The sequence below is a fragment of the Crocuta crocuta genome, unplaced genomic scaffold (assembly GCF_008692635.1).
Source record: "Crocuta crocuta isolate KB4526 unplaced genomic scaffold, BGI_CrCroc_1.0 scaffold586, whole genome shotgun sequence".
Classification (NCBI taxonomy): Eukaryota; Metazoa; Chordata; class Mammalia; order Carnivora; family Hyaenidae; genus Crocuta; species Crocuta crocuta.
This window is the reverse complement of record NW_027532407.1, coordinates 2903308-3012149: the sequence shown is the minus strand read 5'-3', so window position 1 is coordinate 3012149 and position 108842 is coordinate 2903308. Positions and strand designations below refer to the sequence as shown.

The window sequence follows — 108842 nt, the reverse complement described above, 5'->3', positions numbered from 1 at the left end:
TCTGAAAATACATGCTCACTTCCTTAGCTTCTCAGCTGATGTTGTTTTCTGCGTTTCTTAGAGTATTGTCTTGCACATGCATTGCTTAGAAATCAGTGGATATGAGGACTTCTGATGGCTCAGTTGTTTCAGCGGCTGACTTTGGCTCAGGTCATGATCTCACAGTTCCTGAGTTCAAGTCCCATGTAGGGTTCTGTGATGACAGCCAGAGCCTGGAGCTTGCTTCGGATTCTGTGTGTGTGTGTCTCCCTCTCTTTCGGCCCCTCGCCTACTTGTGTGCCCTCTTTGTCTCTCTCTCTTTCTCTTTTTACAAAAATAAATCAACATTTCAAAAATTAAAACAAAAAGAAACCAGTGGATACATATGCAGATATTTGGATTCACTTGTGTCCTCTGACACTTTGCATCCAGCCCCAGCTCTCGTGACAGTTCTGAAGTACCAGGACTCTCTCCTCAGCTCAGCAATGCTGCCACTTTCTGCTTGTGCTCTATTCTCTAAGACCACAAGTGACCTCAGGCAAACACCAAGGCAAATGTAGAGCTAACTCATAAGCTTCCCTTATTTCAAAGATTGCACCCACTCACACTCAGGCCTGCAATGATTACTCTCCAATACCTCCCCTAGCTATTTTATATAGATGGGGCAGCTTTAATAGTTGATTTTGGTGAGAAGGTTGGTCCAAGACACTCAATCTTAGACTAGAAGTCTTCAGGTTATTTTAAAACCTGTACCTGATCATTCTAACACCTGGATCTCCTGTGGGTATGTTTTTACTGTTTACTTCTCTGTTAGTTTTCATTCATTTCGTCTCTCTCTTTGTGTGCCTCATAATTGTGAATTGCTTACTACATGCTGTGAGACTGTAGAAATAATGTGGGCCTACAATGATATAATCTTCTTTAAAAAATTTTTAATGTTTATTTATTTTTGATAGTAAGAGACAGAGTGAGAGCGGGAGAGGGGCAGAGAGAGGGAGACACAGGATCAGAAGCAGGCTCCAGGCCCTGAGCTGTCAGCACACAGCCTCAATCACAGCTTGAACTCATGGACCATGAGATCATGACCTGAGCCAAAGCCACACACTAAACCAACTGAGCGACCCAGGTGCCCGATGTAATCTTCTTTAAAGATGATTTTTCATTTGTTTCTGCTAAGTAACTAAAGTTAAGGCATCTAGAACAGTGCCTGGCACATGGAAAGTCATTAACTTTCATTGTTGCATGTTTATCTAACCCGCGCAGATTAAGAATACTCCAGCTTTTATGTTCTCAGCATTAGTACAAACTTGGGTTTATAGTCAATACTTAAAAAATAGTTGCTGAGTAAATGGCCTAAAGAGTTGAACATGAGGTGAGAAGTATGTGTGAACCACACACACATACACCAACACAAAATCATGAATACTTTTGTAGAAAGATACATTTCTATACAGTTTTTTAAAAGAATGAAATAAGCTTAGCATTTACCTTCATTCAGGTTTGACATGCTTTGCCTTGAAGCACTTTCCACATTTTTAGATTCTGCTACTTGAGCTTCTAGAATAAAGAAAAAAATGAAACAACTTTTTGGATACTTGTGAACATGCATGTTCGGGGTGTTATGATTTCATTATCATTGTCCATCTTTTAACGAATTTGGATTATCCAAGAAATATGCAGCCTTGGCATTCTGCTTCTCGAGTTCATCTTGATCACCTTTTGAATGACTGTTCATTCTCACTCCTCTTTTATACTGACTTTTCTGATCCTTTGAACTTCCTCATCTGGTTCCCACTACCACCATCTGAGTAGAGCACCCAGTTTGACCTTGGCAGACCTGCAAGGTCGATACTTCTGTTACTGCATTCTGGTTCATATATTGAATGTATGTATGGGAAAAAGGGATCCCAGCATCCCCATCTGCAAACCCAATGGGAAAACAGCCTTGCTTACATGCCTTCTCTCCCCTTTGTTCTACTTGGCCCCATTATTACAAACCATGTTCAAAGTGGATTTACCTAACAATGACTGTCTTCGAGGTTTTCTTGGTAAAATTGGTGGTGGTAGAACAAGGGCACCTGGAAAATGACTAATAGTTAGTACCACTGCAGTGTTTTGTTTTAAATGTTCAGACCACTGGCTTTCTGCTTTAACAGGCATACTTCTTAGTAGAGGCCCTGGCTCTGTTTCACTTAAATCTATCAGACGTTTCTTAAAAACAAAGGTTTTCTTCGTTGATAAAGGTAGAGACTCAGGGAGAAATTCCTTGAGCTTGGGAGTAATAACTGGGGAAGGGGCTCTTGCAGGTCTGGAGAACTCTGAGGAGAGAATCAGAAGGTCTTTGAAGATGTTATCAGCATGAAGATTTTTTCTTTTTGATGCTGCTTGTTTTGCTTTTCTTGAAGTTTCCATTTGGCTTGTTTCTTTCCAAAAAATTCGACTTGAGGCTGAATGACAGCTTGGAAAAAATATGGAGCCAGTAGCAGTCTCTGGAAAGTGCCAATAGACCCTCTTAAAATGTTTCCTTGGTATTGAAATAGTCTTCAGTCTTTCCTGTACATGATAATCAACAAAGAGAGTTTGGATATTGATAGGGATTTGTGATCGATCTCTTGAAACATCAGGAAGACTCGTTTTCTCTCTTTCAGTTGAAGTGGTTTTTTCTAGAGTGAGCTTCACACGTTTTGGCTTAGTTTTACCAGTCTTGGCTAAACCAGAAAAAAAAAAGGCATAATTAGTTTATATTTATCAAGGTATCAGGGGCAAAATTTAATGTCTTTGTGTTCATACTCACCCTCTTTCACCTTCTAAGAATTTCTGTATATAACTGCTCAGCTATGAGGACTTTTGTTTAGCTGACTGGGGTAAAGTTTGAGTGATCAGGGGCGCCTGGGTGGCTTAGTCGGTTAAGCGTCCGACTTTCACTTAGGTCATGATCTCGCAGTTTGTGGGTTCGAGCCCCGCGTCGGGCTCTGTGCTGACTGCCAGCTCAGAGCCTGGAGCCTGTTTCAGTCTGTGACTCCCTCTCTCTCTGACCCTCCCCTGCTCACGCTGTCTCTCTCTCTCTCTCCTAGAAATAAATAAAACATTAAAAAAAAAAAGTTTGAGTGATCAATTGGAAAAGTGAAAAGTCTAAATTGTATTCGATTTAGAAAGGATAGGATGCTACTAAAACTGGAAATACGGATGGGTAAACATGACTTTGATGAAGTTTTGTTATTTATCATTCTTCATTATGTCTTCCTCATTTGAAACTTCTTTGAGCAAAGACTTAAATTTCTTTTCAGGGCCAAACATCAGACCAATGTGGCTTTTGAAAACGATAATATCTTGATGCTGGATGCAAAGCACTACAAGTTCAGTTAGGTTACAATGGTGAGTGTTATTTTCTCTCCTAGGTCCAGAAAACACACTATGGCCTGCATTCCTTGGTACCTCAATACACCGAATATGCTTTCTCTCTCCTGTGGGACAGAATGTTAAATGACTTTTTCCCACTGTCTTAATTGAATACAATAAATGGTGAGGACCTCTGCATTCTAAAGAAGAGATAACAGATTCATTAAGGCAAGGCTTACAAAGAGCTAGCCAAAAGAAACCCAGCTCTCACCCATCTGCTGTCTACATACAAGAGATGGCTAGAGTCTGACCCAAGTTCAGAGAGAGGAATTCTTCTGGATAGAGTTATTGGAATCCATGTTTCTTTGATCTTCCCCTCCCCATGGTAGGTGGAAGAGGATGATTTCCTCCCACCTCAAACAATGAGGGGAATTCTCAGAGAACCATTTCGAGAACAGGAATGTATGTCCCAAGGAGAAAATGACACCTCATTATTCCCTTACTCACCTCCCCCAATTATACTTAGAGTAGCAAAAAAGGATTAGCCCGCCCAATCAAGGCAAGAGAGTCCTTGAAACTACTCGACTTGTGTCTCCTGGCATTTCAGGGAGTACAGAGACTGATGCCTGATTCTTAACTCCTTAACTCTTCTCCATCCCTAGCCCCACCTATGGAGGAGCAGAAACTGTAAGTTGGGGAAAAGGAGTAAAGAAGAGGTGGAAGAACTTGTCATGCCCCTGTTTCCTCTGGCTTGTCTTTTTTTTTTTATTTAATTTTTTATAGTTTATTTATTTTTGAGACAGAGACAGAGCACAAGGAGGGGAGGGGCAGAGAGAGAGGGAGACACAGAGTCTGAAACAGGCTCCAGGCTCAGAGCTGTCAGCACAGAGCCTGATGTGGGACTTGAACTCACGAACTGCAAGATCATGACCTGAGCCGAAGTCGGATGCTTAACCAACTGAGCTACCCAGGTGCCCCCCTCTGGCTTGTCTAAAAATTTGCAGATGTAGTCTGAGCTGGGAGAAAGGGCAGGTTTGATTGCCTACTAAAAAGCAATAATGATTTAGATGGAAATATTTAATATCTGAAAAGGACACAAGGCTAATAGGTAAAATGGACTAGAAAAGCCTTGGAGGAGAGATGTCTGCCCCGTGTGAGTTTGAAGGGCAGTAGTAGGAGAATAATGTTTGCTTCCTGCTTATATGGAACTAATAAAAACTAGCTCATTCAAAACAAATGGTCACACCACTATCTTCACCTTTTCCCCTCTCTCCCATATTAAAACAAAACATAATAACACAAGCAAGATCCTCAACAAACTCCAGAACTTTCTCCAACCACCACCATCTCACCATATTTATCCTTCTGGAGTGTGGACTAATTGACACTCAGTTTGATGACTTCTTTATTTAGTCTGTAACTTTTAAATAAATTAATAGTCTTTCTTTTTAGAACAATTTTAGATATGAAAACACTTGAGCAAGAGTACAATTCCCATATATTCCCCTTCCCTGCAATTTTATCTATTATTAACATCTTGATTAGTGAGCGCATGGATGAACCAGTGTTGACATACAATTAATTTAAGTCCATACTTTACATTAGGGTTCATTCTCTGTGTTGCACATTTCCATAGACTTTGACAAATGTGTAAGATCATGCGTTTGCTATTATAGTATCATAAAAAATAATGTTACCATCTTAAAATTCCCCTGTGCTTCACCTATTCCATACTTCTCTCTCTGAACAAATTTCTGGCAGTCAGTGATTCTTTTTTTGTCCATGTTATTGTTTCACCTTTTCCAAAATACTATAGTAGTTGGAATCACGCAGTACACAGCCTTGAATGAGTAAGAGTTTCTTTTGTTCTTCTCTGGCATTTGGTGGTGTTAGTGTTGTGTATTTTAACTACTCTATGTATGCAGCGGTATCTCGTTGTTGTTTTAATTTGTTATCTCTAATGACAAATGATATTAAGCATTGTTTATCTTTTTTCTTAATTTCCTTCTTTTTTGGTGCTAAGCATTTTTTCTTAAAAACATTTTTTTAACATTTTTATTCATTGTCGAGAGACAGAGAGAAACAGAACACTAGCTGGGTAAGGGCAAAGAGAAAGGGAGACATAGAAAGTGAAGCAGGCTCCAGACTGAGGTGTCAGCACAGAGTCCGATGTGGGGCTTGAATCCACAAACTGCGAGATCATTACCTGAACTGAAGTCAGCCACTTAACCAACTGAGCCACCTAGGTGTCCCCCCTTTTAAAAAAATGTTTTTGTTTTTAAACGTTTAGTGGTATTTTTTTTCCTATTCTTATTTGCTTTCTGGATATCTTCAGTGAAGTGACTGTACAGATATTTAGCTCACTTTTATTATTTTTAAAATTATTATTATTACTTGAGAGAGAGAGAGAGAGAGAGAGAATGTGTGTGTGCATGCAAGCAAGGGAGAGGGGCAGAGGAAGAAAGATAGAATCCCAAGCAGGCTCCACACTTAGTGTGGAGCCCAATGCTGGGCCCCATCTCAGGAACCTGGGATCATGACCTGAGCTGAAATCAAGAGTCAGATGCTCAACTGACTGAGCCACCCAGTGGCCTCTAGACCACATTTTAGTTCAGTTCTTTTCTTATTGTTTAGTTTAAGAGTTCCTTCATTTGGGATGCAAATCCTTTATCAGATGTGTTTGGTAAATATTTTCTGCCAGCATGTGGCTTGTCTTCTTATTCTTTTAACAATGTCTTTCACAGAGTAGAAGTTTTTAATTTTAATGGATTTCATCTTACCAATTTTTTCTTTATGGGTTGTTCATTTTTATTATGTATTGTTTTATTTCTATTTAATGCATAAGGGAATGTTCCAAAGGAAAGAGTTGGAAATATAAACCTGATAAATCTTCCATTTCATGGACTTTTCCTTTGATGTCATATCTAAGAAGTCATTGCCAAATCCATGGTCATCGAGATTTTTTCCCTATGTTATATTTTAGAAGTTTTGTAGTTTTGCATTTGTACATTTAGGTCTATGCTTCTTTTGTGTTAATTTTTGTGAAAAGTGTAAAGTCTGGCCTAGGTTAAGTTTTGGGGTTATTATTATTATTTTTTGTGTGTGGATACCTAGTTAATTTGTTCCAGGACCATACACTGAAAAGACTTTATCTTTGTTCTTTGTTCTTTTGTCAATGATTGGTTGACTATATTTGTGAATATCTGTTTCTTGGCTCTCTATTTTCATCCATTGATCTACTTGTCCTTTATTTTGCCAATACAACACTGTCTTTATTACTATAAAGTCTTAAAACTGAGTGGTGACTATTTTACTTCCTTTACCTTCTTCGGTATTGTATTTTTCCTTACATATAAAGTTTAGAATAATTTTGTCAATATACACTAAGTAACTTGCTGGTATTTTAACTGAGATTTCTTTGACTCTGTAGATCAAGTTTAGAATAATTGCCATCTTAACAATATTGAATCTTCCTATTCATGAAGATGAAATAGCTTTCCATTTATTTATATATTTTTTATTTCTTTTATCACAATTTTGTAGTTTTACTCATATAAATCCTGTAATACATTATTAGGTTTATGCCTAAATTAATTGTAGTGTGTTTTGATACTAAAGTAAGTTGTAGTTCAAATTCTAACTGTTCATTGCTGGCATATAGGAAAGCAATTGATTTATGTTTATTAATCTTGTATCTTGTAACATCGTTATAATTGTTTATTATTATTTCCAAGAGTTCTTTTGTTGATTCTTTGGGATTTTCTATGTAGAATAAAGACAGTTTTATTTCTTTATTCTCAACCTGTACAGCTTTTATTTCATTTTCTTGTCCTATTGCATTAGGCTAGGATTTTTTAGTACAATTGCTTAATAGCAGTGGTGAGAGGGGACATCCTTCCCTTGCTTGTCATTTTAGGGGGTAAGCATCTAGTTTCTCACCATTAAAGATGTTGTTAGCTGTGGGATTTGGGGTAGATCTTCTTTATCAAGTTGAGAAAGTTCTCATCTATTCTTAGTTTGCTGAGAATTATTTCACGAAGGCATGCTGGATTTTGACAAATGGATTTTCTATATCTACTGATATGATCACATGAGTTTTCTTCTTTAGGCTATTGATCTGATGGATTAAATTAACTGATTTTTGAGCATTAAACCAGTCTTACATATCTAGAATAAATCCCCACTTGGTCATGGTATGCAATTATTTTCATACATTGTTGGATTCAATTTGCTAAAATTCTGTGGAGGATTTTAGCATTTATGTTCATGGGTGATATTTATCTGTAGTTTTCTTGTAATTTCTTTGTCTAGTGTTGGTATTAGGGTATACTGCTCTCACAAGTTGATTTAGGAAGTGTTCTCTCTGCTTCTATCTTCTGGAACAGTTTGTAGAGAATGGATATAATTTCCACTTTAAATGTTTAGTAGAATTCACCAGTGACCCTATCTATCTGGGCCTGGTGCTTTCTATTTTGCAAAGTTATTAATTACTGATTCAATTTCTTTAAAAAAAATAGGCCTCTTCAAGACTATAAAGTAATAGATTAGTTATAAATATAAACATTATTTATAACAGATTATATATTTTACGTATTGTGAGTTTGGGTAGTTTATGTCTTTGAAAGAATTTGTCCCTTTTATCTGTTACCAAACGTGTGGGCCTAGAGTTGTTCATAATATGTATTTATCTTTTTTAAAATGTCTATAGACTTAAAAGCAATGAACCCTCTTTCATCACTGATAGTAGTAATTTATTTCTTCTCTCTTTTTTCTTAGATAGCCTGGTTAGAGTTTTATCAATTTTATTAATCTTTCCACGAACCAGCTTTTGATTTTGTTGATTTTTTCAACTTAATTTCTGCTCTAATTATTATTTCTTTCCTTCTGCTTGCTCTGGGTTTATATTCTTCTCCTTTTTCTAGTTTCCTAAAGTAAAAGTTTAAAGTATGTGCTTTAGATTAATCTTCTTTTTCTAAAATATGCATTCAAGGCTAGACATACCTTTTAAGCCCTTTTGTTTTGCACCGCACATTTTGATAGGCTGTTATTTTCTTTTCATTCAGTTCAAAACATTTTAAAATATCTCTGACTTCTTTGACCCCTGTGCTATTTAAGTACGTTTAGTCTCCAAATATTTTTGGATTTCCACATATCTTTCTGTTACTGATTTTTAGTTTAATCCCATTGTGCTCTGAGAACAAACACCACATAGTATCTGTTGTTGTTGTTTTTTTTTAAGTGTGTTTTATGGCCCAGAATGTGGTCTAGCTTGATTAGGGTCTTATGTGAGGGAGAAGAATGTTTTCTGCTGTGGTAGATGAAGTGCTCTACAAATGTCAATTGTATCCTGTCAATTGTTGGTACTATTTGGTTAAACTAAATCCTTACTAATTTTCTGCCTGCAAGATCTGTTAATTACCAATAAGGGGTGTGGAACTCTCACTATAACAATGGATTTATCTATTTCTCCTAACAATTCTAGCAGTTTTTGCTTGAAATATTTTGACTCTCTCTTTCTTAGGTGCATGTCAGTTAAAGATTTTTATGTCCTTTTAAAGAATTGACCCCATTATAAGTAAGTATTGCTCCTATTTTTCTCTAATAACTTTTCTTGTTCTGAAATCTGCTCTGTCTGAAATTAATATAGCCACTTTTTTTTTCCTTAGACTAGTGTTAGTATGGTATGTCTTTCTCTATACATTTACTTTTAACCTATCAGTGTTTTTATATTTAAAGTAAGTTTCTTGTGGGGGTGCCTGGGTGGCTCAGTTGGTTAAGTGTCTGACTTCTGATTTTGACTCAGTTCATGATATCACAGTTCGTGAGTTTGAGCCCCAAGTCAGACTCTGCACTGAGAGCATAAAACCTGCTTGGGATTTTCTCTCTCTTTCTCTCTCTCTCTCTGCCTCTCCCCCACTTGCACGCACTCTCTCTCTCAAAATAAACAAATAATTTTTAAAAAAGTAAGTTTCTTGTAGACAACATATAATTGGGTCATGTTTTTTTAATCTACTGTAGCAGTTTTATTTATTTATTTGTTTGTTTGTTTATTTATTTATATAATTTATTGTCAAGTTGGCTAACATACAGTGTGTACAGTGTGCCCTTGGTTTGGGGGGGGTAGATTCCCGTGGTTCGTTGCTTACATACAACACCCAGTGCTCATCCCAACAATTTGGCCCATCACACGTTTTCCCCTCTCCCCTGCCCCCCGCATCAACCCTCAGTTTGTGCTCTGTATTTAAGTCTCTTATGAAAAAAAAATTTTTTTAAAAGTCTCTTATGGTTTGCCTTCCTCTCTATAACATTTTTTTAAATTGGCATATGGAGAACATGTATACTGCTGCTGCTTTTTTTTTTTTTTAATATTCCCTTCCTTTTATTCTTTTTTTGGTTTCAGTTGAGCATTTTACCGAGAGAGAGAGACAGAGAGAAAGAAGAGAAAAATCTCAAGCTCACTCTATGCTCAGCATTGAGCCCAATGCAGGGCTGGATCCCATGACCCTGGGATCATGACCTAAGCCAAAATCAAGAGTCAGCGTTCAACTGACTGAGCCACCCAGGCACCATCATATTTTTTGATGGATCTAAGAAAGTCACTGATTATCATTTTGTTTATTTTTTTCCCCTTATGAAGATATGACTGATGACTTTCAATCTGTTTACATTTTGAAGCTGAAACTGAAAGTTTCCTCCTATATACTCTTTGAACCTTTATGACCTGGAATTTTCCACCTCTACTACCAAAGCTATTATCACAAAGTTATTGTTGGTATCTTGTTGTTAAACCTATTGGGTACACACTATTATTTACCTTTATTTGACCTCCTCTTTGCATTTGATACTCTAATCCACCCTATTCTCCATGAAATTCACTCTTTCCTTGACTCTCATGAAAGCCATTTTTCCATTCCAACCACCTGCCCATTTATCTTTCTCTAGGCAAACGTTTCTCTTTCTCAATTTACCACTTAGTATTCCCAAAGATTCTACCATTATCCCTCCTCTCATTTTAACTAATTTTCCATATACAATAATAATTCTAAATCTGGGTCTGGAATCCCTAAGCACCTCAAACTTATCATGTCTACACAAACGTATCAGCAGTTTCTGTCCTCTTGTATCTCATAGAGATACATCTTTTATCTAGTCACACACATGAACATGCATGCACACACACACACACATACACACACACACACACACACAAACTTGAATCCTAGATTCTTCTTGTATTAGTTTCCTCTAGCTGCTGCAACAAATAACCACAAACTTCATGGCTTAAAACAACAGAAATTTATTATCTCACAGTTCTGGAAGCCAGAAGTCCAAAATTATATAACTGAGCCCAAACTCAAGGTACCAGCATAGCCCTGTTCTCTCTGGACTCTCCTGTAGAGAATCCACTCCTTGCCCCTTCCAGCTTCTGGTGGCTGCCAGCACGCCGTGGCTTGTGGCCACATCACGCCTGTCTTCAAGGCCAGCATCTTCAAATCTCTCTTTGCTCCATCTTCCTATCACCTTCTGTGTGTGTGTGTGTGTGTGTGTGTGTGTGTATGTAATCTCCCTCTGCTTCTTTCTTATAAGGAGACCTGTGATTGCATTTGGGCCCCACCTGAATAATCCAAAATAATCTTTCATCACAAGATACTTAACTTGATCATATATGGAATGCCATATAACATTTTCTTTCTTTCTTTCTTTCTTTCTTTCTTTCTTTCTTTCTTTCTTTCTTTCTTTCTTTCTTTCCTTCTTTCTTTCTATCTGTTTTGGCCATAGAAGATAACATTCACAGGTTCAAGAAATTAGGATGTTGATATCTTTTGTGGGGTTATTTTTCTGTCTGCCATACTTCTAACTCCTCACATTTAACACATCCAATTAATCAACTCCAGACTATATTCAAATTATATATGTCAACTCTAAAGTTTCTAATTCCCCACCGCTTTCCTCCTCTGTCCCACTCCTCTTTCCTTTCCTACCATGGGAATCACAGAAAAAGTGAGCTATTGTTCTCTGGGATTTGGTTTACAGTGGAGATGAAGACAGACAATCAGTGACCTAATTAAGTTCTGCTGTTGCAGAATAGAAAGGTAAGACATGTGGACTTAATGACTTCCTAAGGCCACACATCTTATGAGTGTTGGAGCTATGACCAGAATTCAGATCCCTGGATTCCCACTGTAGTGCATTTTGCACTGTTCCAGGTTCCTACAAGTCAGCAAATAAGTCCAGACCAAGTGAGAGGTATTACAAGTATCATAACATCTTACAACCACTCAGTGATTTTATAGCTTATAAAGTGCTTCCACACAGGCTATTGCATTTTAACCTCCTTTTCTCATAGTTAAGTGATATTTTTAAAAAACCAAATTTTCCCTTCTAATTTTCACTGCCATTATCCTAGTCTTCATCAATTTAACTTCACCCTTGATTTTCTGATACAACCTTATAAAGTTTTCATCAAATTATCTGAATCTTATCAGTGATAATTCAGATTCCTTAGTTTGGTGAGTAAAAATCTGTGTGAACTGGAAACATTTTTTTAAAAAAACAGGGCACCTGGGTGGCTCAGTCAGGTAAGCCTCTGACTCTTGAATTTGGCTCAGGTCATGATCTTGAAGTTGTGAGATTCAGCCTTGCATTGGGCAAGCCTGCTTGGGATTCTCTCTCTCCCTCTCTCTCCCGTTCCCCTAAATGTGGGCTTTTTCCCTCTCTCTCAAAAATAAATAAATAAATAAACAAAAAATATCTATGTGACTTTGGTGTCTAATGATTCATTAGTTTCTAGTGGAAACCCTCAGATACTCTAATTATTACTGCCAATCACAAAGTCCATACTGCTCGTTTGTAATTTAATTTCTTATGCTGATCACACTGCATGGAATACCTTCTCCTACTAACCAATTGAAATCATTCTTCTTTTAATGTCTACCTAAAAACCTTAATCAATCCATTTTTCTTGATTAATATAGCCCACATTTACTGCTCTCATTAATCAATAAACATTTAACACGTACCATGGGCCAGCTGTATACATTGTGCTGAGGGTACAGTCACACAGCACAAACCTCACTGCCATCAAACATCTCACAATTAAATGTAGAAACTAGGCAGGTGAGCAGTTATACTAGAGAATGACACGCACTTGGTAAGGGTAAACATGGAATGCTATGGGAACATAAAGGAAGGTACTCTGACCAGGTGAAGGGGGAAGAGGTGCTTAGGAATATCTTCCCAATGAAGACAATATCTCTTTTCAATTCCATACTACTCTATTCTTTGATACATTTCTCTGTGATTTTTTCTAGTATCTTAAATTTCTACTTTTCCAATAGACTCTCCTCTGCCATCAAAAACTACACTACACAAGTCTCCTCTATAAAACGTATTTCACTCCACTTTTAGTTATTCTTCAAGTCTTAGTTCAAGCCGCATTCCTGCTCCAGTGCTCACTCACATGTATGAACTACTATTGTCTATACCATTAATTGGACATAATTTTATGCTGCTTTATACTCTTAAGGTTTTTATTTTATGGGTATCTCACCTTTAGAACTTGATTAAAGGTCTTAAAACATCCTGAAAGGCAGGGACCAGATCACTCATGTCATTAACTCCCTATGGCATCTAGCATCTTATACAAATTATAGGTATTTATTTCAGGGTTTTATTTCAGTGTTTGAATATTCATTTTTACAAATTGTATTTCAGTCATTTTAAGTTTTAATGGATTTAAAGAACAAATAGTTTGAACACCTATTATATGCAAAATGCTCCACCAAGAGCCTTTAGAAACACAGGATTATTAACAGTCAAGGTCATAGAACCTTCAAGAGAGCCCCCTCCCCGACAAAAGAAATTTTCCATCCCAAAATGTGAATAGTGAGAACTCTGTACTAGAGGATAGACTTTAACCAAAAGATGAATGAAAAAACTACAACAAAAGAACCGGTCATGAGCAGTAAATCCATATAACTGTGGGCATTATTGTTACAGAATAGGTTGTAAATGTAGAAATATAGAACATTCTAGAAATGACAATGTAGAAATGATATAACAAAAGCTGAAAAGGAAAGTGGGATAGGAAATTGGAGATAGTATAGGGCATGTTGATTTATACATCTTTAATAGCCATGAATCAAAGGCAATAATTTAACACTCTAAATCAAGTTATAGACTAGGCAAATTTAATAGTATACATGTTTACGCTAAAATAATGAAATACATTCTAAAATAATGAATACAATCAACTAAAATAAGGTGACTGAGGGCACTGAAAAGGGGAAAGAAGTGGAAACATGCTTTTATCATTGCTGTAAGGATCAACAGATACCACATACATAAACAGAGGATGAAGGGCTTTATATAAAGTTATGGTTATCCAAGTGGCTCCTCCTCACTTCACTGCACTTATCACAATGTAATTTTACAATTACTTATATATTATTTGATCCAAACAGAGGTCAACGAATAAAGAGGATGGACAAAGGCTCTTTTGCTCATCATTACATCCCCAATTCCCAGCACTGTGCAAGGAAGTACAGTCAATTCTTGTTATTCGTGGCCATTCTATTCTATAAAATCTCAGTGAACACTGAATTATCCAGTACTGAGCCATTGCTTCTAAGGCAAATATAGGTCTAGTTTCCTCTAAGCTTCTGGTCTCAACATTATCAACAACCAATCAGTACATAATCTTGTTTGATACATGTTTCTATTCAAAGACACTTAACATATATTGCTGATTGCTTCATATTGAACAGCCAACAACACTGCAACTCATGCCTGAAGGAAGCTCAGCTAACACATGTTTTTCTCTGTAAGGCACATCGCAGCCTTCTTGGGCTTAGGAACACCAGACAGCCCTTGAGCACTGTTACTGGGGGCTATTTTAGATAGCAAAAGCACCAACAAAAGGCACAAAAAATTTTAAAACGTGACACTGAGGAAAAAGACTGAACAGACTGAGAAAAGGGCAGTTGTTGACAGTATGAGAGCTGAAACAAGAAGGCAGGGCATATCCTTTGTTAGACGGCAGCTGGGGGAACATGTATGTTTTCACTGCCTGCACATATCCATCCGCTAGTGACTGAGAGTTACCATATATCCTACTCTCTTACACACAGTTTCACTTATTATAAAAGGAGAAAGAGCTGTCTCTACTGCTCTGAAGGGTTCTTCATTGACATATCATTGAGTTAAAAAGATAAAGTATAGTACAAGGTAGTGTTTTGGGTGTTAGAAATAATTTTAGCAGTTAGGTAACAAACAATGAAGATCAACTGTAACTGTAGAAATGAATTGGATGTTATCATCTCACAACAAACATTTGGAAGTTACTGGTTACCAGTGAGAGTCTTTTTCACTATTGTGATTCTGAACTGTGCATCTTGAGAAATTTCCATGAAAAATAAATAAACTGAGTAACATATTTGATTAATACACATACCTGTATAGACTTTCTTCTTAGATAAAGGCAGCTTAGGGACTTTTGGAGGTAAAGGTCTTCGAAGTAGTTGTGGGTGGTTTTGCATTTTAATTAACAATAAGCACTGTTTTTTCACAGCTATTGGTTAAGCGAGAATTGAAAAGGTTTTCACTATGTTTGAATTGTTGCTGAAAAATAATTCATTAGAATCTACATTTAGTGAAAACCATTCTGTGCTAATACTGTACTGAGTCCAAGCAGAATTCCTATAAAAGAAAAAGAGGATAAGAAAAAATTCTTTAAAACTTCTAGAATCTAGATAAAATTTAGGTTTATAATTAACACAATTCTAAAATACATGTACTATTACCAATCAGGATCATTCTAAAATTTCTCATATTAGTAAAATGTTCACTCTGCCCATGCTATATCATGTAGTAGATACTGATTTTCCAGAACAGTAGAAATAACACTCATTTTCCCCCTCTACCTTCAAAATGTTATCACTTCACATATTTGGAAAAAGATTTGGTTAAAAAGGTAAGGAAATCTCTCCGTGATAGCCTCTTAAGACCTGAAAAATGCAACTGTTCACAAGTAAGTTGTTTTCTTTCTGTTAGGTTTCAACCGTTACTAGTTGGGTCCTACTATTTAACCCCAAAATAAGATGTTCTTCAATATAATGAGATTTTTCCAGGATCTCTATTCCAATTAGTACTATTTACATATGATGCCAGAAGCTCAAAACATGCGCTAAATTCTCAAGGCAACATCAAAGTGCCTGGCTCATCACTATTCCGTTGACAGTCCGGAAGGGAATGCTTTGGAGCTGCATAAATGGGACGTTTTATTCCCGAAAGAGAACTTTGCATAGAAGCGTTCAAGGTATTCTCCCTGTTAGTGTGTCTCCCTTGATGCTGGTAATTTTCCTTCCGTATTATCAGAGAAGATGGGTTGGACGCCTACACTATCCTTTAGGGCAATCAGCTACAACTCAAAACAACCGGCTTTTCCTCTTTCCTCTTTTCCTCGGAATTGAGGCAGCAGGTAAAGCTCAAGGGAGGGTGCGAGTCCCCCCGCGGGATGTTGTCCGCAGAGAAAGCACCTAGATGACTTATCCTCGACCCCTCCGCACCGCCCGGCCNGAAGCCCGCTCCCTGTGCCGCTGCTGTACGGAACCCCGTGGTGACAATCATTATTCCTTTTCTCATTCTTAATGACGTTGACCACTATTATTTATTTACTCTTCTTGATTACACGATGTATCTAGGGTCTGGGCTGGCGTTCTGTGATGGGGCACCTGGGCGCAGCGGGGTCCCGTGGCTGAGATTATAGTACCCCCGAAAAAAGAACATGCTGTTTTCTTCCTCTTACTTTTAATGCAAACGGTTTTGCCTTTCTGATCCTTTAAAGTTCCTGGATGAAGAGAAACTGAGTAGGAATAGGGGCATTAAGGGTCCAAGCGGGCTTTAAAAGAAACCCATTTCTCACTGTTGCAGTCATTTGTTTTGAGTATCATAATATGGCTTGTCTCCTCTGTCTCGGTGTTGTCTCGGTGTTGATAAACCTGTACGTCCGGTGATCGGTACATCGTCTGCGTTTGCGTGTATGTGCATGTTTCTCTGAAGATTTGAGGGAGAAAGAGTATGAGAGAAAACTCATCAGGTAGGTGTGTAAATCCCAACTCAGAAAGTAATGCAGATGGAGCTTCCTCCGAGTCTGGTTCCCCCCCCCTCCCCCCCCTTAAGCACAAGTGTAGGAACTTTAGTAACAGATGTTGGAAGATGAGGGACTTTTGTTTATAAATCTGTCTAGCTTTGGCGATCCTTCAAGATTTAGTCCCTAACGACGTCTTCCTTTTTCTTCTTAGGAGGAAGCATAGATTTTTAAACAGTGCAAAAAGTGGAGAAGTAAAAAAGTGTTTCATCAGACTCTGGGAAATACGCACCTTGTTTTTCTCTAAGGTATTAGCATGTGGTTTCTTTTCCTTGTAAGATTATTGTGTCCCAATGAGACTGCAGCCACAGACCATGAATTTTTTCTGCTTTTGCATCTAGATTTTGCTCCATGGATTGATAATTCTCTAGAAAGAAGAAAGTTGACAGCAATAGGCAGATGTGATTGCTAAATTTTGTTTCAAGTAATATTTGTTGTGCATAGTTTGTAAGTGTAAAAAATGTTTATATTTTTAGGCCTAAAAATGTGTATTTCTCATATAAATGTGTGTTTCAGTATTTAAATTGAGTCAGGTTCCTATGCTCTTAAAAGTTGTTTGAACCATGAGAAACTGAGATTCAGTTTTACTGACCAGTGCTTGGCCTTTAAAGTTTATGCTTAGTATTGCATGGTCAAAATCAAGGGAATGTGCTTATCATAGTTTTTTTTAAAAAAATGCTTTGTCATATATGGAATCAGGCACCAGGCTTCATTCCCTGCAGATTTCCTTCTAGCAAGTACCAGGTAGAACCTTGGGCTTTCAATATGGAAATGATGTACGAGTGCAGGCTGCATTTAGAAAGCACAAATCACATTCAATTGGGATTATTTTATTATTATTTTTTTACTATTTTTGAAAAGGTTACTACCTCAGTTTTTTTCCCTTAAAAAAAAATCATGTGTCATTAAATACTGTGGCTCCGTCCTTGATTTTAAGGGTCTATTTTACCTGTTGTACAGCACTGCCAGCCTATTTATTTGTCATATTAGCTCTGCAATTTGGCAGAACCACGTGATGGAGCTTGAAAAAACTGAACCACAACACTTCCCTCTTTTAGCAGATTGTATTAAGGAGACCAGAGGAATGGTGAGCCAAGGTTATATACATCCTGTGTTTTGTGCTTTTTTTTTTAAATGTTGCTAAAATGAGATAAAAGCTTATGCAAAAGAAACCCTAGGCACCCCACAGGTAATGCTGTTGATTTCCTACTGGTGGGGAATACTTGGGGAATCTCAGATTTGCCTTTGGTGAAAGAGCTGTGTGCTCTGCTGGAAAGGTATAGAAATTTTTGCTAGACATCTTAACCGTTTTCCAAATGCTTCTCATTTATTTATTTTCCTTTTAAACAACAGAGGTTTACTAACCATTTTGGTCAGTGCTGATTTAATCTAACCTTTTGCCCTATGGAAATAACTGGAGTAATTTGTATTTTTACGCTCATAGTAGTTTTTAGAAGTTCTTTTGAAAAATGAAGAGTTCTTTTTGAGTGCACGTTGGTTAAACTGCTGAGTCCACATGGTAACCTAGGGCACCAAAATGCTTCTGAGAAAGAGGTATTTTCTTGGTCTGAATTTTCCTGTTTAATTATATAGACGGTGCTGTGAAATGTCTTTAGTTGTCACCTATCACGGGGGCTATATTTCGTGTGTTGTTTTCATGCTACGGCGTAGAGAACAGTTTAACATTTTCTTAAATGTTAATAAAAATATTTTGAAGCTGCTTTTCCTTTTACGTTTCATATCTAAAAACTTCATTTCTGTTCTTAATTATTTTAATTATTTTTGGCCAGTTATTTAGTTACTTCTTTTTGTCTTTCCGGGTGATGGTTATTTCCTTTCCCTTATTTGAAGTAGAGATTGATCCTGAGATTCCCTTAAAAAAATATTACTAAGGAAATGATTTAAAAATCTTTAATAAGAACACACTATGCGACCTGCATCATAGAGTTTTTAAAAACTCCCAAGCATAACGAAAAGACAGCGATTTATTGAAAACTTATGCATAAGGTACTTTGTAGGTGCTAAACTTCAAACTTTATTAAAACTTATAATGGTTTGTTTGAGGCTTTATAATTTTGTACATTGAAAGGAAAATTTAAATCATTTTCAAAGACTTTATTTTATTTTTATTTTTAACATTTATTTTTTTTTTTAAGAGAGGGGAGGGACGGAGAGGGGAGGGCCAGAGAGAGGAAGACAGAGGATCCCTGCAGGCTCTGCGCTGTGAGCGCCCCATGTGGGGGTTCAACTCCGGATCCCCGAACCTGTAAAATCACGACCTGAGCTGAAATCAAGAGTTGCCTGCTCAACTGACTGAGCCACCCAGGTGCCCCTCAAAGACTTTATTTATCTATAATTATAACTACTTGAGGTTTTTAAATTTTTAATTTTTTTTTTATGTTACGTTGTTTGGGTAGAGTAGGGTTGTTTATTCACACGACTCTGAATACTTGGAAATAATTTGGTATTTCCTTTGCTTCAGTGATGGTTTTAGACTGTTGGCCTATACCCAGCAGATATAGTAGATATCTGTGTATATTGTGTGACTGTGTCCTTCACCAAAGAAAGGAAATTAATATTTGTTTCCTTAATGTTAGGTTGACTAACCAACATTGCCTTCAGTGCTGTGAATGATGAAAGCCCCTGAGGGTTACTTACTATATGGAAGGCACTGTTCTAAGTGTTGATTTTGTTTTATCTTACCCCGCCATTATCGTGCTAATTGAGAATTCTAGTCTCTGCATCAATTTTCAAAGGCAGCATAACATAGCTCAGCTGGGTTCAAATCCCTGGCTGCCCCCTCTTAGCTCTGCCCTTGGAGCAGCTGCTTAACCTCTCTAAACCCCAGTAGTTTCCTCACCTGTGAAATGGGGTAAAATGGTACCTAACTCAGGGTATTGAGATTTAAAGCAATAATCTGTATCAGACTTAGTTTTGTGTGGGTACAGATGAGTCCTTGCTGGATGCTAATTGTTAGAAAACAAATGGTCCAGGTGTCCTATCCCCCTTGGCTCTGCTTTATGTGATGATAGTTGACGTAAACCAGAGTATTGGGAGCATTGGGGGTGAATCCTGGGCATTTATCTATAAATATCACAGTTTGCTAATGTCTCCAGCATGGCAGCGAACCTAGCCTGCAGCTCTCAGATTGTGAAACAAATGCGTGCTCTAGACACTTCCTGATCCTTATGCCCCTCCGGGCTGCCGGAGATCTGTGGGACAGCTTGTACCCACGAGTCCAAGTGGGTGATGTAAGTAAGGAGACCTTGATTCGTCCTTCACGTGAGTTGAGTCTGTGAGCTGCTGTCAGGATTGGCTGAACTGGACTGAATTCATGATGAGTCTCAACCAGTAAAAGGATGAAAGCCACCTTGTTGTCCACATCCCCCAGGCCAGCTGGTTAGCCGAACAAAGGTGGAAAAGGCGAAAAGGCTGAAATGTGACCCTCCTTTGAATGGCTGGAGGGAAAGGTCTTTCAAAAGCATATAACCATTCCCAGGTTTTTTCTAATGTGCCCACCAGACTTTAGGAGATTAATCTACTGGGTCCTTGGAACCAGCTGAGATTCAGTCCTAAATTTATAAGGAACATGCGCCATAGGCATAAGGTATATGAGCTGCATGCCCTCTGTTCAGTCCCCAAAAAAGACATGTAGCATTTCGAACCATAGGTGAGTAGAAATGCATTGTGATGACACTCTAAGACAAATAGCAGATTATGACCTTCCACAGTAAATACAATGGATTTGCTCTTCAGACCTATCATTCTGCTTTATGCCCACAACCCCGACTAAGCCTATGTTTTATTCTTATGTGGGATAGGCTAAAATTGCATGTGGGGACTAGGGTCGGGAAGAACACAGATTGCCTGGACAGGTGATGGTGCGTCATTCTCTCTTTGTTAACAGGGAACTAGTAAGCATTTCTTACACCACAGCTGGACCAGTTGAAGGGTGGCTGACTGTTTCTGTATCGTACAGTGAGTTTAGCGTTTCTTGACAGTCCTTCAGAATTTACAGTGATCTCAATCCCTGACCCTCATGTTTTGATGAGACTTTGTTAGGGTTGAAAAGAGGAAGTTCCAGGACATTGCTTCTCTCCTCACCCTGTCCCAGGTGGTGACCTGCCTTGGTGGCGTGGAGAAAGTTGCTTCATTTCCTCTGCCAGTTTTTCTAGGTGACATAATAGCCTCCAATGGAAGGAGATATGGTGTCCAACTCTAATCAGGTACCATGGGGGAAGACAGATTGTAGTTCTTTACTCTTCTGTCAATGCAATTCCAAGCAGAACACCTACACTTTTATCTCTTTGACATATTAATATGGCTCTGATTAGGATTTGCTTCAAAGATAAGGTTCTGTAATTACAAGAGGGTTGGGTGCAGAAGACCAAGCAAGATGAGACTTTGTGCTCTTGCTTCTCATTGGATGGTACCTTCTCTCTCTTTCTTTTTTTTTAAATGTTTATTTATTATTGAGACAGAGAAAAACACAGCATGAGTGGGGGAGGGACAGAGAGAGAGGGACACACAGAATCTGAAGCAGGCTCCAGACTCTGAGCTGTCAGCACAGAGCCCAACATGGGGTTCAAACCCACAAACTGTGAGATCATGACCTGAGCCGAAGTCGGCCGCTCAACCGACTGAGCCACCCAGGCGCCCCTGGATGGTACCTTCTCATTGGATGATACCTTGCCATCCTGCTTCTCATTGGATGGTACCTTGCCATCCTATTTCTCACTGGATGGTACCTTCTCATTGGATGCTCCCTTGCCATCCTGCTTCTCATTGGGTGATACTTTCTCACTGTGTGGTACCTTGCTCTGAGCCATGGAACTCTTATATGCCATTGCTGTGGGGTCCCTTCCTTGTGTTCAGGAGCCCCACACGCCCCTTCAACAACCAACCTGCCTTGAGTCAGACCCATAAGGAGATGCCTGTAGTCACCATTCCTTTCAGCAGGAGCTAAGAAAACCAGAGCATTCCCTTCTTCCTTGCTCCCCCACCCCACCCCATCTTCCAAACCCAGAATGATGGCCTTAAAAAGGATTGCTTACAGTGGATTTGTAACTTGGTGTGTCACTTTACCCAAGTGATCCTACCTGGAAGGAGAAAAGGCATCTCACCCTGCACACTCACTCTGGTTCTTCTCAGTACATAGTTGTGAGTCACTTGGTGTGTCCCCGGTGAAGGTAAGAGGGAGATAACACTAACGGGGTCAGCGAAGAGCTGAAGCAATTGACCACAGTGACTGAAAGTGGATCCATTAATATAACAAATCTGGCTTGCCACCAGATTGCTTAGTAGAGATTATTTAGTTAGGAACCGGAAGGGCCGGTTTTGCTAATCTGCTGTAAAGTGAGCCGTGATGAATTAGAGCAGTGTGCTTTTCAGACCTACACCTGAGAAGTCGACCTGGCCCAGAGGGGTTATTAATACATGCATTTCACTTATTTGTCCTTATTTTCAAGGGGAAAACGTCATTTTGAAAATGAAATGTTTTCTATAAGGTGTAGAAGTATTAGAGCATCAAACACTGCAAGAACGTTCTTTAGTAGTGGAGGTGTGGATTTTAAGAAGCCAGAATTTTCTGTATGAGTTATTGACATGAGCTGGCTGGAGAATATAGGAATCACAGAAGGGGAAGGACTCTGGCTGAAATGGAAGCAAGGCTCTTCTCTTCTGCTTGACCTCTAGACCTACCCCAAATGACCTCTGCTCTTTTGCAACATCCACACAGACAGGCACCTTTGTAGTAAGAACAGGTAAGGGAACCATGGCACACATGTATAGGCACAATGGTAGTCCTCAGGGGGCCAGGCACCGGGGGGCTGACTCAGCCCTCCACCATTGCTCAGTCCCTGGCTGGCAGCCTGGCACAGGTAACACCTGGCGGGCGCGCTGCCAAGTCAGTCCACTCAGCACACAGTAGGACAAGGAGACACCTGACTCTTTCCAACAAGACCTCTCCCCCCATACCCCCACTCCTGGCTTCTCAGACGCTCCACCAGCAGTGGTGACCCAAGGGGGTGGCTGGGAATGGGAAGCGAGGCTACCCTGGACCTCAGGAACCAGGGGCCAGGTGCAGTGCGCTTGGGCCCCAAGGCTGGAGAAGCAGCAGCGGCTCAGCCCCCTCCAGTCCCCGCTTCGGGGAGAGCCACTGGTCATCCACAAACAAGAGGCCAGAGAGCATCTGCTGTGTGAGAGAGCCCAGGCCCAGCAGTGCCACCGAGAGGCAGAGGATGGGAGGGAGTCCTGCACCCCTTTCTGCACAGGCTGCCCACGGGCAGGGAGGAGAAGGGCGGCTGGGGGCATCAGGAGAAGAGTGGCCCCATTCCCCAGGAATGTTTCAGGCATCCGGGGCGGTGGCCCTCCCAGGAGAGCATGAGGTCACCATGTCCGTCTGATAGGCACCTTTCTTCCAGGTACTGCATAGCACCTCTCTGAAGGCTAAGGGATAGACTTTGATGGGGTGGGGGTGAAGCACAGGAAGTTAGTGCCAGGAAGGTCACACAGCTCCAAAGAGAGAGAAGATGAAGATCCCGTCTCCTGAGACCGTAAATGACCTTTATGGCAGATTTATACTATTTGTTTCTAAACAATGGGCATGTTTCCTGAGTGTGTGACCATGAAGCTTATATAAGAAGTATCATTACTGAGTCACTTCAGGACAGCTCGAGCCTCAGTCTCCAAAGGAAGATCCAAGAGAGTTGTTGGAATTATTGTGTGTGTTTTCAACCTCAAAAGTTTCTGAAGCTGAACTCAGTGGGGCTCAGGGACTTCGTCGTCTCAGATGACGAACTTTTGTGAAGCTTGTTTCCTCACCTTTAAAGGCTCTTTACATATTCATGCTCTGTGGTTCTATTACTAATTTCCATTCATGAACAGTTATTGATCAGTAACCATAAGTGTAAATAATTATTGAATGTCTTAACATTTCCCACATAGACCAATCTTGGAGTAAAAATGTCTGGAGGTCTATTTGATTTTCAAGTACTAGACTGGATAATTTTATTTCTTATTAAATAATATCTGTTAAGCTTGGTGGATGTTAACACTGAATTTGGTATTTCCATAATTTAATGAACAAAAATGTGTGTGCTTTATAAATTTTGATCAGCTCCTCCTTCAACTTTTGTATTTTTGAGTGTTTTATCTTATTTTTTTAATGTTTATTCGAGAGAGAGTGTGTGTGCAAGGGAGAGGTGTTTAGGGGAGGGGAAGTGAGAGATGGAGAGAGAATCCCAAGCAGACTCTGTGCTGTCAGCACAGGGCTCCTAGTGGGGCTCAGTCTCACGGACCCTAAGATCATGACCTTAACTGACTCAGCCACCCACGAGCCCCTAATTGAGTGTTTTAATATCAAAGTAATTAATACTTGTTGGGAAAAAATAATAGAAATGTGTAGAAAGTAAATGTCCTCTCTCTGTAGTCCCCAAACCATTATATTTATTATATAATATAATATAATTAATATATAACATATAATGAATATGTACAATTTCATACATATTAAATAATTTATGATATCTAATTATATATAATTTTTAAGTAAAGAGATTACATTGTCTATATTATTTGGTGACTTAATTTTTTTCATTTATTTTATCTTAGACATCCTATGGGACCATATTTATAGACCCACTTCATTCTTTCTAATCCAGCCTTTGATTTTACTGGTTCAGAACCTTGCTTTTTCAACCTGCCCAGGTATTGTTAAGAAATACTGAACTAGGGGTGATGAAAGTAGTACATATTTACTATAAAAAAATCAGTTATACAAATAAACAAAGAAAAATTTCCTGTAATCCTTTTCATATAGAGATAACTATTATTAGTTGATATTTGCTGTAATATATAATTAAAAGCATTGTATATACATAGAAATATACATGTGTACATATATATTTTAATTTAAAAATATTGTTTCATTGCTATTTTATAACCTTATTGTTTCTTTCAAAAATATGACTTTTTTCCATGTGCCATAAACATTTAAAAGCTTTTTCACAAAACATTCCCTATTTGTCTTTTGGAATCCTGATTTAAGTTCCCACCAGCTGTGTGTAAGTGTTTATTTCCCTTCGTGGGAGCTAACTGGTCCTGGGAATTAATCATTTTTTAATCTTCATTCTGATAGGTAGAAAATAGCATCTTATTTTAATTTGTATTTGATTATTAGTGAGCTTAAACATCTTTTTCCTCTGTTTATTACTGAATATTATCTATTATAAAGGACTTCTCCTAATCTCTTGCCTGTTTATTTCTCCCCCACTGCCCCCCAGTGATTTTTAAGGGATCTTTGTATATTATGGATACCTACTATACCCAGTTTGCCTACCTTGACTATTTGAGGTGAGATGTAGTCTGGTTACATATTTGGGCCCTAAAGCTGAACAGACATGGTTTGAGTGCTGGCCTCACCATTTCCTAGTTGTATGACTTTGGTCAAATTTACTCAACCTTTAAACCTTAATATCTACATTTGTCAAATTGGGACAGTAATGGCACGTACCCCATAAAGAGCTGTGAAAACTACATGAGAAGACCCTTGATGTGCTTTAACACGGTGCCTGGAGTATTGAAGATGCTCACTAAATGTCAACTATTATTTTTTTCAGTGGCAATTCAGAACCTAATCATATAAAGGAAATGTCATGCCATGACCATTATTATTATAATTGCGTGTAACAGGGATTTTGTTGCTGGAACTTGTACTCTTCCTTAAAAATACATATATATGGGGCGCCTGGGTGGCTCAGTTGGTTAAGGGTCCGACTTCGGCTCAGGTCATGATATCACGGTTCGTGGGTTCGAGCCCCGCATCAGGCTCTGTGGTGACAGCTAGCTTAGAGCCTGGAGCCTGTTTCGGATTCTGTGTCTCCCTCTCTCTCTGACCCTCCCCTGCTCACACTGTCTCTCTGTCTCTCTCAGAAATAAATAAAACATTTAAAAATATATATATATATTTATATATCGATATATACATCGTATGAGCAGACAGAAACTTATGAAGTAGATATGTATTTATACATGTATATATGTGTATGTATATATATATTCTGTCGTAAAGTTATTTTATGAGGATGTATAGTTTAATTGGTTAGAAATCGATGCTAGAATTCCAGTTTCCATGGCTGCCAGTGCTGAATTGGACAGCCTCCTACCCACCCAAATACACAGAAACATCAGATAAAATATATAGGTGAGATCAACAGAAAGAAGTCAATGGCAGTGAACCAAGCTTGTGGTGAAGCTGTGGTGATCCATTGAGGTGTCTCATTAGGACGTGGGCTTTTAGGGGCCAGGCAGTGGGATGTAGGCAAGAACTCTCTGGTCTGCAGCAGGCGGAGAACTGAAACAAAATACCCTGTGTCCTGTCCCTGAAACTAGAAAATCCACGCCCTAGGCAGGAAAATAGAAGGGGCAAGGGAGCTCTCTGGGACCTCCTTAATAACAGCATTAATCTCTTTCATGAGGGCTCCACCCTCACAACCTCATCACACCCTCACGACCTCATCACCTTCCAAAGACCCCACCTCCCAATATCATCCCTCTGGGGACTAGGTATGTCCATACGAAACAAGGGGAAGAAACATTCAGTCCATGGCGGCAGGCGTCCTAGTGTGACTAGGAAAGAAGCTGGTTCAGGAAGACTGCCAATGTATGTCTGAGAGGGAATTTGGTGTCAGGATTTTGAAGCAGTAGAGTGACTGAAAGATTTGGAGCCGGGCATCAGCAAGGTCTGCATTAAGAGATGGACCTCGAATTGATGCCAAGTTACTCCCTTAATTTTCAAGGGCTAGTGAGCAAACAACCGGATCCAAATAAATCATGTGTTTTTGCAAAGTGAAGGCCAAACAATGTCACTGAAGGCTGCAAGAGTTCAAAGCAAGCGAAGTAGAGAATTGATCTCCTGGAGAACACAGTAGATCGTGTGGGTGGTGGACAGAGAATAACCTGTGCCCTGTGTCCATGGGGACTGGCACCCACACACAGGGCAGAGGGTGACTTAATTCCAGGAAATCACCACTCTCCTCATTAAAAGATGTAATTCGATTTTGTTGTTATTGTTTTGAATTTAATTTTTAAGCTAATTTTGGATCTATAGTTACGATCTAACTACGTGAACAGTTTATGCCAAGTTTTATGTTTGCTTGTGTAAAGCAATCGTTAAAGACAACTGTGGAAAGTCAGATCATTTTTCCAGATATTTATTCATGCTAGAGAATTCCGGCCTAGCTGACTCCCCTCATGTTACAGTTACAGTTAAAATGTAAAATGAGAGGCTCCTGGGTGGCTCAGTCAGTTAAGCATCCGACTCTTGATTTTGACTCAGGTTATGATCTCACAGTTGTTGAGATTGAGCCCCACATCGTGCTCCACACGGGGCATGGATCCTACTTGGGATTCTCTCTCTCTTCTCTCTCTCTCTCTCTGTTCCTCCCCTGCTCTCACCCTGTCTCTCTCCAAATAAGTATTTAAAGAAAGTAAAATACAAAATGAAGCAGGGGAAGGTGACTAATAATAATAGTAGTTATAATAAAAATTAAGTACTTGTGGTGCATATGCCGTAGATTAGTCATTATGGTGAGACGAGGAAGTCATTATGGTGAGCCTTCCTCGTCCATCTGCTCACTATGCCTTGTAATGTACTAGGAGGTGAGTGCTGTTTACTCTTTCCTTTTCTTATTTTGATGAAGAGACAGGCTTAGAGGAAATTAGAAGTGTATCCAAACTCACAAAGACCATACGCCCACACTATCATCCACACTATCAAAACTTCAGAATATTTATTCACATTTTTCATTTCATTTGAGAAAAACTTTGACTTATGTTTTAATTAGTTATTTGATACATCTTTTATTTTCCCTATCACCTATTTTCACACACACACATTGTTCAGGTTTTGGGCCAGATATTGGCCCAATAAGTATCTGTTGGATGGCTGATAAAAATCTAAAAATCTAGAACCTCTTTTCTGCTTACAAAGAGCTTATATTTCAATAGGCTCCCTTCAAATACAAATGTATGTAAGTCCATACATTGGACAAGACAAAAATTGATTTAAGAAGTATTTTCTAGAAGTTCCCAGAAGTATTTCCACAAAGGCTGGACATAAATTAATCAATACACAATCTTTGAAATCAGAGCTATTTTTGTCCTTTGAAATCATGTAATCCATCAAACATCCTCCTATAATTGATTGCGCTGGTCTGCATGGAAAATCTTTTGAAGCAGTTAACCTCTCTATTTGATGATATCAGCAACTGTTTTAGATTATACCTTAGCTAAGGCACTCACTTGATAAACGACAGTATTAAATCAGTTCTCCACCTACTGAGTACCTGCACCAGTGGAGATGGATAGGGTGGGAGAAAAACCATGCAGAGTGCTTGTATTTTGAATTCACAATCACCTAATTATTACAAAGGGAAAAAAAAAAACTAGCTTTACAGTGGAGGACTGTGGCAGACATTAGGTGCTCCATGATCTCATGCACTAAAATGGACATGTCACCTATGTGGTATTATTGCCAAAAATACATACCTGATTTAAACTGGAAAAACAGACAAGCCCAAACTGAGGGGCATTCTATGACTAGCTTGTCTCAAAGTGTCAGAGTGATGACAGACAGACTGAAGAAGTTTCCTAGTTACAAAAGACTAAGCAGACATCACAACCACATGGAAAAAGGGATCATGGCTTGGGTCCTACTCCAGAAAAAGAACATTAATAAGATAATTTACTAAACTTGAAAAAGGTCTGTACTTTACTTAATAGTGGTGGATCAATGATAATGTCCTGATATTGCCAGTTGTCCTGTGGTTATAGAAGATGTTAACATTTATGGAAGTTGGGTGAAGGGCATATGGGAATTCTTTGAACTATTTTTGTACCTTTTTTTGGTAATTCTGAAATAATTTCAAAATGGAACGTTAAGTGATTAAAAGAAAACTGTTATTGTAATCACTGGCCTTGAATGTTGCTCAGGCATCATACTGATATACCCCTAAAGCATTCACTCTTCTAAACTCCTGGACAGTTGCTTTATATCTTCTCCTTTGTGTACAGTCCTTCCATAGCTCCTTCCCCAAACTCGTTCATTGTGGAAGTAGAGGCAGTCAGATAAATTTGCACAGTCCCACCTCCCAGCACCTGTGACCATCTATTCTGCTTTCTCTCCTGTCTTTGTGGATGAGCTCTGGGAGGAGTCAAGCCCTTCACTTGTTAACTAGAGCTCACCCTTTCTTACCTATTCAAGAAATTGCTCCAGCAGATCTTCCCTGTCCCTTGCATTATTCCCCTCCCCCGCCATGGGTAATCCCTAGAATCATAGAAACCTATTGTTACTTCTCCCATCTTAAAAAAAGACACTTCAGCCCACTTACCCCTTAAGCCAGCTTCCACAACCTTTCTTTTCTTCCCTTTACAATAACTGTTTTGAAATTTATTTATAGTTGCTGTCTCCAATTTCTTCTCTCCCATTCTTTTGGGAAAGCACTCCAGTGGGACTTTGGCCCCTCCTCTTCACCAAACTCTTCTTGTGTGATTACTAATGACCTCCATGTTTCTATACCCAGTGGTCAGTCCTCTGTCCTTATCTGATATAATGAGCAGCAGCTTTTCAGAGATCGATCCCTCTCCCTAACTTGAGATCTATCTTTACCAGGCCTCCAATCATCATAGTCACCTGATTCATTTCCTATCTCTCTGAGATTTCCTTCTTAGTATACTTTCTGGTTCCTCTTTGTTTTCCTAACCTTTTATATTGGAGTGTCTCAAAGCTCAGAGCATGGACCTCTTTTCTTCCTTGTCTATATTTGTTCTCTAGGTGATCTCATCCAGTCTCAGAGCTTTAAATACCATCTATATGCCAATAACTTCGGTGTGGGCCTCTGGACACTACAGCCCACTGCCTATGCAGATCTCCTAACTGGGTCCCTAATGCACAATTGGTTTAAAACTGAGTTTGTGCTGTTTTCCATCCCCAAGATGACTCTCATCTAGTCTTAACACATCAGTGGAAATGTCATCCTCCCCATGGCTCAGGCTGAAGGCCTTGAATTCATCCTTGACTCTTCATTTGCTTATATGCTGCACAGAATCTGTCAGCAAATTCCTTTGGCTTTACTGGCAAAATATACACAGAATCTGATGACTTCTTGCCATCTCCACTGCTGAGACCTTGGTCCAGGCCAGCACCGCCTCTCATAGATTATTGCAGCACCCCCACTGGCCTTACGGCACCCGGCTTTCTCGCCTTTGGTTTCATCAGGAGACTTCCTTCCCTCCAATGGCTTCTTATACCACTTCTTGTGAAAGCCAGCACCCTGTGCAGTCAGGCCCCTCTGATCTCATCTGCTGCTATTCTCTCCCTCGATCTTTGCCTCATCACATGGCCCTTGAAAACAGCAGATGCCCCTTTCCCTCAAGGCCTTTGCTCTTGTTCCTTCTGTCTGGAATCTTCTTCCTCCAGAATCTGCAAGACTTATTCCACTTCTCCTTCTCACTGTCAGCACCCATTTCCCTCCCTTTCAACTCAGATGTCGCTTTCTTAGGAAGACCTTCCCTGGTAACCTTATTTAGAATTTCAGTTCTGTCTCCCCCTTCTCTCCCCAAAAGGACACACACTTGCTGCATACACACACAGACTACTATTCCCCTTCCCTGATTTCATCTTTTTCTTCCTAAGATTTATGACTATCTAATTTATTATATACTTGTTATCTTGTATATTGTCTGGGTCTCCCAGTTAGAATGGAGACTCCGACAGGTCAGGAACTTTTGTGTGATTCATGCATCGCTGTGTCGCCAGTGCCTCTGATAGTATCTGGCTCATAGTAAGTGCTCCGTAAATATTTGTTGGATGAATGGATGGATGGATGCAGGAAGCTACACTGGAGCCTCAGATTTTGGTGAAACAGGCTTCGAACCCATGGAATAGTTCCATATCTGGCAACAACGTTCAGTAGCAGTTTGCCGTGGTGCATTAATTACTCAGATTCCGAGCCTTCTTCAGACTAATCCTACACATCCGGTAGATACCACACCACACCAAAGATTTTACCTCTCATTCTAGCTGCTGCTGATGACAACAATGATGATAACATAGGTCAAGCTTGTGTTGACATTTTGCATGATTTGTTATCATCTTTCAGTATCATTTTTAACTGTCAAACCATTCACCCCATATGTACAGTAATAATCACTATTTTATCACTATTATTAAGTCTTTTAATTACAGACGGGTGCCTTCTTCTGTCATGTCATTTCAATGTTTTTGAGTCTTTTGCACTGGTTATACTTGATAAGGTTAATAACATTTGTAAATCTGCAAATGCCTTCCATGTTCTGTACAAACACAGCAAACTCTCTGTAGACCAGAGGCTGGAAGTTAGTGACAAGAGCGTTTAATTTTTTTTAAGTTATTGACAATATTTAAAAAATTAGATGATTTCACATAAAAATCTAGACTTCCGGTTTCTCTTGTGCAATCAAATTGGCATTCCTTGTGCTATTTCCTTTGGGCAAGATGTATATATTCCAGTATGTGTCCGTTTCTGCCACTTATACTCAGCTCACGTCACTCAGTTTAATTACCTGCATTGTCCCTACGGCTGTGTGAGAGTGACTCAAACCACAGGCAGGTAAATGGCTTAGACATGAGAAGAGCCCTGGGTGCCCACTAAAGCCACCTGCTATGATTGGCCAAGTTGGCACACATATTCAGAAGCTTTGTTTCCCATCTCTGAACACTTACAAAATAAAAGTCTATAATCCCTGTAGCTTCGGTAAATCTACTCCCAACAGCAGTTCAGGAGAGTTCATGCTTCATTCATTCTGGTGCTTTTTAAAAATTCTTAAAGGGTTTATCTTTCATTTACACTTTGTTTCTCTGGATTTAAAGGGGAAAGGGTATGAGGAGGGACATGGGACGACAGAGGATCCTTCTTTCCATGTTCTTATTCCTCTGGCTGGAGTTTGTAAAAGATTAGGAGGCCTCTGAAGGCCAAAACCTTCACTGTGTACACAGCTGACAGAGCCCGCTGGAGACGGCCACTCAACTATTTAGATTAAATTGTGTGACCACTCAGGCATATATTTGTCACACTTTCTGGCTATTCTGCTATCTATCTAAAAGAAGACCTCCATCTTCTGGTTAGCAAGCACTCAGCCTTCATGTGTAAAATGTTCATGGCTAAAGGACAATGCAAAAAGCAAGTAGAACTAATTAAATGTCACTGAGGTCCAATCCTGTTTACTTTGGATTGGATGCAAAAAGGCAGGCTGCAAATTGTCAGGAGTTAGGCTATGAACTCTATGGGAACAGAGAATGTGTCTGTTTAATCCACTGCTGTATGCTCAATGTCCTGCAAAAAGTAGGATGAATGAGCAAAACAGTGAATGAACTTGAATGTTGTGATCATTACAGGCAGAAACAAGTTTTGAGGTTCTCTGGGCACTTCTGGTGTCTCGCCAATGGAAGCAGATCTTACACATTATTGGAAATGGAAATGGATTATTAATATTCTTGTTTGGTCCAAGAGAGTTCATTTTGAGCCATTTCCTTTCCCTGAATAGGATGCTTCTCAAAATGGACAGAATTTAAAGTAGTGCACATTACTGATACTTTCCTTTATTGATACTTAACCTTACTGGGACAGAAAAACAAAAATAAAATATAGTCCTTTATTATCTAATACAATCTAAAATAAGCTGAAATCTAATATAATATTCTTAAGTATATTCCATTACATGCCTAAAATTTATCAAATTGGCCTTTCTTCTTTCTCCCTCTCTTGATGTTAGATATCAGTCCTTGAACTTCTGTGAATTGCTTCTACGTGCTTCCTCCTTGAGACTTGACCCTGTTTCATGGTTTTAATGATCTCCATGTTGATGAGGCTCAAATCTGTGTCTTCTGCCTTGAACTAGCTCCCCCCCCCACAGCTCCAGTAACATGGCTTGCATTTTGTACCAGCGAACTCTCCTGAGCATTTTCAGTGTTGCCTTAATGTCAGTGTGATCCAATGGATTTCCTTCTTGTCTCCCTAAAATGTCACGTAGCTACCCAGGACATCATCACTCTCCCCTGACTTCCTTAGCTGGTTGACCTCAAAGTCATCCTTGATTCATTCCTCTCATTTGTCCTCTACACATAGCCTCAGAAATAGTCTTGTGTGTGTCTCTTGCTTCTGTTGCTCATTGCCACCATCCCAGGCTGACACTTCTTGCCTGATACCCTCCTAGTAGCCATGGCCTCCTAACCTTTCTCCTTACTTCCGGTCACTGCCCACTCTATTCCATTTCTCTGGACTTTTTGAGCCCCACAAAAAGTCCAGAGATTAGATTAGATTAAGCTAATCTAACCTATTTCATTGTTTTACTCTATTGGATGTGTTTCCTCTGATTCTCTGCACCTTTGTTTTGTGTCTCATACACAATAAATTCTTCACAAAACACAGTAAATGCTGATTTAATAAAGGAGTGATTGAAATAAGGAAGCTGTGTCATATGAATTGACTGAAGGTATACTATGTTTTGGCCGACTATGCAAAGAATTAGCAGCTGATTCATATTCCTATTTAAGGAATGGAGAACTTGGCCAGAAGTATTTTCATGTTGCAGCTGCAGATACACAGTAAAAAACAAAAACTTTTCATCTGGGCCTCAGTTTCCTTGCCTTAAAATGGAAATAGGTGCCACTTGTATCATGGGGTTGCTGGAAGTATTAAAGGTGATGTGTTAAGGCCCTCAGCACAGGGCACTAGTAAGTGCAAAATAAATTCCAGTTGGATTTTAATAAAGATTGAATGAATAAATGCATCGGACTTGAAGTAATGAAATCTTTAGGTATTTTATAGAGACCACAAATTACAAACTCAGATTCAATTAAAATTTGGCAGTAGCTAGGACCACTGTGCGCTGTGTTAGCTGTTTTAGGAATAATCTCCTTTATTCTTCAGATTAACCCTGTGATATAGGTGGTGGTGTCTCTAATTTCTATATAAGTTCAGCTGAGTAAAGGGGAAAGTCCTTACCCAAGATCTGTTATATATGCTGGCATTGGGATTTATCTCTAAGATTTCTTTTTTTTTAATATATGTTTTAATGTTTTATTTATTTTTGAGAGAGAGAGAGAGCATGAGCAGGGCAAGTGGAGAGGGAGAGAGGGAAACATAGAATCTGAAGCAGGCTCCAGGCTCTGAGCTATCAGCACAGAGCCCAGTGTGGGGCTCAAACTCACCGACAGTGAGATCATGACCTGAGCTGAAGTCAGATGCTCAACCAACCGAACCGCCCAGGCACCCCTATCTCTAAGATTTCTCATTTCAGGTCTTTGGCTTTTCCTGTATTTCATGCTCCTCAAATATATTTCTTAATAGCTTTTTCATTTTTATTTTTAGCTTTACATTGTTAAAAGGCTCATGGCTTTGCATTTTAAGACGATGTACACACCCTTTTTCTTGTATTGTTTTCTATGTGCTTATTTTAAAATCTCTGCCCATGTATTTGTATTGTTGGCGGGTGGAAGGATCTCAGATATTGTCTCAGCAACAGCGGCATATCTGTTCACAAAAGTTGAGGAAATATTGTATTTCCAGCATGGAAAGCTGAAGGTAAGTGGCCTATATTCACTTCAACCTGCATCTGTTTTAATGGCTCTGTTAGTGCAAATGGGTTGTAAAATGCCAGTGAATATCTATGGAGTTGTTATAAACTCAAGTTATGCAAATTCTCTACTTTTGAGATGGTCATAGCCTGCATCATTTGCTAGATTTAACATTTTAATACTTAAAAATATTGCAGGGCTAACATTTTTATGCACTTGACATTTTATGAAAATAAAATTCGCAGCTATGAACAGCCCTCTTCCGTTTATACTCTACCTGGCAATAATAGCTATAATTAGCTTTTGTTGCAGTGTTATCAGAAAGGGGTAGTAAAATTAGCACTAAACAGATGTAAAAATCAGTCTTTATATGGCAGCTGCGTATATAAATTCTCTGGAAGACCTCTCCTGCTTTGTAAATTTTAGATATGTATTTAAAATTTCTACTTTTGTTCTTTAGTTTACCTTTTCAATCCTACATTGTTTATGGAATCACTTTACCTTCTCAGCTCATCAAATATTTATTGAATTTGTACTTTGAGCAATGAATTGGATTAGGTGCTAGGAGAGAGTGCAATTCCTGTACTCCAGAAGCTGACATTTCTGTCGGATGAGGCATGTAACATTCCCACACTGTTTGTATACGCTGGGCCGTCTGTCTGAAACGCCCTTTATCACTCTCTTTCCCCTGCTTTGCCTGGCCAGCTTCTGTAGACTTTTGGAGGCCCAGCTACACATCTTCCGAAATGCCTTCCTGCCTGCAGCCCCACCCTGATGTCACCGGTACCTTGGGCATCTCTCTCTCACAGTGTTTATCAAAGGGCATTATAATTGTTGAGATATTTAGTAACCTTCCAGATTGTGAAATCCTTGAGCGTATGAGATGAGTCTTTTGGTATTGTTTTCTAAGGAGCCTGGCACACAGTATGTTTCTCATAAGAGCTTGATGAATGAATAAAGATGTTACAAACACATACACACCTACAGACAGACATGGAGATTAATGGACAATATAGATGTAGAGATTAACGGACCAAGAAAGGTTGCATGTCAAGAATGACTTACAGACAAGTCCTAGAGGTGTTATCAAGAGAATAAAAAGTAAATTGGTGGTCAAGGAAGGATTCTTAAGCAGGGTCTGCTTTGCGGACATGTGCCCCATGTCACACATGGCCCTCTGCTCAGAAGGGCTCCACGCATGGCTTAATGCTCTGTTGTCAGTGTCTAAAAATTCTTAATCATTTTGAACATGGAGCCCCATGTTTTCATTTTGCACTGGAGCCCACAGATTATGTAGCCAGTCTTGTTCTTGGGACTAGGAGAGTGATTCAGAGTTATAGAAATGGGGAGTGAAAGAGCAGGCAGGGAGAGCGCATGGAAATCTGATAGGCAATGAGTAAGGTGCCAGTTCTGTCAGACGGTTAACAGACCAGCTTGAGAGCACCAGAGGGCTTGTGCTGTTAGAATGAGGCTTGAAAGATGGATTGAAGCAGCATTTAGACATTATCCTAGAAGTGATTGGTAATCTCAGATGATTAATGAACAGGAAAATGAGGGGATGAAGGTGTAGCTTGATGAAGAGGAGTATGGTGGTGATGTGCAGGATGTAGCAGGGTCAGTGAGGTAGGAAGTAGTGAATCAAGAAGCTGACCCGAAGCGCAGGGACATAGTAGTAAAGGTATAAAGTAGAAGAAGGTATAAGTAGTAAGGGTATAAAGTAGAAGTGGCATAGAAAGCACAAAATTGGGAAAGACTATCAGGGAAAAATACTACATGTGAGGGGGAAAGACTAGGAGTCAAAAAGTACTCCGGACCATCCTGGGTCAGTGATGCACTCCTGGCTGAACTAAGGAAGTAAGGGATGCGGTGCCCAGTAGCTTATTTGTCAGAGGAAGAATGAATTGAGTTTCAGATATTTGTGATGATAGCAGGATTTCAAAATAGAACTGCTCCTTTTGCAATTATGTATAAGTAATTGTTGATGGAGAAGGTGGTTAACAGCATCAAATGTCACTTAAAGACCAGACATCAACACTTCACACATTACCACTAAGTAAAGTCCTTTAGCTCAGTTTCAGAAGAGGGATGAGATGAGGAGCATAGTAAAGATCGTGTGGGAGGTGAGAGATGGGGTCTTCCTTGACTGTTGTTTTCTTCTGTCCAGTCTTTTTCTTCCTCTGTATTCCATCAGTTCCTTCTTGTCCTTTCTGTTTACCACGTTCCCAAGCATCCCTTGCGTCTGCCCACCCATCTGTGTCCTACCACTGTGTTACCCTCGCCTTTCACCAAGCTGAAGCAGAGGTCTTTGGAATGGTCTGGTCTTTATCCTCTCCACACCCCCACTCTTTCTCGTTGGAGGTGGGGAGGTTTTTCTACGATTTGGGGCTGATTGTGTCACTTTCTGTTAAGACACTTTAGAATTGTGTCCTCCCCAAAAGCCGTTGAAGTCCTAACCCCCAGTGCCGATGAATGTGACCTTATTTAGATACATGGTTTTTGCAGAAGATGACAGTAGATGAGGTCAGAAGGGTAGGTTTTAATCCAATATGATGGTCTCCTTATAAAAAGGGGAAATTTGGCACCACAAAAATCTGGGTGATGCCTCTGTAAGAAAAACAGTGCCAGCAAACCACCAGAAACTGGAAGAGCCATGGGACAGATTGTCCCTCGCAGCCCACAGAAGGACCCAACCCTCCTGGCGCCTTGGTTTCAGACTTTTAGACTCCAGAACTATGAGATGACAAATATCTATTCTTGTAAACCACCCAGTTTGTGGTACTTTATTACACCTACCCTGGGAAACTAGTACAGACTTTAAAATAATCCCCCATTCCTTTCAGGGTAAAGACCAAACTCCCTAACACAGCACAAAAGACCCACCATGACCTGGTCTCTGGTGGATTCCCCAGACTTTTCCTTTCCTGTACACCCTGCCCCCTATTTCCTACCCCCTTGCACTCTTCACAGCAAGAGTACTTAGCTCCTCCCAGGTTCTAGATGGGCCTCACTTTCTCTCACTTCTGGTCTTTTGCACACTACATTCCCTTGTGGCCAAAGTACATTTCTGCCTTTCCCTTCTACTGCCTCCTTCCAGTCAGCGGAGTCCTCTTCGTTCATTTTTCTTTCAACAAATACTGTTGAAATGTCAGATAGAGTGTTTAGACGCTAACAAAACATGAACAGCCCTTGGTCTCATGGGCTTCCCAGTCTAATAGGAGAGCCCAAAATCAAATGAGTTAATCGTTGATAAAACATGTGAGCAGAATGTTGGAGGTCATAAAATAGATGGATTGTAGAAAGTGCTCCAGCCCACACAAGAGAGCTGGACCCCAAGCCTGTAATGAGAGATGCCAAGAAGAAGCAGGTCAAGTCACACCGTGGACTCAGCAGAGCTCAGAACTCTGAGGCACCACATACTTTTGAAAGTTGTTGTACAAGACGGAGCTGGAAAATAAGAGGATTGGTAGACAGGGTGTACAAGGGGCAGTACGACAGTCCTCACTCCATGCTGACCCCCACTTCACTATATGTTAAAAAGGAAGATTCAGAGAAAGAACAAGCCTTTGGATATTAAACACAACAAGAAGAAAAAGACATGTTCAATGGTAATCTTGAAGAAAAAGTTGACATACTTCCGTGACAGTAGAAATAGAAAGGCCAAGAGACAGGGGTTCCTGTGTGGCTCAGTCAGTTAAGCATCTGACTTCAGCTCAGGTCATGATCTTGCATGACAAAGCCTGCATCAGTCTCTGTGCTGACCACTCAGAGCCTGGAACCTGTTTTGGATTCTGTGTGTCCCTCTCTCTCTGCCCCTCCCCCACTCATGCTCTGACTCTCTCCTTCAAAAATAAACACTAATGAAAAAGGGGAGGGGGGCAAGAGAGAGAAAATAGAAGGAAAAAAGATAAAATTAGAGGGTCAAGCCAGGTAGCCCAATAACCAAATAAATCCAATCCCAATAAAAGAGAACACAGAAAACAGAGAAAAGGAAATGACAGAGAGAGAGAGAGAATATTTGAATTTCCAGATTAAGTGTTCACAGAATCCCTAGCACACAGTGGATGAAAACATATCCACCCTAAGGCATATCATAAAATTTCAGAATGCCAGGCATAAAATAGAAATCCTAAGTATTTCCAGAAAGAAAAATAAAATGACCTGTCAGGGATCATAAATCAGGATGCTATCAGATCCTAAAACAATTCCTTCCAAATTTTGAGAAAAAATGATTTCGAGTGTGGACTTCCAAGAATGAGGCTAGACTCTACGCATTTCCAGCTATAAACTGTCTCAAGAAATTTATGTCCCATGCTGTCTTTCTCAGGAATCTACTAGAAGATGTACTTGATAAATCAAGGAAGTAGATGAGGAAAATGGAAGGCATGTGATGCCAAAACAGGAGTTCCAACCCAGAGGGGAAAGAAGGGGAATCCCAGGATGATGACAAAGAGAAGCTTCTGGGTAGCAGCTGGGAAGTGGGACCAAACAGGACAAAGGACCCCAGGAATGACCTCTCCAAGAAGGAAATAAAAGAGAAACAGATTCATCTCCTGATTTGTTAAATTGTACTTTAGCTCTGCTGGAGAGTTTGGTGAAGAATTAGTAATACACACTTAGAAACCTAGCAAATGAAAAAAAAAGGTATAAAAGAGAGATGTAAAGATTGTGCTCTACATAACACAGCTGTGAATATTTATGTAGTCATTGTCAAGATGTAATGTTGATTTCACTGAACAGGTGTTACGGCTCTTTTAGAGGATGGGGAGGGCGGGTAGCTAGTATGTACCCACTGCGGGAAGAGGGTCAAATCTCTATCTACCATGTAAGACATAAAAACAAACAAACAAAAACTGAACCTGGACATCCGGACCCAGCATAAGCATAGCATCTTAGAAATATGGAGTAGTAGGTTCGAACCCTGCATTGATCTCTGTGCTGATAGTGTGGAGCCTGCTTGGGATTCTCTCTCTTTCTCCTCTCTCTCTGCCCCCTGCCCATATGCGTGCTCTCTCTCTCTTTCTCTCAAAATAAATAAAACTTAAGATGAATTTTAAAAAAACTATAAAAGAAATATGGAGTAGTGGAAGAAATAGCTCAGACTGTTGAAAATAATTGTTTCTGGGGAATGGAAATCGGAGGTAAAGAAGGAGTGTGTCAGAAGACAGGTGTTTCTTCATCAGCCCCCAGGTAATATTTGACTTCTAGAACCATATGTGGTTGACCGTTGAGCAACATAGGTTTGAACTGCATGGCTCTACTTGTGCGTGGATTTTTAAAAATATAGTACTGTGCTGTAAATGTCTTTTCCCTTCCTCATGATTTCCTTCATAACACTTTCTTTTCTCTAGCTTACCTTATTATAAGAATACAGTATATGATACACATAACATACAAAATACGTATTAACTAGCAGATTATGTTATCAGTAAGGCTTAGCAGTTGGCCAATAGTAGGCTATTAGTAATTAAGTTTTGGGGTAATCAAAATTTACATATGGATTTTCAGCTGTGTGTGTGTGTGTGGGTCTATGTTCCTAACCCCATGGTGTTCAAGGGTCAACTGTATGGATTAAAATATTAAAGCAAAGATATATCCATAAACAAAAACATGTACACAGATGTTCATAGCAACATTATTCATATTTCCAAAAAGTGGAAACAACTCAAATGTCTTATCAGCTAATGAACGCATAAATAATATGTGGTATATCTGTGCACTGGAATATCTATAGAAAGGAATGAAATACTGGGGGACTTGGGTGGCTCAGTAGGTTAAGCCTCTGATTCTGTATTTCGGCTCAGGTCATGGTCTCATGATTTGTGAGTTTTCTCTTTCTCTGTTTCACTCACTCACTCAAAATAAATAAACATTAAAAAAAGGAATGAAGTACTGATACATGGTTCATGTTACAACATAGATGAGCCTTGAAAACATGCTGCAAAGTAAAAGACGTCATTGAAGACCACGTACTGTATGATTCCATTTATACAAAATGTCCAGAACAAGCAAACTATAGAGACAAAAAGGAAATTAGTGGTTGGGGGGTTGCCCAGCTCTGTTAGCATACTAAAAACCACTGAATTTCAATTTTAAGAGGTGAATTTTAATTTCAGTCATATCTAAACAAAGCCATTTATTTAAAACTTGAAGAGGAAATGAGTTTCCAGGGGCCAGAGATAGAAGACAAAATGTTTACCATATATCTTAGTGCATCTTTTTAAAATTTAAGCTTTATGAATGTATTATTAATCATGAAATTAAAATTTTTTAAACTTAAATGAAAAATATTTAAAACATTATGAAAGAGAATATTACAGCCAACACTCATGTATCCAATACTTTTTTTTTTTCCCAAATCTGAACATTTTGCTACAGACATAGTTGAATTCTCCTGTCTACCCTCCTGATCCCTCTCCCTCCTTAACTTGCCAGAGGTAACTATGTTCCTAAATTGATATTTATCATTGCTTAGACATATTTTTATCATAAATACACACACACACACACACACAAACACACACACACACACACCAACCACACTATAATAGTTAAAATTCATGCAAATATTAGTATTATTCTGCAATGTTTGCTTTTCTGTGTTTCTAAGATTTATTCTTGCTTAGGCGATCTAGTTCTAGTTCACTCATTATAACTGCTAGATGATATATGGAACCACAATTTATACATTCACTCTGCTGCTTCCTTTATATTTTTGCTATCAAGCAAAGCGACAATAAGCTTTCACCCATTCGTCCCATTTCCTAACTGAGCAGCAGTACTGCTCTAAGAGCCAGGCGTAAGGCTGAGAAGAAATCCAATAAACATCTGCCCAAAGTTGAGCTTAGGTTTGGGAGGAGACAATAAGCTTAATGTTAAAATATTGCATGCTAGGAGGTGTTAACTCTGTAGAAAACAGAGCAGAGTAAGGATGATTGGTAATTCTGGTAGCAGCAGAGTTGTGAATAGTTGCTCTGGAGGGTTGGGGAGGGGGCACTACTCGTCACGTGTCTCTGTGACAATCCTTAGTGAACAACTCCAGAATCTCACCTGTTTACAACACACCTAGGTTCATGGGTCAGCTGGGGTGGCTCTGCATCAGAATGTGGGCCAGCTAGATTTGGCCTGCATTGTAGGTTGGATTCAGGTTGGTCTCAAGCATCTCCTCATTCGCCTTAAACAAGGATGTGTTTCCTTCATGGTAAATGTCAGACATGAAGGGGACCATGTCAGATCATGGACGTATATTCAAGACCTCTGTGTCTTGTCTGCTACCTTTCCACTGTTCTGTTCCAAGCAAGTCACATGAAATAAGCCTGGGTAGGAGGGACGTATACTCTATCCGCTTTAGGGGGAGGTCCTGAAAGGTCTCACAGCAAAGATGGCAGTGCAGAATTCCATAGAGGTTGTGAAGAATTGAAAACTATAGTAAGGACCCCTGGGTGGCTCAGTTGTTTAAGCGCCTGACTTTGGCTCAGGTCGTGATCTCACAGTTTGTGGGTTTAAGCCATGCATCAGGCTCTGTGCTGACAGCTTAGAGCCTGAAGCCTGCTTCAGATTCTGTGTCTCCGTCTCTCTCTGCCCTTCCTCCACTCACACTCTGTCTCTCAAAAATGAATAAATGTTAAAAAAAAAAAAACTTAAAAAAGGTCTTTTTGAAGGAAAAAAAAACCCACCCAATTCATAGGGCTGTTGTGAGAAATAAATGAAATAATGTATGTGCAGAGTCTAGTCCAGAGACCATTACAAATATTAAAAGACTAATACTTCTGTAGCACTTATTATGCTCCAGACACTCTATCTACTGTGTTCTCTATACCTATCCATGTAATCCAACCCTCACACTATTCTTATGCCCATTTCCTAGATGAGGAAACTGAGGCCAGTGAAATGAAGTAATCTGTCCAAGGTCACATGACTAATACAGCTGTAGAGCTGGGGGTTGACAACAGACAAGTAGCCCTGCATCTTTACTCTTAACCATGCTCTCTGCTCTCTGCACACCCGCCAGACCCCAAGTCTGGATTAGTGCTGTGTGTTTCGATGAGCACTTTGCTTTTCATCTCATGGTTCTGGGTACCACTTGCCTTTTCACTTGTCTGTGTCCTTAACTACAGTGGACATTCTAGGAAGGCAGGGATTGTGCCCATCTTATTTACTTTCCTTCCTTACCCATCAAATATGGCAGTGGAGTGACGCAGCGGTCTTCTTCCCTCTGTACCAGCCCCACGGTGTGTGAAAGGAAGTGAAGGGAGCATAAGAGATTAAAGATGCCAGAAAAATGTGCAGTCATTGATGGAGCAAGGTATTTAAGTAAGCAGAAGTTAGAAGATTACGATTAAAATGAGGAACTATTGACCTTGAGAAGACGGAAGAACACTTCTTCCTTTAAAGATGGAACGAGGAGGAAAAGGTGGATCTTATAAGAGCAGAGAAGTCTAGATGAGGAAGCTCAGGCCGGATAACTTGGATCATCTCAGTAAATAAGGGGTGGGAAAGGATGTAGGAGGCTGGAGTGGGAGATTGAGGCAAGGGGAGAGAGTTTGGAATAAATGCCTAACTTTTGGAGTCTGGTTTCTTATTTTCTAATGTTTATTTTTGAAAGTACGCAAACGGGAGGAGCAGAGAGAGAGGGGGCAGAGGATCTGAAGCAGGCTCCAAGCCCACAGCAGACAGCCTGACATGGGGCTCGAACTCGCGAATCCCGAAATCATGACCTGCGCTGAAGTCAGACACCTAACCCACTGGGCCACCCAGACGCCTAACCCACTGGGCCACCCAGACACCCCCTGTGATCTCTTTAATATTACAATGAATAGTATGATGAACCCAGAAAAAAAAAGAACGTGCATACAAAATTATGTGTATAATTTTAGAGGTCAGGGGACCGCGGGTTGGGAATGCCTGCTCTCAGAAACTAATGAAATTGAGTAAAAGTATTTCTGAGAAGTAATTGGAAGGCAAGCAGCTTGAATTCATAGTCTTCTCAGCCTGTGCTTCTGTGACTTTTCTTCAACAGCACCCAGTGGCAGCAGAATAGCAGCTGATGCGGAATTAGGGACTGAGACTATGGGTTTCTGAGCCGCCCAGGGGTGGGGGCGAGTCGAGGAGGGCAGTAGGGGTGGAGAGAAGGCAAAGGATGGGCCAGGGAAGAAGTGGCAGACGTGGCAGTAGCGTCTTGTGGAGGGAGGGACAGGTCCTCTCTGGGTGTCGGCCATCAGAAGTGCATGGTCTGTAGAGAACAGAAAAATAATAATAAAACTGAAAGTCTGTTTTATGCTTCTTATGATGCACAAGCAATGCTAAACACCGACAGTGATAAAATCCTGCCCTCTGAAAAAGCCTTGTGTAAGATCTGAACAACTGCCCGTATCTGGGTAGATATATGCCCCTGGAGGCAGATAAAGAGATTAAAGATGGAGAGAGTCATCCAGGATGTGGGTGAGGTGCTGGTGGGCGGCCGAGGTGGCGCCCACGCGGAGCTAGTGCTAGAGAAGAAGTCTCCTTCAACCCGGTGGTTAAGGGGCCCAATTCAATGGCTTTCATCTTCTAGAATCTAGATGTTGTCTGGAGTCCTAAATCCTTCTGACTGCCAGTCAGAACCATGTGTGTTTCACTGTCTTCATGCAGCCGCTCTGCTCACATCCTCATCTGCCTCAGTGTTTCACAGCCCTTTCATCCCTTTTTCTAACAGATGGCTTTTATTTACTTACATGGTTCTCTCCCCTTCTAAACTATGTACTCCTTGAGAGCGGTGATCGTGTCATATTCATTTCTGAATCACCAGTGCCTACGAACAGGCACTCAAATGCCTGTTGAACCAATGCACCAGCGTATCTTGCTCTTTCTTATAGATCCCTCAGATCTCCGGTAACCAGGCACCAGCCCACCCAGGATGCTGCTGCTTTCCTTCTCCCCGGTAAATGATAGGAATCTCTGTTTCCCTTTATGACATGTTCCTACTGGATCATCTTCATTCCATTCATCATACAACCTGGACATAGAACTAGATTAGGGAGATCCACATTTCACATTTTTTCATCCTCAAACCATCAGGACATTATCTAGAGAATCATACTGCAGGGCTCCGAATGGTGATTATTCCCACCAAACTAGGAACCACCAGCAGCTGGCTGCTTTGTAGTGTGAGTGGTACTGTGACAGGGATGCATAGGGGTTTCTTTGGTGTCCCAAAAGAATTTAGTTGCTTCTTGAAACCCCTCTCCAATCTATTACTTGGAAGTAATTATAAAATGGAGCAAACAGGGTCTGATTCACTCTCCCAGTGTTCCTTGAAAGTCACTAGAGGGCTGATAGTTCTTTGGAGGTGAGCCACTTCTCGAATGGACCGAATCTCCATCATCTCGTCCCATTACTCTGCTCACCATCTTCTTTGAGATGGCCTCTGTGTGGTTCTGACCAAGAAGTTGCCACACCACTGGCTAATCAAGTAGATAGACTAGAAACAGCTTGGTTTAACATTTGCTGTTGGAAGCAGGAACTTTCTAAAGGAGAAATCAAAGAAGCAAAAGATGTATAAGGGCAGCTCCCCAACCAGAGTGAGTGACCAGGGTGGGGTTCTAAGCCCCTCACAACTACAGAAGCATGTAGAATGATCAAGCACTGTCAACTCACTGTCAGACTAAAGCACCGCCGTATAGCCTCATTCCCCAGTAGCCGACTGCTGGAGTCACACACAGTCTGGGGCAACGTGGAGATTATACTTCATGTTTAGTTAACATTACTCAGGGCACTACACAACCTTCACAGCCTCTGTGAGGCATGAGCACTTACTTTTGAAAAATGGGAATTTGCCCTCAAGACAAACATCCAGGGTTTAGACATAGAATACAGCTTTCTTTTAAAAAAAAAAATCTCTTGCTAATGTTAAAAAACGTGCATTCAAAAAATAAATCTGGTCTGTATGAAGGAATTCAGCTACCCGTTTAGCTACGGCAGCTGTCTGTGTAATCCACAGTGCTCTTTGTAGGAAACGTCTAAATAATTGAAATCTTTAATTGGGTTAAAGAGATCCCTAACATGTAGATGTTCTATAAATAAAAGTGAGTAAATAATATAGTGGCCTTTCTTTTTGGGCCCTCCCCCTTAAAGAGACCATTTTGTTTTGTTTGCTCCAATAAGATCATTGTTGAGAGACACTTAAGAGAGGTTAGGTTGCGGCTGGGGCAGGGCTTTCCCATGGAAATCCCTTTTAAGTTTGTTTCAGGTGGATTTCCACCTTCTCCCTTGGCTACTTCACTAAAAACTAATCATTTGTTTGTCTTTGCTGTAAGTAGCCAGGCACCTGGGCTTTGCATTTGCAAGTGGGGTCAGAGCAAGTAGTAAAGGTAGCAGGCTGACCTTGCTTGTTATCTGAAATCAGGCAGGTTTAAGTAGCCCAGAGCTTAAGAGCCAGCTAGAGAAGAAAGGGGAGAAAAATGCTTATAAAAAGGAAGTGGTAAGACATTTCTGAATTTCAGTGTGACCTGTCCTGTCAGGTGATTCTATGGGGGAGGAGACATGAGAAAAAAAAAGAAAAGTTAGGTAAAATGTCCTTATAAAGACAAAATCTATTTCTTTCCTGCCTGATGATTTGTCATCCTAGTCACTTCCTGCCTTGTGACCGACACCCGGGGTTGACAAAGTTGTTCTGCAGATCAGAAAGAAGGGGGTTTCTGGTCACACGCCAGTACCACTGAGGACAGTTTTTCAACAAGGTAAATTTTCTTAATGTCTTTTTGTCGTTTCTAAGTGCTTATGATGTATTTCCTTGTTGGGCGGCTGTGTTTCTGTGGGTTGTGGGTTTTTGCCTTCAGGAGGTCGAGATCTGAGCACCTGTCGCCCAAGCCCTATGTGAGCCATGTCACCGTTTAACTGCCCAACCAAGCTGTAGTTACCTCATGTAGCTGTCCGGAATCGGACCCCTCAGTTCTGTGGGGTGGCTTCTTCTCCAGTTATCCACAGTTAGCACCCCCAAAACCATGATTCTTTTTCCTTTTTATTTTATTTTATTAGTTTTTTATGATAATTTATTTTTGAGAGGGGGAGACAGAAAGTGACTGGGGGAGGGGCAGAGAGAGAGGGGGAGACACAGAATCTGAAGCACGCTCCAGGTTCTGAGCTGTCAGCACTGAGCCCAACGTGGGCTCAGACTCACGAGCAGTGAGCTCATGACCTGAGCCGAAGTCGGAGCCCAACGGAATGAGCCACCCAGGCGCCCCTTTTTCCCCCGCGTTAAACCAAACCATATTTTGATTTATTTCTCTTGCTTTACTTCAGGGAAGCTATTTACTGTGATTTGATCTACTTTGAAATGTTTTCAGGAAAGTGGGTATTGATCATTTAGATTGTGCTACTCATTGGCCTGGTGGGAGTAGTTTACTTTTAGCTCCCATGGTTCTGTTTTTCTAAAAAGTTTCTTTGCAGTCCTTGAGTGGATATATTAACATCTTGAGTCATATGTTACTGAGTGTATTACTGGTTATTTGAGTGATTTTGGCGCCAGTGGTTTTAATGGGTGTGTCTAATAACCACAAGGAATCAGAGATGCCTTTTCTTCATTTATTCTCTAGTAATAAAAGCAATTTGTGTGGCTTCATTGTACTGTTTTTGCAGAATTGTCTGAACTATTGCTTAGGCTGATGACCAAACAAATGACCATTAAATTCTGGATGAAAGGCTTCTGTCTACATCAGAAATTCTGATAAAGTCGACATGGGGTATTTACTCCGGAAGCTCTTTTGACTTTAAATCTTGTAGCATCGGCCTTCATTTAATTATCATTATCCAACAGAATTAACAAGCATTGATAGATGACATACATAAAAGCCATTCAGACTGGGAATGGCTTAATTTATCAGGATAGTTATCAAAACCCAATTTTTCTTATTCAAGGATAGCAACTCATTTTTTGACTTTATTTCCCCAGGGCAACTTTTTCAAAAAAATTTTTTTAGCATTTATTCAGTTTTGAGAGACAGAATGAGTAGGGAAGGGGCAGAGAAAGAGGGAGACACAGAATCCGAAACAGGCTCTGAGCCGTCAGCACAGAGCCCGATGTGGGGCTCGAACCCACAAACTGTGAGATCATGACCTGAGCTGAAGTCGGATGCTTAACCGACTGAGCCACCCAGGTGCCCCATCCCCAGGGCAACTTTTTAAAAAAACCAGTCAACAAAGCTGGTTTATTCGCCATATCTCTTTAGTTTTGAATTTACGTAAATTTATCATCATTGGTTTCCATTAAATAGAAGATTTCAAAGAACCATCTGCACAGGCAAATTTGAATGGAATTAGCCATTTAGCTATAAGTGTGAATTTCTGAAAGTTGCAAAATGTGGCCATCAGTATTGTTTTACACATCTCTTGTGATTTTAAACTAGCAAAAATGTGGAATTGGGCAAGAGGACCTGAACCCCAGAAAAGAAAAAATTTTTAAAAATGCTCTATCTTCTTTGTAATATAAATATTAATGAGAACAAAATAAATTAGAATGCGAAGGTATGTCAGTCTTTTCCTTACTTTGGAAGGAAATAAAATGGAATATGAAAAGTTAATTCAAAGTAGAGGAAAAAATCTCTTGAGTTAAATCAAGTTTAGACTGTTAAAGTGTCAAAATGATATGTTGTAAAATATCCATTTCTCTTCAGTCTAGCTCACCCCTAGTAGCATCAGGGAAGAATCTTCTGTGTCTTGTCTTTTGAACAAGCACCATTGTGATGGAACATTTCATTAGCTATCTCAAGGATGCTTCTCTTGGTCACATTTTAAATCTTTTTTTCTTTAACTTACAAAGTATCCTTGAAACAGTCAGTAATTTGGGAAGCAATTTCAGTATTTTAATATGATTTGTAAATCTTTTTCTGGTCCCTTTGAGGAAGGGAGGCCAACAAGTAAAGTCTCATTCAAATATGACCTACTTAGAGAGGACAAGACAAGTAATAACAATATTATTATGTTATGATATTTATGCGTACTTACAACATGCAGCCACTCTTTATGCATTATCTCATGTAATGCCCTGCAACATTAGGAGTGGGCTCACCATGGAAGGAAGTGGCCCACTGTCAATGGGCAATTGGAGGGGTGGAGGGATGGTAGATCGTCATGATTTCCAGCTCCACATTGCTTCTCTCTAAGCATCTGTCTATTCTAGATCCCTTCTTCCACACCAGCATAGTTTTTCCCAGATGTAGATCGTTAGAAGCTTTGATTTCTGAAGCTGACTGAAAGGACCTGGGTGCTCATAATTTTAAGGGAAGGAGGGGGAGAAAGAAAGAGAAAGAGAGGAAAAAAATTGCAATAAAATCAGAAGCTTTTTTTTTAAATCTTTGTAAGAGATATCATTGTGGGTTTCATATAATAATAGAATGAAGAAGTGTTTTCTTTTAATTAATATGTAATTTTACTAAAGAATTATACGCCTTCACAAACTTGCCTCAACCACTTCCCCAACCTATTTCTTGTCACTTCCTTCTGCTCTGGCTGTCCTCCATCTTCTCACCCCCCCTCGATTGCCCACTCTGCCTCACTTGTGGGCGCACAAGACCACAAGCCACCAGAAAGTTCCATGCTTTCACTTCTTTTTGCTCCAACTGTTGTTCCAATTGCTTATTTATAAAAGTTACAGTCAGTTTTCAAGACTCAGTTCAAGAAATGAGTCCTTTTGGATGTCTTTCCTACGGAACCCTTCCGCCATCTTCCTCACCCCCACTAATGGTTTTTCTGTGTGTGTCTGCTTAATGCTTTGACCTTAGAGTAAGTATAGCAGGAATCATAATTGTTTGAGTTTCAAGTCCTTGTTTGCTGATGGCCTGAGCTCCTTCTCTAGTTCCCCTAGCACATGTTTGACACTAATTTATTGAATTGAAAATTCATCACCAGTATTTTCTCTCAGCTCCTTAGAGATGCATGGGAGTCTTTTTTTTGATTTCGCTTATTAACTTATTATTTACCGAGTTCCCCCAGTGATAGCTGTGAAAGAAGATACAGTAGTCATATAGTAGTTTCCATTCTACCATGCTCCCTCTTTGCCAAAGCACTATTCTTCATTTTAGTCTCAAAGCACTGAATGGACATTGAGTTCAAAGTATTTAGGAAATTGCCCAGTGACCATCCCAAATGGACAAAATTACAATCTTGTTATTTTGGTCTAAACACATTCATTGACCTCAAGCTTAGCTACATTTAACAAAACTATTGTACTTGACAATGGGCTTCTTCGATAACAGAGAACATAAGAACAGATCTTATTAACTTTTGTTTACTTACTTTGAAGTTTTCTAGAAAGTTCTCAAGTCAACTTCTCCTCAGTACTTATAGAATAAAGACCCTCCATCTATATAGGAGAGAGGGCAAATAAATTTTGATATCAGTCTAGGTGAAATAAAATTTAAAAACTTGCTCATAAGACTATATTAATGAAGAGTCAAAATTTATAAAGTAAGATTGTAAAGACACCAGAGTTTATCATTAATAGATTTTGTAGCAGAGTGACTTTATATTAGTCTAATTGTTTCTTTAGGGCTTTTTTCCCAACTCACAGAAATCATCAACCAAAATGATGCTATGCCTTGTGCATATTGTACCCTGCAGGCATATGAAAATTAGCATTAGCACTCCACCAAAGTGTCAAACTAACCAGTGTCAACAGCTTCTAAGAGTTTCAAGGTTCCCTGTTTTGCCAGATGGCAAGGCATTTAAATCAGAAGTGTTCATGTTTCACACTGTTGTCATTTTGAAGTTCTGAGAAGTTGCCACCAGATTAGATGTTCATATATTTTAGGGGCATCTCCGTCCAGCTGCTGCAGACCCAGGGCTTCCCAGATGTCATCTCCGTGGCTTTCCTTAGTTCCCTTCTGAATCAACTTCCTTAAACTCTTGACTGTCCCCGTTGTTTTGGATTGCCAAGTTTTAGTGATTACATCAGCCTTCCCAGTAATTTCATCATCCCTCCATCTTGTAAGATACAGCAAGCAGCGTGGGGGTGGGGAGGAGAAAGAATTTCAGTTTATCACCCTAATAATAATAGCTAAGACTCAGGTACTACTCACTTTGGGCTGAGTGGTTTTTTGTAAGTGTTTTAACGATCCTGATGCATTTAGTCATCACTACGATCCTATGAGGTAGTTACTGGTGTTATCTTCATATATGAAGGAAGTTCACAAATGTTGTATTTAATTTTCTACATTTGAATCAGTTTTTTTATATAACTGCTGAATTCCAGGAGTAATATTCTCCTGGAATAAACAGGCAGCAGATCTGGTGCTTATTTGTACCTAAGCTCTTGAGTTGAGCTCAAATAATCATAATTTATCCCAAATAAATTTATCTGTATTCTTATTGCTTTTATCAGATTCCTCTTCCTCCTCTTCTTTTCCTTCTTCTCCTTCATCACCATCACCATCAATATTTAGCCAGCACCTCTCTGCACTTGACTAGTTTTTACCAATTTCTAGGTCTCTGCATGACTCATATAATATGATTTCCATCCTCAAAAGCTTTGAAAAGTTCGCAGTCTTAAAAGGTTGGAATACTTTCAGTCAAGTTTTATTCACATTTTTGACAGTGTGACTGATAGACACAATTAATTAAACAATTTAGTATTTACACTGAAACACACGTATCTATAATTACACAGTATTGGCCAAGTGTAGGCGTCCTAAAAACTGTGAAACAATGCAGGATTGTTTTCATTGTGAGGTGAAAAATAGACATAAAAAGTTACTCACTTACAGATTTAAAATAAGTTTTGCTCAACTTCAGAGCTGTGTGTCAGCCCCATTTATAAGTTATAAGGAGGCTTGTTTCTCAAATATGGTCATTTGGTTTTTTCTGGTGGAAGGAAGAGCTAAAATGTTAAATTGGGGAACTAGTACAACCACAGTCCTGTGGTTGCAACATTGAGTCTTGTTTTAGTCCAGCAGCAGTTACATAGTGGATGCTCTCTGTCTTATCTCTGTCTCTCTCTGTGTCTCTGTCTCTCAGCCTCTCTGTCTCTCTCTGTCTCTCTCTCTCTCTCTCTCACACACACACACACACACACCTTTCTGAGTGGCTGAACTAAAGTGGAAAAGAGATTATGATCTCCACAGGCAGAAAAGCCAAATTCTGCAGGTGAATTAATTATGCATGTGAATCTCAATCTCTGGATAATTTGTTTTCTTTTTTTCTCTGGTTGTACTTTCAAGAGGGAAGTGAATTAATGGACTAATTACTTTGCATTTAAACAACACCCTGCATGTTGATCCCTCATTTGGATAGTTAGCACCAAAATGTATCTAAGCTGTGTATCCAAATCCAAAGAGGTGCACAAATATGTGTGTATAAAGTTTGTATCTTCTTCCTTTTCTCCAGCAAAATTGAGAATTGCATCTTTGTTAACCTCCAGTGTAACATTTTAAAATGTTGGTCCTCTGCGCCTCCTTGACATCATCAGCTCACGTTTTCACTGGCAGGGTCCTTAGGGAGAAATCTGGGCAGTACAGGCAAAGTGAAAGTAAGAACAAAATGAGCAACGTCTATGCTGTTATGCGTTATTGAGCCCCCCCCCCCCACCTCCTTCATCTTAAGAGTGTGAAATGAACTTCTGCCGTCATTTCCAATGCTTTATAAACATAAAAAAAATTTCCCTTTGGAAAGATTATGGTCACCTTTGACAAAATTTTCAGATTTTTTTCCCTTCCCTTATTGTCTTTCAAATTAAGATTTTTTTCATCAAAATATCCTTGATCCTTTGCGTCTTTCCTATGACCACAGAGAAAGGCAATTGGGATACTTAATCTGTCTGATCATATATAATGTATATGATATAGAATGTATTTAATATTGTATATAACTTTAGTTTTTTTTAAAGTTTGTGAGTCTGTAGTTTCTATGCATGGAACAAACAAGTATGATATACAGAAGGGAGAGCAAATTTGGAGGCAAATTTGGATTCATATTTTGGCCTTTAACTAAGTGTGGAGACTGAGCAAGTCTCAGTTTCCTCATCTATAAAATAGGGGAAAGTAGTATCTGTTTCCTAGATCTGTTCTTGGGGTCATTTTCCTTTTCCATGTCCCCATGTCATCAGTCTATCTGCACATTCACTCTACTATACTCGTCATCACTACAGACTGACTGAGCCCTTTGCTAGGCGTTGTGCTGAATGTTTGACATATAGTTACTCTTCCATTTCAACACAAAAGATGCATAAGGTTGATATTGTCATATTCTCATAACAGATGACCAAACTGAGGTTCAGGGGGATTAAGTCCACAATCCCAGAGCCAGTTAAGTGCCAGAACCAAGATTTATACCCTGCCTCTTTCCCATTTTATATTCACACTTTCTTAAAGGTGATTTAAAATTTTGACAAAAGAAATGATATATATTACATATCCCAGTATAAATTGATATTGGTTAATATTTGCCAACTAAACTGGCTTCCAACAGACTAAAAATATGTATAGCCCGGGGCGCCTGGGTGGCTCAGTCGGTTAAGCGGCCGACTTTGGCTCAGGTCATGATCTCGTGGTCTGTGGGTTCGAGCCCCGCATCAGGCTCTGTGCTGACAGCTCAGAGCCTGGAGCCTGTTTCAGATTCTGTGTCTCCCTCTCTCTGACCCTCCCCTGCTCATACTCTGTCTCTCTCTGTCTCAAAAATAAATAAAGGTTAAAAATTTTTTTAAAAAATATGTATAGCCCATCAAATTAATACAAATTTCCTGCCTCTGTGAATCTATTAGTCCTTGTTTTGTGTTTTATGAGAATGAGCTTGTCATTAGAGATTCTACAACAATGACCCCGAGGAGCCTATAGAAAATGAGGTCACGTTGTTAAGAATAAATAGAAGCTTCTGTTGTAATTGCTAACATACAAATGTGTGCTGCATATTGTCTTGGTATTTTTCCAGCTCCAACAATCATAGAGAAAATGCCTGGAGAATGAGGGAGTGGAGAACAGATAGAAGTAGGGCACAGGCTTACAGAATTAGTCCCCTGGACACCTGTGACTAAGGAGGCATTGCCTGATGGTCCTTATCACAGATACTCACAGATCTCTCTCTCTCTCTCTCTCTCTCTCTCTCTCTTTGTGACTCATGGTAGATGTGGCTTTTCTTAAGATTGCTGTACATTTTCCCACTCTGGCCTCACTTCCTCAACTGTTAGAAGGTACTTTCCACCCTCAGTATTTCAGGCAAGACTAAGCCCCTTGACCACTCAACCTCAGATCAGCCAATACCAATGCTGTTGACTTCTAGTTTATGTCATCTAGCATTTCTGCAATACCTTTTGCAACTGACTTCAAGAACTCCGAATGAGAAATGGGGTAAAAGAACCAAAACGAGCCAAACGAAGACCATTTGTAGATAGAAAACAGATGTGAAATATAGATTGACACCCACACAGACCCACATATAACAAACATACAATTAACTGTGGATTTTAGGTGGTGACATAATACTTGATACAATTTATGGTGGAAATTGGGTTTATTCCCCAAGATGATTTTGTGAAAATTCTTTTTTTTATTTCCCTCTTCATTTCTCCCTTCCTTCCCTTCTTCTTTCCTTGCTTCATCAAGCACAATTGAAAATTTACAATTGAAATCCTTTGTCTCATTTAATTCTAACACAACCCTGTGTTGTGAGCACTGTAAATTGCATTACTAATATCGCTTTTTTACATATGAAGAAACTGAGGCTCAGAAATTTTAAGGAGCACCTAGTTGGCTTAGTCAGTTAGTCGTCCGACTCTTGATTTTGGCTCAGGTCATGATCTCAAAGTTCCTGGATTCCAGCCCCACGCCAGGCTCATGCTGGGTTTGGAGCCTGCTTGGAATTCTCTCTCCTTCACTCTCTGCCCCTTCCTGACTCATGCACATGCATGTACACTCAATCTCTCTCTCACTCACTCAAAATAAATAAACTGAAAACAAATTTATAAGAAGGGGCACCTGGGTTGCTCAGTTGGTTAAGCGTCCGACTTCAGTTCGGGTTATGATCTCGTGGTTCTTGGGTTTGAGCCCTGTGTCAGGCTCGCTGCTGACAGCCTGTCAGCGCAGAGCCCAGAGCCTGCTTCGGATTCTATGTCTCCCTCTCTCTGCACCTTCCCTGCTCGTTCTCGGTCTCTCTCTGTCTCTCAGAACTAAAGAAATGTTAAATTTTTTTTTTTTAATTTAAGGGACATGTATGAAAACACAGCAAGAAGCAGTTGCATAGAAAACTCATCATCTTTTCACCATACCATGCTGCTTCCTAGTTTATTGTCAATATACAATTATATATGTAATTTCACAAACGAAGACCGGATCATTAGCATTTGGATGAGGTTTGTGGGATGCCTGAGATGGCTTTTTGCTGGCTTTACTAGGAGAAAGGCAGCTTGTATTGTAGCAATAGGTGAAGCTGTAAACGCTGGAGTCTATACCAGTCTTGAAAGATGTGGTTGAAGGCACTTCTCCCCTTGTTTTCCTCTCCATCAACATACCTAAGATATAAGTACATTTCATGGATTTTTGCATCTCTAGGGTATTTTTTTAAGTCTATTGTGTTGGTTAAATGTTAATTGACTTCTGTTTTTCCCAGATCGTGGCTAAAGCAAACTATAATTCTCAAGGCTCAACTTCTCTTTTCAGTCCAATCACTGACTCACTTTGAGACTCTGGGGAGCAACTTCACTTTTCAGGGCCCCATTTCCCATTTTCTAACATATCCAGTTCCTTCCTCACTTAGTAGGGCTGAATTTTCTAGATGGGAGATGGTGATATTAAGAGGAATTTCTGTCCATACAAACAAACCCAAAATGGCTTCTAGACACAATCATTTTGCATTAGGAAGTTGGGGACTATGTGTATGATCTAAAGGGCGTGCAGTAAGCATTGTGACTGAAGATTGCAAGGGGAGCCTAGGTCACCAAGGTTTTTCTTCCGGAAACAAGAGCTGGTGAGGAAGGCAACCACACTGGCACTTCCCCAAATTCTTCTAGGGGCTGCCTCCTGGGCCAGTCATGCGAACCCCCCACCAGCTTCCTTGGTGACCGTCTCTTGCTTGACTCCTCCCTCTGCAGGGCTATTTTCTCCTACACAGTAGTCCCCCTTTATCCACGGTTTCGCTTTCCACAGTTTCAGTTACCCATGTTCAACCTCTATCCGGAAGCAAAATATCCTCCTTCTGACTTTATTTCAGAAGGTCAACAGTAGCCTAATGCTACATCCCATCACCTACATCATTCACCTCACCTCATCTCACCACGTAGGCATTTTATCACCTCACAGCATCACAAGAAGGGTGAGTACATACAGTAAAATATCTTGAGAGAGAGACTACATTCATATAACTTTTATCGCAGAATATTGTTAGAATTGTTCTATTTTATTATTGTTGTTAGTCTCTTACTGTTCCTAATTTATAGATTATACTTTATCATAGTTGTGTGTGTATAAAGGAAAACGTAGTATTGCTTGGGTTTGGTACTACCCATTGTCTCAGGCATCCACTGAGGGTCTTGGAATGTATCCCCTGGGAATCAGGGGGACCCCGGTATGGAGAAATGGAGTGCCACTGTCCATTTTGTCTTTTTGGAAAGTTCCAAGTGGTTCTTTGAGATGTAGCTCAATGACAGTTAATATTTCCTTCTTTGGAGACCTCGCCCTTCTCTTCTGGGGCAGAGTTAAGTGCTTCTCTCTCTGCTCCCACAGCACCATGATAATAACACATTTAGAATGTAAAGGTCAGTCTGGCCTCTAAGTTGCAATAGACATTTTCCTTCACAAGATTGTGTGTCCTTTAAGAGCAAGGATTCTTTGCTCTTCATCGTTGCATCTCCAGCCCCGGAAGAAGGCCAGTGCTTTATCAACTGTGATAGCATGACAGGTGTGGAGCTACTGATGCAGAGGATCCCTTGTCCCCCAGAGACAGGAGGCACAGGCAGGAGTGGGCACGGTCACTCTGGTGGAGTCCGTGCTCCTCACCCTCCCCTCAAGATGTTGAGGAACTGAAGAGAACTTTTCCAAAGATCCCAGGAAGAGCCCTAGTCATAGGTAGAATCTTGCCGAATGTGTATATCCCTAGTTAACTCAAGGTCAGAGCTGAGTAACCCCAAAGGAGAACAGAGAACCTTAAGATACAGAAATCCAGTGATCGAAGGCATAAGGAAAGCTGCCTCCAGTAAGACCTACATCGTGTTGACCTGTAGTGCGGAGGCAGGTGCAGGCTGCTCCCCTGCCCCCAGGCTCTGGTGCAAGCATGAGGCTTCCCTAGTTCATAGCAAGATAACCCTGGGCCAGTTATTAAAATTGCAGCTCCCTCAGCTATGAAAAGGAAACCACAACAGTGTTCCCCAGGACGGTTGCTAGAGTTAAGTGCGTAGAAAACACTTAGCATTGAAGAAGCACTCAGTGAACGTTACCTGGCCTTCCCATTTGTCTTTTAGCCGTTGTTTTCTTGGATTTCAACAAAAATGGAGAGAATATGGATTAATCATCCTGCATGAATAAGAAAATGACTGAACTCTAAGCATTTTGTCATCTGTGGAAATCCAGGTCACATGACACTTGTGAGGGCTGTGCCTGGCTCTCCGGGAGAGAGCTGTTTTTCCCCCTTCCTATGGATCTAAATTTCCCTCTATATTCTAGTGACTGGTGTCTCTCTTCCCTACTAACCAGGCCATGGCCACATCTTAGCTTTGCATTGCCAGCATCTAACCCAGGACCTGGCATATAGTAGGTATTTGGCAGATATTTACTGAAAGAAGAGCTAGGGCACCTGGGTGGCTCAGTCAGTTAAGCGACCGACTCTTGGTTTCGGCTCAGGTCATGATCTCACGGTTCGTGGGATTGAACTGCACATCGGGCTCTGCACTGGCAACACAGAGCCTACTTGGGACCTTCTCTCGTTTCCTCTGCGCCTGCCCTGCTCGCGCTGTCTCTGACTCTCTCAAAATAAATAAATCAAGACATGTACAGATATATAAATTTATTTAGTAGCAGATACTTAGAATAGCCAGAGGAGTTCATAGTCCAGACAGTGATACGCAGATTACATCCAGGTGAACTCTAGCACCCGTTCCTCGCTATTTCCTATGTGTTCCTGGCTCACTGAGTTGGAGCGTCCTGGCCGGTTTTACCCTCCTTCCTGCCACTGCTCTGTCTCCACAGTTCCTTTCCTGTCCACTCAGAGTCAGACACTGTAGTTAGAGACCCATGGCCAACCATGACAGGCGGCCAGCAGCGTTTATAAACCAGTGAGGGGGCCCAGCCCCAGCTCTGCTACCCCAGGCAGAAACCTGCTGGCTGGCAGGGTGGAGCCAGGGAACATTCTATGGCAGTTCAAAGACTGCTTAGGGACACTCATCTCTCTGTGGTTCCCATATCAACTCAGCAGAGTAAAATGGTTTCCTGAGATTTGAAGCGTTCACTTGCCTCCCTCTAGGAGTTTGTCTCTTTCCATGGGGGGGTGGGGGTGGGGGGGGTGTTATAAGCATGCGCCCAGAATGTTGTTGCTAAACTCCTCACAGGAGGTGATGGGAGACTTCTCAAGCCCCGTGTACCGTCAGTCGATGGACTGTTTGTGCACCTGAGTCCCTGCCGCGTGGTAGATGCTGAGGCAGCTCCGTGACACGACTTCTGGTCTAGACTTCTAGGTTGTGATCTCATAACCTGCTGGAAGAGATGGATGTGGACACAGGAGCCACTGCCCAGGTCGGGCCCAGAGCTCAGAGGAAGAGCTCCCTGATCCCCACCCAAGAGCAACATGAATGAATGTCTGAAACCATGCCAACTGTTTTTAGGAGTCTGAGGGCATCCTCTTCATAGTTAAATGTGAATTTGGCATTTTGTCTTTTGAACAGTGTGCCTCAGAGGGAGCTGTTTTTACGTGGTTTTCTTTTTTGGTTGCCAAGGAAAATCAGAGGGTGTAAATGCAAAGTCAAGAGAAAACACCTAGGGGCATGCACTCTCCTAGCCTTGGTCGTTATAACCTAGAAGGGGCCAGTAGTGCACGTAACATAGGGTTTGGCACATTTGGTAGCCCAGACCTGGGGCTCCGTAGCCTGGACAGTGCCCTCTCAGTACCCAGATTCAGTTCTTCTTCGTGTATGGGAAACATACATGAAATTATATATATTAAACATTTTAAACCCTGGGGGAATTATACTTGCTGTATGTTGAGTCAGTCTTACTTAAAGAACACCATTACCTCTGCAGTTTGAAAACTTATAAAGGAAAGGGGAGAAATAAGGAGGCCTGGACTCCAGTCCTAATGAACTCTGACAGCATCCTTTAACTTGGGTGTCATTTCTCTCCTCTGTGGCAGGAGGAGAGTGGCCAGACAGATCATCTCTGTGGTCCCTTCACCTCTACCTTCTGTGTCTCTGTTATCCTTCTGTCATCATTTAAGGAAGTGGGCAGAGACCCAGACTATGGCAAAGAAAACTATTAAAGATTTGGAAGATAAGCCCCCAAAACCAGGTTAAAAGAATTGTTTTGAAAGGGTTGGTGTCAGTCGTTGAGGCATGTGACAGAATTTTTATGAATCGAGCAGCTTCTATAATTCCCTCTGAGAATAGCCCGAGAGAGAGAAAGCTTTAATCGTATCAGAAAAGATTTCGGTTACAGGGTAGGGATATGAGACACCAGAGAGGTTGTAGGGTTTCCTTATTTGGATATTTTTAAGCAAATAGTCGATGGCTCTCTTTCTGGGACAGTTTGCCTACAGTCTTGCCTAGAAACTGGGAGGGGACTGGATCAGTGTGTCTTGAGCTGTACACGGTGACATGCCAGAAAGCAGATCCCACGTGCTGCTCAGGTCACTTCCCTGCTCTGTGATGAGCAGTCGAGCAGTGGGCACCTGCCTGGGTAGCGAGGAGAATGCGTGAGGCCAGAGCTTTCCCTGCTGCCGAGGTAAGAACAGAAGCCAGGAGGGCCGGGGACGGGCTGGGTCCCTTACAGAGGAGGCGCCTCCCAGAGCGGGCCCACGAGGGTGACAGCCACAGCTCCTGATCACCCCGGCCCCTATGTCTAGGCTCATTTGAAATACACCTTCTCCGGGCTCTAACTTGTGCATACACTTATCAGCTAGAGAATAGACTTCTGGAACTTTTCACACGGAAGAGGTTCCATTTCTCAGTTTGTGGATGAGGAAACAGAGGCCCAGGGAGGCAACACAGAGCCTGATGTTACACAGACAGGCAGTAACCTAGGTCTCCCAGGCCCACGCTCGGCACTTTCTTCCTCCCTCTGCCAGTTTTTCTGGTTATGGTTTCCTTGGAGATGTACAAGTGTATAAATTATGTGGGTGTCTTTATTTTATGGCTGATTAAGATGCGTGCTGTTTTTATTTTTTGATAAGTTTCTGTGTTAATTTCTTACTCTTCTCTTTTTCCCCCTTGCAGACCTGTTTCACCTACTCATTTTTGATCTTCAAAGCTTTTCCCATTGTATTCACCATTTTGCAATAAGTGAGCTATAATCTCTGTGTCACACTGGAAACCTGACATTTAACTGTGGGCTTCATGAAGCCCGAGGCTTTGGGAGCCCCATGCTTATGGCAAACAGAGCTGTGCTTTGCACACAGACTAGTAGATGATGAGAAAGAATGCATGAATGAGCAAACGATGAATCAATGATGTCTAATATTGAGGTAACTGAACTGAATAGTGAGTGATCTACTAGTCCATAACAATATTCAGCTTTTTTTAAAAAAAAATCCAAGGATACCCTGAACTTTCAGTAAGGAAGAGTCTGGATCTTAAAGTCCTTGTGGTAGAATGCAGAATGAAGGGATTTTCAAGATGTTCACACCAGGAGAGTCCTTATCTATGCCCTAGGGAAGGAAAGAGATGGCAAGACAGTGAGGGCCTCCCCCCCGGCCCCCCAGCCTGGAGTATCCCCTTTGCTTGCAAGAGTTTTGTTCTGTGTCACAGTCTTTTTTTATATTTTTCTTTTGAGAGAACACAAGCAGGGAGGGGCAGAGAGGGAGGGAGAGGGAGAATCCCCCCTATAAGCACAGAGCCCCACACGAGGCTTGATCTCATGAACCATGAATGAGATCATGACCTGAGCTAAAATCAGGAGTCAGACGCTAAACCAACCTAGCCACCCAGGCGCCCACTGGGTCACAGCCTTAATGGCTCTGAGCAGCTCTGTAGAAAACCAAGGTAGCATGGGGACAGGATGTTGGGGGAGGGGAGGCAGGTAGATGGGCATTCCTCCCTTGGTAACTGAGTCAGGCTCTGTGTGCAATGTTATATACAGCTTCCAAAGCCCCTCAACTGTGACCAGATGACAGAGGCCCCCAGAACATCACGTTCATCAGGGTTAGAGTAATCTGGCTGGCTGAGTTTAAGGTCCGAGATAGCTAGAGAAGAGAGCCACTGAGCCGGTCCCCCTGACTCACTCTTGCAAGGTCATGGTCGGTCATGGCAGGGGTAGTAAAGATTCCAGTTCTGTGCTCTGGGACAGCCCTTGGGCAAATCAGTGTATCCGTAGGAAGAAAAAAAAGACAATCTCCAGGAGATTTTGACTTGACAAAAGAATTCATAAGTGGTCCTTTGTATTTGAAGCTATTTATAATTACTTGGCTTCTTGAAAACAAAGTCATTGTTAAAATACATTTTCAGGGGGCGCCTGGGTGGCTTAGTTGGTTAAGCGTCCGACTTTTGCTTAGGTCATATCTCGCAGTTCGAGGGTTCGAGCCCTGCATCGGGCTCTGTGCTGACTGCCAGCCCAGAGCCTGGAGCCTGTTTCAGAGTCTGTGACTCCCTCTTCTCTCCGACCTTCCCCTGCTCACGCTCTCTCTCTCTCCTAGAAAACATTAAAAATTTTTTTTAAAAAAAATACATTTTCAGAATCGTCCTTTATGTTAAACTTTGGAATATCTGTACGCATGGAGGACTGGAGTCCCGAGAACATATGGTAAATTACTGGTGGTTAGCTCCCCTGGTTTGTAACATGAAGGGGACAGAATTCGGTGAAGCAAAGCTTCTTCTTTGTTTCATAGTTTATCATGATGGCTTCTTAAAAACTTATGGGCATTTTATTTGGCTTCAGAGTCCTATGTGTTTTAGGGTCCTCTTCTTCAGTGAGCATGTCTAATACTAAAGGTTGCAATATGAATGATGTTTTCGATTACATGTTGTTTCGGGTTATTAACTGTTCATTCAGGTATTCGGAAGTTGTACAGTTTTCACCTGGCTGCGTACTGAAATTATTGAGGCAAATGTAGGAATCTGGGTCCTGAGTTTCCAGTTTTATTTTACCCGGTGTGTCAGGTTGCAGGAAAAGTAGGACACATTCAAAAGAGTCCGTGGCAATGTGATGCCGGGTCACAGATGCCTCCCTTATCCTGGCAGTTATATAACTGGGCATCAATATATCAAACCGAAATACTGACCAGCACACCACCACCACCTCTCGGAATAAATGCAGCCACGGCATCTCACTCTGGGCAGGTCACCTTTTCTTCTCCTTTCTGCTGCATTTCATGGTCAGTCAGGAAACCCCCCAGTGAAAGTTCAGCTTACGTGGTTGCATTTATGTTTGAGAATGTACTATATTTCCTTCCATAAATTCTACAGCACTGTGTTCTGTAGTAGCCTCCCACAAATAGCTTCTGTATTCCAGCTTTAGGGAACTTGAGTTCAGGTGCTTTTATTCTTAGGTAGTCATGATCAGAAGTTCTCTTTCACTGCCGACGTGGGAAATACCAGCCTCCTCTAAGCAGGGACTCAAAACTCACTGACCTAAAGAAATGAGCAGCTTTTGTGGCTTCTGCAATTTGGGGGTTATTTGGTTTTCCTAGGGCTTTGGAAATAATCTTATAAAAGTGAACCACCGGTCCTTTCTTTGGCCAAGTGTCTTGGGATTTTAGAGCTATCGATTTAATAAACTTAAGTGCTCACAGAAAAACTGGCAGCCAGATGTCACTTAGGTGAATAGTGGGAGTCTGTATTCTTAGAGTTATGATTTGGGCAGTGATTCTAAAATAAGGTTCCAGAATTCACCCCTGATTTGCAAGAGACCTTAAAATTGTTCCTGGGAGGGCATAGTTAGATGATACAGTCATTAGTAAGGGATAAGGAAGTGATATATATATATATACAATGGAATATTACTCAGCCATAGAAAGGAGGAAATCCTACCATTTGTGACCTTGTGGATGGACCTTGAAGGCATTATGCTAAGTGAAATAAGTCAGACAGCAAAAGGGAAATGCTGCCTGATCTTATTTTTTGTGGAATCTTAAAATAAGTAAGTAAATAAATAAGTAAGCAAATAAACAAAAACAGCTAGAATGAAACTTACAGAAGAAGAAATCAGACTTGTGGTTACCAGAGGCAGGTGGTGGTGGGGAAGGAGGAGCTGGAGTTGGGTGTTCAAAAGACACAAACTTCCAGCTGTAAGATCAGTAAGTCCTAGGGATGTGATACGCGACACTGTGGCTACAGTTAGCATTTCTGTGTGGTATATATGAGAATTGTTGCCAGTAAATCCTAAGAGTTGTCATCACAAGAAGAAGAAATTTCCCCCCATAGTCTTTCTCCTTTCTTTGCTTTTTTTTATTTTTAATTTTTAATGTTTTTATTTATTTTTGAGAGAGAGAGAGAGAGAGAGAGCATGAGTGGGAGAGAGGAAAGAGAGAGAAGGAGACATAGAATCTGAAGCAGGCTTCAGGCTCCAAGCTGTCAGCACAGAGCCTGACACGGGGCTCGAACCCATGAACCGTGAGATCATGACCTGAGCTGAAGTCGGACGCTTAACTGACTAAGCCCCCCAGACGCCACTCTTTCTTTTTATTGTATCTGTATGAGGAAATGGATGATAGCTGAACCTATTCTGATCACATGTCAATCAAACCATCATGCCGTGCACCTTAAACTCACATAGTGATGTATGTCAGGTATTTCCCAATAAAATTTGAAAAAACAAAACGGGGAGGGGGGGCACTCTTAATGCGGGAGCAGTGGAGTGGAAGCTGGAAGGAACACGTTTTCCTCAAACACTCGTTTCAGGCTCCGAATGGCTCAGCACATCTCATTACTGCAGTGACCCGGTGCCAGCTGAAACCCTGACGTACTATCCTTATGAATCCGAATAACATTAATACAGATGTTCATGCACTGGGTATATTTTTTCCAGGCAAACACATTAATAGACTGTGTAAAGTACCTAATATTTGAGTCTAACCCCAGCAATATCCTTCTTAGAAATGGTCTGATCTGCATGCTTTTAATTACCTCCTCTTCCTGCTTCTCTGCTTTGTGAAAATGCTGCCATTTGCACGTTCGGTGCAATTAGTTAAAGGGTCTCTTCTCACTTATGGACCTTAATAGCCCTGTTGATGTTCCGTCCACCCTTTTCCTGCCCGGCTCACCAGCAACTGCATTTAGAACTCTGGCCTTGCTTTGAGAACTTGTACGTAGACAAAGCATTTAATCTCATTGAAATGTTAGTTTTCTGGCCTAGAGAATGACAGAGTTGTAATAAATTATTCCTTAATTGTGTTCTCAAATTGACTTGTGTTTTCAGGACTTACGGCTCATTCTGATAGTAAAAGAGACCCTCTCCAGGTACATATTCATGTGTGGGCCCCCAAACAACACAGCCTCACAGTAACTTGGGCTGTTGACTGTTCCTTCTCCAATTCACCTTTTCAATGAATTTTCCTTTAGCTCTTAAATCACTCAAGGATTTTGGAATTTTAAAATGTGAGGTCTGTCTCACTATATGGCTTCTCTAAGTTGATCTTCCCCATTTTATAAATCTCTTAAAAAATACAGTTATCCAGATGCCCAGGGTTTTCATCTTGACCTACTTGCAGTGGTTTAAAAATCACATGGTTTTAAAATCATGCTTCCCTCACCACTTCTCGATCTTCAATTTGAAAGGGCCATGCCATTCATTTTCTCAACTTTTCCATTGCACCATGGTCTTTAGATTTTCTTTCTCATCTAATACAGTAACTCTTTTGTTTCTTCTTTGGCCCTGCTCTTGACCCTTAAAATGTAGTCTCATTTTTGCCTTTATTTGTGTTTCTCACTAGCCACTTACAGTGCTCAACAGTCTGAAACTCTCATGTCAAAGGATAGAGTTAAGTTTAGACTCAGAGATCCCATTCGTGCTTCTTACCTTTAACATTGTTCCCTGCTTTTAGGGTAAGTAGGGCAGTGTAGACCTGCCTCACCTGAAATGAGGAACAGCACGTGGCTTGTGGCAGGCATTTGGAAAATATTGGTAAATGATTGGATTTATCTCATAGCCCCATGAACACCCATGAACCAGGAAATGTTAAGACGCTTAAGAACAAGAAAGGCCAGCCAGCTCTAGGTCTAAAGGCCCTTTTTGATTTTATCAAAGATCTTGTGAAAATGTGATGGAGGAGAGCCTTCCCTCAAGGTATATATGGAATATTTGTAAAGGCATAAAGTAAAGCCAGGCCAAATTAGTCACAAGGATTTAGTAAAAGGTACAAATTTATGTACTAATTTCTTAGCACAGAGGCATTGCTTTCTTAACACATGAAAGCAAAACCTTCCTAAACTAGGCATACTAGATAGGCTTTCTGTGTTATGGTTTTTTTTTTAATCTCCCATGGAGTGTATGTATGAGATGGTTAATAAATCATTGCTGAGTGAGCGTATGGGTGGACAAAATGAATATCTAACAGAAGTGGGAAAGCATTGAACCTGAATAGACAGAATGAGGGAAGAGAAAAGACTGAGAATTGGAATCCTGCCTGCTCCTCTCCCTGGCTGTGTGATCTCAGATATGTGTTCTAACTTCTCTGAGCTTCTGTTTCCTGTTCTACAAAATGGGAATGTATATATTTTTGCCATCAGATTTCACTGAGGGACATTAAAATAAACACAGAGCGTGTGTTTACTGTATCTCATAAGTATTCTCTCCTGGGTAAGGTATTACTGTCAGACCTCAGTTCTGTGGTCCTAAAAAAAAAAAAAATGGCTTCTTTGGCTCTTATAGATAGAATGAAGTATGTGACTGATGACATTTCCCTTTTTGCATTCACTTCTAGAGAACTTGGAACTAGATTTTCAGCCTGCTTCTAGCAAATGTGTGGTCTTCACTGTGGACTTGAAAGATTGAAGCTCCTCTGCCATTATCTTGTCTTACCTATGCTTGCCCCTCCTCCTTAACTATTACGTGATTTTATTCATTTAATTCTTCCGCTTGGGTGTAACTTTGTAACCTGGCTTAAATTGGTTTTGGAACAAGGCTTGGCGAGGGAGGAAGGAAGGATGGATGGAAGGAAGAAAGGACGAGGGATGGAAGGAAAGGAAGAAAAAAGCAAAAAGGGAGGGAGACAGCGAGAGGCAGAGAAAGAAAGGAAAGGAGTGAAGAAGGCAAGAAAGTCGGATAGCCATTGGCCGTCCCTGAGGGTTATTGTGCTGTGTACGTGTTTGCTTTATAGTTAAGTTCTACGTGGTTTTACCTTCCTTCAGAGAACCCAGTGAACATTTGTAGATGCATGAGGTAACTAATAAAATTATTCATAATAAACCATATTTTAGAGGAATTGAAATAACAACAGTATCTAATTCTATGACTTTCTTTTTTTTAATGATTATTTAATTTTAAGAGAGAGAGAGAGTGCACACCAGCAGGGGAGGGGCAGTGAGAGAGGAGACACAGAATCTGAAGCAGGCTCCAGGCTCTGAGCTGTCAGCACAGAGCCTAAAGCAGGGCTTGAACTCATGGACCAAGAGATCATGACCTGAGCCCAAGTCAGATGCTTGACCAACTGAGCCACCCAGGCGCCCCTGAGTCTATGACTTTCAATCATGCTCCCTGAAGTTCCTACTGGTACATAAGGTCAGAGGAAGTGGGATGGTGGAGACAGGGAAACATTTAGATTTTTTCACCCAACACCTCTCAGCGTTGTTATTTTGACTTGTTCACTTCAATCTACATGTGAACCTTCTGTTAACAAAGGATTTGGGGGAAAACCAAAGTTTGAAACCACTGATATGTGTACATAACTAAATAGTAAGTTGGTGGATAATGGCAGAGGATTTGCCAAATGGAGCATGAGGCACTTTTGGCCTATAGATTTAAGTGTTAAAACCGTTCCCTTTTTTATGTGATTGTTGGTTGATTGGCAGTAAGAGCAAGTATAGCACTATAAAATGCTGTGAAAACAAAGAAAAGGAAATGCATTAAAGTAATATCCTGTAACAAATATAAAATATGTTTTTTAAATGTTTATTTTTGAGAGAGAGAGAGAGTGAGCGAGCAGGGCAGGGGCAGAGAGAAAGGGAGACAGAGAATAGCTAGCTGGCTTCACATTCTTCAGTGGCAGAGCCCCATGTGGGACTCGATCTCATGAACCATGAGATCATGACCTGAGCTGAAATCAGGAGTCCGAGGCCTAACCGACCAAGCCACCCTGGCATGTAAAATACTTGCAAAAATCAGTAACTTCACTAAAATGTTCAAATTATAATTACATGTAAAAATGCCCCATCATCTGTGCTCCTTCCCTGCTCATCCCTTCACTGCCAGGAAATCCAGTAAACGTTAGTGGAACTGCCGTTTGAAATATTCTGGTGTGGATTAGCCAAGGACATGGAGAATATAATCTGTTTTCTGTTTCATTCTCTTTTTGCCCACAAGAGGGCAGCAATAAAGCACAGGGAAGGGGAAATTAACTCCAGCACTAGAATTTAAGTTTCAAATACCTAGTAAGTCCCCGAGATTCCCATGTATGAATTATTAGAGGGTCAGGTTCCCTTCCTCTTTCCCTAAATATTGAGAGAACTTTGGAAACTCCCTTTGAAGTTATAAAAGTTACCTATTGGCTTGGCCTAACATTAATTATAAATGCAAGCATGACATCCTCTCTAAAAAAGGTATTTATGTAAAACTTAAGTGTTATAGTTGTACATTACCATGTGGCGCACTACTCCAAGACTTAGTGATTTACAACAACAGTCATTTTACCATATCTCTCGATTCTGTTCATTGATTGGACACAGCTGGTTGGTTTTTCTGCTTCGTGTGATTTGACAGGGACTGTGGACATCCAGGGTCTCCAATTAGCTGGAAGGTCCCAAGTGGCCTACTCTGGTGCCTGGTGGTTGATGCTGGCTGTCAGCTGGGACCCTAGGCAGAGTGCCCAGTTCTGCATTGGCTTCTTATTCATGTGGTTTGGACATCTCATAGCATGGCACTTGGTTTCCAAGAGGGAACATCCTAACAATGAGCATTCCCAAAGGAAGGAGCCAGAAGTTTCCAGTCCCAGACATGGCTCCTGCTGCCTTCTCAATGGTCAAAGCTGACACAGGATCAGCCCAGATTCAAGGGGAGGGAAATCAACTCCACTTCATGATGTGAGGAGAAGTCTGTATACACAGGGAGAGGAGAAGTGGTGAGGGCCAATTGGAGACCACATGGAGGGTTATGAATAAGGTTATTTCTTACATATCGGGAAGCTCTGTATTAATCACGAGGGATACAGAGGGATATTTCTTCACTTAATAAGTGGAAATTGCTGCTCACTGTGGTGCTTTCAGAACTGAGAGCACAGAAGTCATTCCTTATGTTCTTCTCCTTCCTCAGATCTGTTGTGTAAAGCAATAAAAATGGCCAGAGGCTCAGTGTCCGACGAAGAAATGATGGAGCTCAGAGAAGCTTTTGCCAAAGTTGGTGAGTAGACCTGCAATTCAGGTCACATAATTGTCCTCTGTACTGAGTAGCTTCGGGACAGATTCAAAGAACTGGCAACATGAGCAAAATAGTGGAAATGAAAGGAATGTGGCGGTATTGGTTAAAGTTGCTGAGGGAACTGAATTTTGAAAAATCTACTTTAAGAAATTACTTCTTTCTCTATCAAAACATGGAGTATGGACCCTTTGAACCCTGCAGCTTTTCTCAGATTCTTGTCTTGTCTGATGTCTTTGGTTTCCTTTGTTTTTCTACTATTTCATACTTTTTCTTTGTATCTCTAAGCTCGTGATTTATTTTCCCATCTGTTTCTGTAAAAGTCTCTTTGGATTCTGTTGCCAAAACCTCTATTGTGACGTTATGACCCATGGATGTTGGAAGTGACACTGATGCCCATCTCCAACAGAAACGGGCCTCTTGTGAGATTCTGACTCTTGCATGGCATCAGGCTGCGACCCCTGAATGATTGCCTCTCCAGCCCACTCACCTCCCATCTCACCTTCCCCCACCTCTCCGTCCTGTTTCCTGAATTTCCCTGAAACTTCAGATCCTTTCTTGCCTTGCAGATACCGACGGCAATGGGTACATCAGCTGCAATGAATTGAATGACTTGTTCAAGGCTGCTTGCTTGCCTCTGCCTGGGTACAAAGTGAGAGAAATTACAGAAAACCTCATGGCTACAGGTGACCTAGACCAGGACGGGAGGATCAGCTTTGATGAGTTTATCAAGGTAAGTATGAGGCAGAACACAAGGAGATGCCTTTGAAACTTGGAATCTTAATTCGAAAAATGCCCAGAAAAGCATTCCCACCCTTCCCACTTCAATATTACATATTCTTCCCTTTGCAGTTTTCTTGATCACAGATTGGATTTCTAAAGATACATGACATTTTTGCAGGTTTTCCATGGCCTGAAAAGCACAGATGTTGCCAAGACCTTTAGGAAGGCAATCAATAAGAAGGAAGGCATCTGTGCGATTGGTGGTACTTCGGAGCAGTCCAGCGTGGGCACCCAGCACTCATATTCAGGTATGCTGTCCCCCGGGGTGGGGAGTGGAAGTGGGGAGAGTGCCTGCGTGAGGGGAGACTGGGGAGTAGTCGGAGAGGGAGCCATATGGAAAGGATCTGTGCCTTCTGGGGCTACAGATTCTAAACTTGGTCTTAAACCTCGGGGGTGTGAATCAAGACAGAAGCCAACACGAGGGTATTGACTATGGCTGTTTTCCTGTGGTTGGTGTGCTAATTCCAGGGACATGATGTAGGAGGAGCAATCCTGGTTCTAGGAAGAGTCTAATACCAAATTATCTTAACAGCATTTAAAAAATACATTGAGGCTGCCAGAATTCCTTTCTAAATCTTATGGATAAAATGAACTTTTCAGGCTTTTATCTTCTCCAAACTTCATGATTATTCTCAATGCCTACTGATTGGTCAAGATTATTATGTTTTTACTGATTTGGAAGGAAGCTGTGTATTTATTTTGAAGGCTGCCATCCAACAGCCCTAATGGAAACTGCCAAAAGTTCAAACACTACAGTAATCCAACAAATCCCAAACTGAGTTCTTTAATACACTGGTTGATCTTAAAGATAAATTCATGGTTAAGTACCATCTGTAATTATGAAGGCAGCGTTTAATCTTTTACTTTTAAAAACAGAAATTATGTAAATATGCATTATGAATCTTCAAGACAATGAGAACTCAAACTTTTGTGACCCAGAATTCTTCTGGGGGACACTGTTGTTTTCAGTGACACACAATTTGGGAAACACCGTACTGGGCTGTAAGACATAACATGAGGTTTTATTAAAACTTCCAAAATCAGGGGCACCTGGGTGGCTTAGTCAGTTAAGCGTCCAACTTTCACTTAGGTCATGATCTCGCGGTTTGTGGGTTCGAGCCCCGCGTCGGGCTCTGTGCTGACTGACAGCTCGGAGCCTGGAGCCTGTTTCAGTCTGTGACTCCCTCTCTCTCTGACTCTCCCTTGCTCACGCTGTCTCTCTCTCTCTCTCTCCTAGAAATAAATAAAACATTAAAAAAAAAAACTTCCAAAATCAACTTCTGGCAAGTTTATTGATAAGGAAGAAAGATTATATCACATAGGATTTTACTTCATAGCATTTTATTATAATTATATAAAGAAACTCAAAGATCTGTGATCATCTCACATTTGAATTGGCTGGGCTGAAGGCAGCCTGAGTTTTATCCTGTAACCATTAGATCACATTCATATTTAAATTGTATCTAAATACAAATAAAATATATCTAATATGTTACATATTATATATATATNATTATATATCTATCATCTATAGAGTATTATATATATATAGATATTCTTCTGGGGGACACTGTTGTTTTCAGTGACACACAATTTTGGGAATATATATATATATATATATCTTTTAAATCTGCTTGCCCTATGTTTTATGTCTTGGAGTGAATAGAAATTCTGTTCTATTCTCCAAGTCATCTGAGATTTTTTAATGTCAATAAAAATGTCAATAAATGTAAGATGATAGGATACGGGACCAGATAGCACCTCAGTGGCTCTCCTGGGCGTGGCAGTCTGAGATCCATGTGTATAATTTTATGTCGGATTCCACTTTGCAAATCAGCCATTTTTATCATTTACTTGCAGAGGAAGAGAAGTACGCCTTTGTCAACTGGATAAACAAAGCTCTGGAAAATGACCCCGACTGTCGACATGTCATCCCAATGAATCCAAACACAAATGATCTCTTCAATGCCGTTGGGGATGGCATTGTCCTTTGGTAAATAACACTTCCTTCTTGGTTTCCAAAGGTTTTCCTGGAATTTTCTGGAATACCAACAATTCATTGTGCTTATCCTAGGCCAACTTCCTCCGGTGCTCAGCGGGACTAGAAATGCTTTCTGACTTGTACTTGGCAGGTCCCAGAAAGCAAACTAATTTCAAAAGCAAATTATAATGAGAAATGTAAAGCTACTATCACTTGTTTGGAGGAGAGGGATGCACAGTACAGAGACAAAAAAACACAGAGGGCATGCAAGAATACAAAGTCAAAAACAATTATTTTTGGAACATATGCCACTTGGCTTCATCTGAACATGACCTACCCTGAAAGTACATAAATTGATAATAGCAGTATGAGGATTGAAGCAACCCAGTGCAAGTCCTTACACAGAGACTTTTGAGTGGTGCACACAAACAGGCAATTCACATGCTGAGGACACCTGGGAAAAGAGGAATGTATTCTGTTTGCAGAAGGTCTCCACACACATTTGGTCCTCATGGTGTCTTTGAAATGCTTCTGTAGCTCTTGTTTTAGCAGCTTCTAATACCATTGTAAGACATGGTATTTCAAAAGGCTTGAAATACCCAGTCTCAGGTGGGCTCAGGAATTGAAGGGAAGGATGGATGGGCAAGATTTAAAACTAACTCATCCCTGCTCTGAGCCGAGCACTTCTGCTTTTGGTATTCTATTTATTAGAGTTCACCATTAGATTTCATTTTAAAGAGTTTCAACTGCCAAAAATAAAAAAAAAATTTTAAATAAAATTTTAAAAAAGGGGCGCCTGGGTAGCTCAGTCGGTTAAGCGTCCAACTTCGGCTCAGGTCATGAGCTCATGGTTCATGAGTTCGAGCCCCTCATCGGGTTCTGTGCTGACAGCTCAGAGCCTGGAGCCTGTTTCAGATTCTGTGTCTCCCTCTCTCTCTGACCCTCCCCCGACTCGTGCTCTGTCTCTCTCTGTCTCAAAAATAAAAAAATAAAAATAAAAACAAATTTAAAAAAATGTTTCAACTGCCAAAAAAAAAAGGACATAAAAAATGTGGGCAGGATCAAATCCTAATTCCTTAGGTTGTCCCACAACGCACCCTATCATCTTCCCTCAGTCTCCTACTGGCTTTATCTCCTAAGACACCTATGACTCAGGCAGGGACCCAGTGCAAGGCACTGAGTGAGTGGCTGCATGAATAATTGTATCAGCAACCATACTTATTCTTCCCCATACATGTCCTGCTCATAATGAAACTGGCTTTGCCTTTTATTTTTCTTTTTAAGAATGCCTTTTCTCGGGAGCACCTTGGTGGCTCAGTTGGTTAAGCATCCGACTCTTGATTTTGGCTTAGGTCATGATCTCATGGTTCGTGAGATCAAGCCCCACATCAGGCTCTGTACTGACAGTGCAGAGAATCCCGGCTTGGGATTCTCTCTCTCTCTGCTCCTTTCCTGTTCACATTCTCTGTCTCTCTCAAAATAAACAGACTCTAAAGAAAAAAAAAAAAAAAGGAAGAATGCCCTTCCCTATCCTCTCCTCCTATAGAGATCCATTTACCATGACAGTTTCTGGTCTATTCCAATCTTCCAGTGGTCTCTTCCTTCACTGGGTTCTTAAAGCATTATTTGTAGTACTTTGAAAGCTGTCATAACATTCTTCTTTTGGACTCATGTAACTTCATATCAATATATTTTGTCTCTATAATTGAGCCATAAGATTTTCAAGAGAAGGGTTACCTTATACTTTCTTAATCACTCCTCCCTCCCACCATTTCCCAAGACTTCTAGCTCACAAACAGTTTTATATCTTTCAAATAATAATTTAGGGGGTGGTTTTGCCTGAATTGCAATAAAGTATCTTTTATTTAAATATATGGAAACACACACACACGTGACAAAATTATGGGAATACATCTGTAAAGACCATCACAAAAAAGGTAGTTGTGTAAAAAGTATTAGGAAAAAATGTAAATGCTGATTTCTCATTAAAAACAAATAGCCACAGTCAAGTTTACTATTCTATGAATTTGTTGTTGTTCCTTTGGATTTAATTTTTTGACTTCCTTTCTTTAAATGAGATGGAAGTGACCTAAGGAAATTTATTTTTTATGCTCCAACCAAGTTGTTCAACGAAAGCTAAATGAGTAAAATCAGTTTTTCATGAATAATAACTGCTTACTTTAAGTGTCTGATCAATATAGTAGACACTTCACTGGGTGAAATTTCTCAAGCACTGATTCACCAGCGTGTACAGCAAGTAAGCAGGGTATAAAACATTTTATCATCCACTTAGTTAAAAGTGTAGTGTTCCACCAGGTGTCGATAGAAATTTAGACAGAAAGCACTGAGTGTTATGNTTAGAAAGAAAGGTATAGATGGTCATTTATATGTTAGGGACAATTTTCACAGCTGAGAAAGGAAAGTACTCCTGGTGAGTTTGCCTTGGTTTTCTACCCAGAATTTCCTAAGATGCTAAGGAAACCAGAATGATTTTGCAGCTTTTTAGATACATGAATGAAGTGGGGGGGTCCTTATTTCCTGCCTCAATATATTCGTCTGATTTCAGGAACATTAACCTTTCCCATAGATAGTGTGAATATAGTCAAAATTGCATAACTGACTTGATATCTATACACTGGATTGCGTAGACAATCTCATTGTCTTATTTTCTTATGGTATTGCTAGAATTCAAATTCAATATTACTGGACTCTGCTATTTGGAAGTCAGCTTTCTTTAATTGTTTCTTTCTCAGTAAAATGATCAACCTGTCAGTGCCAGACACAATTGACGAAAGAACAATCAACAAAAAGAAACTCACCCCCTTCACCATTCAGGTATGTCTTCTCTCTATTACCAGACTATAGGATTGTACTTGGAATTCATGAGCCCCAGAACTGCAGAGTCCACCTTTTCCGGGTGCTTGGACATTATTCCAGAGCGCAGGTTTGCGGCTGGTAATTCGTCATGACTAGTGCGATACAGAGACATTTTGTCTTTGTCTTTAATTAATAGAACAGGGGGGCCAGGGAGGGGGAATGTTGGTGGGGTATTAGTATTCGTGGGACATCCTTTGTTTTGGCAATTATGAATAAAATTCACATTGGCTAAAGTTTCAACTCAAACTTTCCTTAGCAATTTATCTTTGAGCCGATGCCAGGCACACCGCATTTTAGCTGAAAAGATAAGCCTTTCTAAGAATTGAAGGGCTGAAAGACGGGAAGTGCTTTGGCAGCCTCACAGCGGGATTGGCCACGGTCGGCGGGGTGATAAATATAACTTGGGTTTTTCAATTTGTTGATTAACTGGCACAGTAACCCATGGTTAAGTAAGCTGTATTTCTATGTTATGTTCCAGCGTTTTAACATTATTGTGATTCTCTTGCTCAGAAACCGTGTCTCACTACTTAAATCATGAACGATATATTATGCTGTTTGGTGTAAACAACACCGTGTACTTTTAAAATGAAAGTAGTAACCATAGTGAGGACAATGGTTACATGTATATGAACGTGCAGACTGTTAAATCTTGATGTTAAATTTTAGTCCTAGCTATAAATAGAATTGGTATTTGTATTCATCATTTGAGACCTACACTAAGGCAAAACCCCACTTTTTTCCCCGATAGTTCCCTTTCCAAGTCACTGTGGCCCGTGTTGTGTTTTTAATTTGTCATAAAAACAACTTCTGCATGTCCCTGCCCCAACATCTTCTCCTTTATGGACCCAAGAACAGTATATAGATTCTAGACTGAAAAGTTCATGGATTCTGTTCCAACTGTGTTTGAGATACATCACATGCATTGTTGTTAGTTCTAAGAACATGTGTGCATGTGTGTGTTTGAGTGTGTGTAGGCATATGTGTATTTAAGGTCCCCAGATATTATGGACACTCAGTAAATTCTCTTACTGAACACCACTTTATCTTTCCCAAGCATTCGATTTGTATCTTTTTCATTCTCTTAATACCCAATCTGAAAGTCAAAAAGCTGTTTTGTTACTCTCTTTTATGACCTTGATTTACATCAACACTTGTGTTGTTAATGATAGCCAGTGACAAGACAATGACAACTCTCAAAGGTACCCCTCTGTGTCTGGCCAGTGGAGATGCTGAGTGGATACGCTCCATCCCAGGGCAAAATGGAAAAATGGAAGACTCATTAGTTTCCTCCGGGCCAGGATGGGCCTTCAGCTCAGGGAGACGGTTTGATTGAACAGATACCGCGTAAGCCCAGTGTCTGGGTTACCAGATTTCCCCCTTCAGTTGTTACTCACTGCTTTTTCTCAATGTTAAAATTTAGTGAAGACCATGCCTCTAGACCTCTGAACTTTCCAGAGGCAAAACATTGTTGTTGACCATTTGACATCTGCAAACTCAAAACCCAAATTTGTACAACTTTCCTCCCTCAGGAGAATTTGAACCTGGCTCTGAATTCTGCCTCAGCCATTGGATGCCACGTGGTTAACATTGGGGCTGAGGACTTGAAGGAGGGGAAGCCCTACCTGGTCCTGGGACTTTTGTGGCAGGTCATCAAGATTGGGTTGTTTGCTGACATTGAGCTCAGCAGAAATGAAGGTATGAGCTGAGCCACAAATGTTATTAATGGCATGGCTTTTTATTAATGCATGTGTTGGGGGCTGTAAGAGGAAGATGTCAGGAAGAGTGAAGCCCAGAATCCTCAGTTTTTAAAAACTATGGTTGTATTGAATCTGTTGCATTAATGTAACAGTTTCTATCCACACTGACCGGGCTTTTTAGAAGGACAGAGCAAAAGCTTTTTAAGACCGCAAGCTAATAGTAATGCTTGTTTAGAACCTAGAGCCCAGTCTGGCTGTCTGGGATCTAACCTCAAGAGCTTTTCTGGGTTCACATTGCCTTTAGATACTTTGTACCCAAATAGAGTACTTCTTTTAACTTGTATTTTGTGAAGCAATTCTGATTCATATACTGCAGTGATAGTGCCAGATTAGGAGAAACTTGGTCTATTTCTTACCAAGACTATGGAGGATTACACTGAGAGTTTCAGAGTTCTCAGCTAAACATTATAGCTGTCAATCTTATCCTGTCTGCTGTCAGCATCCTCCCTCATTTAAACAATCACAGCCCTGTGGTACAGACAGAAGTAGTAGATTGTGATAAGAATCATACAAAAAACGGGGTTACTTTTTAGTTTTCTGGTACAGATCCCAAGAATATGAAATCTGTAGCCCAATTCTAATCTTGATTTATATATTCTTTTAAATTTCTGTCTCCAAATCACAATAACCAGGGAAGGATCCTGGGTTGCCATTTAAACCAATATATAAAGCATGATATAGAGGAGAAAAAGCAAATAGGAAACTTAGAACCCACAAGAAAGAATATTGATTTGCACATTATGACCTCAACTGCATTTAAGCCTTCTAGCTGAGCAAAATATATTTATTCAGCTGGGAAAAATAGAGGAAAGAGTTGATTACACTTTTTGAGATGCTATAATTATTCAAGCGAGCATTTGAAATTCAAAACCCCTATGGGAATAGAAAAGAGGACAATTGTCATTATAAAATTGGGCTCTTAAAAGCAAAACTGTTGTCATATTGTGAAATGTGGTCTGATGGAGCCAGCAGAGCTTTCTGAGCCGATGGTCTTGGTTATTTCTGTGTCTCTGCTCTGATACTCTTAGGCACAGCTTTGAGATTCACTGGTGACTTGCCTTCCCCACCTGAAAAATGAGGACAATAGATAAGATCTCAATACCTTACATTTGTTTTCAGGGAATGGTAATAAAGCGTTTATTCCACAGTACAGGCTTATAAATACCTTTACCTTAGAGAAATAACATTGCTATGTTGGCTTTCCAGCAGAGCCCATTGAAAGTTCTAACGAATCTCAAATATCCCCTGTATTTATCTATCTTCGGCTTTTGTCCTTCTTCAGCTCTGATTGCTCTTTTGAGAGAAGGGGAGAGTCTGGAAGACTTGATGAAACTCTCCCCCGAGGAGCTCCTGCTGAGGTGGGCTAATTACCACCTGGAGAATGCAGGCTGCAACAAGATCAACAACTTCAGCACGGACATCAAGGTAGGAGGCGTGTGCTTCGAACACGGCCAACTGCTGCCGTGACGGGGGATTGGGGCGTTGATGGAGAAAAGACAGAGACTCAGGCTATGTCACTTCAGAACCTCTAGGGTTAGTTAGAGGGTGGCTGGTGCCCTGCGAACTGCGGGATCCCTGTGCAGCTCTCGCTCTGGGCCCCACGCAGATCTGTCCAAAGTACTAGTGACTTTGATGCAGCAGCGTGGAAGGGAGGTGGCCCTTTCTGGAGCTGGAATGTCAGCAAGTGAAGGGAGGGAAGGGCAAGAGGTGAGACTGCTTTTCAAGGAACAGAGTACGTGTAGGCCTGTGATGTCTCTCTCATGTTTTCAGTGGGAGCATCAGGTGAGAATCCTTTAAAAAAATTAAATGAGTTACTCTTCTAATTACACTAAGAATACCAAACACGGTGTCTAGTGCACGGTGCCAGGCACTGTTCTACTAGCTTTATGCATGTAATTGGCTCATTTGATCCTCACAGTAAACCTTTGAGATAAAGATTATTATTTTCTCATTTTACAGATAAGGAAACTGAGGTTAAAGAGAATTTTAGGTAATTGGTTCAAGTTCACAGAGCTGGGGAACAGGATCGGATTCAGATCCAGCAGTCAGCCTCCGTGGTCCCCATATTGGACCACCAGACATACTGCCTGTCTAAAACAATTCATGGATTCCTTGAAAGGTTTTCATTTGTAGAAACCAGAGTGGGTTTTAGAAGATGATGATCCTGGAAACCATCTGCAATGAGAATTGGCCCCAGGACATGAAGAAGGGCAATCAGTCCTACAACAGAGATCCAAAGGGGGAACGGCTGAGGGAAGCATGCCCTGTGGTTTCAAAACTTTGTGAAAAGTTCCATGTCACGGTGAAGGACAGAGGTTGACGTTGAAGACAGAAGTGCTGAGGTAGAAAGAGCTTAAGGAGAGGCCAGGAGGCTCATAAGGCAGGCGCTAGTAGTAAATGGTGTGAGAGACTGGGATGTAGCTTGAGAAATGGTCCACTTTCTCAAAAGCTAAAGAAAAGTTCTCCGTGGAGTCGGAGGAAAGGTCACATGACTCACCAAAAGTCAACCCCGGTTTATATTTCTGTAAGTGACAGCTTCAGCTTCCCCCTCTGTGGACTCAGTGGCTGCCAGGCCTGGTGCCAATTAGAGTGAAGCTTCTAGATACGCAGTCCCCCATTCCTTAGGACCTAAGCTAATAATGACAAGTTAATTTTTCTAACCATGTAACTTTCACTGGCTATTATTAGTCTAGCGCCACTAATCTAACGGGGGATTTAACAGGAGCTGGACAGTGGCATTATCTTCCTTTGTGCTCAGCTGTTAAGCTCTGCACCTGTTTCAGCCAAAATTTCCAAGCTTTTCTTCCAAAATTAGGCTGCTTCATCTGAGCCATAAATTTATCTGATTTCCAATTACTAAAACTGTGTTTTTTAGAATAATAATCATCAGAACTAGCAAGCTGAGCATATACAAGGGTTGTGCCTGTGACCAAAGAACAGCTGTATCCCGCCCAAGGTCAGGGCTGTGATGTATGTCAGAGTACCTGGAACTTTGAGGGGTTTCAGTCATACAGAGTCAGCACAGCTGGGCGCAGGGGAAACACCTGCCCCTGAGTGAGTGAGAGAGATTTATTAGGGTCAGATAAAACAGGGCTAGTCTCAGCAAAGCTAAACAGATATACCACAAGGTAGGCAGGTTTCTTTTGTGCCAAACACCTGCATGGAACTTTCACTGACTTCAAAATAGCTACAGAGAAAGAAAAGGGGTGGGTGCAAGGGAGAGATAAAAATGGGTTTCCCCAGGCACACCATCAGGGGCTGGCTTACCTGTGTTCTGATCTTTCTAATATCACAGGTGGAGAGCATACCTCTGCTCTCCCCAGGCCTGGTCTAGTTTTAAAAACAAAAAGAGTAACAGCTGATTTCTCAGTCTTTAAGAGAAATTAAGATGCATTTAAATAATTGCAATAAACTACCTGAATAGTGCATGCTTCTACCAAATGAGCATAAGTTTATAATTTTAAGACTAAGATTCTGAGAATTCTTTTTGTCAATAAGCATATTCGTAGAAACATGAGATTTCAGTATCTATATGCAATCTGCTAGAAACTTAATCTTTTTCAACTTTGTAATGAACATTAAATGCACTTGTCATAGTAATATCTCCTTTTATGTAAAGATTGCTTGTTAATGCTTCAACCTTCTGTCTCTGAAATTTTTCTTTTTCTTTTGCTGATTGTCCACTTAAATGTATTTTTAAGCTCTGCTTTAAACTTCTGCTTCCTTTTTCTGTCACTTTTTTTTAATTCAACCTTAGCTGACTGACTTCTACAGCAATATAAAGGTATTTTTTTTTCTGTATACAATTTAATACATATACATAAAGTCTTTTTCTCCCCTAAGTACCACAGAGTAGCATTTGCCTCTTTGGGTTGCCTTCTGTGTGTGTCATATATTTGTTATACCTCTTTTTAAAAAGAAAGTCCAATATGTATGTAAACAGACAAATCGAAAACTCAAATTAGTGAATGTTTCCAGCGTTGTTAATTAAGTTGCATTCTTGAATGACAGTCAAATAATAAAATAGAATATGTTTGCTTTTGGGAAATTACTGTCTTGCTAAGTATGTAATTAGCTGCGCTGTTTTGAAATTGTAATTTCTTAATTTCTCACAGGACTCCAAAGCTTATTACCACCTGCTTGAACAGGTGGCTCCAAAAGGAGATGAAGAAGGCATTCCTGCTGTCGTTATCGACATGTCAGGACTCAGGGTAAGGCCATGTCCCAAGCTGCGTTTAGAGAACGTGAGGTTAAGTTGGTAGTTCCATTGCCCCCCGTGACCCTGACTCTGGGGCTGCATGAGTGGAGATCTCTGCGTGAAGCCCTGTTAAAACTGTTAATAATAGTTAATGGTTCAGGGTAACAACTGTGGGAAATTGAATCTGAAAATGGATGTTAAGGAAAGAAAGAAACTACCACCAATCCAATGCCACACATTTCTGTATACGGTTCATCATTTAATAGGGCACAACAATGCCAAGAGGTATGATTAGTTCACGTTTAGGTACCCGAGTATTATTTCTAGAAATCAGTGGGATATTTATACAAATAAATAAACTTTCACTTTGTAAATAAAAAAATCTGAGTCTGAGAAGGATTAATTAGTATGTCCAAGATCATATGACAGACTGTTGGAAGTTATCTGATCTAAGGCTGAGGTCCTTTTCTTCTGATGATAATAAGGAAACAACACCCCAGCTTTGGTCTTATGTACCAGGTACTATACTAGGCATGTTGTATACACTGTGTCTAACCCATGCAAACATCACTAAGCTAAGTGTTAATAATTATTTTATGGTTGAGAAAACTGAAGGTCACAGAGGCTAATAATCATCTTGTGGCCACAGAGCCGGTACATGGCATAGAAAAGATTTAAACCCAGGATGGCTCCCATATTCATCCAGCCACAACTCTGCCTCATGACATCAGTGGGGATAATAGGAGAAAAGGGCTGGATAAGATTGTGTGAGTTCTTAGAAGTGTCTGGTTTGGGGTGGGGGGATGGGTACGGAGAGGGGCACTTGTGGGGATGAGCACTGGGTGTTATATGGAAACCAACTTGACAATAAACTATTTGAAAAAAAAAAAAAAGTGTAGTTTGAGGATTCTTAAAAACCGTCAACACAGACCTTAGTTTTTCTATCACTTTAATATTGACCTTGAGAGATTACCTTATCCATTTTTGTGCCTCCTTTGATATCATTAGAGTTAAGTCCAATCAGTGAACATTAAAGTTAACTCATTTCTGAATGAGAAACTCATGAAATGTATCATGTTCAGTGTTATCTAGTAAAGCTTCAATTAATAAATAATTCAATTTAAGTTCTGTTTTCTGAAAATTAGTGGTTTCATAGACTCTTAAGAATTTTAAGAAAGGTGGACCACATTTAAACAAAACTTTACCTTCTAATAAGAGTCTACTTAAAAGGACTGGAGATCCTCTACAACTCTTTGAATAGAATTTTAATAGATCACATCCTCAAAGAAGTGTACAAAAGCCAAATTGTGCTTATGTATTTTTCAATGACACTATGTAGCTCGCCTAACTGATCACATTTATTTTGAGTTGCAAGTGTACCAACTCAGTTTGGAAAAGGTGTTTATACTAATCAGAAGTTCTTATTGACAGGTGTAAATATCTTTGATGAACGGAAGAGTATAATTTTTGATGATCACATGAACACTTTTGATAGACAAAATATCATGGACTCTGCAAACAAATAATAAAAAGGAAGCTTAATCATAGAAAATAATTAAGGTCAACTTAAATGATGGATTGTAGAATCTCTTGAATCTCTTTAAAAACAGGACAACTACGCATTCATCTGAAATAGTTCTGTATAGAGATGAGAGACTCAGTTTCTGAGATTCCTTTTACGTGTAACTTGCTGATTTCAGTTTAGGCAACCGTAAGTAACAGTATGCTGTGGTTAAGTGTCTCTCTGAGGTTATGCACTGAGGACTTCAGTATGGTTCCCATTCCTTTTTCATGTTACCCTGCCTACTTTGTGCATGGAGAGCCTTGACCCAACCTTGACCTGACCTTCATCATTACAGGAGAAGGACGACATCCAGAGGGCAGAGTGCATGCTGCAGCAGGCAGAGAGGCTGGGCTGCCGGCAATTTGTCACAGCCACAGATGTTGTTCGAGGCAACCCTAAGTTGAACTTGGCTTTCATTGCCAACCTCTTTAACAGATACCCTGCCCTGCACAAACCAGAGAACCAGGACATCGACTGGGGGGCTCTTGAAGGTAATTGGAAACCTGTTGCTGATAGGTTCCTAAAGGCATTCACAATTCTAATTCAAGGGCAGTTTGAAATTACCTGCTAAGCAAATGTAAATCCCTCACACATTGGGGAAGATTTGCCAACAGGTCAGCAATTCTCTGGTATATAACAAAGAGAATAAATAGATTAATCAAGTCAATTACAGCCTAGCAGGAATAATCAAATACCATTATATCATGTCCATTATACATAGGCTTCATCCATTATCAGAATTAAATGTTTTAGGGAAGACAATGCATTTAATTATCAGATGAAATAAATCCTGAGTTCCAAAAACCTAATTTATGTACTTAATGGACTGAGTGTTAATTCCTGGAGGCAAGAGATTGCAGCCACTCATCATCTAAAAATATTTAACTTAATGCTAAGAGGTGCTTAGTGGGGTTTTTGTTTTGTTACTTCAATTTGGATTTGGGGGTGGGGTGGGGAAGAGTAAAGTTTTGAGGCAGAATCTCTAACAGTTGGAACTTGGGGATTAGTGCCCTAAGATCAAACAAAAAGCATGTAGCTGTAGTCGGGTCCTTTTCCCTGTCGTGAATTAGTTTCAATATTGAGACAAAAAAATTCAAGACAAAATTGATATGAAATGAATCCAACCAAAGAAAGGAAATCTAGATTTAAAATCTCGATTTTTCTTTTTCTGCAATGCCTTACCCAAGCTGGATGTGCAAAATCAATCTGTATTCCAACAGTGGTGCCTTTGAATCATTTGATAAATTGTGGTCAGGGGTCCAGGCGTTTTGTTGATTACCAAGTATATACATCAAGCCCTCTAATCACCCACTTCCAGCTGCCTCTCGAACATCCCCATTTGGTTCCTCTGCCATCACTTGGAATTCAGCAAACACAAAGCAGAATTTATCCTGTCTGCCCCCACCCCACCCCCACCCTGCAACATGCATCCCCATCTTGCTACCATCTCCCCGCTCTCCCTTAGAAATTCTCCATTTTCACTACTCATACCACTTTTTTCTTCAGTCATCACAACCCTGGATTCTGCTTTGATATTTTCCTCTTCGCCTCTAAGTCTACTGAATTAGTAAATACTAATAGTTCTTCTTGCAGAATGGCTTTCAGATTGTTATTTTTCCTTACTGCTTTCTGGGCTCTTATTAAATCATACACCAATCATTTCAATAGGTCTTAGGGGCCTGTCTCTCCATTTATCAGGCACTTGAATGTACCCATGTGCCGGTGGCACACGCTTTCCCCTCTGCGTGTTTAATTTAAATGCACGTTGCCTTTCAGTAATTTCGCACACTGCTGCCAGGCACATCACAGTACCGCCTTCATTATATCTCTGCCTTGCTCAGGAATTTATTATAGTAATAAAAAAGAGAGCCCATAATGGCTGGCATTGTTTAATATATCAACCCAAATCTGGTAGCTGGCAATCAGAGATCCCCGATTCTGGTTCCAGCTGCTCCAGCCTTATCTCCATGTATAACACAGATCCCTGAAAAATGAGTGCCTAATGGTCTTAACACAGACCTTGCCTCTCGCTCCCTTTATGTTCCTATTTACCCTGTCTCCTCTCCCCACCACTTACCATTCCCTCAAATCCTCTCCCCTTTCCTCTTTGCAGTCCAGATTTGACTAGTCCTGTAAGGTGAGGCTCAAATTCCACTCCCTCCAAATTTAGCCCACATTATTCTCTCTCCTGTCTGAACTCAAATAGCAAATATATTTACCTCCTATGCTGGCTCTCTAGCTTGCATGATCTCACTCTGATGCCTAGAAGTCTTGTCCTTGAAAGAATGTTAGCCTTTTAAGCACCAACTCTGAACCACTTCTCCGGACAGGAGCTCATACACTAATAGATGCTACAGAAACAGTCACTGAATTGGAATAGAGAAAAGAATTAACACAGCACAAGTGTCATCCAAATCTATTAAGGTTTATTGAATTAATTTTTTCATTCTTCATCTAGTTTTTAGTATAACCTCTTTAGTGAAACTTTGATCATGAAAAATGCCTATTTTTTTAGGGGCCTGAAAGATAATGGGTCTTTTTTAATTTAGGTGAGACGAGAGAAGAACGGACATTTAGGAACTGGATGAATTCCTTGGGCGTTAACCCTCGAGTCAATCATTTGTACAGGTGAGAATATGTAGGGACTCATCCCTTCTTTTTAAACATACAGATCTTTTTTTTTTGAAGTTTACTTATTTATTTTGAGAGAGAGCAAGAATGAGAGGGAAAAGAGCAGAGAAAGAGGGAGAGAGAGAAAGAGAAAGAGTATCCCAAGTAAGCCCCACGCTGCCACTGCAGAGTCCATCATGGGGCCAGAACTCATGAACTGTGAGATCATGACCTGAGCCTAAATCAAGAGTTTGACACTTAACTGACTGAGCCACCCAGGCGCCCCATGTAGGGATTCATCTTTAACGTGAGAACTGAGACCTTGAAAGATCCCTGGGATTTCAGATACCTCTATGGCGTGCAACTCTCTTCCCCAAATGTGTGCATCTTGATGAGAAGGGGAATAATACCAAATGGAGCTGCCCGTGTTGTGTCTTCAGCTGAGAAACTCACTTCCATTGACCATCCTTGCTGTGTGTTCAGTAGAAAAATCAGAATCCAGCAAACAGACAGATTTACTACATATTGTAAGCCTGCGATCTGCTCATGAGCAGGCAAAACAAACAAAAAAGTTAAGTGTATGGGATTGGGTCTCCCATGCTATTTGTTGAAGCCATATTTCTTTTCCTGGAGGCAGCATGTTCTGGCTTATGGGAGCATAGGCAGTCACACTTGGGAGAGACCTTGAGGAAGTTTCTTCAGTTTCTCTGAGTCAGAGTTTCTTCACCTCTACAGATGGAGCTGCTAATACCAATTTTGCCAGGTTATCGCAAATATCCCTTGTGCTGATGTATAAAGAAGTACCTGCCCACTGCAGGCCCTTAATAAATGGTGACGACCTGAGAATTCTTTTCTGTTTGTTTTTGTTCAGTGACTTATCAGATGCCCTGGTCATCTTCCAGCTCTATGAAAAGATTAAAGTCCCTGTTGATTGGAACAGAGTAAACAAACCACCATACCCCAAACTGGGAGGCAACATGAAGAAGGTAAACAATGACTCTTTGATGTTCCAACAGGCAGGTTAAGCCATAAGCCTGCAGGAGCACCCTGTGAATACTTAGATAAGTAATGTTTATCCAGGGATTAAATTATAGTACAGCAATCAGAAGCCTGAATAGTTTCATTAAAGTGAGTCCATTATTTCAGTTGATTACTTATTTATAATTCCATGTCAGATGTCTTTAAACATTATGATGTAAAAATTCTAATTAAGATAATTAGAGCGAGCAGAACTACAGGGTTGCTTTTCCACCAGCAGGATCCTTATTCTAATTCCTAAAGAATTAGAGCTTTATACAGACAGTTTGACTTATACAAAGAACTGTGGGGACACTTTGTTTCATAAAAACAGCAATGGGGTTGGCACAAATATTTCTCACCATCTCTTGTCTCTCTGGCTCTTTACGATCCAAGCGTAGCCATGGGAATACCTGTCCCACACGTCAGCCATTATGTGCGTGTAGGATGGAGGATCTGGATTTTCCATGTCGGCCTCCACAAATTCAGCGGTTCTAGGAATAGTATGGACAGGTAACTGGGCATGGCCCTCTATTTCTGTGGTGTGAGATAGCCATGACAGTATTCATAATAATGAATTCATTTTGGTTTTGCACTTGGAGCACACTAGAAATATTTTTTGGTGGACACAAGGAGTTCTAGGGAAGAAAAGATGGCAAATACTTTGACTAATTAGAATCCTAGAATTGCAGAACCAGACAAGACATGAGAGACCATTCAGTCTGATGATATTTATTTCATTTTGTGTCTTTTTTAAAAATTATCTCATCTGGTATTTCTGACCATAGAGATTATGGCATTAGAATGCGTTCCTTCTTGCTCCTTAACAGCTTGAGAATTGTAACTACGCAGTGGAGCTGGGGAAGAATCAAGCTAAGTTTTCTCTGGTTGGCATCGGTGGACAAGATCTCAATGAAGGAAATCGTACTCTAACATTAGCCTTGATATGGCAGTTAATGAGAAGGTAATGTATCAGGGAAGTGGCTTTTTATTGGGTATCTTATCGACCTGGAAAAATATGAGCACATTTTCAGGAATGTGATATAAACCAGCAAAACTACATTGTAAGCTAAACTTAAAACCAAAGGAGTATTTTTTAAAATTTCCTATTATTTTTTTCCTGTTATTTTCCCAATTTTTATTTTCCTGTTATTTTTTTCCTATTTTATTTTAAGCTAAACTTAAAACCAAAGGGGAGCTTTGTTATTTCCCTGTCATTTTTTTCCTTTCAAGTCTTTAAATTTTCTTTAAGGTATTTTGAAACTCTGTTATTAGATTACTAAATATTTTAGATGGCTTGTCATTTTAACGAGTTACCCCTTTCTCATCATGGCATGACCTTGTTTACTCCTGATAATATTCTTTTCTTTGAAATCTACTTTTTCTGATGTTAATATAGCTACTCCAGCTTTCTCTTGATTAATGTTGGCATGACATATCTTTGTCCAATATTTTTGATTTATATAAATAAGTCAATTATCTTTTAAAGAGGCTTTCACAATAAGGGGAAAATGTGCTATACTTACTTACACCTTTGCCATTTCTGGTGCTTTTCTTTCCATGGTGTTGATCTATATTTCCATCTGATTTAGTTTACTTTCTATCTGAAATATTTCTAATATGTACATCCACTGGTGAGGATGCATTTCAGCCTCCAGATGCCTAAAAAGTCTTTATTCCATTTTCAGTTTTGAAAGATATTTTCTCTGAGTGTGGAATTCTAGGTTGATAGTTTTTTTTTTCTTTTGGTACTTCAAAAATAATGTTCTTTGTCTTCTGGCTTGCATTGTTTCCAGTGATAAATCTGTTATTCTTATCTTCATTCCTTTGATATAATGTCTTTTTTCCGTGGCATATTTTCAGATTTTCTCCTTATCACTGGTTTTAAGCAAGTTGATTATAATGGGCTTTTGGTATAATGGGCTTGAGTTTTGTTGAACTTCTTGAAATTGAGAGTTTATAGTTTAAATCAAATGTGGAAAACTTTTGGCTTTTATTTCCTCAAATATGTTTCCTGTACCACCCAGTCCAGTTTGTTTTTGGGTAACTCCAAGTCCACACCTATTTGGTCATTTGAAGTTGTCCCTGGGTTTATTGATACTCTATTCATTTCCCCCCTCTGTTTTCATTTTTCCACAGTATGTTTCATTTGGGATAATTTCTATTGCTTTGTCTTCAAGTTCACTAAGCTCTTCTTCTTCAGTGTCTAATTTTACATTAATTCCATCCAGTATATATAGTTTTTTTTTAATCTCAGACATTATAGTTTACATGTATAAAAATTTGAGTAGGGTCTTTTCAGCATCTCCTGAATCTCTTTTCTCTACATATAGAATATAATTATAGTGACTTATTTATGGGTCTGTTTCTATTGATTGATTTTTGTCTTCATTATAGGTCATACTTCACTGCTTCTTTGCATGCCTACTAATTTTTTATTGTGTGTGAAGCATTGTGAATTTCACCTTGCTATGTGCTGGATATATCTGTTTGCCTTTAAATATTCTTATATTTTGTCCCAGGATGCAGTTAAGTTACTTAAACGCAGTTTGATCCTTTTGAGCCTAACTTTTAAGTTCACTTAGTTTTGAGCTAATTTTGTCTCTCGATACTGAGATAATCCTCTCTGAGTACTGAACTTGATGCTCCATGTATCATGAGGGTTTTGACACTCTAGCTGGTGGGAACCACATTAGTTACAGTGCTGTGTGAGTCCCAAGAGTCATTCTGCCCATTCGCTTCTGACAGCTCTGGTCCCAGTCTTTGGTAGTTTTCTCTCACACATGTGCTGAGTTTACTCACTTTACTCAGCTAAAGACTTGTGGCAAACACTCTGAAAATGTCTGGAGCTTTCTTTCTAGATGACTCTTTGCTTTCCAGGCAGCTCTCTCCTCTCTGATACTCTGCTCCAGGCACCTTGGCTTCCTTGAGTTGTCAGTCCTGTCCTCTCAACTCAGAGGGACCGCTGGTGCTCTGCTTGGGTTCTCTCTCCCTGCACTGCAGCCTGGAAACTACATGCAATAAGCTGGGACAGTCGTAGGGCTCACCAGATTTACCTTCCTAATTTCAAGAATGACTGTTTTGTGCTTCCTATTGTCCAGTGTCTGAGCAACAATGTTTTATATGTTTTTCATTGTGTTTGGATGTTTAAGGCAAAAGAGTAAATCTGGTCCCTGTCACCACATCATGGCCAGAAGCAGAATTTCCTGTGCTCGCTTCGGCAGCACATACACTAAAATTGGAACGACACAGAGAAGATTAGCATGGTCCCTGTGCAAGGATGACACGCAAGTTCGTGAGGCATTCCATATTTTTAAATTTAAAAAAATTAAATTAATAAAAAATAATTTAAAAAAGCAAAAAAAAAAGAAAATGAATGTACAAAAAAAGAAGCAGAATTTCCTGCTAGTTCTTCACAAGATAATTTTAGATACCTTTTAGAGTTTAATATAAACCTGATTAACGTGAGAGCCATGTGGCAACAAGGCAGAATATGATATATAAGTAGAAAATAAATTATCATAAAAGTAAACAATTTTTGGTACAAAATCATGAGCCTAGGAAGAATTTAAGAGAGCAAATCTGTAAGTATAAAACAGTTTACTTTTAAATGCTTCACACTTTTCCCCTCTACTGATAGCCTTGACCAGGCAGAAATCTTACATCCCTTAATTAGAATCTATGTTACTATGACTAAATTCATTTTCTACCTGGAAGGAAGTTCCAGAGACCACATGTCACATTACATTATGTCTAACAAGTAAATGACAAAGACGAGGCATGTGTCTCTAGGCACTCTGGCTTTATTCCCAAGCCACCGTCTGTAGGTCCTGATATTCTTAATGGTCCTCAAAGTATGTCAGTGTTTGCAGGTGATGTCGTATAATCAGAAATGATCATAATGGAGTTCACTACCTGATTCTCACTTGCTTTACCGGGTATAGTGCTCAACCACCCATCTCTAAACTGAGGTCTCCTTGAAATTTTAAGGCAGGTGTTGCAAGGCTTTTCTGGCACAGAAGACTTCAGAACTAAAGAAACATCAGCTACATCTTTTATTTTGCTGCATGCATTTAAAACATCACTGAAAGTGCCCCAGGGCTGCCCTACCAGCATATTTTCAGAAACGTGTGACTTATTTTCTATTACCTTTCATGTGTGTTTTTAATTTGTAATAGACTGGCTTCAGCTGCTGATTGCTTTATTTATTTTTTTAATGTTTTATTTATTTATTTATTTATTTATTTATTTATTTATTTATTTAGAGAGACAGAGAGTGAGCAGAGGAGGGGCAGAGAGAGGGAGACAGAATCCCAAGCAGGCTGTCAGCGTAGAGCCTGACATGGGGTTCGAACTCCTGAACCATGATATCATGGCCTGAGCCAAAGTTGGACGCTTAACCCACTAAGCCACCCAGGTGCCCTGATTGCTTTAAAAACCAAAGCAAAAGTCTTTTTAGCTGCTATGGTTAAGTTAACTTTTGGGTTTGAATATGAAATAATCTTTGATATTTTCTGTTTTAATGATAAGAAAATACTCGGGCCATTTTGAATTTCATAATACCTGAAAATCACCTTGTAATAGCATCTTTGTTTTGTACATCTTATAGAAATGTGGCCCCATGCCATACTTTATGGCTGGTATATATGTGATAAGATCTAGACTGCAGCTGCTGTCCCCACTTGGTTAATAAGTCACATTTCTCATAAGCATTTACTACAGCATGGTGCATATAAGAAAGTGAACAGACAAATGCATTACTGTTGAAGGCGATGAAATGACTGATAATTATGTAAATGCCACCAGAAGGGATTTTTATTTTTCTCTGTGTGCTGCACATTAACAGATCTGTTAAATTTAGAGCTAGTTCTAGCTGGAATTTATTTCATCGGATTGCACAGATGTGCTAATTTGGTCATTTATCTGGCCAATAAATGGCATGTCATTACCCCCCCCCCCAAGAACAAATGAGAGACCTATGCTTAAACCTCCCTTTCCCCTTCAGTAGCCTGGAAATCGTTCTCAGATTAGAAAGCTGGCAAATAGTGTGTGTATAAATTTGGAGACAAAAGCTGGATAGAAGTAAGCTGATAGCAGACAGCAATGACAGACTCCAGCAAATGAACAAAGAGGCAGGCAAATGAGGAATTCACCCCAAATCAAACAGGCCATGGATAGTGAATTTGGGATAGGTCCTTGCAAAACAAAACACCACGGTTTGTCCCTCTGGGTCAGAAGTTAAGTAAATCAAACAAGCCTTGGAAGGCAGAAAAGCAAGCGAATAATCATCACAGACCCTCCAGCGCTGCACATGCCCCCTTCATCAATCCTCTTTTGTTGAATCAGGCAGTGGCTGGAGCAAGAGCTCACGGCACCCTTTCACTGTAACAGAGGGCTTTTCAGCACCGCACAGTTTGCAAACACCAGTGATACTGGGATCCTGTCCAGAGGTTGCAGTTCAACATCAAATATGTTTGATGGCGTGGAGTGATTATCTTCCTGCCAAGGAAAATCCTAGGTCGACATGGGCCAAATTGATTTTTGTTTTAAATTTTGAATCTACAATTAGTACTCTGTGGACTGTCCAGAATTGAGACTCCGACCTAATTCTGTCCTTTCTTTTTACCATTTTTACTTCCAGGTGGGTATATGATTCCATTTAAACCGCTACACCTTCCTTGAGGTGGGGGAAAGGCAATTTTGTACTCAGCAGAACTCTGTGTCACCACGAGGGGCCATACTCAGACCCCTGACTGCAGTCAGCTGCCTCCATGATTTTCTGCACGTCTCTAAGTTTCCTTGTTCCTTGGTGGCTGGCTATTTGTGTTTGCACAGATAGACTTTTGTATAGAGGTGAGCCTGTGTGTACCACTTCCTTCCCTAGCTTCTGTCCACTTTAGGGTGTTGGCAGGGGGAAACCATTTCCTCTGCCTTTCGAAACCCTTCTAGCCTGCCTGAGAACCAAATTAATATGAGACTGCTTAATAGGAGAAAATCAAATTTGATTTTGTATGAACAGGAATCCACACAGACATGGAAATTCCAAAGATGGTCAGGCAAAATGAGGTATATACATCCTTCAGAAATAAGGAGACGGGGTCAGGGGTCTGGGACTTCAAAGGGAAGAACGCAATTTGCAGAAAGGTGAAAAAAAGTGAATGTTTGGTAAACAAATGTTTGGTGGGCCACTCATAAACAATGGACATGGAGGACTTTGAGCGAGTAGGACTTGCTTCGTACCTCCCTGCCTACCGCACCTAGTTCAGTGAATAATGCAAGCAATTATCTATGGGACAGCTCTCTTCCCGGAGCAGGCCCTCTATCTACATTCTTGTAGGCAGTTCTAGGGGGAGGTAAAGAGCTTTTCTTGAATCTGCTGGGTTTAGATGGCTTTTTATTTTTTATTTTATTCTTTTTTTAAATTTTTTAATGTTTTTTATTTCTGAGAGAGAGAGAGACAGCGTGAGCAGGGGAAGGTCAGAGACAGAGGGAGACACAGAATCTGAAACAGGCTGTAGGCTCTGAGCTAGCTGTCAGCACAGAGCCTGACGCGGGGCTCAAACCCACGAACTATGAGATCATGACCTGAGCCGACGTTGGCCGCTTAACCTACTGAGCCACCCAGGCACGCCTAGATGGCTTTTTAACTCAAAATCTTTATGCCCTTGGCCCCTACCCTGTCAACAAAGCAGTATGGGCCTCCTGACAAGGGAAAGTGAGAATACATCCCTGAGATGAGTAGAGCCTCCGGCAGATGAACTCACTTTGTCCCATGAGGCTGCATGTAGACATGACCCAATGAAGCATGAGTTCATCTACTTCTCTTACCACGTTCACCAGGCAGAAATTCCTAAGTGTTACAGTAAATGCTCATAACTCAATCTCCCTGCTCACTCTCAGGAAACAAGAAGCCAGGTATACCAGAAACCATCATCTTTATGAACTGATCAAAACTAGGGCCTTATTATAAGAGGATTATTTTCAAAAGCTACCTAGACTTATCCCATTTGTATCCACTAATTCCTCAGCATTTGATCCTATCTCTGGGCCCAGAGTAAGCATTTCTCATCTTGACCTTCCCCTTGGGTTCTGTGGGAGGAAGTCATTTTATTTATTGCACCTACCCCTCCAGTCTCTCATTTCCTAGAGTTTGAAGCAACTTTTTAATCCTCCCAAAACTCAGTTCTCATAATAGTATGTGTCTAGGGTGATTCTTATGCTCAGACTAGAGATTAACTTTAGTCCATGTATTCCTAATATTTCTTTTATGATAGAAGGAGACTCTTTTATATTTTTTCCTTATTATGTTGGCCCTGTGGGGTTTTTTTTTTAAACGTTGAATTGTTCGTCTATTTTTATGTTAAGAAGCATGTCACTGTTTTGAATCCTTTGCTTTGTTTTCCTTTCCGTCTCTTCTTTTCTGCTTTCTCTTCCTACCCAGAGCAATGACAGTGCTTAGAAGGCCATATTTGTTCTGCATCTCACTATAACAATGATTAAGCTACACTTTAAGTTATCCTAAAAGGAACATATTGTTGTTATTTTAATTTATTTTTTTTCCCACAAACCTAACAGTATCTGGGCTACCTGCTGAGGCATAAACTAGCCAGAAAAGAACATTTCTACCCTGGCTACTTTCTGAGTTATTGAATTCCCTAGCAACTTTTCTCCAGAAATCATTCTTGATTTTTTTTTCAGGTACACACTGAATATTCTTGAAGAAATTGGAGGCGGGCAGAAGGTCAATGATGACATTATTGTCAACTGGGTGAATGAAACATTGAAGGAAGCGGAGAAAAGTTCATCCATCTCCAGTTTCAAGGTAAAAATCTTAGTCTACTGCTCACAGCCACCTGAGCTCTATGCTAATCTTTATTGTTTTCACTCCATTTTAAAGTGACCTTCAGTGTGAGGTATCTGAGGCTTCCCCCTCCAATTTTGATTTTGCTTGAATGGCCCATTATTGTTTTGATGGTCATGGGCTGTTTCATTGACAAATTTCTTGTCACTTTCTACTGAAATAATTAATTTTAAAAATCTATCGTTTTAGCACCTTATTTTAGGCATGTTTCTTCCAAAGTAACATAAAATATATTTTTAAAATGTGCACGGCTCCACAATTCAGATTATTATCATAATGATGGTGAAATGTAAAATGCCAAAAGATCTCCCCGTGTGATATTTTTCCAGAGAAAATTAGTTGTGTACTTGTAGCCAAATCCTATTTTTATTAAAAACAACATTACATTTTATTAAATTTCTTAACTCGCGTTTCGTACATTAGTTGGATCCTTCCTCTAGGGACTTGTGCCCCTGATTCATGTCATAATGTCTGGGCCGTCTTAACTATGTTTTTTTTGGTTTAAAGGTCAGGAGTTAGGGCAGGAGACCCCTTCAGAATTTGTATTAATAGGATTGCTGAGGTGGTTTGTCATGATTCGGTCTTCTGCTTCAAAATCAGGAAAAAAACATTAAAATTTCACCCCACCGAAAAGAGTAGGAAGTATTTCTGAGTTGTTGCTCTAGGAGTGCCCACTCCCTTGAGTTCATCACAGATAACGGCTTACCCTTCCATCTGGAGAGCTGAATAGAGGTAGGAGCAGAGGCTGGTGAGAGGCATGAACAAGGTCTAACAAAAAAGGCTTGGAAAGGCAGGCTTTGTCAGAGTTACTGGACTCGGCTATTGTGGCAAGGAAGCAGCTATGGAAAAATATATAAATGAATGGGCATGGCTGTGTTCCAATAAAACTTTATTTATAAAAGCAGACAACAGGCCAAATTTGGGAGCACACTCAATATGGAATGTGCCCTGAGTAGCAGGCGCTCCTTGTTTATGTCTCGTATCATCTGACAGACGTTGTGAAGGCAGCTTTACTGTTTTCCTCACTTAATAGGTAAGGAAACTGGAGCTCAGGGAATCGAGGTTACAGCTAATCATTGCAGGGGATGATCCATCAGTGAGTGGAATGCACCTTTACCTGCAGGGCGAGGTTACAGAGCAGTGTGCATCTCTAGGTCACTTAACCATTACTATGCAGCAATTGGGTGGAGATTGGGTAGTTAGCCCAGAGGTGCAATCTCTCTGTAAAACAGCTACCTCGGAGGCCCACTAGGTCACCCTGTGGCTTCTGGAGCCTTCTCGTGGGACTTACTCATTGGAATGTTTGACAGCTCATTTGCTCCTTGTGTTGCCCTGGGCTAATTTTCTCCTGTCTTCTCACTAAGTCATTATAGAATTGATTAAGTAAACACACACACACACACACACACACACACAGAAAAAGTCAGATTAGCCTCACATTCCAATTAAGTGAAACCTTTTAAAAATGAACACAATTCACTCTTGATTAACCATTTTAGAAATAGTCCTGGTCCCCTCCTCATCTGTGAATGCCGCTAGTTGGCGGCCATCTCTGCACATCAGCTGACAAGATGGTGGCAGAAAGCAGGAGAGACGCCCAAACTCAAACCCTTCCATTTTGCTTCCCTTGCAGCTGTTCAGCAAGGCTCAGGCTAACGTTGGAAATTAGACTGTGATTACATATTGATTTACTTTTGTGGTAGTTCTCATGTTACCAAGGGGTAAATAAAAATGGACCCATTATATTTTTTAAAATATCATTCTCTGTCTTATCCAAAGGACCAATTCTAGAGACTTAGCATCTTGCAAGNTTCCACTTACTTTGCCATAAATCTAAAGCTGCTCTAAAAAATAAGGTCTATTTTTGGGGTGCCTGGGTGGCTCAGTCAGTGAAGCATCCAGTTTTGGCTCAGTTCATGATCTCACAGTGTTTGAGTTCAAGCCCCATGTTATGCTGTCTGCTGTCAGCACAGAGCCCATTTTGGATCCTCTGTCTCTCTCTCTCTCTCTCTCTGCATCTACCCCACTCATGCTGTCAACCTCTCTCAAATTAAAAATAAAAATAAACATTATGAAAAAAGAATTTANAATGCCAAAAGATCTCCCCGTGTGATATTTTTCCAGAGAAAATTAGTTGTGTACTTGTAGCCAAATCCTATTTTTATTAAAAACAACATTACATTTTATTAAATTTCTTAACTCGCGTTTCGTACATTAGTTGGATCCTTCCTCTAGGGACTTGTGCCCCTGATTCATGTCATAATGTCTGGGCCGTCTTAACTATGTTTTTTTTGGTTTAAAGGTCAGGAGTTAGGGCAGGAGACCCCTTCAGAATTTGTATTAATAGGATTGCTGAGGTGGTTTGTCATGATTCGGTCTTCTGCTTCAAAATCAGGAAAAAAACATTAAAATTTCACCCCACCGAAAAGAGTAGGAAGTATTTCTGAGTTGTTGCTCTAGGAGTGCCCACTCCCTTGAGTTCATCACAGATAACGGCTTACCCTTCCATCTGGAGAGCTGAATAGAGGTAGGAGCAGAGGCTGGTGAGAGGCATGAACAAGGTCTAACAAAAAAGGCTTGGAAAGGCAGGCTTTGTCAGAGTTACTGGACTCGGCTATTGTGGCAAGGAAGCAGCTATGGAAAAATATATAAATGAATGGGCATGGCTGTGTTCCAATAAAACTTTATTTATAAAAGCAGACAACAGGCCAAATTTGGGAGCACACTCAATATGGAATGTGCCCTGAGTAGCAGGCGCTCCTTGTTTATGTCTCGTATCATCTGACAGACGTTGTGAAGGCAGCTTTACTGTTTTCCTCACTTAATAGGTAAGGAAACTGGAGCTCAGGGAATCGAGGTTACAGCTAATCATTGCAGGGGATGATCCATCAGTGAGTGGAATGCACCTTTACCTGCAGGGCGAGGTTACAGAGCAGTGTGCATCTCTAGGTCACTTAACCATTACTATGCAGCAATTGGGTGGAGATTGGGTAGTTAGCCCAGAGGTGCAATCTCTCTGTAAAACAGCTACCTCGGAGGCCCACTAGGTCACCCTGTGGCTTCTGGAGCCTTCTCGTGGGACTTACTCATTGGAATGTTTGACAGCTCATTTGCTCCTTGTGTTGCCCTGGGCTAATTTTCTCCTGTCTTCTCACTAAGTCATTATAGAATTGATTAAGTAAACACACACACACACACACACACACACACACACACAGAAAAAGTCAGATTAGCCTCACATTCCAATTAAGTGAAACCTTTTAAAAATGAACACAATTCACTCTTGATTAACCATTTTAGAAATAGTCCTGGTCCCCTCCTCATCTGTGAATGCCGCTAGTTGGCGGCCATCTCTGCACATCAGCTGACAAGATGGTGGCAGAAAGCAGGAGAGACGCCCAAACTCAAACCCTTCCAATTTGCTTCCCTTGCAGCTGTTCAGCAAGGCTCAGGCTAACGTTGGAAATTAGACTGTGATTACATATTGATTTACTTTTGTGGTAGTTCTCATGTTACCAAGGGGTAAATAAAAATGGACCCATTATATTTTTTAAAATATCATTCTCTGTCTTATCCAAAGGACCAATTCTAGAGACTTAGCATCTTGCAAGGGTCCTGTAGCTTGTTTCGTGCTAAGAATTTATTCTGAGGGGCGTCTGTATGGCTCAGTCAGTTAAGCATCCAGTTTTGGCTCAGGTCATGATCTCACAGTTTTTGAGTTCAAGCCCCATGTTATGCTGTCTGCTGTCAGCACAGAGCCCATTTTGGATCCTCTGTCTCTCTCTCTCTCTGCATCTACCCCACTCATGCTGTCAACCTCTCTCAAATTAAAAATAAAAATAAACATTATGAAAAAAGAATTTATTCTGTTGTGGACCCGCAATGTGTGCAGTGTTTGGATCTGACTGTGCTCCGATGGTGATGGCCAGCTGCCTCTCCACATGTGCTCACAGGTCCCCAGGACAGGGGAGAGCAGATGGGAGCCTTCATGGCTCTAGGCCTGAAAATCACAGCGTTTCACAGTGCCAGAGAAAGAGCCCAGGATTTACATCCAAGTTCCTAGGTTCAGGTCCCGGCTCTACTACTTATCAGCGAGGCACTTAACCTCCGAAACTCTCTTCACTCACTATAGATTAAGATGAGATGCTTATATCTCAGGCTTACGGTGACATGTGAGGTAGCCTACGAGAAAGTTCTGGGCAAACAATGAGGCACTGACCAGTGCTAGTGACTGTCATTGCATTCAGTCACCCAGCTGCCACAACCACCTCCTTAGACCTACGGACTCTATTCTTTGCCAGAGGTCTCCAAGAAAGGAGCGTCCTCTGAAACTCCTGCTCAGCGGGGCCCTCATTACGATCCCTGCCAGTCACTTCTGGGATGTAATACAAACTTCTTCCCATTCACTATTTGAGAAGGTCTCCCTGCCTATTGGCAGACTTTGGGTTTCCTCATTTTAGCGAGGCACCAGGAAGTTGGTAACGCCCCTACAGAAACTACAGTTGACGTGAAACACTGTGTGGAACACTGTGGCATTTCCCACACCAGGCTGTGTACATTTCCTACGTAAGAGGAAAGAACCAGCCACTTCCCTTGAGCTGAATGGAAGTAACTTGGGGGCATACTGATAAACCAACTCTTTCTCTCTGCGCAGGACCCGAAGATTAGCACAAGTCTGCCTGTTCTGGATCTCATTGATGCCATTCAACCAGGTTCCATTAACTATGACCTTCTGAAGACGGAAAACCTGAATGATGAAGAAAAACTCAACAATGCAAAGTACGTAGACAAATGTGAGGCCAGGCAGTAGGGGGGACCCAGTTGGCAACTGGATAGCTTTAAAGTCTATTGTTTGTGGCTTTGCACAGTTTATTGCACTGTTGATGCTTTTTCTCATTACTTACTGTGTCCCATCGTCATTATTTTAGATATTGTACAATAGCAGCTTTAGAGTCCTAGTATTAGCAGGGGGACAAGACCAAGAACAACAAGAAGCAAGTCTATAATTTCTTAAAACCAATTTCCTAATTATAATCTATGGGAGACTTTCTAAATAGAGTACATGGCACGCCCAAATATAAACATCCACCCTGTGGATATGTATGGGTGGAGGTGGGGTTGAAGACTAGAGTCTTTACCAGCTTGAGGGCAGCTCCTTGAGAGTGAGGGTCAGCGCACAACAGTCTGTGAGCCAAATTTGATATGTTGTCTGCTTTTATAAATAAAGTTTTATTGGCATAGCCATGCCTATTCATTTATATATTTTCTGTAGCTGCTTCCCTGCTAGAAGGGCAGAGTTGAGTAGTTGCAACAAAGCCCACAAAGCCTAAACTATGTACTTTCTGAGTTTTTATGGAAAGTTTGCTGACCTGTCCTCTGGAGTAGTGCCTTTCTTAGAACAGGTTGTATCAGTTTCCAATGGCTGTCACAACCAAATACCACAAACAGGGCAGCTTAAAACAACAGAAATGTATTCCCTCCCAGTTGTGGAGGCTGGAAGGACAAGACTGAGATGTCTGCAGGGGTGGTTCCTTCTGAGGCTGTGAGGGAGGGTCTGTCCCATGCCTCTCTCCTCGCTTCTGGTGATGGCCAGCGGTCCTGGCTCGTAGATGAATCACTCCAGCCTCTGCTTCCATCGTCACATGATCTTCCCTTTGTGTCTATGACTCTATGTGGCTGTCTTCCTTCTGTGTGCATGTCTGTGTCTCTTCTCTTAAGGTCTCTTGTCATAGTGGATTAGGGCCCCACTCTACTCCAGCATGACCTCATCTTAACTAATTACATCCAAAACAACTTTCTTCCTAAATAAGGACATAATCTGAGTACTAGGGAATAGAGCTTCCATATATCTTTGGGGGGAGGGGAGAGGCACAATTCAACCCATCACAGAGTTCCAGAATTAACAAGTTGAATAGCAGCAGCCCTATTTATTCATAACCTCAATAGTATGCTTCTTTTCACAGTTTGGGAAAGTGGAGGTCCTATGTTCCTTGTATGCTAGAATTATGAATGGTAGTTATAAAAGATGGGGTTGGGGGGCTACAGGGTGCTATGGAGGGGACAGGAAAGGAAACAAAGCTCTACAGAGCAAGTAACATCTAAGATGAGATGAATTGAGGAGACTAGTAAGAAAGACGGAGGGTACACAGGGGAAGGAGGCAGAAAGAATACTCCAGGTAGAGGGAAGAATATGTGTGAAGACTCAAGGGGGAAAAAAAAAAAGACTTAGACCTAGTTTTTAAAGGGGAATATGATTAGGTTTAAGGAATTTGAAGTACCTTAAGTTAGCTTACAGAACCCAGGGTCTTACGATTACTAAGTGGTCCAGCTGAGGTTCAAAGTCTGACTTCAGAGCCCAGAATCCCAAGCACTCTTCTCTAAGGACATGATACAGAATTACTTAGAAAAATGGGTAAAAGGAATTCTACAAAATGCTAAAAATGGTTATGTTACAGTGTTGAGATTTGCATGATTTTTGAAGCTCTTGTTTCTAATTTCTCAACAATTTCCCTCTGTGTTTTATAATAGAAAAATACATTTTTATTTCATTGATAATTAATGTAGAGGTAGTGATCCAGAAATGAGCAAGGAGAAAAAATGAGGACTACTCCTGCCTGATGCTCTTAATTTAATGTGATCAATAGAGTAAGAGTAAAGTTAGTTTATAGGCAGAGAGCATAATGGGGCCTTGCGTAGAATGGAGAATCTGGAGAAGTTGTTGTAAGAGGTTACTAGGTAATCTATGAGGTGAATAAAAGAGTTTCCAGGTAATAGTGTGGGCTCATTTGAAAATAGATTATAACATAAAAATTATTTTCCTATAATTATAAATAGATCAAAATGTTCCAATGGAGCTATGATAATTTTATGTGAAAAGTGTGTAATATCAAACTCTGGCTATTGTAGTGTTATATATGGTGTTATATATAGTGACATAAATAAATGCCTGCCTATGTGGGCAAGGATTGGAATGGGACAAATAATAAAATTGATGTGTGATGTCACAGTATTACAGGTGCATCTCCCCTCATTTTTCCCTTGTAAAAAATGTTTCTGTCATTGAAATGTGATCTGCAGACTTCTCTCAGGACACGTTCTTGTTCAGCTCTATGACCTTTTCTGCTGCTCTGCAGCCCAAGAGACTACTCGTGACGAAGGCATCAGAAGTGGCGGGAGCTAGGGAGGTCTAAGGACAAATAAATTTTGGAATTATCATGAGTTGAGACAGAAAGCCTGATAGAGTCCGGAGCTTTGTTGAGCCAAGATTTGCTTACAAAAGTGGAAGGATGCCAGTGACTGGCTCCAGCTATCCCCGGAATGAGTCCTGATAGTGTGTGGTGTGTGGCATGTGGTGTGTGGTATGGAGTATGTGGAATGACTGTAACTATGATCCTACAGGATCCCCTTCATCCTTTGTTTCTCAGGCTCCCCTCATTCTTCTTCTTTTCTCCCTTTTAGGTATGCCATCTCTATGGCCCGGAAAATCGGAGCGAGAGTGTATGCCCTTCCAGAAGACCTGGTTGAAGTGAATCCCAAAATGGTCATGACAGTGTTTGCTTGCCTCATGGGGAAAGGAATGAAGAGGGTGTAAGGCCCAGAGGGGAGGTGACGCACACATTCCTGATTGCTGAGTATGGGGTACCTATAAGAAGCAGGGGGACGATTCAAGCCATTCCAAAGTTTTCAACTCGGTGACATGATAGAGGATTCCAAAAGTGTATATTTGTTCAGTCAGGTATCCTGTCCTGTATTTAAAGGAAATGCTTCATTCTTTGCAAAAAAAGAAAAACCCAACCTCTTACAAATATTTTTTTATTGTTGAATTTATTGCTTCTTTGAAAATCTAGAGAAAAAAACTTATCTTCTAGTCATCCTTCATGCTTTTGCTATTAGTCACATATAGAAGCTGCAGTGTTATTAATTTTAACAATACTTCAAACTGGCTTAATTTGGCTGCCTTTTTTGTTCAAGGTGAGAACCAGGAGGGGGGAAATCATCAAACCAGTCCATAAAGTCTGTTTCTGGAAGCCAGCATTTGATCTGTTACGAGCCTCACCCTCCATTCCCTTTCTCCTACACTCTGTCTCCTCTCGCTTTGCTCTACACTCTTTCCAAACCACGCCTTCTCCATGACCTGCCTTTGCTGCCCATCCTCATGTCTGGGCCATTTGGAGCATCTGACAAACCAGTCAGGCTGTTGGGGGGGGCGGGGGGGGCGGGGGTCTCAAGAGTCTCTGGAGACCTGCAGAAGTAAAACATCATCAGAGCCTTTCCTCAGAACTAGAGTCCCAAATATCGTAAGTTTTGGTTTTGCTAACCAATAGGAAGCTTCTGGTTTTAACTCTAGAATTTGGGCTCACACCGGGTCTAACATCTTCAATACTGTGCCTTCAGAAAGACTGTTAACTCTGTATAGACAGGTTACATCCAAGGAGGGTGTAATTGAGCATGAAACCACTAGGGGGAAGTGTAGAGCCATAGCAAAGCCTCTATCCCCACCCACAGAGGTGCGGCCTGTGGTATGGCTAACTATTCAGCTCTGCTCTCATTTGCTCTTAGATCTTAGTGTATCTGATTGCTGCAAGGCCATACTATCAACGTTTACTTTTTTGGTACTGTAGAAACTTTTTGCCACCCCCAAGCTCAAGGGGCCAATATGTGCCAATGAACAGCGCCATCCTCTGCTCAGGATGTGACATTTAAAGAATTCTGAAACAAAACCAGAGAAACGGTGTGAATTTGAGCAGCCCTAATAGATTATACAATTTCCATGAAAAAATACTGAAGGCTAAAAAGGCACAGAGTACTGTGAACCAACACTAGAGTCCCTCCATCATGGTAAAAAGGCTCATCACCGAGGTGTCTTCATTAGGGAATGGCATGTCACGGAACTTAGCCATTTTTCAAAGCAATTGAAATGCTTCACCGCTGGATCTGTTCCTTGGCAGCGGGTTGAGAAGCCAATATGTGGCTTCTCCCAGCCCATAATCTCTATTTCTGCTGCATCTGAACACAAAGTGGTTGGCTTTATCTTTGACTGAACTTAATGTAGCCTCAGATGATTCTCCCCCACCTGCCACCAGGAAGATTGTTACTGCCTTAATGGAAAATGAAGATAAAATAATGATCAAGTTCTCTCCAAATAAAATGTTCCTTTTATTAGATGTCTCTGGATGTTTCCTTTTGAAAGTTTTGTGAGCATGGAGTATAACTTCATTCATTCATTCAGCCAACATGCATTCAAGTACCTAATAGATGTGGTAGGCATTGTGCAAGATATTAGAAATATGCCACTAACTAAGACAGGCATTGTGGGGGCACCTGGGTGGCTCAGTCGGTTAAGCATCTGACTTCAGCTCAGGTCAGATCTCACAGTTCGTGGGTTCAAACCCCTCATCAGCCTCTGCTGACAGCCCAGAGATTGGAGCCTGCCTCAGATTCTGTGTCTCCCTCTCTCTCTGCCCCTCCCCCATTCATGCTCTATCTCTCTCTGTCTGAAAAATAAACTATAAAAATTAAAAAAAAAAAAAAAGACAGGCATTGGGCTCAGCAGATCAAGAAAGACAGGTTGAATAAACTGACGGTTGTGATAAGTCATAAGTCATAACAGAGGAAACAGCCTTAGAAGAAATATTTCAGCTAAAAACTGAAGAGTCACTTGGAGTTAGACACACTGAACCCAGTCGTGAAAAAAACCAGACGTGGAGATTGGTGCAAGATGGCTTCTAGAATGACCCAAGAAGGAATCTGATGTCCCCTCTCTAGCCTGGCTGTCCTCACTTCGGCCGGCGGGGTGCAGGACAGGAAGGAGCATGGGAGACTGCTGAGGAATTTCGCTGCAGCCCAGATCCACTCAGGTGGGCCACTGTGAGGGCGACGCCCCTATTTGGCACGGCCAGCAGACGACTGTCACACTCACACAGCTGCTGGGAAGCTGGAAGCTGTGAGTCCCAGTTTCACCAACAGCTTCTTTCTGGAAGTGGCTCTTTCCTCGCCTGAACATTCCTGCAGCTTGCACAATGAGGAGGTAGCCACCTTCTCTATATAATCAAGAGGCTACAGTTAAGGAATGTTCCTTTTTGTACAAGGTGCATCGATACCTTGCCTAACAAAGTCTGGCCAGGTACGGGAGAGCGGAATAGGTACTCTCAAGGAAGGAAAACTAAGGCTCTTGGAGAAGAGAAGGCTAAGAGAATGCAGCAATCTAATCATGATAATTTTTCTAAATTTCAAAGTTTGTTACATTTTAAATAGTCAATCCAAATATGGCATCAGAAATTAAAATTGTACCAGAGGATTTATAGTGGGAAATTGGCCCAGCTTCCCACCTCTGTGTCTAGAGGTGTGCTTTGAAGTGAGTTCATATCACCTCATTAGAGCCAGTTTTGCGAGCCTGTTGTTAAATCACTGTTAGCTTGAAACTGGCCACGATGGCGGTATTTACACCCCATATGTGATCAAACTCTACAAATAAGGCTTTTCGTCTTATCCCCAGAGAGCTAGTTTTCAACTCACCACACCCCCTTCCCTATCATTCCCCAGTTCTGCTCCGGGTCAGCAGCTACTGTTACTAATTCCTTTTGCATCCTTCTAGAAATATTCTGTACACATAATATGCACACACATACACGCCTTTTTAAAAAAATTACAAATATTAGCATACCCATCATTTTGCATCTCACTTTTTTTTTTTTACTTAACACCATATCTTAGAGATTGTTCCATATTTGTATGCATAGACTGCCTCCATCCTTTCATTAGGGTATCTTATTACGTAAGGTGTCCCAAACTACATTTAACCAGCAGCTTATAAATAGATATTTAGGCTGCTTAATTGTTTGCCTCAGCAAATAAGACCACAGTGAATAATATTATATCTACTTCTTGTGCACAGAATGTTCATTCTAATTTGACAGGAATTTATCAAGTTTCTGCTCTATCAAAGGCATTAACATTGGATAGTAAAACAGAGATCCTCTCTTAAGTTCCTTCACATTGTTTGACAAAACGGATCCTCAAGCTGATCTCAACTTCTCCATTTTATACCTAAAGAAGCACATTGACCCAAGAGCATGCATCTCTTGATCTCAGGGTCATGAGTTCAAGTCCCACATTGGGCATGGAGCCTACTTGGAAAAAAAAGCATATTGATCCAGCAAGGAGATAATATGTGTACACATGGACACACAAAAGGTAATAAAAAGCATAATGTGATAAACACTACAACAAATTTGTAAATAAAGTATGGGAGCTTGGGGGAAAATTAATTCTGGATGAAGCATTACTAAAATTGGGAGAAGAGCTGACCTTCAGTGAATGGAAGGCAGGAACCATGCTTTACACATGCCAAGGTTCCCTACAGAGCCAAGCATTTTCCAGATTTTTAGTAAGAGCTCAGTAACATTTTAAAAATTGATTCATATTAAACATAAACAAATGTTTCCTGACCATGGGAGATGCCAGAGCAGGTCATTGCGGGGAACGTGGTAAAGCCAACACGTATGCTGAGGTTTCATAGTGGAAGGGGTTCCTGTGTGCGTGGAAATTATGCGAGACTTTCTGATGCAATGTGTTGGACTAGATGAACTTTTAAAGTCTCAGCCAACTGAGTGTTTTAATCTACCTACATACATGCACACAGTCTAGTCTGTTCCTGAAGTACAGCTGTGGTCTTGATTGGAAAAGCTACATGGGCTCAGCCCACCCTTCACCAGCCCATCTCAGCCCGATGGTTGATGCACAAGACACATTTCCATGTGCTCCCAGTGTCCCTGGATGGCTTCCTTTCCAACCTGCTTTACTGTTACTTGCCTGTTGTCACACGGCAGCTGCAGAGACATTATGGACTTTTGTTCTCCATCTACCCAGTGTACCAATACACTTGGATTAAATGCTGGCAGGATTCTTGGTGAACTTGACCAGCACATCCGTGCCAGCCTGATGATGCAGAAACCAGAGGTGATGCTCATGACAAGTTAGCATTGATTGATCCTCTTGTGAAATCTAGTTACTTTGACAGTTTCCTAATATAATTCCAGTAATGAAGGGAACTGCCAAAGACTATACTTTACTCAGTGCCCTGTCTCCCCGTTTCTGAAAGACAGATTTACCAAATGAGTCAGTGCATGAATGACCAAAAAGAAAAAGTTAAAAAAGAAAATTGTGTAAATGTTTCCTCATGTCTAAATCTGTATATATTTAATAATCCATCTGTGTCAGGCACAAAAGCATAGATAATCTAGTCAATACCCACTATCTCAACATTAACAATTCATGGGGCACCTGGGTGGCTCAGTGGCTTAAATGACTGACTCCAACTCAGGTCATGATCTCGCAGTTTGTGGGTTCAAGCCCTGCAGCGAATCTGTGCTGACAGCTCAGAGCCTGGAGCCTGTTTCAGATTCTGTGTTTCCTTCTCCCTCTGCCTCATCCCATCTTGCACTCTCTCTCTCAAAAATAAATAAACATTACGAAAAAGAAAAAAATTAAACAATTCAGGGGGCAGGTCAACAAAATGGCAGTAAATTTTGTTATCTGGTATGTCAAAATTGGGGATTTCCACTTAAATGGGTATTTTGGTTAAAAGAGCTATCATGTATCATTTTTGGAATAGGAACTTTTAGAGGATTAGAACGCGTGCAAATATTCAATTAGAAAGCTATGTGTAATGTAGCATAAAAGTTGATAATTCAGTAGGCTTCTCTGGACTTGGCTATCCTAAGAGCCCAATGATGAGTCCCAAATATTCAAACTTCCTTGCCCAAAGGGAAGTGTTCAGGCCAGGGGCACCAGAAGCTGGTTAGAAATGTATAATCTCAGCCCTTGCCATAGACCTATTAAAGCAGAATCTGCATTTTAATAAGATTCCCAGTTAATTCATGTGCACATTAAAGCTTGAGAAACACTGTCCTAAAGAATGGAAGCTTTCTTAAAAGATATACAGTTGATAGGTAGTTGATTTAATCAGCTTTCAATTAAATTTTACTTTCCCAATTACAATATAGAGAGAGAGATTAAAATAACTTTCCACTCATATTTTCCCATCATCAATAATTTTTCAAAGTGGATAGAGTGGTTTTGCCCTTTATTTGGGTGTATCTACCACCACTCAGCCTTGACCTTTACTGTTCCTCTCTCCATTGACCCCTCTCTTCCCTGTGGCACCATTCCCAGTCACAGGCCCAAGCTTTATGTCCTGGTCCCCCTGGTTACTTTTAATGTGTCTCTTGGCACAGCCTTCTCTCACTGAATGCCTAGGGCTCCCATTTTAATACATCCAACCTGGCACCATAACACTGGTCTTCCCTCCTGTTCCTTCCCCACCTACATCAAGCCTACTGGATTTTCTCTCACTGCCTCTGGAGCAATCTCTCTATGGTTTCCAGTGACAGCAGATAATGTAGTAAAAACCAAACTGTCCCAAGGGCTGGGATCTTGGCCCTCCAGAGTCTACTCGTTTTTCCCTCAAAACATGCACTTTGAAATGACTTTCTGGGGGAATATAGTTCATCAGTGTTATCTTCACCAATTTTTTAAAAATATTTTTTGGGGGGGATAGTGCAAGTGAGGGGGGGTACAAAGGATCTGTGCTGACAGGCTGACATCAGCAAATCTGACACAGAGCTCGAACTCATGAAACCATGAGATCGTAACCTGAGCTGAAGTCGGCCGCTCAAGCTACTGAGCCACCCAGGTGTCCCTCTTCACCAATTTTCTAATCGCAAAGAGAGAGAGGAAAGAACCTTCCAAGTGAGCAAATACAATGTACAAAGTTTCAGTGGTTGTCTTTGAGGAACTGAAAGACTAGTATGGCTGGTGGGGAGCGAGACCCGCCATACCTTGAGAAACAAATAGTCTAGTGAAAGGTTTAGTAGTGGTCCTCAGACACTGGGGAACTTAAGAATCCCCTGGGGAGCTTGTCAAATTGCAGATCTCCCAGATCTCACCACAAGATCCAGTGCCCATAGAGGTGATGGGCCCAGGAGTCTGCATTTTCCACAAATACCCTAGGAGAGTCCATGATTCAGAGCACGCTTGGAGAAGCTCTGGTCCAGAACAGCTGTTCTCAATCCTAGCTGCACATTGAAATTATCTCAGGGGGGTTAAAAAATTGCTGATGTCTATAACCCACTCCAAGATCCTGATGTAACTGATCAGATGGTACAGCCAGGGCAGACGAATATTTAAAAGATCACCCAATGACTCCAACATGGAGTCAAGTTTGGGAACTACAGGTCCATAGCCTGGGGTACCCTTCAAAGTCAGGACTGGGTGAAGCATGTTAGGAAGTGGGGAGGCCATTACAAGAGACAATGATTTAGAAACAGGGAATGAAGGGATGGAAATTTCCAAAGACAAACCTTGCTTTGTTCACAATTTAACCATCGGGCCAACAAGCGTTTGCCTGCCTAGGTGTCAAGGAAGCTTCTCGGTGCCATAGGTCTCAGGCTCTTGTGGGCCAAAGCAAGGGAATCAGAACTTGGTAAAGAGTTTTCTGCTTTCACACATCAAATCCCCCTCTTCAGTGGTTTTGGAGATGGCACCATCCTTTCTCCTCTTTCAACACAAGGGCCTACATACGCCAAACCTTCGTGCAAATTATAAAACTGCTTCACTCTTCATGAGTAAACATGAGAGAGAATGTATGGAGGGGAAAAACATTTATCAGTTAAGTGTCTTCAAAACCTCCCAGGATTATGCAGCTTTAATGGCTGAATGATTTTGAAAGGAAAACTTGAGCTACTCCTGAACTCATGATAAAAAGCCACTAAATTAATTGGCTCTTAGTGCTTCCCTAACAATAAGCCTGAGCTCTATGTCCAGGTGAGATCAGCCAAGATCTCAGTGGCATTTGCCCTTATCCTCAGGCTGCTCCAACCGAGAGAAAGGCAAAGCAGACCCGACCTCATAAGGGAAATTACCTTTTTATGCAGTCTTAATAAAAGTTGAGGGCTAGGGTTCTTGAAGAAGCACTTGCCATATTATTTTTGCCAGCTGATGTTCCAAACTGACTGGAGAACAAATGTGTAAATTAGTTGGGTGCTGGGGGACATGATCAATCAGATAGACCCCCCAGAACTAGATTGTCTTCTGGGAAGGTGACTCATCACCTAACTCTGGGAGCATCAGAAGAAAAGGACGAGTTGTACCAATGTCACGATGAGCTGGAAAAGGCTCTAGGAAGAGAACATATTGCCCCCTGCCCCCCACCATGCCTTTCTTGGTTTATCTCTTTTATATAAATGGGACTTTCTGAGCACTTGTTTCTGCCAGTTATTTTCAAATGTTATCCTACTGGATCCTTACAACAGCCTTCTGATATAGGTGATTATTAATCTCACTTTTCAAAAAGGGAAATTGCATCTCTGAGAGACTTGACTATGAGCTAGGGGTGGAGTCCATCTAATCAAACTTTATGTTCTTTTTATTCTTCATGAAAGGTACCAAGGTTAGAAATCTCAAGGAGAGATGCAGAACGAGGAAGAAAACATGTCTCCATATTTTCTTCTTTCTTTTTGCTTAAAAATTTTTTAAATGTTTTATTTATTTCTGAGAGAGAGAGAGAGAGAGAGAGAGAGAGAGCATGAGCAAGGGAGGGTCAGAGAGAGAGGGAGACACAGAATCTGAAGCAGGCTCCAGGCTCTGAGCTGGATGTCAGCACAGAGCCTGACACGGGGCTCGAACCCACGAACTGTGAGATCATGACTTGAGCCGAAGTCGGATGCTTAACTGACTGAGCAACCCAGGTGCCCCCATTTTTTCTTCTTTCTTTGCTTCCTACCTTCCTTTCTTCTGTTTCTTCCTTCCTTCATTCCTTCCTTCCTTCCTTCCTTTGTTCCTTCCTTTCTTTTTTTCTTTCTTTCTTCCTTCCTTCCTTCCTTCCTTCCTTCCTTCCTTCCCTTTCCTTTTTCTTCACAAAAATAAATTCAACTTTTAAGTGTCAAGTTTGAGAATTTTGGCTGTAAACAATCATGTAACTACCACCATAGTCAAAATAGAGAACCTTTCCACCACTCCAAAAATTTCTCCGGTAACTCTTTGCAGGTTGAGCTCTTCCTCCCCATCCCCAGTCCCTGGCAACAACTAACCTATTTTCTGTCTCTATGGTTTTGTCTTTTATAGTGTATCATATAGGTGGGATAATACAATATAAATCTTGTAGTATTTGCCAGTTTTACTTGACATGATGCTTTTGAGATTCGTCTATCTTGTTGCATGATCAGTAATCTCTTCCTTTATACTGATAAGGAACATTTCTTTGTCTAGATACGATAATTTGTTTTTTGCTCCCCAGTTAATGGATATTTGGATCGTATCAAGTTTTCCTTTTCTTTCATCCTTCCTTCCTTTTTTCTTTCTTTCTTTCTTTCTTTCTTTCTTTCTTTCTTTCTTTCTTTCTTTCTTTCTTCTGTTAGAGACACTCAATGTTTTGAATATTCAGCTGTTATGAAAATTCAATGCT

General features: G+C 40.6%; 1 protein-coding gene, 1 long non-coding RNA gene and 1 other non-coding gene across 4 annotated transcripts; 2 read left to right on the top strand and 1 right to left on the bottom strand.

Moving 5' to 3' along the window:
* Positions 1–1474: 1474 nt before the first annotated feature.
* LOC144243641 (uncharacterized) lies at positions 1475–14991 on the bottom strand. Its single transcript, XR_013338719.1, has 3 exons — positions 14771–14991; positions 1998–2687; positions 1475–1536 (listed from the first exon to the last, which is right to left on the bottom strand). It is a non-coding gene; the product is annotated as an uncharacterized LOC144243641 (long non-coding RNA).
* A 1648-nt stretch (positions 14992–16639) lies between these two features.
* LCP1 (lymphocyte cytosolic protein 1) lies at positions 16640–101544 on the top strand. Of its 2 annotated transcripts, none has more exons than XM_077778767.1 (16): positions 16640–16713; positions 67631–67717; positions 68302–68465; positions 68634–68763; positions 70376–70508; positions 73250–73331; positions 74903–75068; positions 76413–76555; positions 79246–79341; positions 81188–81383; positions 83442–83520; positions 84374–84488; positions 85350–85483; positions 92218–92341; positions 97035–97159; positions 99839–101544. In XM_077778767.1, the coding sequence occupies exons 2-16, from the start codon at positions 67654–67656 to the stop codon at positions 99969–99971; spliced, it is 1884 nt and encodes a 627-aa protein (XP_077634893.1). In that variant the 5' UTR covers positions 16640–16713; positions 67631–67653; the 3' UTR covers positions 99972–101544. The 2 variants fall into 2 exon arrangements, with proteins under 2 accessions (XP_077634893.1, XP_077634892.1); XM_077778766.1 differs by lacking the exon at positions 16640–16713 and adding an exon at positions 45687–45793.
* LOC144243676 (U6 spliceosomal RNA) lies at positions 87728–87834 on the top strand. The gene has a single exon (XR_013338733.1). It is a non-coding gene; the product is annotated as a U6 spliceosomal RNA (small nuclear RNA).
* Positions 101545–108842: the final 7298 nt, after the last annotated feature.

What these genes read in the sequence shown, in the direction of transcription:
- LCP1 (XM_077778767.1), top strand. Translation starts at nt 67,654, where the DNA reads ATGGCCAGAGGCTCAGTGTCCGACGAAGAAATGATGGAGCTCAGAGAA. An exon ending in CGACTGGGGGGCTCTTGAAG is followed by an intron (nt 81,384 to 83,441) that starts GTAATTGGAAAC and finishes TTTTTAATTTAG; the next exon opens with GTGAGACGAGAGAAGAACGG. An exon ending in CGAGTCAATCATTTGTACAG is followed by an intron (nt 83,521 to 84,373) that starts GTGAGAATATGT and finishes GTTTTTGTTCAG; the next exon opens with TGACTTATCAGATGCCCTGG.